At 52.3% G+C, this 121659-nt stretch overlaps 13 protein-coding genes across 21 annotated transcripts; 9 read left to right on the forward strand and 4 right to left on the reverse strand.

The window, feature by feature from the left end:
- Positions 1 to 2568: 2568 nt before the first annotated feature.
- On the reverse strand, positions 2569 to 5018 carry LOC308245779 (heat shock 70 kDa protein 1). Its single transcript, XM_080663568.1, has one exon. It carries the CDS (start codon positions 4771 to 4773, stop codon positions 2848 to 2850), a length of 1926 nt encoding a protein of 641 aa, XP_080519694.1. The 5' UTR covers positions 4774 to 5018; the 3' UTR covers positions 2569 to 2847.
- Positions 5019 to 5322: 304 nt separating this feature from the next.
- Positions 5323 to 9834, forward strand: LOC308246077 (heat shock 70 kDa protein 1-like). Of its 2 annotated transcripts, XM_080664006.1 has the most exons (3): positions 5374 to 5614; positions 5834 to 5967; positions 7517 to 9834. In XM_080664006.1, exon 3 carries the CDS (start codon positions 7530 to 7532, stop codon positions 9453 to 9455), a length of 1926 nt encoding a protein of 641 aa, XP_080520132.1. In that variant the 5' UTR covers positions 5374 to 5614; positions 5834 to 5967; positions 7517 to 7529; the 3' UTR covers positions 9456 to 9834. The 2 variants fall into 2 exon arrangements, with proteins under 2 accessions (XP_080520131.1, XP_080520132.1); XM_080664005.1 differs by lacking the exon at positions 5834 to 5967 and having other exon boundaries at positions 5323 to 5614.
- A 3088-nt stretch (positions 9835 to 12922) lies between these two features.
- Positions 12923 to 20479, forward strand: LSM2 (LSM2 homolog, U6 small nuclear RNA and mRNA degradation associated). The gene is made up of 5 exons (XM_080664007.1): positions 12923 to 13130; positions 13660 to 13727; positions 19667 to 19697; positions 19817 to 19876; positions 19985 to 20479. Exons 1-5 carry the CDS (start codon positions 13128 to 13130, stop codon positions 20108 to 20110), a joined length of 288 nt encoding a protein of 95 aa, XP_080520133.1. The 5' UTR covers positions 12923 to 13127; the 3' UTR covers positions 20111 to 20479.
- A 645-nt stretch (positions 20480 to 21124) lies between these two features.
- VARS1 (valyl-tRNA synthetase 1) lies at positions 21125 to 35487 on the forward strand. 2 transcript variants are annotated; one of them, XM_080664003.1, is made up of 30 exons: positions 21125 to 21308; positions 21566 to 21985; positions 23194 to 23328; positions 23424 to 23562; positions 23789 to 23913; positions 24010 to 24097; positions 24295 to 24395; positions 24487 to 24614; positions 29166 to 29330; positions 29573 to 29654; positions 30078 to 30197; positions 30274 to 30382; positions 30476 to 30570; positions 30755 to 30845; positions 31076 to 31200; positions 31280 to 31383; positions 31464 to 31622; positions 31711 to 31801; positions 31898 to 32003; positions 32092 to 32162; positions 32244 to 32369; positions 32643 to 32747; positions 32836 to 32904; positions 32985 to 33063; positions 33168 to 33295; positions 33575 to 33730; positions 33859 to 34065; positions 34136 to 34247; positions 34334 to 34659; positions 35343 to 35487. In XM_080664003.1, exons 2-30 carry the CDS (start codon positions 21599 to 21601, stop codon positions 35409 to 35411), a joined length of 3798 nt encoding a protein of 1265 aa, XP_080520129.1. In that variant the 5' UTR covers positions 21125 to 21308; positions 21566 to 21598; the 3' UTR covers positions 35412 to 35487. The 2 variants fall into 2 exon arrangements, with proteins under 2 accessions (XP_080520129.1, XP_080520130.1); XM_080664004.1 differs by having other exon boundaries at positions 24013 to 24097.
- A 155-nt stretch (positions 35488 to 35642) lies between these two features.
- Positions 35643 to 44062, forward strand: VWA7 (von Willebrand factor A domain containing 7). Of its 3 annotated transcripts, none has more exons than XM_080665044.1 (17): positions 35643 to 35888; positions 36139 to 36393; positions 36698 to 36979; positions 37188 to 37284; positions 37768 to 37878; positions 38264 to 38459; positions 38558 to 38727; positions 39641 to 39753; positions 39936 to 40052; positions 40507 to 40692; positions 41127 to 41259; positions 41375 to 41527; positions 41642 to 41734; positions 41969 to 42267; positions 42339 to 42478; positions 42677 to 42879; positions 42959 to 44062. In XM_080665044.1, exons 2-17 carry the CDS (start codon positions 36172 to 36174, stop codon positions 43225 to 43227), a joined length of 2784 nt encoding a protein of 927 aa, XP_080521170.1. In that variant the 5' UTR covers positions 35643 to 35888; positions 36139 to 36171; the 3' UTR covers positions 43228 to 44062. The 3 variants fall into 3 exon arrangements, with proteins under 3 accessions (XP_080521170.1, XP_080521172.1, XP_080521171.1); XM_080665046.1 differs by having other exon boundaries at positions 42677 to 42851; positions 42959 to 44061; XM_080665045.1 differs by lacking the exon at positions 39936 to 40052 and having other exon boundaries at positions 35755 to 35888.
- Positions 44063 to 46761: 2699 nt separating this feature from the next.
- Positions 46762 to 65243, reverse strand: MSH5 (mutS homolog 5; the record flags this gene model as incomplete). 2 transcript variants are annotated; one of them, XM_080665593.1, is made up of 24 exons in its annotated part: positions 46762 to 46873; positions 47086 to 47159; positions 47301 to 47438; positions 47645 to 47788; positions 47982 to 48056; positions 48618 to 48767; positions 49407 to 49533; positions 49643 to 49832; positions 50057 to 50144; positions 50385 to 50465; positions 50678 to 50787; positions 50945 to 51017; positions 51284 to 51412; positions 57120 to 57182; positions 57322 to 57460; positions 60961 to 61006; positions 61738 to 61820; positions 62410 to 62445; positions 62710 to 62819; positions 63218 to 63339; positions 64001 to 64063; positions 64207 to 64287; positions 64757 to 64880; positions 65109 to 65243. In XM_080665593.1, the coding sequence occupies 24 exons, from the start codon at positions 65241 to 65243 to the stop codon at positions 46762 to 46764; spliced, it is 2493 nt and encodes an 830-aa protein (XP_080521719.1). The 2 variants fall into 2 exon arrangements, with proteins under 2 accessions (XP_080521719.1, XP_080521718.1); XM_080665592.1 differs by having other exon boundaries at positions 47982 to 48059.
- Positions 65244 to 68277: 3034 nt separating this feature from the next.
- CLIC1 (chloride intracellular channel 1) lies at positions 68278 to 73997 on the forward strand. The gene is made up of 6 exons (XM_080664596.1): positions 68278 to 68773; positions 70970 to 71079; positions 71278 to 71403; positions 71800 to 71906; positions 72737 to 72918; positions 73579 to 73997. The coding sequence occupies exons 1-6, from the start codon at positions 68735 to 68737 to the stop codon at positions 73738 to 73740; spliced, it is 726 nt and encodes a 241-aa protein (XP_080520722.1). The 5' UTR covers positions 68278 to 68734; the 3' UTR covers positions 73741 to 73997.
- Positions 73998 to 74282: 285 nt separating this feature from the next.
- On the forward strand, positions 74283 to 77478 carry DDAH2 (DDAH family member 2, ADMA-independent). 3 transcript variants are annotated; one of them, XM_080664544.1, is made up of 7 exons: positions 74283 to 74515; positions 75341 to 75703; positions 75802 to 75901; positions 76032 to 76105; positions 76244 to 76363; positions 76840 to 76989; positions 77162 to 77478. In XM_080664544.1, the coding sequence occupies exons 2-7, from the start codon at positions 75407 to 75409 to the stop codon at positions 77276 to 77278; spliced, it is 858 nt and encodes a 285-aa protein (XP_080520670.1). In that variant the 5' UTR covers positions 74283 to 74515; positions 75341 to 75406; the 3' UTR covers positions 77279 to 77478. The 3 variants fall into 3 exon arrangements, with proteins under 3 accessions (XP_080520670.1, XP_080520671.1, XP_080520672.1); XM_080664545.1 differs by lacking the exon at positions 74283 to 74515 and adding an exon at positions 75034 to 75175; XM_080664546.1 differs by lacking the exon at positions 74283 to 74515 and adding an exon at positions 75063 to 75205.
- Positions 77479 to 77767: 289 nt separating this feature from the next.
- MPIG6B (megakaryocyte and platelet inhibitory receptor G6b) lies at positions 77768 to 81109 on the reverse strand (the record flags this gene model as incomplete). Its single annotated transcript, XM_080664169.1, has 6 exons — positions 77768 to 79615; positions 79743 to 79822; positions 79958 to 79998; positions 80294 to 80384; positions 80523 to 80873; positions 81049 to 81109. The coding sequence occupies 6 exons, from the start codon at positions 81107 to 81109 to the stop codon at positions 79511 to 79513; spliced, it is 729 nt and encodes a 242-aa protein (XP_080520295.1). The 3' UTR covers positions 77768 to 79510.
- A 1161-nt stretch (positions 81110 to 82270) lies between these two features.
- On the forward strand, positions 82271 to 85117 carry LY6G6C (lymphocyte antigen 6 family member G6C). Its single transcript, XM_080665540.1, has 3 exons — positions 82271 to 82383; positions 83933 to 84043; positions 84510 to 85117. Exons 1-3 carry the CDS (start codon positions 82332 to 82334, stop codon positions 84722 to 84724), a joined length of 378 nt encoding a protein of 125 aa, XP_080521666.1. The 5' UTR covers positions 82271 to 82331; the 3' UTR covers positions 84725 to 85117.
- A 4170-nt stretch (positions 85118 to 89287) lies between these two features.
- Positions 89288 to 90397, forward strand: LOC308246752 (lymphocyte antigen 6G6e-like; the record flags this gene model as incomplete). Its single annotated transcript, XM_080665133.1, is given in 4 exon segments — positions 89288 to 89339; positions 89941 to 89963; positions 89965 to 90078; positions 90191 to 90397. Coding segments are annotated over 4 exon segments (396 nt in total).
- Positions 90398 to 91893: 1496 nt separating this feature from the next.
- LOC308246170 (lymphocyte antigen 6 complex locus protein G6f-like) lies at positions 91894 to 94850 on the reverse strand. The gene is made up of 6 exons (XM_080664126.1): positions 94771 to 94850; positions 93911 to 94240; positions 93566 to 93829; positions 92490 to 92645; positions 92247 to 92313; positions 91894 to 92117 (listed from the first exon to the last, which is right to left on the reverse strand). The coding sequence occupies exons 1-6, from the start codon at positions 94826 to 94828 to the stop codon at positions 92093 to 92095; spliced, it is 900 nt and encodes a 299-aa protein (XP_080520252.1). The 5' UTR covers positions 94829 to 94850; the 3' UTR covers positions 91894 to 92092.
- Positions 94851 to 105788: 10938 nt separating this feature from the next.
- On the forward strand, positions 105789 to 120231 carry ABHD16A (abhydrolase domain containing 16A, phospholipase). 2 transcript variants are annotated; one of them, XM_080665408.1, is made up of 20 exons: positions 105789 to 106033; positions 107197 to 107253; positions 108002 to 108068; positions 108313 to 108399; positions 110450 to 110535; positions 111981 to 112054; positions 112215 to 112337; positions 115243 to 115357; positions 115446 to 115547; positions 116673 to 116736; positions 117114 to 117163; positions 117456 to 117579; positions 118004 to 118108; positions 118316 to 118379; positions 118909 to 118965; positions 119097 to 119159; positions 119308 to 119384; positions 119463 to 119561; positions 119661 to 119707; positions 119893 to 120231. In XM_080665408.1, the coding sequence occupies exons 1-20, from the start codon at positions 105902 to 105904 to the stop codon at positions 119974 to 119976; spliced, it is 1677 nt and encodes a 558-aa protein (XP_080521534.1). In that variant the 5' UTR covers positions 105789 to 105901; the 3' UTR covers positions 119977 to 120231. The 2 variants fall into 2 exon arrangements, with proteins under 2 accessions (XP_080521534.1, XP_080521535.1); XM_080665409.1 differs by lacking the exon at positions 108002 to 108068 and having other exon boundaries at positions 105840 to 106033.
- The last annotated feature ends 1428 nt before the right edge of the window (positions 120232 to 121659 follow it).

Raw genomic sequence — 121659 nt, forward strand, 5'->3', positions numbered from 1 at the left:
GACAGTCACAGATGCTCCTGCAGTTCTGAGGGTCCTGTTGCAAATGCATATCCCCAGGAAGACTGATTTATGAGTGGCTAAGTGCCCACTGGAGAGTTCAAGTACTTTGAATGTTAACTGTGCTTTTTTATAAGCTAGCCTGGAAGCCTAAGCACCTCTTAGATTTCCAGTTACAAACCTACAAAGGAAAGTCTACCTGTATGTGCCATTCCATGATACTGGATTTTCTTCAAAGGCAAGTATTTAGTGAAAAGCTTGGTTAGCTTTGAGGTACACATAAACTCACAAAGTGCTCTTATGGAATGTTGATACAATTTTTTTTTTTACTCTATTTATTGTTGAAGTGAAATTCACATAACATAAAATAACTATTTTCACCCTAGCTGGTTTGGCCAAGTGGATAGAGTCTTAGCCTGTGGACTGAAGGGTCCCAGATTCGATTCTGGTCAAAAGCACATGCCCGGGTTTCAGGCTCAACCCCCAGTAGGGGGCGTGCAGGAGGCAGCCGATCAATGATTCTCTCTCATCTTTGATGTTTCTATTTCTCCCTCTTCCTTCCTCTCTGAAATCAATTAAAAATATTTTTTTAAAAACACATTTTCAAGTGTACAATTCAGTGGTACCTAGTACATTTTACAATGTTGTGCAACTATTACCTCAATCTAGTTCTAAAACATCTTTGTAACCCCCAAATGCAAATGATTGTTAAAGGGGCTCTTTGCCCAAGCCTAAGGATCGTGCCAGGCCTTTTCCAACAAGGAGGCTGTGGAGGAGACTACTTCTAGGATACAAGCAGCTGGGACGTGAAGCATCTTCAAGGGAAGGAAGCCTTTAAAGGACTTCCCAGTGTAGGACTGCAAGTTTCTCCCTCTCTTCTAAATGAGTGAATACCAAAATATGGTCATCAATCTTACTGCTTACCTGGCATAATGGTTTAGGACTGTACAGAGTGAAGGTAAAAGGGGTGCTGGTTGTGAAACCTAGGCATAACCCAGAACCAGGCATGCACAAACAAGCCCTGTGGGCTCGGGCAGCATGGCAAAAGCCTGTAAAACCTGAGTAGGAGTCCAGGTTCAACATCTTTACTGAACTGGAGCTTATTTTTAACCTTTAAATAATTTTAGGTAAGCCAGTACTTTTAAGTTTCCCCATGTGCCCACCCGTGAAAGTCAAATACTACCTAAACTCAGTGTGGTGGGATGAGGGTTAGTAAACATAAAAGGCCCCAGTACGTGGCACATAAAAGCACTAAAACATTGGAGTCCTTGCTCAGGCACCTAATTCTCAATGACACCTCTCTAAGGTACTCAGCAGTACACTTAGAATATAGTTAACTACTGCTAGAAATGTGGCATTTCTATCTCAGCATCCTTTCATAAGTAACTATAAGCTGAGGCATCAGCCAAACCCTTTCATTTTAAAAATATAAGACGTAGCTCTGGCTTGTGTGGCTCAATGGTTAGGGCGTGGGCCAGCACACTGGAGGGTCTCGGGATTGATTCCTGGTCAAGGCAAGTACCTGGGTTGCAGATTCAATCCCCAGCCCTGGTTGGGGCACGTGTGGGAGGGGGCTGATTGATGTGTCTCTCTCAAATCATGTTTCTCTCTCTCTCGCCCCCCTCCCACTCTCTAAAAATCAATGAAAAAATTTCCTCAGGTGAGAATGAACAAAAATAAAATAAATATAAGTAGGGATCAGAGTGGCTAATGCACTTGTGCATGACTGAGCAAGCCAGCGCTTGAACTCACATCTCCTGACTGCTAGTTTAAGCCTCACTTTCTCTTTGATGTTGAATCCAGATTAAATATCAGGGCTTCGATATATCAGATGTATTTACAGAAATTACTAGCCATGACCTTTCCATCTAACTGCCTCTCCTCTGCCTGTTTGGGGAATAACCCCAAGTCCCTTTTGAGACCACCCTTACATGGGGTCAAACCTCTCCACCCATCTTGAGGAACCCATGCCAGTAGCCCTTATTTTTTGGGGACCCACAAACTCAACCCACTGTAAATAAACAGGTTTAATTTATTTATTATTTTTGTTTTAAAAAATATTTTTATTGATTTCAGAGAGGAAGGGAGAGGAATAGAGACATCAATGATGAGAGAATCATTGATCGGCTGCCTCCAAGCAGGTTTTATTATTATTATTATTATTTTTAATATATTTTATTGATTTTTACAGAGAGGAAGGGAGAGGGATAGAGAGTTAGAAACATCGATGAGAGAGAAACATCGATCAGCTGCTTCCTGCACACCCCCTACTGGGGATGTGCCCGCAACCAAGGTACATGCCCTTGACCAGAATCGAACCTGGGACCCTTCAGTCCGCAGGCCGACGCTCTATCCACTGAGCCAAACCGGTTAGGGCTTATTATTTTTTTTAATCTAAGAATACCATTTGTCTAAAAGAAAGAGATCACAATGCAATTAATACTCTTATTTGTTCAGATTCCTAACCTTTTCTAAGAGAAAAATTACCATTGATTTTAGATTTTATAAAAAACACAAACTGTGCAGACCCTTCTGATCTCAAAATAAAAGAGGCAGACAGGACATCGCTCAACTTATTTTGAGTTTATTTACTTTGAAGTAAACAGTTGGGAAAAAAACGAGTTTGGTATGAGTATTACAAAAAAGGACAAAAGATGGCAGTATAAACACATCTCTACGTTTCACCAAGGGGAAAAAAGCAAGTTCATAACTTCACAAAAACACACAGTTCAACTTTGCAAACAATCCCCAAAGTTCAGAGTTGCTGAAAGGCAAATACTTAAGGCAATAATGCAAAGCCTTGCATCCCATCCCTCTCCTAACAAACATGAGCAATCTGTGAAAGGCTTCCTAATCCACCTCCTCAATGGTGGGGCCAGAGCCAGAACCCCCTTTGGGGGCCTGAGCCCCAAAGCCAGCAGCTCCTGGGCCACCCGCCCCCTGGTACAGTCCGCTGATGATGGGGTTACACACCTGCTCCAGCTCCTTCCTCTTGTGCTCAAACTCCTCCTTTTCCGCCAGCGTGTTGGAGTCCAGCCAGGAGATCACCTCCTGGCACTTGTCCAGCACCTTCTTCTTGTCGGCCTCGCTGATCTTGCCTTTGAGGCCCTCGTCCTCCACGGCGCTCTTCATGTTGAAGGCATAGGACTCCAGGGCGTTCTTGGCAGACACCCTCTCGCGCTGGACCTCGTCCTCGGCTTTGTACTTCTCCGCCTCCTGCACCATGCGCTCGATGTCCTCCTTGCTCAGGCGGCCCTTGTCATTGGTGATGGTGATCTTGTTGGCCTTGCCGGTGCTCTTGTCCATGGCTGTGACGTTCAGGATGCCATTGGCGTCGATGTCAAAGGTCACCTCGATCTGGGGCACGCCCCTGGGGGCCGGTGGGATGCCACTCAGCTCGAAGCGCCCCAGCAGGTTGTTGTCCCTCGTCATGGCCCTCTCGCCCTCGAACACCTGGATCAGCACCCCCGGCTGGTTGTCCGAGTAGGTGGTGAAGATCTGCGTCTGCTTGGTGGGGATGGTGGAGTTGCGCTTGATCAGGGCAGTCATCACGCCTCCGGCTGTCTCCAGCCCCAGCGACAGGGGCGCCACGTCCAGCAGCAGCAGATCCTGCACATTCTCAGACTTGTCCCCCATCAGGATGGCTGCCTGCACTGCTGCCCCGTAGGCCACCGCCTCGTCCGGGTTGATGCTCTTGTTGAGGTCGCGCCCATTGAAGAAGTCCTGCAGCAGCTTCTGCACCTTGGGGATGCGGGTGGAGCCCCCCACCAGGACCAGATCGTGGATCTGGGCCTTGTCCAGCTTGGCGTCCCGCAGAGCCTTCTCCACGGGCTCCAGCGTGCCCCGGAACAGGTCTGAGCACAGCTCCTCGAACCGCGCCCTAGTGATGGACGTGTAGAAGTCGATGCCCTCGAACAGGGAGTCGATCTCCAGGCTGGCCTGCGTGCTGGACGACAGGGTCCTCTTGGCCCTCTCGCAGGCGGTGCGCAGCCGCCTCACGGCTCGCTTGTTCTGGCTGATGTCCTTCTTGTGCTTCCGCTTGAACTCCTCCACGAAGTGGTTCACCAGCCTGTTGTCAAAGTCCTCCCCTCCCAGGTGGGTGTCCCCGGCCGTGGCCTTCACCTCGAAGATGCCGTCGTCGATCGTCAGGATGGACACGTCAAAGGTGCCCCCACCCAGGTCGAAGATGAGCACGTTGCGCTCCCCCTTGCCCGTCCTGTCCAGGCCGTAGGCGATGGCGGCCGCCGTGGGCTCGTTGATGATCCTCAGCACGTTCAGGCCCGCGATCACCCCAGCGTCCTTGGTGGCCTGGCGCTGCGAGTCGTTGAAGTAGGCCGGCACGGTGATCACCGCGTTGGTCACCGCGTAGCCCAGGTACGCCTCGGCGATCTCCTTCATCTTGGTCAGCACCATGGACGAGATCTCCTCGGGGAAGAACGCCTTGGTCTCCCCTTTGTAGCTCACCTGCACCTTGGGCTTGTCCCCGTCGCTGATCACCTGGAACGGCCAGTGCTTCATGTCCGACTGCACCACCGAGTCGCCGAACTTGCGGCCGATCAGCCGCTTGGCGTCGAACACGGTGTTCTGCGGGTTCAGCGCCACCTGGTTCTTGGCCGCGTCCCCGATGAGCCGCTCGGTGTCGGTGAAGGCCACGTAGCTGGGGGTGGTGCGGTTGCCCTGGTCGTTGGCAATGATCTCCACCTTGCCGTGCTGGAAGACTCCCACGCACGAGTACGTGGTGCCCAGGTCGATGCCGATGGCCGTGGTTTTAGCCATGCCGGCGCCCTGCTCTCTCGCCGCGCGCTGAGGTTCGGGCCTTTCCTGGAAGCGGCGGACCCGGCCGGGCCCGCGACGGGAACGAGAAGCTCGGTCTCTTCCGAAGCGGGAGACTGACCGCGGGCTGCGGAGGCCGGTCCTCGGAGCTGCGGGACTGCGGAGGGCGGGGTCGGGACCACTAGCGAGGAGATCGCGGAGAAGGCAGGCCGGGGCGGGCTCGCTGCTGCCCCGCGGCGGGCGCTGAGTTTATAATTCCCCATCGAGCCCCGCCCCCCCCGCCCCCCGCCCCGCCTCCGCCTCCGCTCACCCAATCCCTAGGCTCGGCCGGGCGGCAGGTCGGGAACATTCCAGGGGGTTCCCTCCGCGCCCTGCCCTCAGGCTCCCTCTGACCAATCAGCGTCCTGGGTGCCGCCCTCCCAGAACTCTCCAGACTCTTCTGGGGCTTGCTCGGCTGGCGCATTTCTGGTGGGGGAGGAGGGGCGGAAGGGGTGCGGTGGTCATTGGGCGGAGAGGGCGGACCGGAGGGGCGGGGCGGAGGAACGCGAGGAGGGGGTGGGGCCCGCGGAATGGCCGCGGTGACGCTGGGAAGGGGGCGGCAGCAGGTTGGAGGCGTTGACGCCGCTCCCCGCAGTCGCGTTACAATGGACAGGCTGCCTCTGACCTCATGGCTAGTTTGGAAGCAGGATGAAAGGATTGAAGCCGCTCAAAGCTTTAGGGCGGGCGGGCGGGTGGGGGGTGGGGGGACACCGGCTGCGCACCGTAGATGTTGAGGGAGTTCCCACCGACTGGGGCTTCGCAATCCGAACGTTACCAAACTGGAGCGAAGGCGACGGGAGAATAGGTGAACCGGGAGGGCTGTTTGTAACGGGGTGGGTCCTTGTTTGAGGAAGTCCTGGAAGGCTCCCTGGTCTGTTTAAGTCTGAGGTGTGGGGTGTTGCCAGCCACGGGAGGGGGTCCTTTGAGGAGCTCAGGTACGCGGGATGGTCACAGCCTCTGGAAAGGGGCGAAGGAGCGGGTCTGTGTTATTGTCTCTAGATAGCAGGTTTGTTTTCGGTAAAAGGTGAGACAAAGAGACTGCCTGGAGCGCGCTGCCACACCTGACTCACTCCCACAAATCCCTAGTAGAGGGTAAAGGAGTCCTGGAAGGCAGCTAAACCCAAGTGTGGTGATTACTGTGTCTGCAGAGACCAGAAGGTAAATAATTTTAGTCCAGCGGGAGTCAACCTCAGAATAAAGTATATCAGAGACATAGGACAGGGCAATTGCGTCAGGACCTGTGAAAACTGAAAACAGCCACTGCCTTCCCACAAAGAATGCTTTTGTCAGTCTCTCCAAAAGCATGGAAGCCCTGGCTGGTTTGGCTCAGTGGATAGAGCATCAGCCTGGGGACTGAAGGGTCCCGGGTTCGATTCCTGGTCAGGGGCACATGCCAGGGTTGCAGGCTCGATCCCCATAGGGGGTGTGCAGGAGGCAGCCAACCAATGATTCTCTCATCATTGATGTTTCTCTCTCTTCCTCTCTGAAATCAATAAACACATTTTTTTTAAAAAGCATGGAAGATTGTCTGGAAGAGATATTTGTACACCAAAAAGATACTTGTACCTGGGGTTCATGGCAGCATTATTCACAGTAGCCATGAGGTAGAAGCAGCCCAAGAGTCCCTGGAGGGAGTAAATGAATAAAATGTGGATATATAATGCAATATTCAGCCTTAAAAAGGAAGGAAAATCAGACACATGCTATAGTGTATAATTCCACTAATCTGTGCTATCCAAAGTAGTTGAATTCAGAGACAGAAAGTGGTGATTTCGGGAAGTGGGAATTTCCTCTCTGTGTTTGGGCTATACGGTTCTTCCTGGGCTGCTTTGTAGCAATTTGAGAGTTTTGAGCATCACCTTCTGCTTGAACTCTTTGGGGACAGAATCTAGGAGGAACTTCAGGCTGAGACTAGACTTCCAACGGACTCACCAGAGCAGCTCAACCCACTCTCGGCCTGGGAGTTTTCTCAGATGCCCGATGAAGAAGATTCAGCTGGCACGCAAGCTGTCTCAGAAGTGCTAGCAAAGAACCTTATAACTTGACTCTCAACCCTAGTACCAAATTCCCTTCCACCAAAACGGTCGCCCCAACAGCAGGACAGAAAAAACTTCAAGGGGTCTGGGCTGGGGCTGAGTCAAATCACGAGGAGATGTGGAGTGAGGACAGTGGCAAGGGTTCAGAAAGGTTGTGATGAAGGATAAGGACTGAGGCTATTATATAACATGTATCTGAATCAATCAGGAGGCCCAAGATTTAGTTATTGGCTATTACATGGAGATCCTTCTAATGGTATTATTGAGAATTATGACATGAAGTCAATTTAGGTATACACTTATACTTATTTGAATTGTAACAAATTTTTTGATGTGCTGTTTCCATTTTTAGTAGCAAATGTGTGTAGAGGGCATCTTTTTAAAATTTTGAGGCATAGCTGAAAGAAAAATAAAAAAGAAAGTGGTGATTTCCAGGAGCTGGTGGGAGTAGGGGATGGTGAGCTGTTTAATGGACATAGAATTTCAGTTTTTGCAAGATAAAGAGTTCTGGAGATTGGTTGGACAACAATGTGCATGAACTTACTACTGAACTGTACACCTAGAAATGGTTCAGATGGTAAATTGCATGTTATGTGTATTTTAGCACAATTAAAAATAATACACAGACTAAAGAAGTACTCTGCCAAGACTATCTCATTTTTTCTCAACAGGTCTCGGAAAACCATGGCTGCTGCTAAGGGAATGGCCATCGGCATCGACCTGGGCACCACGTACTCGTGCGTGGGAGTCTTCCAGCACGGCAAGGTGGAGATCATTGCCAACGACCAGGGCAACCGCACCACCCCCAGCTACGTGGCCTTCACCGACACTGAGCGGCTCATCGGGGACGCGGCCAAGAACCAGGTAGCCATGAATCCTCAGAATACTGTCTTTGATGCCAAACGCCTGATTGGCAGAAAATTTAATGATCCTGTAGTACAATCAGATATGAAACTATGGCCTTTTCAAGTAATCAATGAAGGAAGCAAGCCCAAAGTATTGGTATCGTACAAGGGGGAAAAAAAGGCTTTTTACCCGGAAGAAATCTCTTCTATGGTGCTGACTAAGATGAAGGAGACTGCTGAGGCTTTTTTGGGCCATCCCATCACCAACGCTGTGATCACTGTGCCCGCCTATTTCAATGACTCTCAACGCCAGGCCACCAAGGATGCAGGCGTGATTGCAGGTCTCAATGTGCTAAGAATAATCAATGAACCAACAGCTGCTGCCATTGCCTATGGCTTAGATAAAGCAGGTCAGGGAGAGCGACAGGTCCTGATCTTTGATCTGGGTGGAGGCACATTTGATGTGTCCATCCTGACGATCGACGACGGCATCTTCGAGGTGAAAGCCACGGCCGGGGACACCCACCTGGGAGGGGAGGACTTTGACAACAGGCTGGTGAACCACTTCGTGGAGGAGTTCAAGCGGAAGCACAAGAAGGACATCAGCCAGAACAAGCGAGCCGTGAGGCGGCTGCGCACCGCCTGCGAGAGGGCCAAGAGGACCCTGTCGTCCAGCACGCAGGCCAACTTGGAAATTGATTCACTTTATGAGGGCATCGACTTCTACACGTCCATCACCAGAGCCCGCTTTGAAGAGCTGTGTGCAGACCTCTTTAGGGGCACGCTGGAGCCCGTGGAGAAGGCTCTTCGGGACGCCAAGATAGATAAGGTGAAAATCCATGACATTGTTTTAGTGGGGGGCTCCACCCGCATCCCCAAGGTGCAGAAGCTGCTGCAGGACTACTTCAATGGGCGCGACCTCAACAAGAGCATCAACCCGGACGAGGCGGTGGCCTACGGGGCAGCAGTGCAGGCAGCCATCCTGATGGGGGACAAGTCTGAGAATGTGCAGGACCTGCTGCTGCTGGACGTGGCGCCCCTGTCGCTGGGGCTGGAGACAGCTGGAGGCGTGATGACTGTCCTGATCAAGCGCAACTCCACCATCCCCACCAAGCAGACGCAGATCTTCACCACCTACTCGGACAACCAGCCGGGGGTGCTGATCCAGGTGTTCGAGGGCGAGAGGGCCATGACGAGGGACAACAACCTGCTGGGGCGCTTTGACCTGACTGGAATCCCTCCTGCACCCAGGGGAGTTCCTCAGATTGAAGTGACTTTTGACATAGATGCTAATGGTATTCTTAATGTAACAGCCACGGACAAGAGCACCGGCAAGGCCAACAAGATCACCATCACCAATGACAAGGGCCGCCTGAGCAAGGAGGACATTGAGCGCATGGTTCTGGATGCTGAGAAATATAAAGCTGAAGATGAGATCCAGAGAGAGAAAATTGCTGCAAAAAATGCCTTAGAATCCTATGCTTTTAACATGAAGAGTGCTGTGAGTGATGAAGGCTTGAAGGGTAAGATTAGTGAGTCTGATAAAAAGAAAATTCTGGATAAATGCAACGAGGTCCTTTCGTGGCTGGAGGCCAATCAACTAGCTGAGAAAGATGAGTTTGATCATAAGAGAAAGGAACTGGAGCAAGTGTGTAACCCAGTCATCACAAAACTCTACCAGGAGGGATGCACTGGGCCTACCTGTGGAACAGGGTACACACCTGGGAGGGCTGCCACAGGCCCCACCATTGAAGAAGTAGATTAATCTTATCTGGAGCTGGAGGGTCCTAGGGTGCCTCTAAGGTGAATTTGTTCCCTTCATCATCAAACATTGTTATGACTCTTGAATTGACTGGACCTGAGCCTAAGTTACCTTCGTTTTGGAATTCTAATGGAGGAGTCTCATGTGCCATCTTTTTACACTCCAGTGTTCCATTTCTGACTTGGAATCAGACTTTTAGGAAAACTAGGCCCCTCTCTGAACCATTTGATGAATCTTTCTGATATTTAGTTCCAGCCTCCCCAACTTTCTTCTTCCTGTGTGGATGGTTGTTTGTCACTCAGTAAATTTGTTCCTGAAACAAATTTCTTCTGGTATCATTAGACCGTGAGTGTATCTTGAAAAGTAAAGAAAAGTTTATGGAGAGAGCATGTGTGGTCTGATTGTGAGCTAATTGTGGATGATTAAGTTGGTAAGGACAAAGTATTTGACTTTTCATGAGCTAATTGTTACAAGCAGGAACATGCCTTGCCCATCAGGCACTTTCAGCCCCAGCTGGAGCAGTTGCTAACTGATTACTACTTATATTCAATGATAGACTAGTTTAAGTGCTTAGGATTCAGCTGCTGGGGTTGGGTGCGGGCAGCCAAACTTCTCCTTGATGTTACCTACAGGTGGGGTCTAGATCCAGTGTCTGTGCACTGAGTCCATTATTACATCTTTTTTTTTAAAAATTGTTTTTGTTGCTTTTAGAGGGAGAGGGAGAGGGAGAGGAAACATTGACTAGCTGCCTCCTGCACGCCCACTACCTGGGATCAAGCTGCAACCAGGGCCTGTGCCCTGATGGGGAATCAAACCAATGACTTCTAAAAGCATAGGCTGATGCTCAACCAATGGAGCCACCATGGCCAGGGCTGCTAGTATGTCTTTTATGTGTATAAAACATTTCTACGACACACTCCTGACAAATGAGTACTTTTGTGTAAGATGAGAAATGGAGGATTTAGTATGGTCTTATTCCTTGAAAAAATATTTTCACCTATTATATCATCCTATCTAATAAAGAGGGAATATGCTAATTAACCATCACTCCGTCACAAAGATGGCTGCACCCACAGCTGAGGCCAAGTTCCCATAAGGAGCCTTAACAAGCAATCAGCAGGGACCTGAGGCTACGCTCTCCCCTGCCCCCGTGGGGCTTGACAGGGGACCTAAGCCCGCCTTCCACACGCAGCAGGGCTTGACAGGGGACCTCAAGGTGCGCTTCCTGTCCTGGTGCTGGGCTAGGGGACCTCAGGCCGCGCCCCCCGCCAGGTGGGGCTTGACAGGGGGACTTCAGGCCACAACCCCCACCAGCAGGGCTTGACAGGGGACCTCAAGGTGCACTTCCTGTCCTGGTGCTGGGCTAGGGGACCTCAGGCTGCTTTCCCCGCTCCAGCGCCAGGCCAGGGGACCTCAGGTTGTGGCCCCACTTGGTGGGGCTTGACGGGGGACCTGAAGGTGCGCTTCCCGTCATGGTGCTGGGATAGGGGACCTCAGGCTGCTCCCCCTGTCCCAGCGCCAGGCCAGGGGACCTCAGGCCGCGCCCCCCACCTGGCAGGGCTTGACAGGGGACCTCAGGCCATGCCCCCCACCAGGTGGGACTTGACAGGGGACCTCAGGCCGCACCCCCCGCCCCAGCACTGAGCCAGGGGATCTGAGGCTGTGCCCCCCCTGCCTGGCGGGGCTTGACGGGACCTCAAGGTGCACCCCCAGTGCTGGGTCGGGGGATCTCAGGCCGCGTCCCCCGCCCAGGAGGAACCTGAGGCTGTACCCCCCTGCTGATGGGGCTTGACAGGGGACCTGAGGCTGTTACCCCCTCCCGGTGCCGGGCCGGGGGACCTGAGTCTGCACCCCCCCCACCGCCGCCTGGTGGGGCTTGATGGGGGACCTCAGGCCATGCCCCCGACCCAGCGGGACTTGACAGGGGATCTCAGGCCATGTCCCACACCTGGTGGGGCTTGATGGGGGACCTCAAGGCACACCCCGCCATCCCGGTCTGGGCTGGGGGACCTCAGGCCACGCCCCCCGTCCTGGCGCCAGGCCAGGGGACCTGAGGCTATGTTCCCTGCCCTTCAGGGCTTGACAAGGGTGGGACTAGCCAGGTCTGGATCTATCCCAATGGAGGTGGGGGGGGGGAGGCGGCCGGGTCTGGGTCTCACACGATTTTGAGGCGCATGTGGGTGGACGGGGACTTGACTCTGGGTCCCATGGTGTGCCCCAGACTCTGACTGGAGGTAGGTTTTCATATACATTTTACTAATTTTCTTTCATCTCTGACACTTCTATTATAGAGAAAGGGCAAATAGCAATATTAAATTATTTCCTCTAATTAATCCCCTTTTAATGTGCACGAATTTCGTGCACTGGGCCACTAGTTTATTTATAAAAATGTTGGTGACATGGGCATAGAAATATGTGTAACTGCGTTTGTAACCCTTTGTATTTGAGGGGGCATATTTGGATGTGATTGTTACCAAACTCAAGGGGTTTTTGCCACCGAGGTGCTCTGTTCAAGAGCGAGACATGGTTGTCACAGGGTAGTTTTACTTGCAGCAAATCAAGGAGATGGGATTCATATCCAAAGCTCTGTCTCCTTAAAGGAAGCTTAGTCATTGCTTATGTACACTATTGGGTCAATTACATGTTGATTTCTTCTCTGCAGTGCTTTATCGGGTTGAGTTTCCTGTCCTCTTATCCTGCTTACTGCTGCATCTGCAGAATACTGCTATATGTTAACATTTAGCAGGAAATAGCATTTAGAACTGCCCAAACCTTAGGACCCTTGTCCTAGCTAACAATGAGGATGGCTATTTATTTCCATCCTCCAGGCAGTCTGCTTAGTTTCACTCAGTCCATTACAGGACAGCCCGAGACAAAAGTGTGTAAGAAATGTGGCCTGAGATGGGTCCTTGAGAGAAATATATTGGGAGGGAACCTTTAATAAAACCAAGATTTGTGCTCAAGCTTCTGATCTTGGGGGACTCAACATGTCTTTTTCTTCTTTTTTTTCTAATCCTCACCGGAGGATATTTTCCCATTGATTTTTAGAGAGAGTGGGAGAGGGAAAGAGAAATATCAATGTGAGAGAAACACATCAATTGGTTGCCCCCTGCACAGCCCTGACCAGGGCCTGTCGGGGAGGAACCTGCAGCCGATGCCCTTGACCGGAATCGAACCCGTAACCTTTTGGTCCGCAGGCCTACGCTCTATCCAGAGCGAAACCGTCAGGGCAACGCAACATTCCTTTTTAATTTTTAAGGCAGTGTAACAGATATAGAGAGTGGAGAAATTCTGGAGTCTCACAAACTCCCCAGCAGCTTCCAATAGGAAGTGTCTGTAGGGTCGCACTGCGATGCCACAGGAAACAGCGCAGGAAGACGCTTCCTGGGCCCTAGGCCGGCCGCGCCTGCGCGGTGAGCCCGTGGCGGAGGCTGTCGGGAGGCAGGAAGCGCCGCCCCGCCCCGCCCCGCGCTCTGGCCCCTCCTGTGAGCCCTGCCTCGCGGATCCCTGTGCTGGCGGGTGCCCCGCTTCTGCACTCCGAGCTCCCCGCGGCGCTCCCGCCCCGCCTCGCGCCGTCCCAGGGGCCGCCCCGCGCTCGGTTCCCGCCCGGCCTCTGGCCCCGGGCACCAGGCCCTCGCTTTCCCTCTCCGGCCGGCAGCCCGCCGCACGAGCACCATGGTAGGTACTGTGACGTCACAAGGAGGCGCCCTGGGGGAGAGCGCGCGGGTCGGTCGGTTGAGGTCGGGGTGGGGGTCCCGGCTGCGTCCGGGGTTCTCTCCGCCCTTAGTTCCTGCACCACAAGTTCCCTGAGAAGACATCTGGGAATACAAAGGCATTTTTCCCTTTTAAGGGAAAGTTTAAGAACCCGAGGGAGAGTCGGCAGGGACCGCGGGAGAGGGGAAGTCAGATCTCAAGGAGCATTTCCTCGACGGAGACCAGGCTTGTGGGGGTTGCCGGGGGGTGGGCAGGACCCAGGAGAGTTGGCGGACTGAGAGCGAGCTGGAGAGCCCGAGGGGCGCCAGGGCTCAGGGAAGAGCGCGCGATCTTTTGGGCTCTAGCTGTCCATCCCGTCACCCAGTCTTCTGTCCTGTGAAGCTCTGAGACCTGCCCAGGTGAGGGGGGCGGGGGGCGGATACCAGTGTAGCAGAAGGCCGCTCTCCCTGCCGTGTCTCTTCCCATATGATGGTTTCCCCTCTCTCTCCAATAGCTCTTCTATTCCTTTTTCAAGTCCCTTGTGGGCAAGGATGTGGTCGTGGAACTCAAGAATGACTTGAGGTAGGTACCTATTTCAACAAGTCTGTAGGGATTGGATGTGCCCAGAGCCCTGAAACCTGTTGATTTATTTATACTTTTTATTTATTTAAAAATATATTTTTATTGATTTCAGATAGGAAGGGAGAGGGAGAGAGATAGGAACATCAATGACAAGAGAGAATCATTGATCGGCTGCCTCCTGCATGCCCCCTACTGGGGATGGAGCCTGCAACCCAGGCATGTGCCCTGACTGGGAATCGAACCATGACCTCTTGGTTCATAGGTCAATGCTCAACCACTGAGCCACAGGGGCTGGGCCCTGAAACCTCTTTACTTGAGGGCTGGGTAAGGTGGGAGAGATAAAGAATGACTTGTGCCTTAAGCTGACAGATGAGCTGTGGAGTTGTTTCTTGTATTTGAAAAAAAAATACAAAGAAATACATATCTATATATATAAAACTCTAAGCAACCAGTCGACGACAGTTTGGTTACTATGATGCACACTGACCACTAGGGGGTAGGTGCTCAATGCAGGAGCTGCCCCTGGTGGTCAGTGCGCTCCCACAGCGGGAGCACCTGGAGCGGTGGCAGCAGCAGGTGCAGTGGGGCTGGGATGAGCCAGAGCAGCACAGTGCCCGACCTGGGCTTGGGCTCCTCCCTGGCCGTCTGCCATTTCGCGCACTACTACATCCCTCGGGGGATGTCAGACTGCAGGTTTCAGCCCCATCCCTGAGGGTCCCGGGTTGCGAGAGGGTGCAGGCCAGGCTGAGGGACCCCACTGGTGCACGAATCTGTGCACCAGGCCTCTAGTACTATATATAAAGAGTTAGTACAGAGAGGTCAGAGACTGGAGGCATCACCATTTTTTCTGATTAAATTATATACTCCTTTGACCCAAGAGTCAGTTCCACAAGTAAAGATGTAGTTACAAAGACTCTTGTAAGTTTTCTTTGCAGTAACCAAAAATGGAAAACAAATAGCTATCAATAGGGACTGGGTTAAATTGTGGCGCTTCTATGTTCCACAGCTGTCACACCAGAATGAAATGTGTTGATGTGGAAAGTTGTTGCAAAATAGTATATGTGGCATAATCTCCCTTATGCACAAGAAAATGTAAAGGATAAACAGGAGACCAATCCCTTCTGCCTGTATTGCTTTTCCATTCCTTACCCCTTATATCATAACTCCTAATCATCTTTCAGAATTGGGAATTAAATGCTGTATCCTTGGACTTTTCCTGGTCTTTCTAGCCAAGTAGATCCTTCTACCAGAGTCTTATTTTCTTCATAGTGGGTGCTTCTCAAATTGTGATTTCAGAAAAATGTTTACTTTATGGCCTGTCCTTCAGACAGGGCCCCGGACCATGTTTAAGCTCACCATTGTTCCTAATGTCTACAATAGGCCTGGCATATAGCAGGAGCTTAATTAATGTGTGCTGAAAGTAAAGTAGCTAACTTTAGAGAACCTCCTTTTGAGTAGGCACTATTCTGCATACATTTAACTCATTGAATTCTCATAACACCCCTGTGACATATACTGTTGTTGCTGCTTTACATGTGAGGAAATTGAAGCTTGGGTAGGTTAAGAAACCTGCTCAAGTCTATGCAACTAGTAATGACAGCAAGGACTGAAATCCAATTCTGTCTGGATTATCTTTTTTTTTTAGAGCAAGAGGAAGAGGGAGAGAGACATCAATTTGTTGTTCCACTTATGTATACATTCATTGGTTGATTCTTGTGTGTGCCCTGATGGGAGATCAAGCCTGAAACCTTGACGTATCAGGATGGTGCTCTAACCAACTGAGCTGCCCAGCCAGGGCTTTTTTTAAACGTTATAGATAGGATCATATTCTCTATGCAGTTTTGAAACTTGCTTTTCACTTAGCAGATGTGGATATTTCTCGTCAATAAAGGTGATCTTTTTCTTTTTTTTTTTTTTTAATATATATTTTATTAATTTTTTACAGAGAGGAAGGGAGAGGGATAGAGAGCTAGAAACATCGATGAGAGAGAAACATCGATCAGCTGCCTCCTGCACATCTCCCACTGGGGATGTGCCCGCAACCAAGGTACGTGCCCTTGACCGGAATCGAACCTGGGACCCTTCAGTCCGCAGGCCGATGCTCTATCCACTGAGCCAAACCGGTTTCGGCGATCTTTAACTTTCTTAATGGCTGCATGGCATGTTTATTAACCAAGGCCTTGCTGTTGGACAGTTAGGCGGTTTCCAATTCTTTAAAACAATTTTTTTTAAATATGTTTTTATTTCCTAGCCAGTTTGGCTCAGTAGATAGAGCGTTGACCCATGGACTGAAGGGCCCCAGGCTCGATTCTGGTCAAGGGCATGTACCTCGGTTGCGGGCTCAATCCCCAGCCTTGGTTGGGGCACGTGAGGGAGGCAACCAATCGATGTGTCTCTCTCACATTGATGTTTCTTTCTCTCTGTCTTTTCCCCTCCCTCACACCCTCTCTAAAAGTCAATGGAAAAATATCCTCGGGTGAGGATAAACAAAGTGTTAGTATTGATTTTAGAGAGAGAGGAAGGGTGAGGGATAGAGAGAGAAAACATCGATGAAAGAGAAACATCAACATTGATAGGCTGTCTCCTGCACAGCTCCCCCGCCCTTCCCCTAATCTGGGACTGAGACCGAAACCCGGGCATGTTCTCTGACCAGGAATTGAACCGGTGACTTCTTGGTCCACAGGTTGACACTCATCCACTGAGCCACACTAGCTGGGTGGTTTCCAATTCTTTAGGGAAAAAATCCTTTAAATGAGATGTACATTTAAAATAGTGATACTGGCACAGGCAGTTTGACTCAGTTGATTGGCGCGTTATCCCCTATGCTGAAAGGTTGCAGGTAGGACACCTGCAGGAGGCAACGTGTTGATGTTTCTCTTTCTCTCTCCCTCCCTTCCTCTCTAAAAATCAATAAAAACAGCCCTGGCCAGTGTTGCTAAGTGGTTAGAGTGTCGACTTATGAACCAGGAGGTCACAGTTCAATTCCCAGTCAGGGCACAATGCTTGGATTGTGGGGCTCGCTCCCCATGGCGGGGGGAGTGTGCAGGAGGCAACCATCGATGATTCTCATCATTGATGTTTCTCTCTCTCCCTCTCCCTCTCTGAAATCTATGAAAATATATTTTTTTAAAAATGGAGAAAATATCCTCAGGTGAAGATAAAGAAAAAAAATCAATAAAAACATATCCTTAGGTAAAGATTTTAAAAACAATAATAAAAAAAAGTGATACCTATCACCTGATTGTCCTTTAGAAAGTTTGAATCAATGTATATTCTCTCCCCAGCAGTGTCTTCCACATTTCTTTTTTTTTTATATATATTTTATTGATATTTTACAGAGAGGAAGGGAGAGGGATAGAGAGCCAGAAACATCTATGAGAGAGAAACATCGATCAGCTGCCTCCTGCACACTTCCCACTGGGGATGTGCCCGCAACCAAGGTACATGCCCTTGACCGGAATCGAACCCAGGACCCTTCAGTCCGCAGGCCGACGCTCTATCCACTGAGCCAAACCGGTTTCGGCTGTCTTCCACATTTCTATGAGATAATTGCTCAATGGAAGAAACACTGACATGGCAGAGAGTGGTGAGGAGAGGGACTTCTACATCAGAGATTTCATTTATGACATGGGCAATGCGTATGGTACTGATGGCATAGAGATGAGGGCCATATAGAGACAGTGTGGGAGCCCATACCAACCCTAGGCAATTCTGTGAGATGACTTTTTATTTTCCTCTTTTCTCCTCCCTGGGCCTTCCACATGGCAAAAAACTTATGTTTTAGCTCCAGGTTCTAAAGCAAGGACTGTAAGATTCAAAGGAATTCCATTGGATTGGGAGAGGAGCTTTCTTTCAGGCTTGTTGTCAGACCACTTTTGTGCCAAATGTCTCGCTCTCATGAACTGAATGAAATAATACCACCTTATACAATTCCTGAAGTTACTTCACCGCTGCACATGGTGGTGAAGTGCTGTCAAAGGCTGTTCAGCAGCCAGGGATGTGGTGAAACCACCACCGAGGCAGCAGGCCTCAGACACTGGATTTCAAAGACTTAGAATTTTACAAAAATAGGGTCCAGCAGAGAACTGCCAACTTTATTTTTGGCAAGATAAGGACATTTTTAAAAACTGCCATTTACAATAATTTCATTTTTTAAAATTTAATACCAAAAAAATAGTAAGGACAATCAAAGAACAGCTATTTTCTAGTCTTGGCCAGGTAACTCAGTTGGTTAGAGCTTCATCCCCATATATGAGGTTGCAAGTTCAATCCCTGGTCAGGACACATAAAAGAATTAACCAATGAATGCATAAATAAGTTGATTTTTTTAAAAAATCAATGTTTCACCTGGCCCATGTTGCTCAGTGGTTGAGTGTCCACCCATGAACCAGGAGGTCACAGTTCAATTCTCTGTTAGAGAACATGCCCGGGTTTTTGGTTTAATTCCCAGTAGGGGGCATGTGGGAGGCAGCCAGTCAATCAGTGATCCTCTTATTATTGATGTTTCTATCCCTCTCTCTCCCTCTCTCTGAAATCAAAACATACTTTTAAAAAAATGTAATGTTTTTGCCCTAGCGGGTTTGGCTCAGTGGAGAGAGCTTCAGCCTGTGGACTGAAGGGTCCCAGGTTCAATTCCGGTTGCAGGCTTGATCCCCAGTAGGGGGCGTGCAGGAGGCAGCTGATCAATGATTCTTTCTCATCATTGATGTTTCTATCTCTCCCTCTTCCTTCCTCTATGAAATCAATAAAAAAAATTTTTTAAAAATTGATGTTTCTTTCTCTCTCCCCCTTCCTCTCCCTAAAATAAATTTTAAAGTTATTTTTAGGGGAAAAAATTGACAACCTTCAGCATACAACATACACAGTACTATTGGCCTGTGTTTCCTCTTTTGTCATGGACTTCTAATACCTTTGAGCACACGTCAGTGTTTGAGAACCAGTGGTTCTAAGGAACTTAGAATCTGGTGATGACACACAGGATGGTGAGGATGAGGGTGGCCAGGTTGGAGGGTGGCCTGGATTGAGGTGTAAAGTAATAGGACCTTGGTTTGTAGAAATCAAACTTGAAAGAGAATTACATAAATATTAGACATCAGCAAACGCTAGGGATTTATGGGATATGCGGGGTAGAGATACAATTCATGGGATTGGAAGTTGTGAGACTTAGGAAAGAAGATGAACACCATCTGACAGAAATGTTAAAAGTTGGGAGAGAGCATTGCTCACTAACATTTCAGGGTCCTCAAGCATTGGGGAAGGGAGAGGGCATCTCTTGTCCCTTCAAGAGCAATGCTAGCTGCTTTATCTACTTTATATGTGGGGCTCTGGTTCCAAATCCATAAATGAAAACAGCTGATGGTCTGGGCCCAGACAGATATATACTGAGTCCTTGTTTGTTCTAAAATTGGGCAAGTTACACACCCTCTCTGAGCCCCTGGATGGTAATAGCTACTTTGTAAAGTTGCTAAAGATTATAAAAGTGGCTGTAAAAATTATACATGCTATACAGAATACAGGAGAAATATAAGATGGTAGCTCTCAAGAGTGGATTGGTATAGGGAAAGATGTATAATCTAAAATAACACACTTCTAGGGAGTGGGGGAGAAGGCAGTTCTAATATACGGTGACAGAAGATTTGACTTTGGATGGTGAGCACACGGTACAGTATACACATCTTGTAACATAGAAACTCACACCTGAAACCTGTATGTTCATGTTGTCCAATGTCACCCCAATAAAGTTAATTAAAAATAATAATAAAACACTGTTCTGGAAGCACTGTCTTTCCTACTCTAGGGCTTAGGAATGCCCCCTTTTGGTTCCACCTATTCTGGCTTTTTCAAGTCCTTGATTTTCCCAAACCATGTTCTTAGCTCTCAAGTCTGTGTTGACTTTGGTGTAAACTAATTTGGTTCTTCCTTTCCTCTGCCCCTGACAGCATCTGTGGGACCCTCCATTCTGTGGATCAGGTGAGACAAAGCAAGAGCCCAGGACTGGTCTTGGGGAAGGAGGAGAGGAGAGCTTAAGGGTGGGGTACTTAAGTATTTTGTCTCTAGGGCTAACGATGGTGTTCATCTTCTTTCCTTAGTATCTCAACATCAAATTAACTGACATCAGTGTCACAGACCCTGAGAAATACCCTCACATGGTGAGTGAGGGATGGTGGGAAAGAGCAAACACCTCTAAAAACAGGAGGCCCCTGGGTGGGTAGAGGACATTTTTAAGAGTGTTTTCATGTTTGCCTACCTTTGTCTAGTTATCAGTGAAGAACTGCTTCATCCGGGGCTCAGTGGTCCGCTATGTGCAGTTGCCTGCAGATGAGGTGGACACGCAGCTACTACAGGATGCAGCGAGGAAGGAGGCCCTGCAGCAGAAACAGTGACGACGACTCCTCCACCCCCTTTCCCTCTTCCATTGGTAGTCCTTAGCCTGGTGTCCCAGCCCAGGACCCCTCCTTCATACTTGAGATGTTGTGTTTATTGTTTTTCAATAGTGAAGGCCCTTTTTTTTTTTTTTTTTTTTTTTAAAGGGGGATGAGTAGATGAGAGGACTAATTAGTGGGGAGCAGCTGTCTTCAGTGAGAAGAGAAGATAAGTTGTCTGGGGAAATGCAGTGTTCTGGTCCCCAGCACCTGCCTTTCTTATTCCTTCCCCAGAGATGGTGGGAGAATCTAGATCTCTCCAGGGCGATATGTGCTTCATTTTGGGGATGGAAGGAATCTGTCCCGCATCGGGAATAAAATGTAAGGTGCAAATTTCTGGTGTGTGTGTGTTTTGGGAAGGAGGCTGGAGGGTGGGAAAGGGATGTTGAATTCATTTAAGCTCTTGCCCTTCATTACCCCAGCCAAGAACCCACGCAACGGCAACGTCCCAGCATTACGCGCCACTACTCTCTGGGTAAACCGTATACTACCCAGCGGGGTCACCCCAGATTTCTCAAACACCCCCTGCCACATGCCTTTTTGCTCAGACCGCACCTGCAATGAGTGCCTGCTCCCTTGGCCGTGTGACAGTTGTCAGATGAGACACCAAGATGCGGTCGATGCTCCCTCAACCCAGCCAGGTCGGCACACATATCTATAGCAGATTCATTCAAACAAGTGACATGTTTTCACTGGGGGAGGGTGGGCGAATTCCCGCTCCAGGCCCGTCTGCGGCGCCGCTTCCGCCGCCCTCCGGCCGGTGGCGCGAGGACCCGCGCGGGGTGCCCGCGGCGGCGCCTGACGGGAGCGCCCGATGGGAGCGCGGTCGTAGGGGCGCCCCCGTCCTGTGCCCGCGCCCGACCTGTGCCCGTGCCCGCGCCCTTCCTCCGAGCGCGGGGACGGCGCGCCCCGGGCCAGGATCCGAGGGGCGGCTGCACACGCAGGCGGGGCCCGGCCGCCCACTCCAGGACCCGCGGCCGGAAGCGCTCGCTGTCACAAAGGGGCCACACGTGGGTGCAGACGGCTCGGGCGGCGGTCCCAGGAGCCAGGGTCGCCCGGAGAACTGCCCACCGTCCCGGCCGCCCGACTCCTCGGCCCCGGCCGCCAGGCCGGTCCCGCTTCGGCCGGCGCAGGCTCCGTCTGACCCTCAACCCCCCCAGTACGTACCTGCGGCCCGAGCCACGTCCTGCCGGAGCCGAGGGGCTCTTCCCGGCTCCCACTCTCCCCGAGGACCGCGATCCCGGGCCGTCCTCCACTGTCACCACCACTCCACAGTCAGACCCTGGGCTCTTGAGGCCTGACCAGACCCCCCAAGTCCTGGGGCCTCGGCACCCGCGGTAGAGGATCCCATGAGGGTCCCCTCTTTACTCAGGTAGGACCCCAGGTCCCTCAGTCTTCCGTCTCTCCTTCTCCTAGGTCTTTTCCACCTGGTTCGGACCCTGCAGAACCATGTCCATCCTCTACGTCTCCCCGCACCCCGATGCCTTCCCCAGCCTCCGAGCCCTCATAGCAGCGCGCTACGGGGAGGCTGGGGAGGGGCCGGGCTGGGGAGGCGCCCACCCCCGCATCTGTCTTCAGCCGCCTCCAGCGAGCAGGACCCCCTTCCCCCCACCCCGCCTGCCCGCCCTGGAGCAGGGGCCCGGTGGGCTCTGGGTGTGGGGGGCCACTGCTGTGGCCCAGCTGCTGTGGCCCGCAGGCCTGGGGGGCCCTGGGGGCAGCCGGGCAGCCGTCCTCGTCCAACAGTGGGTCAGTTACGCCGACACGGAGCTAATACCAGCTGCCTGTGGGGCAACGCTGCCCGCCTTGGGACTCCGCGGCTCTGTCCAGGACCCCCAGGTGAGTGGGGAGAAGGTGGGGACGGGAGGTTTAGGAGAAGGAAGCAAGAGTTGGGATGGATAATGAGACAGGAAGATAGTGTGTCGGGTGTGGAAAAAGATTGATCAAGTCCCAGATCGCCACCTGGTAATCTCTCTGAGCCTTGATCTTCTTTTTGTCTCTGAAAACTTTAGTTTTCATGTTGAGAAAATTAAAAGAAGTGTGCAGAGCACATGGTCTAGTGCCAGAGCACATGGTCTAGAAACCCACAATAGAAGTTACTATGGATTGTAGGGAAAGAGTGGGTGAGGGAGAGATGAGAAGAGGCAGGTAGGGCCAGGAGAGATAATGATGCCGGAGGCGGGGTAGGAGACATGAAATGAGGGGGGAAGGGAGAGGAGAGATAACCACACCAGATTGTAACCTAGTCCTTCCAGAGTGGGGCTGTGCCTTCTGGTCCTTATCACACACATGGTAGATACTTAGTATTTCTTGAATGAATGAATGAATGAATGAATGAATATATGACTTAGACTCTGGCTGGCTTCCTCATATCCTGATTACACTATCTAAAATAGAGGCCCCCCTCTTTGGAATTCCTTGTCTCCCTCAACCTGATTTATTTTTCTTCATAGCACTTAAGGAGAAAAAGGGTAATGTATTATATATTTGTTCATTTATTGTCTCCCAATTAGAATGTAAACTCCCTGTTCAAATTCTCTCCTCATTCCTTAGAGAGGTATGTGGCATGTAGTAGATGCTTAATAAATATTGTTGAAGCAATTATTGTGTTGCCTTATTTAATCTTTAACTTCTTGTACTTAGTATATTGCAACTGATACATAGTAAATGTTCAGTAGGAATTTTCTGAATGAATGAAGCAACAGGGCTTCTTCTTTTAAAAATATTTTTAGTGATTTCAGAGAGGAAGGGAGAGGGAGAGAGAGATAGAAACATAAATGATGAGAGAGAATCATTGGTTGCCTGCCTCCTGCACACCCCACACTGGGGATCAAGCCCACAAACCTGGGCATGTGCCCTTGACCGGAATTGAACCTTGGACCCTTCAGTTGCAGGCCAGCACTCTATCCACTGAGCCAAACTGGCCAGGGCAGGGCTTCTTTTTATTATGACCATTTCAAAGAAGATGAAACTGGCCTCAGAGGTCATGATTTGTGGGAGTGGAAGGAGGCCAAGCCCTGTCTCATATCCCTTCCCCTTCCTGCTAGGCTGCACTGGGGGCCCTGGGAAGGGCCCTGAGCCCATTGGAAGAGTGGCTTTGGCAGCACACCTACCTGGCCGGGGAGGCTCCCACTTTGGCTGACCTGGCGGCTGTTACAGCCTTGCTTCTGCCCTTCCGATATGTGAGTCACTAGGGCCTGGGGAGGAATAGGGGCAGTTCCTCTCTGACCTCACTACAGGGTGACTAAGGATAGTTGATTTCTTTTCCCCTTCCCAGGTCCTGGACCCCTGTGCGCGCCGGATCTGGGGGAATGTCACTCGCTGGTTCATCACCTGTGTCCAGCAGCCAGAATTCCGGGCCGTGCTGGGAGAAGTGGTTCTGTATTCAGGGGCCAGGCCGCTCTTGCAACAGCCAGGTAAGGAACAGGGGAGGTAGGAGGGGAGGGGTTCCTTGCGGTCTCCCATGCAGCTCACTTTCTTATCTCAGAATGGCAGAATCCCTGGAGCAGGGGCCTGCGGGTGGGCCAGGTGGGAGGTCCGTATGGGGAAGCCCTTGGGCAGCGGGAATAACGGTCTGAGACCTAGCAGCACCTTCACAGAGGGCCTCAGCGGCTGAGTCTGCATTTCTGGGCCTCCCACCAGGCCCTGAGGTCACTGCACCTCCAAAGACACCTGCTCAACTCAAGAAAGAGGCAAAGAAACGGGAGAAGCTAGAGAAATTCCAACAGAAGCAGAAGATCCAACAGCAGCAACCACTGCCCAGGGAGGTGAGAGGCTAAGGTGGGAGCTGAACAGGATGCTGGTGTCATAGTGGGGGGCAAGGGGAGAGGCTGATATCTAAGTCTATATCTTTCCCTCCCAAGCAGAAGAAACCAAAACCAGAGAAGAGGGAGAAGCGGGATCCTGGAGTTATTACCTATGATCTCCCAACCCCACCTGGGGAAAGGAAAGGTACTGAGTCAGGGAAGGGACCCCCTCCCTCCACCCTCTGAAGCTGCTGCTGCTCCTGTTTCCCCTTCCTGCTTGTCCTGGCTCCCACCACTTTTCTTGGTGAAGATTTGCAGAGGCCCAGACCCTTCTCTGCTTGCCCCCCCGTCCTCTTCACAGCGGCCCAGCCTCCATACTGACGCCTGCCTTCCTCTCCCCAGATGTCAGTGGCACTATGCCCGACTCCTACAGCCCTCAGTACGTGGAGGCAGCCTGGTACCCCTGGTGGGAGCAGCAGGGCTTCTTTAAGCCAGAGTATGGAGTGAGTGGCACTGCCGCCCAGGCCTGGAGGGGGAGGGCCTGGGAGAGGTGACATGGAGTCTTAGCATGTGCCCATCCTTCCTCCCCCATAGCGTTCCAGTGTGTCAGCACCTAATCCACGGGGCATCTTCATGATGTGCATCCCACCTCCAAACGTGACAGGCTCCCTGCACCTGGGCCATGCGCTCACCAACGCCATCCAGGACTCTCTTACCCGATGGTGAGCTCCTGTCCTCTCCCAACTGCTTCCCTCCGCTGCCTTCTCTTCCCTGACGGCCCTCCTTCTCTCTCCTTCCATTTTGGCCCTCAGCTCTGCCCCCTGGTGGTGGTACACTTCTCTCTGTCATTCCCTCCCCTCTGATCACTTACTGGTAGCATCCTCCCCTAGTCAATAACCAACACTTATCTCCCTCCTCTTGGGATATGAGACAGGGCTTGGCCTCCTTCCACTCCCACAAATAATGACCTCTGAGGCCAGAAATAATATTACTTTGAATTACACAAGAAATATGCGAAATATTCTTGATGTAAGAAATGTAAAGCTTCAAGTCTCCTTGACAACCCCCTCCAGACCTACTTCCTAAGACTTAGCCTTTGTTATCACTTTGTGGATCTTTCTAGATCTTTCCTGTCCATTACTTACAGGTAATGTACCCATGAAAATTTATAGTTTCCTTTCGGGTGGATTTTTTTTTCTGTCATGCTATTCTTCAGCTTTCTTCTTACACTGAATAGTTTGTCTTAGAGATCTTTCCTTATCCTTATCCACAGACTGATCCATTCTCTTTCATTGCCCTGTAGCATTCCATACTGTGACTATGCCATATGGAGTCACTTGCTAAAAAAAAAAAATAATGGTTGTTTCTAATTTTTCTCTATTGAAAATCGCTTGAATGCACATTCCTGCACAAGCTTTCTCAGGCACACAGAGACAGCTTCGCTGGCGTAGCTCCCGGGAAGTGAAACTGCTAGGTCAGTGGGGCATGCCTATGTTAAGTACAAACAGAAGCTACCACTTTGCCCTACAAAACAGCTTTACCCACTTCATCTCCCTGTGAGGATATTCGTTTACCCATGGCCTTGCTAACTCTGGGCATTATCTTCATTTTGCTAAGATAGGCAAAAAAATGGCACCTATGTAATTTCTGATTACCAGTGAGCTGTGCCGCTTCCTGTGTCTGGGCCGGTCTGGTTTCCTGAACTGTCTGTGCGTCTCTGGTTTGCCCATCTTTCTATTGATTGATTCTTTGTTGTTGTTTTCTTTTTTAATTGGTTGTTGGATGATTCTTTACATATTCTGGGGATTGTTTTTTTGTTTGTTATATATTGTAAATGTTTACTCCTGTTCTAGCACTTGCTTCCCCTCCCCCTGCCTTTTCAACCTGCCCCACTGTCAATAGTTTAGTTAACAGATACAAAGTTAATATTCTAGGTGACAAATTCCTTTAAAAAGTATTTTAAGTCCTGGCCAGTGTTGCTCAGTGGGTTGAACAAGGTCCCATGCACCCGAAGGTCACTGGTTCCATTCCTTGTCAGGGTACATGATCCCCAGCAGGGGATGTGTGGGAGGCAGCCTATTAATGGTTCTCTCTCTCTCTCCCTCTCCCTTCCTCTCTCTAAAAATCAATAAAAACATTTTTTTAAAAAAGCATTTTAAAACAATGTTTTATCTTTGGAAACCAGGGTTATTATTATATTTTAAGTTTTGAGACATTTTTCTAGTGTCCTGCTTACTAAATTAATTTAATCAAAAAATATTTCAGGACATCACTGTGTGCCATCACTGCTCTGGATACTGGGGGATAATGTCAGATTTAGTATTTTGCAAGGAATTGAGAGCTGGCAAAGAGTTTTATTAAATACATATAACAAGAATGGCCAAGTTATTTACATGAATAGTTAACACTTCTTACAAAACTCTTAGGGTAGCCACATTTTTTTCTAATGAACATGATTTAAATAAGATGTTAGAAACTACCATTGCTTAAATAGAGTAGATTTATGTCACATCAATATTTTAGAATTAAAAATAATGTGAAAATAAAATAATTTGAAATACAGCTTTAAATATCTCCACCAATAAGAGTTGAATAGCTATATTTTTTATTTTTCTTCCTCCAGCAGAGAGTAGGGTGCTTTTCTACAAATATCCTTGACATTGATTTAGTTTTCGCTAATTTGATGTGATCCCCAAGAGATACTTTTAGTGAAAAAATAGTTTTTTCTTCCTTTCTTGTGCTTAACTTCTTTAATAATAATATTTAACAATATCTTGAAGTTCAGAAAATGTTCGTGTCCTTTATTTAATTATTTATTTTTAAATATATTTTATTGATTTCAGTGAGGAAGGGAGAGAGAGAGAGAAACATCAATGATGAGAGAGAATCATTGATCGGCTGCCTCCTGCATGTCCCGCACTGGGGATCAAGTTCTGACCAAGAATCGACCATGACCTCCTGGTTCATAGGTCGACGCTTAACCGCTGACCATTCTGGCTGGGCTGTGCATGTCCTTTATGCATGTAAGCAGCATTTCTATCAGTTACCTGCAAGAGAATGGAGTTGCTGCAATCCCTGTGCCCAGGGAGATCTGAACATAGTGAGATACACAGACTAAAAGAATGAATATAGCCCTGGCCGGTATGCAAAGTGGTTAGACCGCGTACCTGGATTGTGGGTTTGATCCCAGGCCCTGGTCGGGTACATGTGGAAGGCAACCCATCGACGTTTCTCTCTTTCCCTCATTCTCCCTTTCCCTCCCTCCTTCCCTCCCACTCTCTCTAATTTTTTTTTAAAAATATATTTTATTGATATTTCACAGAGAGGAAGGGAGAGGGATAGAGAGCCAGAAACATCGATGAGAGAGAAACATTGATCAGCTGCCTCCTGCACACCTCCCACTGGGGATGTGCCCGCAACCAAGGTACATGCCCTTGACCAGAATCAAACCCGGGACCCTTCAGTCCGCAGGCCGACGCTCTATCCACTGAGCCAAACCGGTTTCGGCTCTCCCACTCTCTCTAAAAAATCAATGGGCCAAAACCGGTTTGGCTCAGTGGATAGAGCGTCGGCCTGTGGACTGAAGGGTCCCGGGTTCGATTCCTGTCAGGGGCACGTAACTTGGTTGCGGGCACATCCCCAGTAGGGGGTGTGCAAGAGGCAGCTGATCGATGTTTCTCTCTCATCAGTGTTTCTAACTCTCTATCCCTCTTCCTTCCTCTCTGTAAAAAATCAATAAAAAATATATTTTAAAAAAAAATCAATGGGAAAAATATCCTTGGGTGAGGGTTAAAAAAACAGAACATATTACAGTTTGATGATTCACTGAAAACAAGGTGTGTGTGAACAGAGGGTGATTGTGTTTCTGTCGTGATTTCCTCTCCTTTTGGGATGCACCTAGTACTGCAGGGAAAGAAGGCCCCTGTGCCTCACACAGGGCTTCAGAGGGGGCTGCAAACCACGGTTTCACTCTCATTCCTCTGGTTAATTCCCTAAAACACTACTAGCTTCCTGTCATTTTCTCTAAAATGGTCTACCACTTGCTTTTTTTTTTTTTTTAATATATTTTTATTGATTTCAGAAAGGAAGGGAAAGGGAGAGAGAGATAGAAGCATCAATGATGAGAGAGAATCATTGATCGGCTGCCTCCTGTACACCCCACACTGGAGATTGAGCCCGCAACCTGGGCATGTACACTTGACTGGAATCGAACCTGGGACCCTTCAGTCCACAGACCGATGCTCTATCCACTGAGCTCTATCCACTGAGCCAAACCAGCTAGGGCTACCACTTGCTTTTTAACTTCACTGAGAGGTGTTGCTGTTCTGAGGTTTTGCGTTTTGCTGTAATAAGTTCGACGATGTCCTTAGACGTCATCTTGCGTGTCTGGTTTAGGATGACCTCTCCTGCCTCAAAGTTACACACATGGCCACCTGTGTTATTGACTTCTTTATTTAACTTTTGGAAAACTATGTAATTTTCTGAGACTTTTCTTACAGTTCTGTTTTTCTATATTGAATTCTTTAATCTGACTAGAAATTATTTATTTATTTATTTATTTATTTATTTATTTATTTATTGTTAATCCTCACTTAAGGTTTTTTCCATTGATTTTTAGAGAGAGTGGAAGGGAAGGGGGAGGGAGGGAGAAAGAGAGAGAAACCAATGTGTCTCTCTTACATCAATTGGTTGCCTCCCATACATGCCCCGACTGGGTCAGGGATTGAACTGCAACCCAGGTACGTGCACTTGACTGGGAATCAAACCCGTGACCCTGCAGTGCTGGAGCCAACACTAACCGCTGAGCAACACCGGCCAGGGCTGACTATAATTTATTTTCGTGAATATTGGGAAGTAGGGAGATGTTTTTCCAACTAAGTAGTTAGTTGTTCCAAAGAAATTTTTGAATTGTTTTCCTTTTTCATACTGATAGGAAATGCCACCCTTGACAGATACTAGATTGGCTTGGATCTGTTTCCAGTCACTGTTTTGTTCCCTTTCATCTGTAACTTTGTTCCATGTGGTAACTAATCGCTCGACTAATCAAAACTCTCTCATATGTTTTGCTATCTAGTTGGGCAGGAGCCTCCTCTTTGTTCTTTTGCCAAATTGCTTTGGCTGTCCTTCCGTGTCCTCCCCAGACTGTAACTTTAGAATTGGGGTCCCTCTCCACCACCCTTTTCCCTCCTGAGCCCATTGACTTCCTCCCCCAAAGCTCCTCCAGGTCCAGCTCTGCTGCCCACTCACCACCACCCTCCGCGCTCTTCCCACAGGCACCGCATGCGCGGGGAGACCACCCTGTGGAACCCCGGCTGTGACCACGCAGGTATTGCCACGCAGGTGGTTGTGGAGAAGAAGCTGTGGCGCGAGCAGGGGCTGACCCGCCACCAGCTGGGCCGCGAGGCCTTTCTGCGGGAGGTCTGGAAGTGGAAGGAAGAGTGAGTGTGCAGCAGCCCTGCCTCCGGCCCCTAGCCCTGGCCCCTGGCCCTGTCCATGTAAGACCTCTGTCACCTGCGACCCTGGTCACAGGCTTCACAGAACCTCTCACAGAGGCTGAGGGTCAGTGGCTTCAGGTCGAAGTCCATTTCAGAGAATGAGGGGTCCCCACGTTGCCCTGCCAGCCCCCCAATGTCTACCTGCAGCCGGCCTGAGTGCTGATCCGCCTCCTGTCCACTTCCAGGAAAGGGGACCGGATTTACCACCAGCTGCGGAAGCTCGGCAGCTCCTTGGATTGGGATCGAGCCTGTTTCACCATGGACCCCGTGAGTGGGAGGGGTGGGCGGGGAGGCTCCCCAGGGGGCCCCCATAGAGAGCACCTGCTGTGCCCTCCTGCCAGTTAGACCCACACGTAGGGAAGCACTGAGGGCTCAGCTGCAAATCTCATTTCTGGTCCCATGTCATGACCCTCTGTGTTCCCTGTCCCTCTGGGAGCTCACATTCCTCCAGGTGCATGTGATGGGCCTCACCCTCCACGGGCGTGCACTCCCAGGATTGCCTGCACTGGCAGCCTGCCATCTCCAGCATCACCAGGCCCGTGCCTGTCCTTGTGTTCCCAAAGCCCCCTCCATGGTCCCCTCTCCCCTCAGGAACGTATTTCCCCCTTGCAGCCCTCGGGTGCTGGGCAGTGGGACTCTGGACCCTGCTGCCCTGGAAAGTCTGCCTGGCCCCCTCCCTGCTCCCCCTAGAAACTGTCCGTGGCTGTGACAGAGGCCTTCGTCCGGCTCCACGAGGAAGGCATCATCTACCGCAGTACCCGCCTTGTCAACTGGTCCTGCACCCTCAACTCTGCCATCTCTGACATCGAGGTGTGCCCTCGCCCGGGCTCTCCAGCCCCACCCCAGCCCCGGGCCCTGGGCCGCTTTCCTAACACCCCCTTCCCAGGTGGACAAGAAGGAGCTGACGGCTCGCACCCTGCTCTCTGTGCCTGGCTACAAGGAAAAGGTGGAGTTCGGGGTCCTCATCTCTTTTGCTTACAAGGTCCAAGGCTCAGGTAGGAGCCAGGGGGTCACCAGGATCCTGGGCTGGATGGGGTGGGGGCAGGAGGGGACCAGCGCCAAGATCATAAGGTCGCCTGTCATCTCAGAGAGTGATGAGGAGGTGGTGGTGGCGACAACTCGGATCGAGACAATGCTGGGAGATGTGGCTGTAGCTGTGCACCCCAAAGATCCCAGATACCAGGTGTGGCAAGGGCGCTGCCGCGGTGGGGGGTCCTGGCTGACGGCATCCGCAAAGGAGAGAGGGTTGATTAGATGGTCGCCTTGGGCTCCTGTCCAGCCTGCAGAGGGCGTTGGGGTGTTGGACAGCCAGGGCCCTGGGAAGAGGGAGGGCCGGCCTTTGTGTGTTGAGGCCCCTCTGTTCCCAGCACCTGAAGGGGAGGAGCGTGGTCCACCCGTTCCTGTCTCGCAGCCTCCCCGTGGTCTTTGATGATTTCGTGGACATGGAGTTTGGCACAGGTGAGCAAGGGACTGTCCTGAGGGGGAGGAAGGAGGCACGAGGCGCATCCCGCATCCCTCGTCCCTCTGAAGGACAAGAACACAAGCTTCATCTAAACAGACAGGCCTTGGCCTGGGTCTCAGGACTGTCGTGGGGAAGTGGGGGACAGGCGGCCTTCAGCAGAAGGGGGTGCATGTGGGAAGGGACTCATTGAGTCCTCATGGCCCTGGCACCCCCACGTGCACCCCAGGTGCGGTGAAGATCACCCCTGCACATGACCAAAACGACTATGAGGTCGGGCGGCGGCACGGGCTGGAGGCCATCAGCATCATGGACTCCCGGGGAGCCCTGGTCAATGTCCCCCCCCCTTTCCTGGTGAGACTGCCTGGGTGTGGGGCCAGGTCCCAAGGCAGCGGGGTACTGAGGCACAGCCATGATGAGCCTGTTCCCCCAGGGCCTGCCCAGGTTTGAGGCCCGGAAGGCGGTGCTGGCGGCGTTGAAGGAGCGGGGCCTGTTCCGTGGCATCCAGGACAACCCCATGGTGGTGCCGCTTTGCAAGTGAGGGCAGGGGCCAGAGAAAGGGGGGTGGCTCCTCAGGGGGCTCCCCACCTAACCTCCCCACCTGTGTGTACCTGCAGCCGGTCCAAGGACGTGGTGGAGCCCCTGCTGCGGCCGCAGTGGTATGTGCGCTGCGGGGAGATGGCCCGGGCAGCCAGTGCAGCCGTGGCTCGGGGCGACCTCCGCATCCTGCCTGAGGCCCACCAGCGGACGTGGCATGCCTGGATGGACAACATCCGGTGCGTTGGCTCGCTAGGAGGGGTCTGAGGAGGGCTGAGCGGCACTGGTCAGGCACCACCTCCCCCTGACCCCTCGCGTCCTCTGCAGGGACTGGTGCATCTCCCGGCAGCTGTGGTGGGGCCATCGCATCCCAGCCTACTTTGTCACTGTCCACAACCCAGCTGTTCCCCCCGGGGAGGTGAGCACGGGCCGCAATGCAGTACTGCACCTCTGGTGGGAGGCAGGGTCGGGCAAGGCAGGGGTGCCCCCTGGGTATTCACGGCACCTGTGGCAGGATCCCGACGGGCGGTACTGGGTGAGTGGGCGCAGCGAGGCCGAGGCCCGTGAGAAGGCAGCCAAGGAGTTTGGAGTGTCCCCTGACAAGATCAGCCTCCAGCAAGGCAAGGCAGGGCCTTGGGGGTGAGGGGCAGGGCCTGGCCTCTGATCCTCACCTTTGCCCTCTGACCTCTGACCTTTGGCTTCCCTCAGATGAAGACGTATTGGACACCTGGTTTTCCTCTGGCCTCTTCCCCTTCTCCATCCTGGGCTGGCCCAACCAGGTACGTCCTTGAGGCCAGCTCAGGTGGGGCAGGGTCTTGAGGTGGGTGCTCAGCTCCCCGTCACGCTCTTCTCTGCCCTAGTCAGAGGATCTGAGTGTGTTCTACCCGGGGACCCTGCTGGAGACAGGCCACGACATCCTCTTCTTCTGGGTGGCCAGGATGGTCATGCTGGGCCTGCAGCTCACCGGCAGGCTGCCCTTCCGAGAGGTGTGTGGCCGGCTGAGGCCTCCCACTCAGGCTCGCAGGGCCGGCCTGGGCAGGGCCTCTGGACGACTGGGTGGGCTGTGGGGACTGAGCGCCTCCTGGGACCTGCTCGGTGATTGTGCCTGGGCTTCCCAGGGGAGGGACTCCTCTAAGCCCATGAAAGTGTGGGCGGGGCTGGCGGGACACCCAGGGACTTGAGGTTCAGAGTGGGGCAAGATGCAGGGCCAGCTGGCCCTGGTGGGGAGGCGGAGCCTCACGGGCCCCTTCCCGCCTCAGGTCTACCTCCATGCCATCGTGCGAGATGCCCATGGCCGGAAGATGAGCAAGTCTCTGGGCAATGTCATTGACCCCCTGGATGTCATCCACGGAGTCTCCCTGCAGGTGGGTCTGGGTGCCCAGTGGCCGGGGAGAGCTTGTGGGGGGCTACTGGGCTATGGCCATGCCCTGACCCCGCCCACTGCACCCTCAGGGCCTCCATGACCAGTTACTGAATAGCAACCTAGATCCCAGTGAGGTGGAGAGGGCTAAAGAAGGGCAGGTACGTAGGAGGGGCCAGGCTGGGGCGTGGGCAGAGGGAGGCGGGGCTGGCTCAGGACTCCAGCCCGGCTCCTCCCGCAGAAGGCAGACTTCCCGGCCGGGATTCCCGAGTGCGGCACCGATGCCCTCCGGTTTGGATTGTGCGCCTACACATCCCAGGGTAGGACCCCAAATCTCTCTGCCGCCCTCTTCCTCCCTGAGGCCACCCCTCCTCCGCCCTGGTCAGGGCTGGGAGGGCGTGCTGAGGACACTTCCCCGCAACAGGGCGTGACATTAACCTGGACGTGAACCGGATCTTGGGGTACCGCCACTTCTGCAACAAGCTCTGGAACGCCACCAAGTTTGCCCTTCGCGGCCTTGGCAAGGGTTTCGTGCCCTCGGCCACCTCCGAGGTGAGGGCCTGGTGGGTTCGGAGTGACCCCCCACAGGCTGCACCCCGCTGCTCGGCATCAAGCACAACCCAGGAGCCTCCATGTGGGGGAGCGGAGCAGAGGTTACAGGAGACGCCCAGGCATTGGGGTCCTCCCCCCATACGGGCACACGTAGCTTCCCATGGTCAGGCTCTGAATGCATATTTGCCCATGGTTCCTGCCTCCTGGGGTTCTGGCTCCCTCTCCCTGGGCACCTCTCCCCTCAACTGGTGGCCCTGGCTGATCTGCCCCTCCCCCCAGCCTGGAGGCAGCGAGAGCCTGGTGGACCGCTGGATCCGCAGCCGGCTGACTGAGGCCGTGAGGCTCAGCAACCAAGGGTTCCAGGCCTACGACTTCCCGGCTGTCACCACCGCCCAGTACAGCTTCTGGCTCTATGAGCTCTGTGATGTCTACCTGGTGAGGAGGAGCACAAGGGGGCAGGGGCAGCGAGCCCCGAGCCAGCCTGTCCCCTCCAGCTGTCACAGGTGCAGCGAGGGCTGGAGACTAGCTCCTTCCCAGCTCTGAGCCCACCTCCTGTCCCCTAGGAGTGCCTGAAGCCTGTGCTGAGTGGGGTGGACCAGGTGGCCGCTGAGTGTGCCCGCCAGACCCTCTACACCTGCCTGGACGTTGGCTTGAGGCTGCTCTCGCCGTTCATGCCCTTCGTGACTGAGGAGCTATTCCAGAGGCTGCCCCGGCGGCTGCCGCAGGCACCCCCCAGCCTCTGCGTCACCTCCTTCCCAGAGCCCTCAGAGGTATGGGGTGTGGTCAGGGCGGGGCTCGGGTCTGTGCCTGGCCCTCCTCACCCCCTCCTCCGCCCCACAGTGCTCCTGGAAGGACCCTGAGGCAGAGGCGGCCTTGGAGCTGGCCCTGAGCATTGCCCGAGCCGTCCGCTCCCTGCGTGCCGACTACAACCTCACCCGCACCCGGCCTGACTGTGAGCCTCGGGGCGCCTCTACCCGCCCGCTGTCCCCTTGCCCACTCTCTAGTGTGGCTGCCTCACCTTCTTCTCTCCCCTGGCAGGTTTCCTGGAAGTGGCCGACGAAGCCACAGGCGCCCTGGCGTCGGCAGTGTCGGGCTACGTGCAGGCACTGGCCAACGCGGGTGTGGTGGCTGTCCTGGCGCTGGGGGCTCCTGTGCCCCAGGGCTGTGCGGTGGCCCTGGCCTCTGACCGCTGCTCCGTCCACCTGCAGCTGCAGGGGCTGGTAGATCCGGCCCGGGAGCTGGGCAAGCTGCAGGCCAGGCGTGGTGAGGCGCAGCGGCAGGCCCAGCGTCTGCGGGAGCGCCGTGCTGCTGTGGGCTACCCGGTCAAGGTGCCCCTCAAAGTCCAGGAGGCAGATGAGGCCAAGGTGTGTGGTGTGGGTGGGCATGTCCTTCCCACTCCCCGTATCTCTGACCCAGTCCTGGGCTGCACTGCTCATCCCCAGGCAGTCTATGGGGCTCAGAGCCCAGGCCCCTGAGCAGGTGGGGACCTGCTGGACGGGGCATGACAAGGTGAAGACAGGCAGACCCAGAACCAGGTACCCTGCCGCCCGGCCAGGCTCCTTGGGGCCCATCCAGCCCCGGGAACATGGCGTCCCTTCCCGGGGCACATAGAGGCAGGAGCCCTCTAGGCAGGAGCCCTGGGTAAGCCAGGAGGGCCCCGGGAGGCCGCTGTGGGGACTGGCAGGACTGGCCATTCTCCCAAGAGCCCTGGGGCGGGATTGCCCTGCTGAGTGCGGCCTGGGAGCCTGTGCGCCTTACCTGCTCTCCCCCAGGCGGGGCTGCCGCTGGGCCCCTGGGCTCTGAGGCTCCTCTGTCCTTGGGGACTGACCACTCTGGGAAAAGAAAACCCCAGAGATGGTGGAAGAGAAGTGGGTGCTGGTGGGGAGGCTGCTGAGCATTTGGGGGACCCGTCCAGCCAAGCACAGTCCCTGAACTACTCCCCGCCCGTGGCCCTCACCTGCCTTTCCAACTCGACCCTCTGCCTTTGTGGGCGTCTGGGTGTCTCTCGGGCCTGATCCTCCACCCACCAGCCTGTCCCCCCCCCCAGCTCCAGCAGACAGAAGCAGAGCTCAGGAAGATGGACGAGGCCATCGCCCTGTTTCAGAGGATGCTGTGACACGCTCAGCCCTCAGCCCCGTGGCCCACCGGGGGCAGCAATAAATATTTTGCCACAAAACCATCTCTTGTTTGTGTGTCCTGGGCCGGGAGAGGGGTGCTGAAGGGCTGGGCCAGAGAGGGGCGCTGAGGGGCTGGGCCGGGAGAGGGGCGCTGAGGGGCTGGGCGGGCACCAGAGCCCTGTGGGCAGCGGTGCATCTGTCTGGGTCTGCCCTGGCACCCAGCCAGGCCTGAGTCACGCTGCGCCACCCGCCGGCGCCCTTCCTCCCAGCCCTCACCTCCCACTGCAGCCAGGGGAGGCCGCTCGGTGCCGCTGCTGCTGTGGCTTTGGGCCCGGAGGACAGGCCAGGGGTCCGTCCTGCCCACCTTGCTGGGCCTCCGTCCTCCTCCCGCCCAGTCCCACATAGGTTAATTATAACTCTGACCTAAGTGCCCTGTGACACCACACTGGCCGCACTGCTGAAGACCCAGCCACCAGGTAAGGGGGACTTCCTGTGCTGGGGGGTGGAAGGGTGTCAGACGGGGTGGGGAGGGGTCCCCGGGGGAGGAGCCTCGGCCCCTCTTGCTGGTGTAGGTCCCAACTGGCCTGATAAGGCCCTCAGGTTGTGTGGGCAACGAGAGGGCAGGAAGCGGCTGGAGCAGTTGGAGCTTGAGGCAAAGCAGAAGCGGCCCCGCAGGTGCCCAGGGACACAGCCGCCTGTCCTGGGATTGCTTCTCCCTCCTCCCAGGAGAGTCCTCTGGCCCCCAGGTCTGCATCTGCTATGCCCCCCACCGACGTGCCCCTGGCCCTGGGCTTAGTGCTGCTGCTACAGCTGCTGTCCCCCACATCTGCCTTCTTCCCCAACATCTGGAGCCTCCTGGCGGCCCCTGGCTCTGTCACCCACCAGGACCTGACGGAGGCGGCAGCTCTCAATGCCACTCTGCAGCTCTTCCTGGAGCGGCCGCCCCCGGGCCGGCCCCCCCTGCGTCTTGAGGACTTCCTGGTGAGTGTCCCTGGGTCCTGCCACATGCCAGCTGACCCCTGGCGGGTCCTGGGACCTCTACTACCTGAGGTCCTGCTTGCCAAAAGAAGGGACCCCCTGTCCCCTCATCTCCACCCCCTGCAGCCACAACACCCAGGATCCCTGGTCCTGAAATCAGGAGTCCCCCTACCCCCGCTTAGGAAGGTCCTCTATGGCCCCGAGGGGTGCCCGCCGCACCCTTCCACACACAGCCTTGTGCGCCAGTTGCTGAGGAAGCGTGGGCAATGGGGCTTCCCTGAGTCCCTGTCCCCTGCCACTCCCTCAGGGCCGCACCCTCCTTGCCGATGACATCTTTGCCTCCTACTTCGGACCTGGGTCCCCTTCCCGGCGGTTCCGAGCAGCCTTAGGTGAGGTGTCCCGTGCCAATGCAGCCCAGGACTTCCTGCCAACTTCCAGGAACGACCCTGACTTGCACTTCGATGCTGAGCGGCTGGGCCAGGGGCGCACACGCCTGGTGGGGGCTCTGCGTCAGGCCCTGGTGGCAGCCCAAGCCCATGACCACGCCCTGGCCCGGCAGCGCCTCGGAGCGGCCCTCCATGCCTTGCAGGTGAGAAGGACTTGGGGGCATGGGCAAAGGGCCCTTCACTGCCCTTCTTCCCATCTCCCGGGCGGTGCCTTGTTGACCAGGCCTCTGGAAGGGACTGGGGCCCTGTCTGCCAAGGCCTTAGGCCACTTCATGGTCCCCACGTCCACACGGCAGGTGAGGGCTGGCAGCCGAGATAGCCAGTACCTGTCCCTCTCCTTCCCTGGAGCAGGACTTCTACAGTCACAGCAACTGGGTGGAGCTGGGGCAGCAGCGGCCACACCCGCACCTCCTCTGGCCAAGGCAGGAGCTGGGGAGCCTGGCACGAGGTACGGCCACCACCCTCGCTTCAGCTCTGGAATGCCCTCTGAGGACTCACAGTTCAACCCAAGGCCAGGCAGTCCGGTGGCTTCCCTGTGGTCACCAGGGAGGGATGACCAGGACCAGGCTGCAGACCCAGCTGAGTTCCCTCCCACATGCTTCCCCTCCCACCGGGCTTTCTCTCTCGGTCCCTCTACCTCCCAGCTGAGCAAGGACCGCAGCTGCCTCCTGTCCAAACGAAGCTCGCTTCCTGTGCACAGTGCACAGGGGTTGGCCCCACACTGCTGGCTTCCCTGGCAGTCCCAGCCGCAGATACTGTCTCACCATCAGCCCCTGAGCTCCAGGGTCAGCTCAGGGAGCCTAGAGGGCGCTGGGGATGGCTCCGAGGGCTGGCGCCTCGTGCAGCGGAGGAAAAGCTGAAGTTTGGGTGGATAGGGTTAGGGTCCGGGTGGCAGGGTCTTGGGCTCTAGACCTTGGCCCTCCCTTTGCAGTGGGAGACCCTACCTGCGCCGATTGTGAGGAGCTGAGCTGCCCTGGGAATCTGCTGGGTTTCACACGCCTCACCTCTGGCTACTTTGGAACTTATCCCGCCAAGCCTCCAGGTACCAGACAGAGAAGCCCTCAGAAGTAAGGGGAGAGAGTCACGTCCTTTCCCGGACCCTGTCCTCAGGGACCTCAGTCACTAGGTCCTCGCCCCACTTCCTGTAAGGAGAGAAAGTTGGGAATGGAAGGATGGGTGGATGAAGGCCTGCGAGTGGCCAGGACTTGTTGGGGGAGGGGCAGGAGCAGCTAATGAGACCTCCATTGCCTGAGGGACTGGAGGGCTGGGGATCCCTGGTGTGCTGTGTGATGACCCTCCAGAATGTCATCACTTCCTGCCGGTCCTTCGCAGAGTAGTGAGCGGTCAGGCCAGCTCAGAAAGGGCCCCTATCTTGGGAGGCAGTGGGTTTTTTACTTCCACCCTCCAGATCACTTTCCCCAACCCAGGAAAATGTAGCCACGGGGGCCGTTTTGACCAGAGCAGCTCCCAGCCACCACGGGGAGGCATCAACAAGGACAGCACAGCCCCAGGCTTCTCCCCCCACCACACGTTCCACCTCCAGGCTGCAAAACTGGCCCTTCTGGCCTCCATCCAGGCCTTCGGACTCCTGCGGAGCCGCCTGGGTGACCGGGGCTTCTCCAGGTGAGTGTCCCTGGAGGTGGGCTCCCTAGGTGCTCCCTGGGGAGCTGAGAAGCCGGGGCTGGGATCAGTGTGCAGACCCTTGCTGTGGCTCTCCCCAGGCTGCTGGACATCACCCCTGCCTCCAGCCTGAGCTTTGTGCTGGACACCACGGGCAGCATGGGTGAGGAGATCAACGCTGCCAAAACCCAGGCTCGCCACATTGTGGAGCAGCGGCGGGGCAGCCCCATGGAGCCCGCCCACTATGTCCTGGTGCCTTTCCATGACCCAGGTAGCCGGTCTGGCTGGGAGAGTGGAGGGAAGGAAAGCGGCAACCGTGTGCCGTGGGCAGTGGGCCTGAGCGCTTACAGGGAACAATCGCCGCTGCTTCCACTGCTCCCAAAGGCAGCAGGTCACAGCGCTTCCCCAGCACCCACACTTAGGCAGCAGCCCTGCTTTCTTAGGCTCCAGTCATTTTCAGGTCTCCCTACTTCCCACAGACCGAGGAGGGGAGGCGGGGGCGGGGGTTGGTGGGTGCAGGCCTCTGCGAAGTATCTGAGACAGACAGTTATATAGCATTGAACGGGAAGTCAATCTGACCTGGGCCAGTCTCACTGTGTGTCCTGAGGTTGGTCATATAACTTTGCCTCAGTTTCATCATCCATAAAATGGGTCCCCACTAGCTCCACCCTGCCTGTCTCCAAAGGTTGAAATGATCATCAGGTAACTTGCCTGTAGGACTGAGCGTTTCCCCGGGGCCTGTCTAAGTCTGCATAAATCTCAGCTGGCAGGTAACGGGGTTTCTCACTTTCTCACTTATTTGGTGAAGGTATGAGCAAGTGAATAATGAATTCAGCCACTTATGTGTCAAAGGCACTATTCCAAGATTCACAAAACCAATTCCTTTAGTCTCCCAGTACCCTCTGAGGTGAGTGCTGTTATTGTTCTGGCTTTGCTCGGAGGAAACGGAGGCCCCCCGGCTGTTTTTTATTCTTACACACATTCCCGAAAAGGCCCCCAGGCCCCAGGAAGTGCGCCACTTTGCTAAGGAAATGAGGCCCACTTTCCCAGCAGAGGCCCAAGCCCTGCCCTGCCTTGCAGTATCAGGGCATGCTGGTATTTCAGCCCAGGAGCACAGCGGCCTCCTGCCAGGTGGAGGGGGGTGGGGAGTTCCTCACTCTCTCCACCCTGTTTCCTCCTTCCAGGGTTTGGCCCCGTCTTTACCACCAGTGACCCTGACAGCTTCTGGCAGCAACTCAATGAGATTCAGGCCGTGGGAGGCGGAGACGAGCCTGAGATGAGCCTGTCAGCCCTGGAGGTCTGCCCTCCCCGCCCCGCTCTCCCCCTTTTCAGGCCCCACACCAGGGGGCATGAGAGCCTTACTGGGACCCTGTCCCCATCCCTCCCCCAGAGTCTGGCCCCACTCGCTTCACTCCAGCTCTCCTTTGCTCTACCCCGTCCCCTGCTGCCATCTTCACACCAGTGTTTCCTCCCTGCCAGCTGGCCCTGCTGCACACACCTCCCCTCTCAGACATCTTTGTCTTCACTGACGCCTCCCCCAAGGATGCCTTTCTCACCCACCGCGTGGAAGCCCTGGCTCAGGAGCGACGCTGCAGAGTGAGCATAGCTGGTGGGCAACAGGAGACCCCAGGACCACAGTCTCATAACCAGGGCCACGCCACACTGGTGGTCCAAGCAGCCGTGGCATGGCGTGGGAGCCTGGACAATGAATTTGACATTTCCTAATCCCTTCACAACTGAAGAGTGGGAGGCCCTGCCCTTACTGGACTGAACTGGTATTTAAACCCGCCCCCAGTAAACCATCTGAACACCTGGAGACCTAGCTGCCAACAACCCACTATGTGGATGACATATGGCAACAGTTACACGAATGGCAACTACTAATAGGGCAGGATGGGGGTGTCATTGGGAGACCCTGCGTAACAGCCAGAGGGTAGATGGAGACCTTACCACCAGCAGGAGCCCTGGGAGAATGGGAGCATGGAGGCCGCATCGCCCACCGGGAGATGGCGCGTGGACTCCTGAATACTGGCCTCTCCTCTGCGCACAGGTAACATTCCTGGTGACTGAAGACCCATTGCGGGGTCAGCGCCGCGTCCGGCGTGAGGTCTTGTCCCCTCTGCGTTTTGAGCCTTATGAAGTGGTGGCCCTGGCCTCTGGAGGGGAGGTGATCTTCACCAAAGATCAGCACATTCAGGACGTGGCAACTGTTGTTGGGGACAGCATGACCGACCTGGTGAGTGTACGGACAGAGGGACAGGCTTTCAGCTCAGATGGGGTGAGTGACTGCACTTCTCTCGCAGGAGGAAGGGAATGGCTCCCATTGCCGTGTTGCCAGAGGTGTCAGAGGGTGGGAAGGGCTGTTTGTCTTCCTGGAGAGCCAGGCCACCCACCTCCCACACTGCCCCTCCCATGTTAGTCCTGCCCCACCCCCCAATTTTGGGCTCCAATGTTCTGTCCTGGGGACAAGTGAGGGACTCATCCTTAAGCCCTCGCCTGCAGCCGTCGCTATCTATAACTTCGTCCCTGGTTCATGCCCCCTCTCGTCCGTCTCTTCTCCAGGCGTCCGTCACTTAGCTTCTTTCTGTCTCCACCTGTCTCTCGTCTTTGTTCCCACCTCATTCCACGCCTTATCTCTCCCACATATTTTGGTCCTGCCCATCCTTCAAGGTGGTCCTGCCCCTGGAACCTCCGGTGGTGGTGCCTGGGAGGCCGCTTGTGTTCACTGTGGATGGACTGCTCCGGAGGGTAACAGTCCGGATCCACGGGGAGGTCCGCAGCTTCCGGATCAGGAACCCTGCAGGTGCTTCCATGCGTGTGCCCAGGCAGAGGGAAGAACTGAGAATGGAGACTGAGGGGCGATATACTAAGGGAAAGAAAGTGTTTCATGTGACAACTTGCTCTCCACTCCCACCCAGGGGTCTCCCAGGGCCAGGAGGAAGGCCAGGGGTCTCTAGGCCACACTCGCCGCTTTGGGCAGTTCTGGATGGTGAGCTTGAATGACCCCCCACAGACAGGGACCTGGGAGATCCAGGTCACCGCTGAGGGCAACACCCGGGTGAGAGTGCAAGGTGAGGAGGAAGGCATTCCTGGGAAGGGGAGGGGAGGGGAGCTGCCAGAGCTCAGAGAGCAAGATCAGTCACATCCAGCTGGGGAAGGTCTCTGACTACCTTCGCCTCCCTCAGCTCAGACAGCGCTGGACTTCCTCTTCCACTTTGGGATCCCGGTGGAGGATGGCCCCCACCCTGGCCTCTACCCCTTGACCCAGCCAGTTGCAGGTGCATCTATACCCCTTACCCCAACTTGTTTATTGATTTTACACTTACAAAATTCTCTATGTATTTAACTTTCCATTGGGTTATAATTTACATGTTTTACATAAATGTGCACAGAACTCCTCCTGACCTCCCCACCAACACACCCCAGGGGTAGCCCTATTCTGAAAGCCATTCATTCTTTCTCCTTGACTCTGACTCACGCAGACCACTGTTCTCCCCGCCCTCCGGTCCCAGGTCTCCAGACCCAGCTGCTGGTTGAGGTGACAGGGCTGCACTCCAGCCGCCGGAAAGGGCCTCTGCCCCACTTCTCCCACGTCGTGCTTCGAGGGGTTCCGGAGGGCGCCGAGCTGGGCCGGGTGCCCTTGGAGCCCAGGGGAGCCCCGGAGCGAGGTCTCCTGGTGGCCTCGCTTCCACCCCCGCTTCTGTCCACCGCGGGGCCCTTCTCTCTGGAGCTGCTGGGCCGGGACGGCGGCGGGCGGGACCTGCACCGGGTGGCCCCCCAGCCCTGCATGGTGGTCCCGGTCCTTCTGGAGGTGAGCTGCTGGGGAAGGCGCAGCGGGGGCTCGGAGAGCGCGGCTCCTCCCTGACCCGCCCTCCTCCACAGCTCAGTGGCCCGGGGGGTTTCCTGGCCCCGGGCAGCAAAGCCCCCCTCAGCCTTCGCATCGCCAGCTTCTCGGGGCCTCGGGATCTGGACCTCAGGACGTGGGTCAACTCCAGCTTCGCCCTCACCTCCAACCTCTCCAGGTGCAGCCCAGAGCCTCCGGCTTTTTCCCAGCCCCACCCTTTCGGCTTCTCGGGCGGGGCTCAGGTACCCGTTCTTTAAGCCCCACCTCCGCCCCTTCTGATTAGCCCTCAGGTTCCCACCTCCCCTTCCACCAGCGCTGGGCTCCGCCCCCTCACTCTTGGCTCTTGGGAGCCTGGCTGTTTCTACCCGCTCCCCAGGGTTCACCTGGAGCACAACGAGTCCGCCTGGGGGCGCCTGTGGCTGGAGGTCCCAGAGTCGGCTGCCTTGGACTCCGTGGTGATGGTGACTGTGGCTGCGATGGGTCGAGAAGCCAGACCAGTGCCCCCGACCCATGCCTTCCTCCGGCTCCTGGTGCTGGCCGCGGACCCACAGGTGACGCGCCCCCACTCTACATCGCAGGGTAGGCAGGGCAAGCGGGGGGGGGGGGGGGGCTTAACTTGGGTGTAGACACCCAGACAGACTTTCCCTCTTCTCCCCAGGACCAGCTCGCTGTCCCTGCCCACTCGTCTGGCCCCGTCCTCACCATGGCCAGCCCTACCCTTCCTCCCTCCCCTTTGGTGACTTGGGGCAGGGCTGGGGGAAGGCTGGCAGGCAACCCCTGGTGGGGCACAGTCGGAGGGGTGCTGCTCCTTGTAGGCCTGGCCTCCTGGTGACAGCAGCCCCAAGAAGGATGAGTCTCCAGCGCTATTTTCAATCTCTCCCCGTTGGTGAGAAGATGGCATGGGCCTCGGGACCCTACCTCTCCTAGCGGGGCTGGAGGTTTTCCTTCTCATGCACTTGTCCCTTCTCTTAGCAAGATTGAGATAAAGGGTGATCGATTTTCCCACAATGCACTTTCCCTAACCCTCGTGGGAAGCAAACCAAAGACTGGGGTAGGAAGGTACTAGAAAGTGTTATTTATAGAATTGTTTTTATTTGAAATTCTGGAGAAGCTTCGATTTTATTTTTGTATTTAAATGTGAAGGACAGTTTCAATAAACATGTCTTTTCCCCAGAGGGATTTCAAAGAAAGATCATTTATGCACAGCATATAGGAGAGTGAGGGCATAGAATACCAAGAAGGTGAAATGGAAGTTTTCAGGAGCAGAGAAGAAACTTTACACCCTCATGTTTGGACTTCAGTTGGCCTACCACCTGGAGCTACTTAGCTGTGGAGTCAAGAGGCAGAATAGGAGGTTCTGACTCAGCCTCTTCTGTCCCAACTGAGGGGAATGAGGGGAGACCTTAGACACTGATAGGCCCCTCCACCTTGGGGAAGCCTGGCCGAGCCATCTCCCCGTAGGGCTGAATGATTCCTTTCTGCTGCGTTGACAACCCCTAGAGAGAGAAGTTCTGAGCATCTGTGCTCTGCCCTCCCTCCCTTGTGCCCTCCCGTTTACCTGTTGCTGCCACAAGCCCTGCTTCCTTGGCCTTCCCTTCCCGCCCTGGATGGCACGGGAACTGGTATGTTCAAAGACGTGGGGAGAACGGGGGGATATTTGATGTTCTCCATTAAACCAGTGTTGACCCCAAATCTCTCTACCCCAACCTCTCAAAAGTCTCAACTGAAAACAATAAACACCTTCCCCTGAATCAGATTCTCAAACAAATGTTCACCTTTTGAATCTGGGCTAACTGTGGACTACCAGGCTCTGAGTGTGAATGTTAGAAAATTCTAGAGGAGGAGCTGGAGGCTGACAATGTGAAAACTTGAGGTCCATCTGCCACTCTCCTATCACCACAGGCATTCTTTTCCATGTGGAGTCCCTCATCCCGATACTCTCCACTCCATCTCTTTAACAGGCCAGTATCTCCGTCCCCTCAAGTAGCACATTACCCTCTTTCCCTATTCTTTTTTAAAGTTGTTTTGTTGTTGTTGTTGTTAACCCTCAGCCGAGGATATTTTTTCCATTGCTTTTTCAGAAAGAAGGGAGAGAGAGGGAAAGAGACAGAGGAGAGAGAAACATTGATGTAAGAGAGAGGCACATTGATTGGTTGCCTCCTACACATGCCCCGACCAGGGCTAGGGATCGAACCTGCAACCCAGGTGTGTGCCTTTGACCAGGAATCAAACCTGTGGCCCTTCTATTCATGGGTTGACATTCTAAATACTGAACCATGCCGGCCAGGGCTCCCTATTTTTTTTTTACTTTTTATTTTTTTAGGACACAAAGTTTTCTTTAATTATTCTTTGGGGGAAAGGGATACCACACTTCCACTCAATTAAGAGAAACATTTTTATCAGCACAGAAGTCTTTTTTCTTCTTTTCCACTTATCATGCCATGAATTCATAGGGAAAGGGTTCCAGCAGCTCAGGCTCGTTTCCATTGGTTCTCACAAAGTGCTGCTCTGGGTGGAGCAGGCTGGCGCTTCAGTTGAGCCCAGGTACCTCTCTCTTTGGCTTCCTTCTTTTTCTGATCTCCCTGTTCTTTTTTTTTTTTTTTTTTTTTTTTTTTTTTTTTAAATATATATTTTATTGATTTGTTTACAGAGAGGAAGGAAGAGTGATAGATAGTCAGAAACATCGATCAGCTGCCTCTTGCACACCTCCTACTGGGGATGTGCCCGCAACCAAGGTACATGCCCTTGACCGGAATCGAACCTGGGACCTTTCAGTCCGCAGGCTGACGCTCTATCCACTGAGCCAAACCGGTTTTGGCAAGATCTCCCTGTTCTTTATGAAGCCTCCTTGTCCATCCCTGGCCCATTGGAGTGAAGCAGGCCACTCTCCCATCTCAGTGGTGATCCAATCCCATCCCTCTGAATAGAATGCAGACCCGCCTTCTCCAACGCCAACAATGAATGCCTAGCACTTGGTGGTGGCATCCTGTCATTACAATGCTGCTCCTAATTCATGATCTCTGGCCATTGTCTCCTTTCCAGGGCAGTGTCAGGCTGTGACCACATGTGGTCCCTGCCCCCTTCCCCACACCCCTGGGGCTGCCCCGCACGTCACCAAGGCTCCGCACATAGCTGCTGTTGCTGTGCCTCTCAGCGGGCCCTCAAACCAGGCTTGGCCATGCTCCAGCAGCTCCAGCCCCTGCAGTCCCTGCATAGGGCACTGTTCCCGCCCCAGAGCCTGCCTCCTCGCAGCTGGAAAATGAAAGCAGAGGCTTATTCCACATTAGGGCTCTGGGCCACGGCCCTTCTAGAACCCCCTGCTTGGGTTCTGTCTGGTCACTGAATGCCAGCCCAGACTGCCCACAGAGGGCAAGGGAACGCAGTGGGGAAGACTTATGTGTCCTCAAAATTGAGTGGAAATGTAGAGGGCAGATCTTGGAAGAGGGGCTTCCCCTGGGTCCTCTTGGTGGACTAATACCCAGAGGAAGAAGCTTCAGGCCACTGGGTTGTTTTTTTGTTGTTGTTGTTGTTTTTTTAATATATCTTTATTGATTTCAAAAAGGAAGGGAGAGGGAGAGAGATAAAAAACATCAGTGATGAGAGAGAATCATTGATCAGCTGCCTCCTGCATGCCCCCTACTGGGGATCGAGCCCGCAACCCAGGCATGTGCCCTTGACCAGAATCGAACCCGGGACCCTTCAGTCCACAGACTGATGCTCTATCCACTGAGCCAAACCAGCTAGGGCAGGCTGCTGGGTCTTGGTGGCTTGTCCCCAGCAGAACTGGAAGGGGCCTGCAGCAGGGGCAGGACCCTGGCTCCCCATGGCTCTGAGGTGGGAAGGGTGGAGCCACGCCCACTGGTGACCAGGGCTGGCCCCTCCTTTCTCTCCCTGCTCCTTGCAACCTCCTACCTAGTCTTTCAGCCTCAGAGCTCTTCCTGCTGCGTCTGAGGTCAGGAAAGACCATCTCCCTTAGGCTCCTCTGTCTTCCCACTCATCTGTTCTGTAGGGTCTGAAGTTGGTTCTCATCAAGTCCCCCTGGGTAGACTCCCCAATCTCCCCACAGAAATGTCACTGTAGTTTTTTATTGAATTCATTGGGCTGACATTGGTTAATAAAATTATACAGGTGTCAGGTGTACAAGTCTATCATGCAACATCCGGGTGTTGTATGTGTGGTCACCACCCCAAGTCAAGTCTCCTTCCATCACCATTTATCCACCCGCCACCTGCCTCTAATGAGGCAGGGCAGCTCCCTCTGTGGACTCCTACTTGGTGTTTCATCTCTTTTCTAGTCTCTTGCTTTGTTTTGGCTGGTCTAAGGAAACAACTTTCTCCAAAATAAACTTTATTCCTAATGTGAAACAAAATTTCTGGGGAAACTGAGAACTCTGGATCTGAAGAAACAAAAAGGGCACGGCAGCCCACAAGGTTTGGGAAGTGGAGGAGGGCGAAGAAGGACTCAGAGGATGGTGGTGGCTGCAGGGAGCACTTCCTGACTCATGAAAATGTCCAGGTCCAGGTTGGGATCTCCCAAATCCAGTTTCAGAAACTTGTCTACTAATGTCTGGCAACTGAGGGGAGAGAGCACAGAGAGCTGTATGAGAGAACGGATAACAGTCCTGAGCAGAGGGGAGAGGTGGTAGCAGAGGAAGCCCGGACCTTGGAAATTTAGGGATTTCAGAAAGAAACTGGGTCACTGAAAGGCAAAAAGGCCTTCTGAGTCCCTGAAAGGGGAAAAGAGCTGCAGAAGATGCTAGAACAGGACCCTGGGTCACCCACTCACTTTTCCATTTGCTTCTCCTTCAGTAGCTCCTTGAGAGGCTTGATGGGCTTACCACTGCGGATCAAGTCCGAGACCTAGGAACAAGGAGGAGGGGGCAGGGGTGGGGGAATTGGGTAAGAAAAGAAATGCCATGGGCCCAGGAACCCAGGCCCCTGAGAGGAGCAGGAACAGTGGGAGGCAGCCCTGATGGATGGGGTTGACATGAATCTCATCACCTCCTTGCCACGAGCTATGAGTTTGTCTGGAAGCCTGGCTTGGGCAGCTGTGTGTGAGGCATGGCTGGCATTGGCCACACCTTCGCAAACCCGATAGAAGAAGACAAGGTCAGTCCCATCCTCACAGGTCTCCATGGTCTTAAAAAAGAATAAAAGGGGACAGTGTGTCATTGTCACTTAGCGTCCCACCCTGAAACCCATAGCCAGTCCCTATGGAGAGTGAGGAAAGGGAAGGGACATGGTCCCTGTGGTCAGGGAGCCCCTGTTCTAATGAAGGAGCCAGTCTCCAGCTCTGGGAAATGCTTGGCTTAGGGACCCTGAGGGGACTAGATTAGTTTCCTCACCAAATACTGCACAAGGGGCCCCTGTGGCAACAAGGGTAGCTGAAAGAGGCTCAGAAAGTTGGTGGCCACAAAGATGTGGGGGCATGTGGGTCCGAGTGCCAGCCAGTGTCGGAGCACAGCAGCCAGCAGTGCGAGCCCATCCACCTGTGCAGAGGACAGGATAAGGGTACAGAACCACGGGTGCCCCATGTCCCCCCACCTGCCCTGGCCTTTTCCATCTTGCACTTTTCTGTTTCTTTTCGACCCCCACACACCTATTTCCTGAAGCCCGACCTCCCCCTCCTGCTCCTTTGCCCGCCTCCATTTCTCCTTAGTTCCTCATCAGATTTCCCCTCACCGTGTTGGTTCCCTTTCCAAATTCATCAATAAGGACCAGAGACCGCTCGGTGGCATTGTTCACTGCCTTTGCCACCTGCTGGGTACCAGGTGGACAAAGAGAGTTTCATTAGCATTCGAGGCCTGTAACACTGACCAGTCTGCCATGAATACAGCTGCTTGTGTGTCCACTCCAATGGACTGGGAAGTCTTTAATGGCGAGGTGCATGCTTTGTTCACCCTTTCATTGCCAACAATGCCACATACAAAGCAAGGATTCAAAAGAGGTTCCCTAGTTCTGGCCAGTGTTGCTCCGTGGTTAAAGCATTGGCCCTCACATTGAAGGGTCACGGGTTCGATTCCTGGTCAAGGGCATGTACCTGGGTTGCAGGTTCAACCCCTGGTCGGGGCACATGCAGAAGGCAACCAGTTCATATGTCATGTTTCTCTATTTCTTTCCCCCGCGCTCCCTCCCTTCCATTCTAAAAATCAATGGAAAAAATATCCTTGGGTGAGGATTAGCACCCCCAAAAAAGAGGTTCCCTAAGTGTAGAGGGCAGGCAGCAGAGGGAATGTTTTTCCTGATCATTTTTCAGGGGTAGAGTTCCTTCCCCATTTCCCCCTTATCCCAATCCCACCTCTCTTTACTCCCTTTGACCTGGTTGAGGTCGATCATGAAAGTGGAGAGGCCAAGGGAGATGGATTCACAGCTATGAATACGGGTGAAGATGGCGTCTACTGCCCCGATTTCGGCATCCTCTGCTGGCACAAAGCTGCCCACCAAGGCCATGAATGTGATCAAGCCTACCTAAGCAGGGAAGGAGACAGAGTCTGGGCCTGGTGGTATGGGCTGAGGTGAAGATGAGGCTAAACCAGGGGTGGGCAAACTTTTTGACTTGAGGGCCACAATGGGTTCTTAAACTGGACTGGAAGGCCAGAACAAAAGCATGGATGGAGTGTTTGTGTGAACTAATATAAATTCAAAGTAAAGGAGCAGAGGGGAGAGCAAGAGAACCCTCCGCTCTTTCGGCTCTGCGGGCCGGATAGAACAGCCGAACGGGCCAGATCCGGCCCGCGGGCCATGGTTTGCCCACGGCTGGGCTAAACTAAGGGGTGAATGATAGATCAAGGAGAGATGGACACAGTTTAATAGATGATCATGGCCCCTCCACTCACTGTAGAATCAGTAGAGAGGGACAGGGAGTGGGCAGAGGCACACTGGGGAATGGCATGGACCTATTCAGAGGTGAGGGAAGGGGATTGAGGCCATGGAAAGCTATTAGGGCATGGCTCTCCCTCAAGGGAAAGTGAGGAACAGGGTGTGGGTTATAGTGTCTGCATGACAGGCAGGGTCAGAACACAGCAGAAGAGCTGCAGCGACCTGAGTTGGCTAGCAGGGGGAGGAGATGATGAAGATGCCAGAGGCCAGTGTGTAGGATTCTCCTACCTGTTTGAGGTATATGCTCTTCCCTGAGGAGTTGGGTCCAGTGATGACTTTGACCCTCCCTTTGTCCCCACCACATTCTGCGGAGTTGGGCACAAAGGTTCGGGCACAGAGTTCCATCAGAGGATGTCTGCAGTGGGTGGAGAGGTACTTCACACACCGCCTAGATGGGTGAAGCCCCCAGAATATGGGGCTTTCAGGCCCCTTGTGTCTATGCCTCCACCCCCTTCTGTTCTCACCTGCCATTCTGGATTCGTACCCCAAAGAGTTGGGGAGAGTAACGGGGCCTTGAGTAGCCATAGTCCCGGGCAGCACTGGCAAGAGCCAGCAAGGCGTCCAGGCGGGAAGCAAGGTCCAACACTCGGGTCAAGACATCCGCCCGAGCCAGCACCTGACACTGCATCTGGTGCATCAGCAGGGTCTCCTGGTCTGATGGTAGGTGAGGGAGGAGCTGGGGGTCAGCTCCGGGGGAATGTGAAGGAGAGAAAGAAGCCAGCAGAGGGACCTGGAAACAGGCTTGCAGATACTGTGTGAGACACCCAGAGGCATTCAGAGAAGATGGGAAGGCAGAGTGAAGAGCGAGAGCAGGAAGAAAAGGAGCCTGTTGGAATCATCTCGACACTGCCCACGCCCAGCCTTTCGCTCCTCCTCACCACGGATGTCGCAGTGCAGGTCCCCCAGCAATGCGTCCAGCTCCTTGGTTCGAGCACTGCGATAGTGCAGCTTCTCCTCTGAGAGGAACTGGGTAAGAGGGCTCAAGCTGTGGGCTTTGCATCTCTCGGTCCCCATCCTCTCCCACATTTATAACCCCGTCTGCAGGCCCCCACCCGACTTCTTTCTCCTGCATCTCGGAGCTAATAAAGATGAAAGTAAAACAACAGAAGAGAGATCCCATATTGGGCAGTGCTGATAGGGCTAGGCCTCCTGGCAGCTGCTGATTCATTTTCCTTATCACCTCCCTACAGAGGTCAAGGGTCTTACCATGAAGTCCAGTCCCTCGATCTCAAAGTCACTGGCCTCCACCATGGAAGGCAGGCGGGGAATAGAAAGGAGGAAGCCGATCTGGAGAGCATAAAGAGATAAAGCAGAGAGTGATGTACTGGGCACTTTCTCTCCCCAGATCCCCAGTGCTTCCCTCAGGGGCTAGAGCCACCACAAGGTGTTAATGTTCTTCAAACTTCTCCAGAAGTTTTCTTATCTACTAATGTGTCCTTCATAAGCCTACTATCTCCTCCAAAAGCTCCCAGAGGTCACACCCAGCCTCCTGCCCTCACCAGAGGGATGTAGATTACGCTGCATGAAGGAATGCGGCAGTCCAGATTCTCCAGCTCCTTCCAAGCGACCTCAGTGAGGAAACTGGGAAGTCCCACCAGCCTTCGTTTTTCTAGGGGGTGGAAGACACTTGGATATTGAGAGTAAGGTTCCTGCCCTGGTTGCCATGATTATCCCGTTGTAGTGGCCGAGTACCAAGGATGGCACCTCATCACTGTGTAGGCTTGTGTTTCAGGGCTCACAGGCCCGTCCCCACACCCAATACTCACTCTCATCAATTTCAGGATCTATGTTGGGGAGGACTGTGAAGCGATTTGCAGCAAGACTGCCCTCAAAGTCCACCTGAGGAGGCAAGAAGTCCAGTTGCTTATCAGCCAGCACCATCTTTCCATCCTGTTGCTCACCTCCAGCTGGGCTCCAATTCTTCCCTGCAGTCCCTGATTTAACCCTAACCTTCCAAGCACATTCCTGATGTTCTGCCACCTCCTTTCACCATTCCATTTATTGGTCATTCAACTGACCTTAATGTCTCCCAGGCTTCCCCATCTTCCACAGCATATCTCTTGCCTCTAGTTCCCCAGGGGCTTGGCCTTTTTCCTTCTACTCACCACTTTGCCAATGAGGCTGGCGATGTGGTGCAAGTCATCAGAGAACTCTTGGGCAATGTCCTGAAAGAGCTGGATGGACTGGGGCAGGGAGCGACAAGCATCCCTCAGGCCCAGGGCACTGTACACAGTCTGTAGGAGAAATGGACAGAGGATGGTGGCCCACACCCAGCCCTGGCTGAGGAGAGAGGACAAGGATGAACTGAGAACAAAGATCAACGAGGAAAAACACAATAACAAAGTCAGAAGATCTCAAAGGCAAAATGAAACAACGAGGGAGGAAATGTGCCAGGCACTGCACTAGACACTGAGGTAAAAAGACAACCAAAATGTGGTCCCTGTCCACATGAGCTTACAGCCTAGGGGAGAAGATAATTTTTAAAAAATTTTTATTGATTTTTTAATTTATTTATTTAGTTAATTCTCACCAAGGATATTTTTTCCATTGTTTTTTTAGAGAGAGTGGATGTGGGGAGAGAGTGACAAACATCGATGTGAGAGAGACGTATCAATTGGTTGTCTCCCGCACCCCGACCTGGTATGGAATCTACAATCCAGGTACATGCCCTTAACAGGAAATCGAACCTACAACCCTCTGGTTTGCAGGCTAACACTCTAATCACTGAGTACACTGGCCAGGGCTATGTCTTTATTGTTGAAAGTATTACAAATGTCCCCCTTTTACTCCCCATTGGCCACCTCCACTCCACTTCTGCCCCCTCTCCAGGCCTTCACTGCACTATTGTCTGTGTCCATGGAATTTTTATTTATTTTTGAGAGAGAGGGAGGGAAAGAGGGAGAAAGAGAGAGAGAGAAACATCGATGATTTGTTGTTCCACTTATGCATTCATTGGTTGATTCTTGTATGTGCCCTGACCAGGGATCAAACTCGAAACCTTGGCGTATTAGGACAACGCTCTAACCAACTGAGCTACCCGGCCAGGGCAAGACATATTTTTTTTTTAAATATATTTTATTGATTTTTTACAGAGAGGAAGGAGGAGGGACAGAGAGTTAGAAACATCGATGAGAGAGAAACATCCATCAGCTGCCTCCTGCACACCCCCCACCGGGGATGTGCCCGCAACCAAGTCACGTGCCCTTGACCGGAATCAAACCCGGGACCCTTCAGTCCACAGGCCGACTCTCCATCCACTGAGCCAAACCGGTTTTGGCGGCAAGACATATTTTTAAAAAGAAAAGATTATCGCCCGGCTGGAGTGGCTCAGTGGAGTCCCCTAGCTGAGCGTCGACCTATGAACCAGGAGGTCACGGTATGATTCCTGGTCAGGGCATTTCCCCCAGGTTGGTCTCGATCCCCAGTGTGAGGCATGCAGGAGGCAGCTGATCAATGATTCTCTCTCATCATTGACATTTCCATCTCTCTCTTCCTCTTCCTTCCTCTCTGAAATCAATAAAAAATATTTTTAAAAATCTTAAAAAAAGAAAAAGAAAAGATTATCTGTAGGTGGCAAGAGGGGCAGGGATAGAAGCTAGAATTAGTTGATTATATCTTTGGGAGATTTGACTTTGGAACTATGTAAATATTTTACATAATCCTACAATTAAAATTTAAAAATAAATTCCTAATAATAAAAAAAACAGAGGAACATAAATATGTATGTCCATATAGTGGCATAACCACACAGAGTGGAACTTTTCCAAGTGACTCATATACAGTGATTTGTATATCCCTAATGGGGACAAAAAGAACTTCCCCTTCTCTCCCCTCAAAAACATCTTAACAGCCCTAGCCGGATTGGCTCAGTGGATAGAGCGTCAGCCTGCCGACTGAGGGGTCCCAGGTTCGATTCCGGTCAAGGGTACATGCTTGTGTTGTGGGCTCAACCCCCAGGAGAGGGCGTGCAGGAGGCAGCTGATCATTGATTCTCTCTCATCATTGATGTTTCTATCTCTCTCTCCCTCTCCCTTTCTCTCTGAAATCAATACAAATATATAATCAGCAAAATACAGGCTAAGGGAAGCTCTACAGGACAAATGACTCAGCTTCTTCAACAAATAACATGTAAGGAGAATGAAAATGAGAGAGAGAGAGAGAACAGAGAGGAGAGACAGACACACAAAGACACAGAGAAAGTCAGAGAGAGAAACCAAGATGGCGGCATAGGTAAGCACCTAAACTGCTGCCTCGCACAACAATTTCAAAACTACAACTAGAAGACAGAACGGACTCCATCCAGAACCACAGGAAAGCTGGCTGAGTGAAAATTCTACAACTAGAAGGAAAGAGAAAAGCTCACAGAGAATTGGAGGTACGGCAAAGGGGCTTTGTGCGCGCAGAGAGGAAGGGCGGCTGAGAGCCTGGCTGACTTTCTCTGGCGGAAGGGGGAAGGAAGCCTCCGACCGCACTGAACCCCAGTTCTGACTGCACTGAACCCCAGTTCTGGGCAAACCCCTGGGGACCCACGCTCTTACGGGGGGAGTCTGGACTCTCGGGCGGAGACTTGAGCTGGGAAAGGCAGAAGTCTGAAGGCGCACGCGGGCCAGTGCGCACAAAGGCTGCGGAGGTTGCCACAGGCTTTCCCTAGTGGAAGGGAGTCAGAGGCTCCTGACGGCACTGAGCCCCAGTTCTGACTGCAGTGAACCCCAGTGCCAGGCGAGCCCCTGGGGACCCACGCTCTTGTGGGGGGAGTCTGGACTCTCAGGCGGAGACTCGAGCTGGGGAAGGCGGAGGACTGAAAGCGCACATGCGCGCAAGGGCAAGACTGACAGGAAGCCAAGACTGAGACTCCACCCCATCCAAGCTGAGCACAGAGGCTATTGCAATTTGGCAAGTCTAATCCTATAAGGCTGTCTCCAGCACCGAACTTCTCCCAGCATAGACACAGCTGATCCTTACAGCCAACTGGCCCGGAGGTCAATTCTTCCCAGTGATACCAACAACAATAAAGACTTAATTACAACAAGGCTGTACACACAGTCCACAAAGGGGTGCACCAAGAGTGTCCACCTCAGGTTAACTGGGGAAGCAGACCCACTGGGCCATATAGGAAACCTAGCACAAATATCTACCTTACCAACTCAGGGAATCAGTGAAAATGCGGGGTCAAAGAATCAGATCACAAACGAAAGAAATGGAGGAAAACAAACGACTGGATATAGAATTCAAAACCACGGTTATAAGACTTTTTAAGAATATCCTAGAAAAGGCCGATAAATATAACGAGACTCTCGAAGATATGAAAAAGGACCAACTAGAAATTAAACATACACTGACTGAAATAAAAAATATTATACAGAGACCCAGAAACAGAATAGAGGAACACAAGAATCAAGTCAAAGAATTGAAATACAAAGAAGCAAAAAACACTCAACCGAAAAAGCAAAAAGCAAAAAAAAAAAATCCAAAAAGTTGAAGATAATGTAAGAAGACTCTGGGACAACTTCAAGCGTACCAACATCAGAATTATGGGGGTGCCAGAAGAAGAGAGAGAGCAAGATACTGAAAACCTATTTGAAGAAATAATGACAGAAAACTTCCCCCACCTGGTGAAAGAAATAGACTTACAAGTCCAGGAAGCCCACAGAACCCCAAACAAAAGGAATCCAAAGAGGACCACACCAAGACACATCATAATTAAAATGCCAAGAGCAAAAGACAAAGAGAGAATATTAAAAGCAGCAAGAGAAAAACAGTTAATTACCTACAAGGGAGCACCCATATGATTGTCAGCTGACTTCTCAACAGAAACTATGCAGGCCAGACGGGAGTGGCAAGAAATTTTCAATGTGATGAATAGCAAGAACCTACAACCAAGATTACTCTACCCAGCAAAGCTATCATTCAGAATTGAAGGGCAGATAAAGAGCTTCACAGATAAGAAAAAGCTGAAGGAGTTCATCACCACCAAACCAGTATTATATGAAATGCTGAAAGGTATTCTTAAAGAAGAGGAAGAAGAAAAAAGTAAAGAGAAACATTATGAACAACAAATACATATCTATCAACAAGCGAACCTAAAAATCAAGTGAATTAAAAACCTGAGGAACAGAATAATCTGGTGAATATAATAGAATCAGGGGCATAGAAAGGGAGTGGACTGATAATTCTCAGGGGGAAAGGGGTATGGGGGGTTCATGAAGAGAATGGACAAAAATCATACACCTATGGATGAGGACAGTGGGGGGAAGGTAAGGGCAGAGGTGGGGTGGGAAATGGGTGGAGGGGAGCTATGGGGGGAAAAAGGAGAAATAATTGTAATAATCTGAATAAAGATTTATTTAAAAAAAAAAAAGAGAGAAAGTCAGAGAGAGGGAAGAAGGAACCCATAAAAGAGACTTAAAAGAGACATCACCCCATTGCCATATGTGAACATATTTGGTTCCTAATTAAACTAATTTTAAAAATCATGACATTTAAGAAATGATTAGATATTTTGACATTAGATAGTTGGTGATATTAACTCATTGTTAATTTTAGGTAAGATAATGGTAGTTATTCTTTAAAAAAATTTTTGTTGCCCTAACCGGTTTGGCTCAGTGGATAGAGCATTGGCCTGCAGACTCAAGGGTCCCAGGTTTGATTCCGGTCAAGGGCATGTACCTTGGTTGCGGGCACATACCCAGTAGGGAGTGTGCAGGAGGCAGCTGATTGATGTTTCCCTCTCATCGATGTTTCTAACTCTCTATCCCTCTCCCTTCCTCTCTGTAAAAAATCAATAAAATATATTAAAAAAAAATTTTGTTAATCCTCTCTCAAGGTATTTTTTCCATTGATTTTTTTTAAGGAAAATCCTTTTTAAATTTTATTTTTAAAATATATTTTTATTTATTTTAGAGAGAGAGGAAGGAAGAGAGGGAGGGGAAGGGAGAAAGAGAGAGAGAAACATTTATGTGAGAGACACATCAATAGGTTGCTTCCAACATGCACTCCAATTGGGGCCTTGAATTGAACCTTCAACCCAGGTATGTGCCCTTGACCAGGAATTGAACTTGCAACCCTTCTGTGTGCTGGCCAACAATCCAACCACTAAGTCATACCAGCCAGGGCAGTAGTTATTTATTTTCAAAAATAATTTTCTTTTAGAAATCATATTTAAACATTTATGGGTAAAATGATATGATGGCTGGGAATTGCTTCAAAATAATCCAGGAAGTGGAAAGTGGAAGAAGATATACATGAAATAAGTGTTGAAGCTGCAAGGTGGATACATGAGGGTTCATTTTATTTTCTCTAAATTTTTTGGGCAGCCCTGGCCGGTGTGGCTCAGTTGGTTGGAGTGTTGTCTCATGTACTGAAAGGTTGCTGGTTCGATTCTGGGTCAGGACACATACCTAGGTTGTGGGTTGGATCCCCGTGGGGGTGTGTATGGGAGGTAACCAATTGATGTTTCTCTCATACATCAATGTTTCTCTCTCACTTTCCCTTTCTCTAAAATCAGTAAAAAAAAAAATATATATATATATATATATATATATATATATATATATATATATATGGTCTGGTGAAGATTAAAAACAAAAATGCCCTAACTGGTTTGGCTCAGTGGATAGAGCGTCAGCCTGTGGACTCAAGGGTCCCAGGTTCGATTCCGGTCAAGGGCATGTACCTTGGTTGCAGGGGTGTGCAGGAGGCAGCTGATTGATGTTCCTCTCTCATCGATGTTTCTAACTCTTTCTCCCTCTCCCTTCCTCTCTGTAAAAAATCAATAAAAAATATATTTTAAAAAAATAATAAATATTTTGGACAATATCCACAATACAAGCTTAAAAATAGTGTTGGGATAAAGTTGGACAAGATAACCACAGTACAGAGAGTCTAGAACACAAGCTGAGGGGCTTAACCTGAACTTCTAGGATTCAAGAAGGTAGGTCCTACCTTGTAGAGAACCTGCCAGTCGCTGACCTTGGTGTGGGACAACTTCATGCGTTTCAGAATCAGCTACAGTCAGATAAGGACAGTCGGACAGGGGACAACAACTGTTTTCCCTCTCCCACTCTAATGCCCCTCAGGAAGCCCAATGTCCTGGATCAGCCCTCAACCTCCTTCCCCACCTCCCTGCCCCCAACTCTGGGCTCACTGGCACGTTCTTGATGTGACCCAGCAACCGATGCAGCATCTGAGCCATGTCCAGATTCTGGGGTAGCAGGAAAAACTGAATGATGTCCAAACGAGAATTTAGTTCCCCCAGGTCGTGAGTGGGACGTGTGAACCACAGCCTGGAAGTGAAGGTTGGGGTGAGGAAACCTGAAATTACATCTGTTCTCATCATTGTCATGATCTCAATTTGTGAAAATGTGTGTTTGCAGGTCCCTGACGATTGTGGCAATACGTATCTGTACTGGCAAGTACAGTGTTCTATCTATGCAGGGGTGTTTACATGCACCTACTGAATCTCTGTGGATATGAACACAACTGTGTCTGTGTATCAGTTTTGATGGATATGACCATGTGTGTCATTCCATGTGGGTATGTGATAGAGCTTGCCAATATTTTAGAGGGAGGGTGGTGTGTTGAAGCATCTGTATGACAACAATCTAGCTATCTTGGTGGCTGAGTAGGAGAGGGTGAGTCTGAATGAGTTTGTATAGCTGTGAAAGTGTCTCTGGTGTAATAGCACAGGCATTTATCTTTTCCTGTTCTTCCTGTTTAAATATATAATTGTCCCATGTGTAATGATTTAAGTCCTCAATTCATGATAATAGTCTTCTCTACAGAGAATAAAGGATTGGGGAGGGACATCTAAGGGGCTTCAATAACACTAATTTTTAGATTGACTGGTGGAAACACAGAAGTTTATAATATTATTAATATTTAGTGTACAGAAATAAATGTCTCATCTATGTTTATCCAGTTCTGGGTGTCCCTATCAACCTATGGCTATGAAAAGTGTGAGATTCTGTAAGGACTGTGAGCCCACAGATTCTTTTCTGCATTAGAGCAAGCCATTATCCTATATAATAAAAGGCTAATATGCAAATTGTCTACGGGTGGGAGTTTGACCAACTGGGAGTTAGATGTGCACTGATCAACAGGGGGCAGCACAGAACATGGCAGGAGTCTGCAATTTGACGCTGGCAGCGGACGGCAGTGGAGGTGCTGCTGGCCCAATGGGTCCTGATGAAAGCAGGACTGTGGCAGGATGGTGGAGCAGGTGAGCGGGCAGGGCCAGGCCAAGGTGGGTGCGAAGGGAGGCCCCAGCTGGCAGCTGCTAGGGACCTTACCCGTGCACAAATTTCATGCACTGGGCCTCTAGTCTATAATAATAAAACTGTAATATGCTAATTAGACCAGACGACCTTCTGAACAAAGCCAGGGCTGCAAGGGAAGCCTAGTCCCAGGTGCCAGAGGGAAGCCGGTGCTGGCAGCCGGGGGAAGGAAGGCCTACATTTGCACAAATTTCGTGCATCGGGCCTCTAGTTTTATATAAGAGACGTGTGGAGGCACTTGGGTCTGAGGATGTGTATCTCACACTGTAGTCTATGCCAGTTACCCTGGGTTAGAACACCCCAGGTTAGAATAAAGTGGAGGACTCAGTTGGATTCGAGGGTGGGTTTTAGGTACCTCTGCTCCTTGGCCACAAAAGGCTGCTCCACCCAGAGCAGTGTAGGCCAGTCTATGAATGTCTATCCCCACCTTGGAGAGCACATGAACTTCACCAAGCTAACTTTCATGTAAAATATACAGGTTTTTACTGCTCGTGCCAGAAGAGACTTTAACCAAGCCAAGCTTCCTCATTTTACAGCTGAGGAAATAAGGCCCTTACAGCATAAGCAATTTATCCAAAGTCATACTGCTAGTAAGAAGTTAAGCTGGGACTCCAACTCAGATCTCTGGAGAACTAAGACAGTGCTTTTTAGAGCATACTTGACATTCACTCAAGTTCCTGGTGTCCTGTCTGGCTTTAGGCCAGCTAGGCCCTTAGTTCATCATTTGGGTCATGATTCCATGCCCTGGGGAATCCTATCTGGGTAATCTGCATTCCTTCCCAGTTTTAATTCAGTTCTCTTCTCCATTGAGAATTCTTTCCTTCTCATCCCTGGTTGAGATTGTATCACCCTCCAATTATCTGGAAATTATCCTAAATTAACATCCAAAAGACACACATTGCAGAGTGGGTGAGGTGGGGAAAAGATTGTGCACCTGTAGGCTAGCAAAGGGTTCTGCTGAGTTTTTAGAGATGATGCCACCTGTATGCTTGCATCTATGCATTGTGCTCACTCACTGAGTGCTACTGAGTGCAAGGCCATGTGGCAGGCATTGAGGTAACAGGAATGGCCACTGCACAGAGTTCACAGCTACGAGGGCCAGCAAATTCACAGATGACTAATTCCATAGTGCAACTAGAAAATATAGACAAGCACTACGTGAGCATACAGGAAGGTGAATGTCGATCTCCTTACAAGGGCCTATGAAAGCTTCACGAAAAAGGTGACAGTTGGGTTGCCCCTTGAAGTAAGAGTGACAAGTGGAGAACAGGGACTTTCCAGAAGGAACAGCATAAACACAGGCATAATGTAGTAGTTCCATGATGGTCAGAGGCCCTAAATGACTGGAATATAGGATGAATCCAGGAAGAAAGGAGGGGTGACGGGAAGGTAAGCCTATTAATGAAACTTGGGGTGAATGGGAGGAGTCCTGAACATCATACTGCTAAAGACGCTAATCTTCATCCTGCAGGTAACGGGGAAGCCTCCTGTTCTTTTGTTTCTACCTAAGGTTTTTTAAAAAGTGGAGTGACATGCTCAGATCTCTGTTTTGAATTAACCAGTATTTTAGAATAAGAGATAGAGTAGGAAAAATAAGAGAGTAGAGGCAGAGAAACCCATTTGGAGGCATATGCAATGCTCCCAGTTAGAAATGATAGCCAGAATTAGAGCAGTGGAAAGAGGGAGAAAGGAATGGCCGAGACATTGGAGGCTAGAAACAACAGGCTCTAGTGAATGATTAAATATGGAGGGTGAGGGAGAAGCATCAATCCAGGATGCTAGGGAAGCTGTACTGCCAACAGTGCTCTCACCCAGAATCAGGAATGCAGGAAGAGGAACAGGACCAGTGGGTGTCTTTTTGGATGCTCCAAGTTTGAGCTGCCTGTGGAAATTGCAGGTAGCAATGATATGTAATTAGCATTCTACATACGGAGCTCTGAACTAGACACACCAATTTGAGTTATCAGAGAATAACTCAAATTGAAGTGTGGTTTTCATAATTAAAGATATTACCATGTATACATTAGGGTTTTGTGATTGTGTTTCTGCTGCTTGTATGTGTCCAAGTCAGAGTATCATCAATGAGTATATGTTTATCTGTGCTGACAATGTAAAATGAGGATGATACTAGCTACCACGTGGGGTCATTATAAGGATTAAACGTGTTTAGTCAGCATTACGGAAAGGGCAGTTTTTTGTTTTGTTTTGTTTTTTAAATATATATTTTATTGATTTTTTACAGAGAGGAAGGGAGAGGGATAGAGAGTGAGAAACAATGATCAGCTGCCTCCTGCACACCCCCCACTGGGGATGTGCCCACAACCAAAGTACATGCCCTTGACCGGAATCAAACCTGGGACCCTTCAGTCCGCAGGCTCAGGCTGACGCTCTATCCACTGAGCCAAACCAGTTAGGGCAGGGCAGTTGTTTTTATTACTACTACATGGGGTGGTGTGTATGTTTGCAGATTGCATGCGTTAGCTTATAGCACGAGTATGAGTCCCACTCACCTGAGCAGCTTCTCTCCCCACTTAGAGCGGCATCTGTTGAGAATTCCTGTGGAGGTGACAGGGCAGGGAAAGGAATGTGTGGCTGTGTCTAAGCTGAGGCATGGGATCAGAGATTCCAATGTTGGGCAGGCTGGCCTGGGGGGCATTTCCCAGATACAGGACACAAAGGCAGCCAAAGTCAGCAGCTGGCCACAAGTCTGAGCCAGTATTACCTTACATGGGCTTAGGAGAGGGAACACTCAGCCAAAAAAAAATAGGCAGAGCAAGCATAGCTAGACTCACAAAGAGTTGAATACATATATGTAAACATTAGACACAACCCACTGATATATGCATAGTGAAACCAGGTGGTTACTTGGGGTGATGTCCCCAGTACACCCTAAAGTCAGAAACAACTGATAAAGACTCAATGCAAATCAAATATGGGCAGTTTCATAGTTACTAACTCTCCTCTATACAAAGAGTCTCCCAAGTCCCCAGACAGGTACACAGCTGTGTACCTGTGGAGACAGGTACACAGTGGAGACATTCATACAAACCTAAGGAATAAACATGGAATTGGTAAAATAAGAGATATCCTAATGACATTGGGTAACTACAAGGTAAACAGAGGTGCCCAAGTTCAGGAAGGGTACAAAAAGGATAAAGTTGGGTTGGAGTACAAGAGGCATCTGGCAATGGGATGAAGTGGGAGGAGGGGGCTGGGACACGTCTTTGGAGGTAGGTGCTTTTCTGGAAGGCTTTTGTAGTGTGGGATGAGGGATGGGACACACATACCAAAGAGGCTGAGCCCCTCCTTCAGTCCACTGGCCACTTTGTACACTGAGGGGTGAGCCTCACTCTTAAATATCTGCAGAACACTGTCAGGGAGAAATGGGGGAGTTCTGGGTAATTTGGATTTTTTTTTAAAATCCTCACCCCAGTATATTTTTCCATTGATTTTCAGAGAAAGTGGAAAAGAGAGGGAAAGACAGAGAAATGTTGATATGGGATAAACATCCATTGGTTGCCTCCTGCACGTGCCCCAACCAGGGTCCAGGCTAGGGAGGAGCCTGCAACCGAGGTACATGCCCTTGACTGGAATCAAACCCGGGACCCTTTGGTCTGTAGGCCAATGCTCTATCCACTGAGCCAAACCAGCTAAAGTCTGGATTTTTAAAGGGAATTGAGAAAATATAAGGGGTTGAGAACATCCTGCTGAGACCAAGTCTTATTGTAAGTTTTGTCCTCCACTTCTCTCTGCCTCAGTTTCTCTCTTCAGAAAAGAAGAGTGACACCTTCATGCTTTTTTTCTTCTCTCCCACTCACTCCCACTTCTTTTTCCTTCAGGGAGATTTATCCTAATAGCCCCAGGATTAAAAAAAACCTGGAGCCTCATTAGGATTATTAGAGCATCAAGTTTAATCCTTCTCCCTTCCCAGAGATGACAGCCTGCCTCCATCTCCTTACCTGTAAGTATCTTGATCTATGCTCACTAGATGGGTCCTGAAGGCAAAAAATAAGCAGAAGGGAAGGTGCTGGGGTATGAGGTCAGAGTTCATTTCTCAGTTTCATCCCTTTTGCCCCACCTTCCAGAATACTGTCTCAGGCTTGTCCCAGAGTTCCACATCCCCTCAGGTGCTCCAGTGTGTCCTAGAGCACTTTACCTGATAGGTCACTGCCCCCCCCCCCATCACTACCTTCCACCCCACCCTGTTACTAGTCAGACTTTCCATCTTACTTTGGCTGAGGTTAGGGTAAATCACCTACAACACAAATTTCTTAAGGCCCAGGATGGGAACGCTGACATTATAGTCTTCCAGTTCAACCCCGATTCTTCTTCGACACAGGAACTTGAGCAGCCCTCCAAGTGCTCGAACCTGAGAGAGGATCAAGAGTGGAGCTGGGGGCCCGACTGGTGTGGCTCAGTGGTTGAGCATTGACCCATGACCCAGGAGATCACTGGTGAGATTCCTGGTCAGGGCACTTGCCCAGGTTGGGCTGGACCACCGAGGGGGGTGTGAGGCAGCTGATCAATGATTCTCTCTCATCATTAATGTTTCTCTCTCTCCCTTTCTCTGAAATCAATTAACAACTTCTTTGTTAAAGGGTGGAGCTGGGTAAATCCCAATGTCTTGAAGGCTGGACAATACCAGGGAAAGCTATTGTTTTCCAGGGCTGGGTTAGAAACTCCCAGGACTCAACCCAAGGACTGGGGTGCTTTTGCCTTTCTCCAACCTGTGGCATCCCAGCCCTGACTTCCCAGGACCCATCTCACCATGAGAAGGCAGTCAAAGGGAATTATGGAGGAGAGGAAGAGAATTTTCTCAGTGGTGGTCATGGAGTCTGGGATAAAAGAGTAGTTTCCAGAAAGGATGCGCTGTTTGCTTATCTCCAGACCTATTTTGGAAAGAGAAAAGTCTTGTAATCCAATTTTTCACTCTATTTTAAGAAAGAAAATAGAAGACAGATGATCTGATTTGCCAAGTTTACACAGGCAGTTAACGGAAAACTGAAACAAGAACCAAATTTTCAGAACCTTGGTCTAATTATCTCTATATAAAATATAAAGATGTTTGGCTTGAGATCACAGCCTACAAAAGATACCTGTCTGGAATTGAGGATTTTTGGTGAAAAAGATCATATAAGACTAATGTGTTAACATCTAATTAGGATAGAACATTCCCTGTCTTCTTTGCAAATCTGGGGAGGTTATGGAAGTGCCTTATGGATCATCAAGGTCACTGAGGCAGTAGCTTTCCCCCCACTCGAACAAATGCTTTGGCTTAAAGGGGGGAATTCCAATTCCAAATAGTGTCACCACTCTCTTCTCAGGGGAGGCCCGCATTCCTAGACACACCTAAGTGGAGGTTTCATAGGAAGTGCAGGTTATTAAAGAGTAGGGAGCAGGAGAGATCCTGAGGAGACTGGTCATGGCGCTTGGAGGACACAAAGGTTCAGGATGAGATAAGGCTGAGGAGAGACCTCTGATGATGGGGTGGAATTAGGAGAAAGGGTTGGGAAACTGGGATGCAGAAATGAGCAAAGCAAAAGGAGATACCGAAATCCACACTTGGCAAAAATATGATTTCAGGTTTCTTAGGCTCTCTGTGTTCCTGGGAGGCTGTGAGGGAGGCAAAGAAAGGGCCATTAGCCTATACATTCCAGTCTTTCTGCCTCTGTCCCACCTTCTCTCTCACCCTGACTCTACCTCTCTCCAAGACCCTTTAATCTCCTGTAATATTCCATACTTTACCCAGTCCTTACCAAGCTTCCCCAGAAACCGAGTCATATTCTCATCCTGTTTGGCACTGGTAACAACAGACTGGGGATTGATTTCATCCAGAACTTGGAAGGAGAATGCAGAGCAAATGAGTTAAAGAATCTTTATCCCTTAACTAAGAGGAAACCCACAGCCCTTTCCTTGCTATCTCCCTCCCCATCTCTAAAACGCATTTCCTCTAAGAGTAGGGAGTGCCCAACAAACACATTGGGAGCCTAGTCAGGAGTCAGGCATGAGACCTAGGAAAGGAGAGGGTAGCGGACTGGTGAGGTGGTGGGAGGGAAAGGGGTGCCCTGGAGATGGTCACTGGAGTATAAACCCAAGAGGACAGACATGACTGGTTTGTCCAGGACTGTATCTCCAGCACCTGACACCTTGCAGACACCTAATAAATATCTGTTGAATCATGAAATGGAGTCTTAAAAACAACAGACCTTCCTCTGGAAGTCAACTAATAAAACCGATTGAGTCAGGTGAGCACATGCGAGAGACACTTCCGCCCCCGGGGCAGAGGAAGCGCGGGCTCGTGCCCACCTCTCTGCAGAAGCTGCAGGCTCTGGAGGTCCGGGGCGTCCGGCATGAAGTGGATGGTGGCGTCACTGGTGTCGTAGTAGGCCATGCCTAAGTAGCCTGCATTCCACAGCACACACAGGTGGGTCTTCCGCGAGGAAACAAGGAAGCCAGTATTTGAACCCCTCCTCAGTACAGGGCCTTATTTGTCACCATTTTCTCAGCTCTCAGAGAGGGAGCAGCACCCCCTTGGGTACATGTGAAGCCGCAGCCCAGCCCTCCCCGCCCCTTTCTTCTAACGCCCGGACGTCCCAGCAACTCCCCCCGCTCCTGACTCGTTCTCGTTCCCGCTCCCCGGCCTCGCCGCCCCAGAGACCTCCGCCGGCTCCTCCGCGTCGTCCTCCGCCCCCGCGGGGCCCGGCACTGGGGCCGGGCTGGGGAAGCTGGCCGCGGCCGCCCCGGCTCCCGGTCCCTGCCGCATCCCGCCGGCGGTCGCTCCCACCGAGGCCATGGGCAGGGAGGCTCTGCGCTGCGAAAAATGAAGGTGGTTCAGGAGCGAGGCGGGCGCAAGTGCACAGGGAAGTCTGGGGAGGGCTGAGGCGAGGGAAAGGTCACGTTTATTTTCGTCATCTGTGGGGCATTTCGAGGGGCGACTTCTCAGTATTTCAAGGACCGACAGTCTGTGGAATCCTCGCCCACCCACATTTCTGTCACGCCGATGTTGCACTGGGATGGAGACGGTCTACGGGCCGTGTGGGCGAGCTGTGTCAGCCTCCTCTCCCGCCCCTGCCAACCACGCCTCCAAGGCCGCAGGCCCGCGCTCTAGCTTCCCCACCCCACAGGCGGACAACTTGCGGAGTTTTCCCGCCTTTTCTGTCACCGGGACCTCGACGTGCGCGAGACCGAGTCACTACCAGCCACAAGCCTGCAGGAGGAGCGCGCGGACGCCAGGACGGGTGCGCGCGCACAGGTCCCACCCCCTTAACCGCTATTGGTCAGAGAGACCCGGATCCTGCCTAGAGAGTCAGCAGGGCGGGAGCGCGGTCGCTAAGAAGGCTGGACGCTGATGGGCCAGTTCTTAAGTGGGGTGGTGCCAGGACGTTCAAACTTCCCGCCCTCGGCTGTCGCTCAGCCCCTGGGCCTCTGCCCCAGGGTTTACCGGATCTGATTGACACCGTATGGAGCCTGGAGGAGGCCGGAAGCCGTGCTTGAGTCCTAGTCTAGGAAACTGTTCTAGGGGCTTTGCCAGGGGAGGGGGAATCTGGGGAGGAGAACGACTTTAAAGGGCCAGAGGCGCATTGTTTTTTCTGGAGAGTGGAGATAAGCAACAATAATTCAACTGTGTCAACAACTCTAAGTTAATATTTGTTCATCTTGGTTTATTTATAAAGAGCTTAGAACAGTGCCTGGCAAAAGTAGTAAGAGCTATGTGTTATAAATAAGCAGAAATTAAGTGAGACTCGTATCTCAGCCCTCCTCTGCCGATTTCCTAGGTACAGCGTATGAACACCCCACGGGGGCGCTACAGGGCCTAATTTATAATTTCGGGCCCACCCCACCCCGAAGTGAAAGCGTTGGAATTGTACCCAATTCTGACAGAGTAGACCTGATAAGAACACCTACACTCCTTTGGGACATGCCCGACCCCTGTGCACACACACCCTGTAAGGACAGAGAGCTGTCATTCATTCCTACAGCAACTATATAGTGCCTACTCTGGGTGGTGGACTCAAAGTAATGAACATAATTAAGTCTGAGCTCCACGAAGCTAACTTTTGAGTGTGTGTGAGTGTAGGAGAAGCAAGGAGATTGTGAACAGAAATAAATACAAACCTTTAAGAAACAGATCCTTTAAGATACATATTCCTCCCAGCTTTGTCCTGGGTACCCTGAGATGGGGAGATCCCACCCAAGACTTTAGGAAAGATGGTGGGGTAACCTGGCTCTGCTAAACAATGATTGGAGAATCCCCTCTATCGAGATAGGTGGGGAAGCTAGTTAAGGGAAAGGTTAATGGTTACCCTTGGCAAACTGTTGAGCAATGGAACTATGGAAACCTGGAGAAGGCTGTGAGGCGTGTCTGAGGAGTGTCTGGGAGGGACACACCTTCCAATCTGGGGTGGGAAGAGATTAGGGACTGGTTTACCAAGCCCAGGAAGGGGAGAGAGTGGAAAGAAAAACCTGCCCAGAAAAGGAAAGGGGAGATACTGAGACAGGAGAAAATCGGAGGCAAGCAGATGACATGGGAGGGAGACCTCTGAAGCAGGATTTGGGCATTGCTGGATGGTACCAGGAGAGGGCAGCATCACCTGTCATCTGGGAAATTAAGGCAAAAATACCTTGTGGATAGCCATGCCAACAGCCAAAGTCAATATTGATGATCAAGGCAGCTCTAGCTAAAAAGCGGTAGGAAAGAAAAGAGAGGCGGGGAGAAGTTGCCAAACCTGCTTGAGTTCAGGGCTGGCCCCACTTGTTTGAGGGGACATCTTTGTGGGGCAGCTTCTCTGGGGGACACTGACAAGCTGGAGCAAAAGAGGACCTGGAAATAGGGCTGCTGTGACTTCCCTCAGCTGGAAGGGGTCCTATGTGCAGATCTGAGGGTTACCATGGAAGGGATCCCCTTTACTTAGGAATCATTCTACCTCATTATAGGATGTTACAACGCAAAGGAACAAACAACAAATATATCCATGCCCTCCCTGGGAAGAAAGATTAGTGCCCTCCCCCACCAGGCGCAAACCCACAGAAGAGGAAGCAGGAGAGGAAACCACTAACTGCTGGTCTCCAGCAGCCCTCTTGTCACCCCACCCCACTCGGGTCCCAAGTTCCTCTGTTTTTTCAAGTCTCAAGCTTTGTTTTGCTCCTGTGTCCTTGCACTCCACCAAGTTTTTTCTGGAATTGTAGGTCTTTTGTTAGACAGAGGTGGATGAGGAAGAAAGAGAAGGGATGATTAGATAGCAGAGTCAAGATGCAAGGGCTGGAAAATATCCAGTTTGGAGTACATATTCTTGGGCTGTTTTTCAGCAGGTCATAGTTTATAGACCTCCAAAATCAAGGTGACTGGGAGGGCAAGGGCTACTCTCCCTCTGCCTTTATTCATTTGTGTCCCCAAAGACTCCACTCATTCTACCTGCTCTGGCTGATCTTTGCTTTTTACCCAGGATAGGGCCAGCTACCCCTCTGCCCCCCCGCCCTGCTGGATTCCTTGGGGTCAAAACTACCTCACCCTTTCACCCCATCTCCAAAGCAACTTGCCAGTAAGAAAAGGGCGAAGGGCACAGAAAGGGGCCCCATTAGGGAGCAGAAGCGGCAGCATTAAAGCTGAGGGGCTTCAGAGGGGAGCAAGACCTGCCCCAGGGATGCGGCTCAGCCTCGGGTTCCCAGCACAGGTCTGGGTGTCTCCCCATCCCCTGCCCTACCTTTCACCACTCTCTTCCCCCCATCCTAGAACCGGGACTGAAATCTGGAAGGAGCTCGGAAAAAGGGATAAACGACGGACCACCTGTCCTAAATGTCTGCCCTGAGGTTCCCTCGGGGCCTACGGTGCCCACCCTGTGGGTGTCCAGCTTCCATGAGGGCGGAGTGGGAGAGTCCTGCCTGATGAAGCAGGGAAACTGGGGCCCCGTGTTTCAGGAGGCTGGCGGAGAAAGGAGGCCCAAGAGGCCCTCGCCTCCTCCTTCCCCTCCGGGAGACCGAGGCTCTCCCCACCTCCCCGGGCCCCCTCCCGATCCTCGGGCCCGCCCCCTCTCGTCCCCTTCCCAGGTTCCAGGCGGGGCCGGCCCGTGAGTCAGCCGCCTCGATCCGGGAGGGAACCGAGCTGCAGGAGCCGGTGTGAGGTCGCGGGCTGGTGGGGCGGCCGAGTGTGGAGTGAGCGGTCCGACCCGGCTAGTGTGGTGCCAAGGGGCGTCCGGGCCTGGGCCCAGGACCTCTGCCCGTGAGACCCGCCCTCCGACCCCTCCCAGTTCCCCCCGCGACGGCCGCTTCCTGGTCCCCGTCGCAACCATGGCTGAAGAGCAGCCGCAGGTCGAGCTGTTCGTGAAGGTGAGAGCCCCTTCCTCCCGGCCCCTCCGCACTCCTGCCGGCAGCGCTCCCTCTGCCTCGCTCCGGCCTGAACCCCCAGCCCCTTCCTCCCTCCCGCCTACCCCAGCCCACCTGCAGTCTTTGGAATGGGAGGGGGGGCTGGTTCCGGAGGGGAAGACAATTGACGTGGCGGAGAAAGAATTCTAGGCGCAACCCTGGAAAGTTTGTAAAAGTGCAAGTTGCCATCAGCCGGAAGGACCCCACGGTAGAGAAAAGGGAGGGTTCCTGGGGGGGTGGGCACACGCTGAGGGAAGGACGGAGAAGGAGGGTAGGAGGGTAGCAGGGTGTGGGAGGAACAGAGGAAAACATCAGCACATGCGGCCTTAGGAGGGTGAGGGGCAGGGGGGTACTTGGAGACGTGTGTGAGTGTGTGAGTGTGAGTGGGTGTGGTAGGGAGGCCTGGGAGCGGGAAGAGGTCCATTGGGAAAGTGGGGTGGAAGGACACGGGGGAATCGCAGTGCAAGAAGCTGCGCTGGAGAGGCGATGCGTGGAGAAGGCCTGAGGACTTGGGGAAGTGAGAGGAAGGGAGGAGATGAGAGTTCTGCTGTGGCTACCTCCAGGCCTGGTGAGAGAGACCAGAAAGCGGGGGAGGCTGGGCTAGGGCGGTTAGGGTTTCGAGGTGTAGAAGCAGGAGAGAAAGAATTGCCCCAACTCTCTCCGCTCTCCTGTGTGTGGATGTGGAGACGTGGGCCCATAGCATTTGGGTATCAAAACCACAAGCCAGACCTGGCCAGGTAGCTCAGTTGGTTAGAGTGTTGTCCGAATACACCAAGGTTGCAGGTTCGATCACCGGTCAGGGCACATACCAATCAACCGGTCAGGGCACATACCATACAGAATCAACCAATGAATGAATAAATAAGTGGAACAACACATCGATGTTTCTCTCTTCTCTCCCCTCCCCCCACCCTTTCCTCTCTCTCTCTCAAATCAATTAAAAAACAACCGCAGGCCTGGGCCTTCACCGTTCCGTTTCCACCCTGCTGACTTCCCCACTAGGGCTGTGTCTCTCCCCTTTCTGGACCTCATCTCTTCGCCCTCCTTCCCCTGGGCAGACACTGTCCTCTGTTTGCTTATTCTCCCCACCCCCTCCCTTTCCTGCTTCCTTTCTCTCTGCTTACTCCCTTTTGTTCGCCTTGTCTTTGTGTGTTCCTGCCTGTTTCTCCCTTGTCTTTATGCTTTACTTCTCAGGCAGCCATTCCCCGTCCCTTCACTCAGTGAAGTGCCTGGGCCGGCCCCATAGGTGTGGTCCCCACCTCACTCTCACACTCGCCTCAAGGGCTATTTTTACTCGAGGGGGTGAGTCTGTGCTGCAGAGATTCTGGCCCTGGGTCCTGTGTGAGGAGGATTATCTGGAGCCAGAGGAGCTGTGTAGGGAGACCCAGCAGGCAATGCTGGGAAGAGGAAGGTGGCCTTTACCACTGGTCCTCCGCCTCACAGGTCCCTGCCCCCACTCCTTGGCAGGAAGGAAGCTGCTAAGGCTGGAGACACCAATGAAATGAATCATCCTGAACCTAGGGGGAGGTGTCCCTTGAGGGATGAGGTCACCACTTGCCAATTAGAGAGCAGCCCCTCTACATCTCTAGGGCGAGGCTGTGAGCCCCTCGACTCCCCACACAGCTGCCCAGAAACAGCGTGGGTGGAGGTACAGAGAACCAGAACTCTGCTTGCAGACCCTGCCCCGCCTCTAGTCCTCAGGCTTTACTCCAATCCGGAACCCAGGCGGCTAGCCTCTGTCTCTGGCCTCACCAAAGTCCCTCTCTCGGGGATACTGCATGGGTTGGTCTGAGAATTAAAATGAGTTTATGTGTGTAAAGGACTTAGAATAGCACAAGGAAAACTACGCTACTGTTAGTCTTCCCTCTCTGGGGTCCAGATCCTTTCATTTCTCCACAACCCATCCCTCTGCCCACCTCTCACCTATACTTAAGTATTTGGAAAACCAGAAGCCAACCTTTGTAGAAAATGTTTCCACTGATCTGCTCTAGATTTGACCGAGCCCAGGGTGGAGAACCCAGTTCTGGAGAGACGTGTGTGTGTGTGTGTGTGTGTGTGTGTGTGTGTGTGTGTGTAGGTCTGGGAATAGGATATACCCAGAATGGCCTGGGGATGGGTGGGGTACACCAGGCCTAACTTGAGGTGGGGCTTGCTTTTCAGGCTGGCAGTGATGGAGCCAAGATTGGGAACTGCCCCTTCTCCCAGAGACTGTTCATGGTGCTCTGGCTCAAGGGAGTCACCTTCAATGTCACCACCGTTGACACCAAGAGGTAGGTCCACTTCTGTTCCTCTAAACACCCTTTGTGCTCACACATAAACATACACACACATTCAGTCACCCTAGTCTTCCATCCTGAACTTTCCTCTTCTACCAAGAGCCCTTTTCTCTTCCCACATCCCTCCATCTCCTTTTTCTGGTTCTCTCTGACCCCCTTTTCCTGTCCTGATGCTTGGCCTCTCTCCTACAGGCGAACCGAGACAGTCCAGAAACTGTGCCCAGGAGGGCAGCTCCCTTTTCTGTTGTATGGCACCGAAGTGCACACAGACACCAACAAGATTGAGGAATTTCTGGAGGCAGTGCTGTGTCCTCCCAGGTATTGGGGCACTTGGAACGGAGAGTAGGGGGAGCTGGGAAGCTCTGAAGAAATAAAAAACAGATGGTGCCCTGGCTGGTTACTCAGTGGTTAGAGCGTCAGCCCAAGAACCAGGTTCAATTCCTGGTCAAGGGCATGTACCTGGGTTGCAGGTTCAATCCCTGGCAAGCAGGAGGCAACTAATCGATGTGTCTCTCTCACATAGATGTTTCTTTTTTTTCCCCTCTCTTTCTGCCCCTCCCTTTCCCTTCCACTCTCTCTAAAAATCAATGGGGAAAATATCCTCACTCCTTGGGGTAAGGATTGAAAAACAAACCAGATGGTTTCTTAGGGGCTGAGGCAGGGGAGCTGAGGCTCCTCCCAGGAAGATTTCTTATTTCTCCCATTGGCTTTCAGGTACCCCAAGCTGGCAGCTCTGAACCCTGAATCAAACACAGCTGGCCTGGACATATTTGCCAAATTTTCTGCCTACATCAAGAACTCAAACCCAGCTCTCAATGACAGTGAGTCCTGTGGGCCAGAGGCCTGTATCCCTGAAGGAACGAGAAGATCCAGGGGATGGGAGGCATTTGGAGCACCTAGAAATTCAGATCTCAACGTCAAGGGAGACGTTTTGGCTTAACCCCCATCTCTCCTTGCATTCTCATTGACCATGACTCTTTTGAGCATCTCTCATTTTTTCCCTGGCCTCTTCTGCCCGACTGGGGTCGTTAATTCGGTTGACTTGGCTGCTGGCCTGTTTTCTGGCAGAACAGGGTTGTGCTTAAGAACAGTGACTCTAGCCCTAGCCGGTTTGTCTCAACAGATAGAGTGTTGGACTGAAGGGTCCCGGGTTCAATTCTGGTCAAGGGCACATGCCCAGGTTGTGGGCTTGATCTCCAGTGTAGGGTGTGCAGGAGGCAGCCAATCAATGATTTTTCTCCCATCATTGATGTTTCTATCTCTCCCTCTCTCTTCCTCTCTGAAATCAATAAAATATATTTTTTTTAAAAAAGAACAACAATTAAAAGAACAGTGACTCTAGATCCAGACTACATGAGTACAGATCCTACTAGCTGGGTGACTTCGGGCAATTCATTTAACCTCTCTATAAATCTATTTCCAGATCTATAAAATGAGGACAACAATACCTATTTTGTGGGTTGATGTGAGAATTAAATGAGTTTTTGTATATAAAGTGCTTACAATAACAAAAAGCTAACTACATTAGCTATTGTTAATTTGGACTGGCCGAGGCATTAGTATTCACCCTCTCACCACAATCTGCCCCTGAACCTTCTTGGATTGGACTGTCAATCATTTGATGCTCTTGCCAATGCCCTCTCTTGTGCAGACCTGGAGAAGGGGCTCCTGAAAGCCCTGAAAGTTTTAGACAATTACCTGGCATCCCCCCTCCCAGAGGAAGTGGATGAGACCAGTGCTGAGGACGAGGGCATCTCTCAGAGGAAGTTTCTGGATGGAAATGAGCTCACTCTGGCTGACTGTAACCTGCTGCCAAAGCTCCACATAGTGCAGGTGGGTGGCCATGGGGGGAGGAGAGGATAGCGGCTGTGATGGCTTCCCATGACAACCACTCCAAAGGTGATTTCTTTCTTAGGGCGGTTTCTATAGATTGCTACTAATAGTAGATGCCACCCCTTCCTTCTCAGTGGTCATTGCCGACAAGACTGTTGCTTGTGGAAGATGAAAACTGTTGGTTCCCATCTTCTGTCACAGCCTGAAAGCTATGGTTTTAGTTTGTGAAATCTGGGCCCGATGTTAGTCTGCCACAGAGCTGCATATTGAACTCTGAAAGGCAAAGTTGTGTGATGATTAGTCCTTGCCCCAAATGAAACCAAGAGAAAAGTTGCTGTGGAAATTTCAAGAGAAAAATTTAATCGTTTGTGAATTATAGCGCAATAAAACCAAGAGGAGAAAAGTAGTACCATTGGAATTGGTCTGAAAAGGGGCTTGTTATCAGTAAGTAGAGAGGAAAAGTGAAGACAGTATATCACAATAAAGAGTTAAAAACGCCAATTGGAGATGACTCACGTGGCAGGTAGGAATCATAGGAAAAGAAGCTAGATAGTGGAGACTTAATGCCTGGACAAGAAGGCTGGGATAGGAGAAAGACCACAGCGGCACAGCCCACTCTGGCCTCCCTGAGGTTAACGTTTGTTCCTCTCCCCACCACAGGTGGTGTGTAAGAAGTACCGCGGATTCTCCATCCCCGAGGTGTTCCGTGGAGTGCATCGGTACTTGCGCAATGCCTATGCGCGGGAAGAGTTCGCCTCCACCTGTCCCGATGATGAGGAGATTGAGCTGGCCTATGAGCAAGTGGCCAAGGCCCTCAAATAAGCTCCTTCGGGCCTCCCTCTCTCCCTTTCCTCCATTTCCCCCGCACAAAGGCCCTGGGTGGTTTCCCTTGGCTACCCAAGGGACACACTCCAAAATGTCCAGTGGGCAGTGAATGCTGGAGACTTGTGCAGGCCTGCGGGGGGGGGGGGGAAGGGGGGCGTGAAGGGAAGGATGGGGGATCTGGGTGAGATTTTTATCGCGGGGTGGGGTGGGATTGATTGGTAGGACAATGTATTTCAGTAATAAAATACAGAATGAAAATCTAGTGTTGTAATTACACAAAGGGGGCTCGAAATGTGGGTAACGCGAATGCAGGGTGGGTCAGTGACCTTGAGCTCCAGGCATGGGTGCTTGCGGTGATTTTGCCATTTTTACTGCCAACCCATTGTGTTGTCTTGTGGGTCCATGCTGCGTTTGCTACCCAGCCTTAAGGGGCGGCCATGTCTGGGTGGGCCTGTGCAACGCTCGCCGGGCGGGGCCAAGTTCTGAGAAGGGGGGCGCAGTCCTGGTGGAGTGGGCGCGGCGTCGCGGGGCGGATGGGCGTGGTCTGCGGAGCCCTGCCCTGTCCCGTTTAGACAATGCCCTGGAGCCGCCAGACCGCCCAGCCCCTGCCCCACCGTAGCACTGGCCCTCGCCTACCCAGGGGCTCCTCACAGCTAAAGCTCCAGTCCCCAAGGCTTGAAGAGCAGGACTCTTCTCCACCAACTCTATCCTCACGGGGGTTGGGACCCCAGCCAAGATCACAGAACGGCAGGAGTAGGGGTGGGCGCTGGAGGTGAGTCTGGAGCGGGCGGTGTTCCCTGGACTGTGTTGGGGCCGGAATCGGGGTACCGGGCCCGTGCCTGCGCCGGACAGAGTGCGGGGAGGGGGGTGCGGCATTTGAGTTGCGGAGCTGAATGGGGTGGACTTTGGGAAAGATAGAGCGGGAGGGAAGGGACAGGGTCCTGGAGTCTGGAGTGGCGCCCGCTCCCCGGAACCACGCCCCCCGTTTCCCCGCCCTTCAGATTTCCTTTTAGACCTCTCCCAGTCCTCCGGGACTCGGTCTGGTTTAGGCTGGGTCGCGCTGGGAGCTGAGTGACCCGCTGGGGTGGAGATGATATTTAACTCCTGTGACTCTAATTCCTCCCTCCTTGCCCCTCTCTCCCTTTCTCATTTGTACCCTAGACTTCCATCCCCCAGGCCCTCTCCCCAGCTGCCTCCTGTCCCATAACCCTAGTGGGTTCCTCGCCGCACTTTAGGTCTGCACAGCGCGAGCAGCTGAGGGTTAAGGGGGCGGGGCCGCTGCATTTTTGGGGAGTGAGCGCATCCTAGCGGCTGCCAAAGGGGCACCGGGCAGGAACCTCACGAAGCCCCGAGCAGGGGCAACAGGTGTTTGGGAGATGACGGGATCCTGATCTTGCTCCTCAGACTCCCCCTCGAGAAGCAGATCGCGATGGTGCGGGCGTTGGGTGGGCAGCAGAGGAAGGTCTGGAGGAGGTGGAGAGGAGAGGGAAGGGTGCCAGAGTCGGCGGAGGAAGACCCGCGTTCTTAACCACCTTCCCACGCCCTTCTCTGCGTTCTCTTTCTCTCTCTCCGACCCCCATTCTGTCTCTTCTCGCAGACAGCTGAAGTAAAAAGAGGAAACTGAGAAATCAGTGCTGCCGGAGGGGGCGACTGTGTGGATGGGATGGGGACGCCGGGGGAGGGGCTGGGCCGCTGCTCCCACGCCCTGATCCGCGGGGTCCCGGAGAGCCTGGCGTCGGGGGAGGGTGCGGGGGCTGGCCTCCCTGCCCTGGACCTGGCTAAAGCACAGCGGGAGCACGGGGTGCTGGGGGGTAAGTTGAGGCAGCGATTGGGGCTACAGCTGCTAGAACTGCCTCCTGATGAGTCTCTGCCGCTGGGACCGCTGCTCGGCGACACCGCCGTGATCCAGGGGGACACGGCCCTGATCACGCGGCCCTGGAGTCCTGCCCGCAGGCCAGAGGTGACGCCAGGGGACGCGGGGGTGGGGGTGGGCATCCGAGGCTTCAGGGAAGAATTGGGGCGGGAATGTCTCAGCCCCGCTCCTTCTCTTGCCCTAAGGTGGATGGAGTCCGCAAAACCCTCCAGGACCTGGGGCTCCGGATTGTGGAGATGGGGGACGAGAACGCGACGCTGGATGCCACTGATGTCCTCTTCACCGGTGAGGCTGGGTGCCCATCCCTGGAGCTGGGCACAGGGAAGCAGAGTTTGGGAGACCGGGCCATCTCGGGTCTTGTTTCCAACTCATCCCACCCACCCCGCCCTTAAACCTCTTGGCCTCCGGGGTGCAGGCCGGGAGTTTTTCGTGGGCCTCTCCAAGTGGACCAACCACCGAGGAGCCGAGATCGTGGCCGACACGTTCCGGGTGAGGAGCGGGCCAGCCTTGGGAAGGGGGTGCAGGGCGCTGAGGAGGGAGAGGCCGAGAGCAGCTTGCGGTGGAGGGAAATGTTGAGGGTGTTCCGTCACTCTCCCGGTCCCTGAGGACTTCCCCTCGTCCCCCTAGGACTTCGCCGTCTCCACAGTGCCGGTCTCCAGCCCCTGCCACCTGCGCAGTTTCTGCGGCATGGGGGGACCCCGCACGGTGGTGGCAGGAAGCAGCGACGCAGCCCAAAAGGCAGTCCGGGTGAGCTGGAGCGGGGGGGCCAGGGCGGGGCCAGGCCCAGTGAAGTGGGCGTGGCTATGGGCTGGGAGGCTCAGAAAATTAGCCCCAGCCCCTGCACTCCGGGCGAAGTTCATCTGTGAAAACACGTGTGAAAACAAGGAGTATAGCTGGACAGGGCGATGGGAGATCAGGGAACAGAGTCGATTTACATTTATACGGTCTTCCAAAAATCCCCAGAGGGGACATCTAAGCTGTGATTTGAAGGGTGGTTGGGGCCCATAACGGGGCTGGAGAAGGGGAGATGGGAGAAGAGGTTGCAGGTGGAAGGACTGCATGTGAATCTGAGGTGGAAATTAGCAAAGGTAACTCAAGCACTTAGAAGAGCGTCATGATTATTTCACCAACGTAACAGTCCCCAGCACTCAGCCTGGAGGGGCAGCCAGGCTTGGGGTGCAGAAGCTCCAAGACTTGAATGCTGCCTCTTTCCTCTACACCAGGCCATGGCGGTGCTGACGGACCACCCCTACGCCTCCCTGACCCTCCCAGATGATACAGCCGCTGACTGTCTCTTTCTACGTCCTGGGTTGCCGGGTGTGCCCCCTTTCCTCCTGCACCGTGGAGGGGGGGACCTGCCCAACAGCCAGGAGGTGAGGGGAGGCAGAAGCTCCACCAACAACCAGAGAAAGGCATCTCAGGCCTTCGTAGTAGGAGGAGGGAGGGGGTTCTTACCTAGAAGCCTGAGTGGGACCATTCTGATCTGGCTGCAAGGGGTGTGTAGTTATCTCACTCCCATCTCCCCATCCCATGTCCTCCCTGCAGGCACTGCAGAAGCTCTCTGATGTCACCCTGGTCCCTGTGTCCTGCTCTGAACTGGAGAAGGCAGGTGCTGGGCTCAGCTCCCTCTGCCTGGTACTCAGCACACGCCCCCACAGTTGAGGGCCTGGCCTTGGGGTCTTGGATGGTCAGGGGTAGGGCGTATAGGGAGTAGAAGGGGAAGGAAGATTAGAGAAAGGATGGTGAATAGTGGGAACAGGGTCCCAAGGTAGGGGGAGGGCATAGTGTGGGAAAAAGGATAGAGATCATTGGGTGAGTCTTCTCTCCCAGAACTAATAAAATAAACTGACCTTTCAGACTGGGCTGTGGCTGCTGTTTTATTGGGGCAGAGGGACATGGGGCAGGGCTGAAACCTGAGGTTGGGGATAGTGAGGGAAGGAGGCCTCTTTCATTCCTCAAACCCTTATTAGGCACTCACTGACTCATTGCCCAGCCCTGTGTCATAGGTGCTTGGGCACAAAGCATGTACAGGGCAGAGGAGAGAGAGCATGGGTGGATCATTTGCTGAATTTATCTAAATCTCAGATGATTCAGAGATTGGTAGATTACTAACCCACCCATAGTTGATAGGAAGAAATAACACTTGCAGAAATATTAATTTTTATTCACTCATTCACTGAGGCTTAGCAGTGATATGAAAAGGGCCAGTCTCCTGACATCAGGGAACTCACAATTCTTGAACATTGCTTACCAACGGAAAGACAGGTTGTGATGGAACAAGTCGCAGGAGGCTGTTGCTATGAGAGAACAAGGGGCCTCCCAGGGCATCAAAATGCATGCAGGGTGGCAAGGGATCAGGAATGGCTTCCCAGAGGCTGCACTTGAACTGAGTCCTGAGGATTAGTAAGAACTAGCCAGGCACGTAGTGGAGAGGAAGGAAAAGTATAATCCATGAAGAAGGCATTGCACGGGACAAAGGCACACAGCACTTGGGGCCTGCGGGGGATTTCTCCAAGGCTGGTGTTGTGTGTATGTGATGTGACAGAGCTAAGTGCTGTAGTACTGTGTACCCAAAGCCACGGCCCCTGGGCCCAGGGCTGACGGTTAAGGAAAGAAATACTACAGATCTGAAATACAGGCTGTCAGAAGTAGGTTAGTATTTGGGAAGGATCTACCTGCCTTCAGGGAGGGGGGCAAGGGAAAAAGGATGAGGTGGGTTTCTGGGTAATCCAGGGAAATGAGGAGCATACATTCAGGTGGCAGTGCTGGGCATGAAGAAGGGTGTGGATTTTACAGTGATGTTAAAATAGAACAGAAGGACTTGGTTCATTGTGTGATAGGAAGGATGCTGCATGACTCAGTTTCTGGCCTGGGCAAGAGGGGGTTGATCAAGAGGGAATACAGAGGAGAGGACTGAGTGCGAGGTTTGGAGATGACAATGAGTTTTGGACATGCTGTATGAAAAATGTGTAGGGCCAGATAGACAGGGATGTCTGAGGGACAGTTTGGAAATCCCTCAGCTGACATCTGAGCTGGAGAGTTCTGGGTGTCATTTGCCAAGGTGAGGGCTGAGGCCACTGTGGATAACTTCCCAGAAGAGGAAGATAAAGGGACAAACCTAGAATGGTGGGGAATACCGTGGTGGTAGGGAGAAAGGAAGAGGAGTCCAGAAGGAAGACATCAGCATTAAAGAAAAACAGCTTTGCCCTAACTGGTTTGGCTCAGTGGATAGAGCGTCGGCCTGTGGACTGAAGGGTCCCAGGTTTGATTCCGGTCAAGGGCATGTACCTTGGTTGCGGGCACATCCCAGTAGGGAGTGTGCAGGAAGCAGCTGATGGATGTTTCTAGCTCTCTCTCCCTCTCCCTCCCCCCCTCTCTAAAAAATCAATAAAATATATTTTTTTTAAAAAAAGAAAGAAAAACAGCTTAAAGAAGGGAGTAATCAAAAGCCACGCCAAGCCAGATGAATGCTAAAGAATGTCTGCTGGGCGTGGCCATTAGGACCTCACTGGCAACCTCATGGGAGTAGAGTGCAGGAGAAGAACATGGAGGAGACAGGTGTAACCCCTGGTTCAAGGAGCTTGATTGGAAGGGAGGGAAGAGAGGGAGCAACTCTCTTGGAGTGGCTGATGTCTTAAGGTAGGAAACGTCTCAGTGAGCTTTAGAGAGGGCACCAGTGGTAAAGAAGACATGGAGGTTATATAGGCGGTGGGGTAGCTGAAGAAGCAAGATCAGTGGCAGAGACAGCCTGGAAGCCAGGTCTCCTGACTCCCAGTCTAGTGCTCATTTCTATCCTATGGTGCCTTCATTTTCCAGGGAGAGTCCAAGACCGAGAGGGTAGTTCTGGAGAGCTGGGAGCCCCCAGCTTGTGAAGTTTGGAGGAAGGGCTTTCCGTCAAACGACAACCGCATAGATGGTGGAGGACTCAGCAGGGACCACTGGGGACAACCGGCAGGGCCGTCTGAGGGCTGCATGATCCAGGTCTGCGTAGAGCAGGCTCTGCAAAGGTGGGGAGGAGGGCAGAGTGTCTAGGAAGTCTGATTCCTTAGCAATCCAGGCCTCTGTCTCTCTCGGCCAATTTTCTCAGGGATCCTGGCCAGTTCCCCTCCCATCCCCAAGCCCTCACCGACTCCTGGTCCAGGTCCCCCGCAGTCTTGGGCTCCTCGGCCTTTGCTGGTCTCTGGGGCTCGGCTTTCACTCGTGGGACTATGTGGGGGGGACAGAGCTGAAGGATTGAGAGAAGGTGACCAACTCGTCTGCTCCCTGCAAATGCTCAGACTCGGGACTTGAGGGGTCGGGATGTGCAGGTAGGAAAAGGAAAAGGGGTGGAGTTAGGCTCACCAGATCTGGGGAGTGGCCGCGGCGGGCGTGGGGGTGAGCGCCTGTCAGGGGTGTGGAACAATCATCGTCTCTGAGAGTCACCAGTGTTGCCTCCCTGGTTCTTCACCACAACCCTGCAACTTGCAGGTTCGGTCCGCAAGAGAACGCAGGCTCCACCCCAGGGGTGGTTCCGCCCAAGCTCTGATCCTGCCTCCTGCTGAGCTTCCCGAGCCAGGGCTCCACCCACCAGCCTGTGGCCTCACCCCCATTCTCCAAACCAAACCACAACCCAGGGCTCCAGATCTGGCTTTTGTCTTCGAAAACCCTCCCGCCTCTGGCCCCGCCTCTCGAGCTCACCTGCGCTGCCACCAGACCGCACCCAACGCTCCTAGTCCCAGCACCAGCCCGGCGCCCAGCAAGGGGATCAGGAGCAGGGGATACACTGACCCTGGGGGGACGGGGAAGAGGGTGGTCAGCGGTTCGAGGGCAGACAGCTAGCTCTCCCTCTCTGGAATCCCAACCAAGGCTCCTTTCCCCGTCGGGGATGTGTGTCCGCTTGAAGACCCCTGCGGAGGCTTCGACCTACCCAGGCTAGGCCCGGACCCCCTGCAGTCGGCCGCGTCCCCCAGCACGCGGAGCACCGTGTGGCTCTCGTCCTCGTGGCGGCCCCTGCAGATAAAGGTGCCCGAGTCCCCTGCGCTCAGAAGCAGCTCTAGCCGCCGGATTCCAGGGTGGTCCAGGGCTCGTAGGCGGCCAGCAAAGGGCTGGACAGGAGACACGGTGGGGGTCCCGCTCGAAGAGACCCACAGGATCCGGCGGCGTCCTTTGAGCAGGCCCTTGCAGGTCGGGAAGCTAGGCGCCCAGACCCAGCGGACGGGATGGGAGACCCCTACACAAGAGAGATTCACCCGGTCCCCTGGACGGCCGTCCAAGGAAACTAGGGGAGGCGAGGGGGGCGGTGGTTAGGGTCAGTCCACAGGCGAGGAGACTCCCCCTCCCCCCCCCTCTCCCAGAGTCCTGGATCTTCCCACACACATCTTTCTCTGCAGTCGCCCCCCGCCCCCGGGCCTTAGACTTGCCTCGTTCACGCTGATTCCCCAGCGACAGCTTGCCCCCGGGGTCCCCCTGAACCCGCCACAGCAGCAGCGGCAGTAGCTGCAGAACCAGGTCCATGGCTGGGATGTGGTGGGGAGAGGAGGCGAGTGAATCAGCGGAGGAGACCGGAGGGAAATGCGGGGGGAGGAGCGGGGGTCGGCGGGTCTGGGGGCTCCGATAAGAAGGGGCGGGGCCAGCAACTGCCCGGATCCCTCTGGGAACACTCAGGCAAGCTCACAGCCCTCAAACAATGCGCCCTGGCAGTGCGCGCTTTCACTCCTGCAGCCGAGCAGGTCGGAGCATCACGAATTCTGGATCCCGGCTGGGTTCAAAACCTGACCACCACTGCTGACTGCGTGCTGTGAGCAAGTCGCCTAACCTCTCTGGTCCTGTTGGCTCATCTACAAAAGCACCTGCGTTGTAGAGGATTGTGAGAACTAAATGCATACTCCTAAAACGCCCAGGACAAGGGCTGACGCACGGGAACACGAAGTACTTTCTACTATCTTACTGTCCTGTTAGCGTCTACCTCCTGCCTCTGTGCCCACGCGGTCCCTCAGCCACGCACCTCCCAAACCGGCAGGTTCTGATTGGATGGCCCCTTGGAGCAGGTGCACACGCTCCGCATCCAAGACTTCACTGGCCTTCGCTGGACGGTGCAACCGAGGCCCCCCCCAGCCCAGCCCAGGCCTCTGCTGCTGTGACATCACAGACATCCTTGGTAATATCATAAACCCTACTCCCTAATCCTGTGGCTGAGCAGTGACTAGGAAGACCAAATAGGAGCTGAATTGAGATTAATTTGGCTCTTTCCATCCAAAATCTCTGCCCACATGTTTTACCAGTGGCCCCAGGGATCCAAAATTGGCAGTCATCGTTGGCCACACTTATTGTCTATTTCCCAGGAACCAGCAGCTGCTGGGGGTGGGGGGTGGGGCTGTAACATTGCAAGGGCCTTTGGTGATGCCTCTTCGGAGAACAGAGGACTGGGCAAGCAGGGTTGTGGGCCGGGGGCTCCAGGAGGAGCACCTTGGTCTGAAACCAAGAACCAAAATGGCTCACCTACATTCTACCCCAATCCTGCCCCACCTCCCTCACCTCTCTTTCCCGTCTCCCCTCCCCCACCCAGTCCTGTTTAGCCCCTCCCCACCATAATGGGGAGGAGGGGCCACCAGAGGCAGGAAAGGGAGGGACTGTTGAGATTATAAAAGCGAAAAAGGCCACTCAACTCCCAGAGCTGGATCCCCGGAAATCTACTCTGTCAACTGCTGCAGTTGCTACCATTCTCAGGACCCTCACCATGAAAGGCCTTCTGCTGCTCGCCTTGTCTTCTTTGCTCTGCTTGGTCTCAGGTGAGCACCTGGGGCCCCAAGGACCTGGTTCACCCAGTCAAGACTTTATACCCTGCCCCACCCACCACCCCACATTACGCACTCCTCAGGATCCCAAGCACCCCTGGCCCCAAATGGCTGAGTTCTGTGCTTCCAGAACCAGGTCTCCCTGTGACAGGATTCTGGTTCCATTTCTCAAGGATTCATGTTCCCACCTCCAAGACCCTCTCTTCTATCAAGCCAGGGTTCCAGGTCCCCTTTTCCCCAGTCCAAGGTGCCCCCTTCTTGGCCACCCTAATATCCAGTTCCCTTGCCAGCCCCCATCCAGCGTACCTTTCTCCTCTCTCCATCACGTTGGCTAGGCACCCCGCCTGAGGCTTCTTTTGCACCCCACCTGTCATCTGCTCCATCAGGGACTTCATGCTCAGTCCCTCGAGCAGCAGCAGCCTTTCCTAGTGGGCTCCTGCTCCTCTCGGGGGCCCGTACCCCCAGGGACACAAGCTTTCTGGAAGGTGCCAGTGACATCTTAGAACCTCCTAGGGAACCAGGGAGATTTCCCCGCCTTCTAGGCAGTGAGTGCCAGGGCTGCTACCCCCAGGGTGAGGGGCAGCCACAGACTTGTTCACCCTTGGACCAAATCCCTCTTTCACCAAACCTTGCATGCCCAGACCTTGCATTAGCTGAGGCAGAAACTCCGGGCTGCCACCTTCTGTTCCAGGCCAAGTCTGATCTGTCCCCCAGATAGTATTCCTTTCTTCGGAGAGCTCCTGGGGGAGAGGATTCATTCAGGTCGGTGCCTCTTCCCACTTGCTCGGTGGGCACAGGAGGTGAAGAGTAAATTGCTAAAGCTGGCCACACATGGCCTTCTTGCCAGCTTCAAGTTCCAAGCCACTTCTGCATGTGTTGTATCCTCCATGATTTTTATTTTTATTTTAAATGTATTTCTATTGATTTCAGAGAGAAAGGGAGAGGGAGAGAGAGAGAAACATCAATGATGAGGGAGAATCATTGATCGGCTGCCTCCTGCATGCCCCCTCTTGGGGACCGAGCCCACAACTGGGGCATGTACCTTGACTAGAATCGAACCCGGGACCCTTCGGTCCACAGGCCGACGCTCTATCCACTGAGCTCAGCTGGCAAGGGCCATGATTTTTATTTTGAATAGTTCTTTCTATTTTAAGTCTCTACCTGTGACCTCCTCTGAATTCTTTCATCTTCTTCCTCACGGCCTCCATCCCATGGAATTCTCACTTTCCATCTAGCCCAGCCCCGTGTTATTGTTGGTGGTGGCATTGCCCTCCTGACTCATCCCCAGATGGAGTGGAGTGGAGAAAGGCAGTTAGGGTGTGGGCTGTTCACAGAGCAACAATTCCACCCTCACCCACTTCCACTTTTTCTCTATCACTCACCTGCTCTGTCCCTGTCAGACCAAACCGGTCAGAACACCTACTACACTGGTTCTTCTCCACCTTGCCTCCCCAACTCCCCCCCCCCACCCCCCACCCCCACTCAGCTCAGTCCCAGGTGAGTCAGACACCCCATCACCTCAGCCTGATTTGTGTCTTCCCAGCTGACATTCGCTGTCACTCCTGCTACAAGGTCCCTGTGCTGGGCTGTGTGGACCGGACGTCCTGCCGTCTGGAACAAGGGCAGAAATGCTTGACAACAAATGTGTACCTCGGTAATCTGCCATTCTTTAGCGCGGACCAGGGGCCGGTGGGAGACTCTATGGCTGAGGCTGAGGCCCAACTGGGGCTAAGGCTGAGCTGGAACAGAGAATGACAGCAATGAGAACTTTTGGCCAAAAATTATCACGTACCAGGCCCCATTCTGTGTCTCTACATGGATTGTTTCAATTCATGTTCATGACAACCCTATGATGTGGCTGTTATTATACTGTGGAAACAGCCCCAGAGAGCGGCAGTAACAGGTCTAAGGCATCCTAGCCGGCAAGTGACAGGACTGGGGTTGGGTGAAGGGCAGGGTCTGGAAGTCAGCAGGAAGATGAGACTGAGAAGAGAAAAGAAGAGGAAGCTGGGGCAGAATTGGGAGGAAAGGAGGTTGAGTAGGTGCATGGGGTGGGGAAGTGGACACAAGCATCCCAGGTGCCCATCCCAGCTGACACCACTGCCCACTCCTACCCCCAGGCAAGATGTGGGTTTTCTCCAACCTTCGCTGTGGCACACCTGATGAGCCCTGTCGGGAGGCCTTGAATCAAACCAACCACAAGCTGGGCCTGACCTATAACACCACCTGCTGCGAGAAGGACAACTGCAACAGCCCAGCCCCTCGGCCCGCCCCAGGCCTGGGCCTGAGCCTCCTCACCTCCTTGGCTGGCGTTGGCCTCTGGCTGCTGCACTGATACTCACTCCTCCCCTGCCTCAGCCTTAGCCTCTCTCCCTGTGTCTCCGGATCCCCTGGCTTCCCACAGTGGTCTCCCCCTAGTTCCCTTTGTTCGGAAAAACATTTCTCTAGACCCTTCACATTTCTTTGATTAGACAGTGGTCTCCCTGTCCATCATTCTACCCCATCCCCTCCTCTCTGCTTTGCTGAGTCCCTTCCCATTTCCCTCCAGACCACTCCAGATCTTCCAATGGCCCCCAGAAGGGCTCCCCTTTGTGCTCTGCACTCTACCATGCCCTGCTTAGGGAGGACTTGGGGTCTGGGCCTGTCCCCCGTGATGGCTCAAGAAAAGACCGGAGGACCTTGCCCTGCTCACCTCTTTCCATTTTGAGTAATAAATGCTTGTGTCTGATAAATCGTGCATTTATTGTCAGGAGACCTGTTGTCAGAGGTCCCCCTCCCAGAAATAACCCTCTCAGCCCCCACCCTTCCCCAGGACCCTTCAGGGAGTTTCCCTGGCAGCTGGGCTGGGGCAAATGGAGAAACAGGTTTTTCTGGCCTCCACCCTTCCTTTCAGTATGGGGGTGGCACACAGGTCCCAGTGTTTGGAGACAATCCTTATCTCAAACGTAGGTCACACCTCTGAGGGACTGCCAAGAAGGAGGTGCAGCCCGGCTTGAGGGCTCCCCCAAAAGGGTAGGAAAATCGCATGGGGATGGGACTCAGGACCCTCTTTGCAGGTGTCAGTCCCAAGGTTAGAGTCAGAGGCCTCACCTGGCCCAGTTACTAAGTGGGGCACTGAGTGAGCCTCCTATCACAGGCTTCCATTCATTTCCTCTCAGTTCAAGAGTCCTATTGGGAGCCAAGCTGCAAGTAGGGGAAAGGAGAACCAACCCAGACAAACAGGTTCATTGATTCTGTGAGCCCCACTCAGCCCAGCGCCTGCTCCCCTGGGTGATCCTCATTGCTAAGGAAGGTTCTCCCTAGCAACAAGGTCCAGGAGTAACGTAGGGCAGATTCTCCATTGTCCTCTGGGGTTGGGTCGGATAAGGAGTGCATCATCATAACCCTGAAACTGGTCATATAACTCCTTCAGCCCTCCCATCAACAAAAGAGGGATGGAATTTTCCAGTCAGCTCTAGAGTGGCCGATAGATTTCAATGGCTCACAGAGGAGTGTGTGTCTTTTCACCTCAGATCTCCTTCATTCCCTTGCTCCCTTCTGGTCTTCTAATCCCGCTGCCCTCTCCACAGTCCTGGCAAGACCCAGGCCAGGGTGCTGTCGGCTGCAGCCAAGATGCAGGCCAGGGCCACAGTTCTCATCACAGCGCTGCTGCGCAGGCCTCCGATGCAGCAGCCCTGTGGGCGGTGTGAGTCCCTCCAACTTTGTTTCCACTTAATTGCAGTGACGGGCTGTGGTACAGGCTGGCCAGTGATGGCCACTGAGGCTGAGAGAGACGGAGGCAGAGGTGTCAGCCTCCTGGCTGGACGACTTGCCTTCAGGGGCAGAGCAGATGGGATTTCAAGGAGCACAAAGGGATTCTCTGCTCCCTCAGAAAACACCTCCCTAAAACCAAGTGATCAAAGTTATCACACTGGCATTGTGACCCCCTGTGTGATACACTGCAAAGACCAACATCATGCCTGTGTTATTAAGAGCTCATTACCTCAATCTAATTGTGTGAAAATACCAGATAAACCCAAAAATGAGGGACATTCTATAAAATATCTTACCAGACCCAGCCAGCATGGCTCAGTGGTTGAGCATCGACCTATGAACCAGGAGGCCACAGTTCCATTCCCAGTCAAGGCACATGCCGGGGTTGTGGGTTCAATCCCCAGTGTGGGGTGTACAGGAGGCAGCCGATCAAGGATTCTCATCAGTGATGTTTCTATCTCTCCCTCCCTCTCCCTTTCTCTCTAAAATCAATAAAAATATTTTTAAAAAGTAAAATAATTTACCAGGACTCTTCAAAAGTTTCAAGGTCATGGAAGACAAAGACTCAGAACTGTCACAGATTGGGGGCAGTTAAAAAGACACGAGAGCCAAATGCAATGTGGGCTTCTGGGATGGGCCCTGGAACAACTGGCTAAATCAAGTGAGGCCTGCAGGTCAGTTAGAAGTGCTGTACAGTGTTACTTTCTGGTTTTGATCATTGTACAGTTGGCCCCTGAACAATAAGGGTTTAAACTACGCAGGTCCACTTACATCAAGATCCCCTCCCCGCCCCCCATCAATATACAGTTGGTCCTCCTTTTCTGGGTTTCACATCTGCAGATCCAACCAACTGCAGACTGAAAACAGGGCCAACTAGTGTATATGCGCTGTTCCATGCCATTTTATTTATTTATTTTATTTTTTAATGCCACTTTCTATAAGGGACTTGAGCGTGGGGGATTTTGGTATCTGCAAGAGGGTGGGGATGGTGTTCCGGAAACAATCCCCCTCAGATACCAAGGGACACTTGTAGGTACGTTTTTGGGGAGTCACAAGTTATACACAGACTTTGACTGAGCTGGGTGTGGCACCTCTGACCCCTGCGTGTGCAAGGGCCAGCGGTACTCTGGTTATGTGAGATGTTCACGTTGGAGGAAGCAGGGGGAGGGTATACAGGCATTCTCTGTACCATTTTTACAACTTTTCTGTCAATCTAAAATTATTTCAGAACAAAAATGTAAACACACACCCCTCCCTGGTCCTTAGCTGATGCTGGAAAGTTGAAGTTTGGTTTAATATTTTGGTCCTTGCTTTCAAGGGACTGAGGTTTTCTAACCGTGTGAGTGAGTGGGCCTATGAGATTCTGGAGAGCAAAGAGGGGCAGGTGGGACACATGGACAGCAGACAGGGGTCCTGAAGGGCTCAGACCCAGCCTGACCTTGGAAGGTCTGCAAGCAGGAAAGCTCTGGGGGCAAGGGGGAAACAGGACTCGTGGTTCCCAGACAGCTTGCTCTGCCCAGGTTTAGTTGGGGTTTGCCAGTGCGATGCACAGGAGACCCTCACCACAGGCGGTCACGGCTCTGCTGGGGGCACTGCAGTCGGAGCAGCACGGTGTCCTGGCCCAGAGAGGAGGCCCTGGACCTAGGCAGAGGGTGACCCGCCTGTGTGGCAGGGGCCTTGGCTGCCTTCTCACCCAGTGCAGCCCCACAAGGAGGGGGCTCACTGTGTCTGCCTGGGTCAGTGCGCCTTCCCTCCCACGGCCCCCACGCCCACCTGCCCTGCCAGCCTCACAAACCCTTGCCATGAGCTGTATAGGCGATGAAAAGGGCGCCAGAGTCTCCCTCAGCAGGCACTGGGCACCCAAAGCGGCACCCAACAGGCTGAGTGTGGAAGTAGATACGAAACCCCAGCCATCTTTGTTGGGAAAGAAGTGCTTTTTCACAAAAACATGTTTGGCTTACATGTGGTAGGGTTATTGTTTTAATTTTTTTTTAATATATTTTATTGATTTTTTTACAGAGAGGAAGGAAGAGGGATAGAGAGTTAGAAACATCGATGAGAGAGAAACATCGATCAGCTGCCTCCTGCACACCTCCCACTGGGGATATGCCCGCAACCAATTACGTGCCCTTGACCGGAATCAAACCTGGGACCCCCCAGTCCACAGGCTGACGCTCTATCCACTGAGCCAAACCGGTTTTGGCTGTTTTAATTTTTAAGCAAATCTATTTAAAATGTTCTGTTTTGATTTCTAATAGAGTAAATGTTACTATAACTCACTAAGAAAGGCTCTTGGGGTCTTCAGTAACTTTTGAGAGTGTGAAGAGGGCCTGAGATAGGAGAGCCCCAATTCCAATACCCCAACACCCCAATACTGCTGCTCTGAGCAGAGCTGTGCCTCAACGCCCGCCCCACTCAGTCCTGTCCTCCTGGGATAGTCCTGTCCTGATTCTGCAGATGGCTGTCCCCTCCCCAGTCTCTCAAACCCCTGTCTTCCAGACTCTGCCCCTGCCCCCAAACCCTATCCCCCCTGCATCTCTTCCTAGTCTTTATGGCCCCCCTCACTGACCTACCACAGTGGAAACACATCTGACCTCACACGTAACTCAGGTAGTAAAGCTGGGAGAGATCATTATGGGGTAGGGATGTTGGGCTTGAAGGGACCTGAAGTTGCGTGGGGCCCTCCCTTAAGCAGCTAGGTTTTGTGTTTGGTGGTGGAAGGGAGGTTGTTGATCCCACACTTAAACGGATCTGGGCCAAGGCTGTTTGGAAGGTGACCCTGAGAGCATTAATGCACAGAAGGGGAAAAGAGAAAGCTGAAACCAGAAGAGCTGAGAGACTAGAAAACAGCTTGAGACAAGGGGCGGGGTAAGGAAGAGGACTAGGAGGGAAGGTGTCAGACATAACTCCAGAGCTCAGAGCAGCTGAGAGAACAGAGGGCAGGCTTCTGCAGGGGCAGGGAGGTGTGGGGTGCAGGAGCAGAGGGCCCGCTGCTCAGGCTGGTGAATGTGGGCTGGTTCCACCCGCTCCCACCCTAGGTGTGTTTGTTTATTGGTCCCTCCCAGTCTCAGATGCTCCTGCTCTCCAACCTGGGGCACTCAGGTGCAGTCACATTCTCTCGGACTCCTGGGCCCTGGACCCAGCCATGGGCACCTCCAGTGCAGTCCTCTGCATCCTGTTCTTCTGTGGGGCGCTGGGTAAGTGTAGGTTGGGGGTCCTCTGGGGCAGTGGGCGGGGAGCAGCTGGGGCAGGGGTTCCTGGAAAAGCCTGAGGGCTGGGGAGGGGTCTGAGAGATGCCAAGAAGAGTTGTAGGAGCGTTAGAAAGAGGAGCTACCGGGGATGGCCAGCCTGGCACAGGTCCCTCGGAAGGCACTGGAGATGAACGGTCTCTTCCCCGTGGCACCTGCACCAGCCTCTGTCTCCCCGTCCCTATCACACCACTTGCTTCTTCGCTGGGCTCCTTGGTGTCAATTCCAATGTTTTCATCTGTCTTTGGCACCATTGCTTAACTTCTTCACTGCCGCCTCCCACCCTGGCTTCTGTCATTCTCTAAGTTCATCTCTGATTCTCTTGGCTTCTGTTCACGTCTATGTCTTTCTCTTTCCCTGTCTCGCCGCCCTGGTCCCTGGTCCGTGTCTCCTTTCCTACTTCTGTGCGCCCTCTGTGCCCCCTTTCAGTGCTTCCCTCTCCCCGCTTAGCGGCACCTCACTCCTGTGGCCCTGTCTGGGATCTTGGCTCAGCCTCTCACCTGGCCTGTGTGCCTCTCCTCCACCCTCCTGATCTCCACCGACCCTGCAGGTCTCACCACCCTCCCTGCCCGGGGGGCGGCTCCACTGTTACACCTGCAGCTTCGCCAAACCCTGCCACCCTTTTCCCACCCAGTGTGGGGATGATGAGGCCTGTGGCTTCAGCATCGGCACCTCAGGTAGGACTTTGGTCCAACAGCCCTCCTCCAGGTGGTTCCCCACGCCCCTCCGTCCTACTCTCCCTGCTGCCCTGGCCCTCCCTTCGTCCTGCCCGGCCTCAGCAGCGCCCCTTCCTCCCACAGAGCAGAGTGAGGTCATCCAGCGGAAAGGCTGCCTCCCGAGAGCCCAGTGCCCTCTGCCCGGCCAGGCCACCTACTGGTCACGCTCCTACGTGCTGCGACCAGGACCCGTGCAATGCGGCCACCGCGCTGCAGCAGCTCCCCAGGCCTCTCGTCCCCACCCTGCTCCTCACCGCCAGCTTCACCTGCGGAGGCCATCTCCTCCACTAGCCTCACTCAGCTCTGCGTCCCTCAACCCAGGACGCCCTCACCATCTCCGCGGCCCTGGAGACACCTGCCCTGACACTTGAGATATGGCCAAGAACCTGACTTGACAGACAGGCCTCAGCTCCCTGGCCCAACACCTTTGTGGAGCCCTTCCAAGACCGGATTCCTGTGGGCACTGCTCCAGCCCCTACCACTTGCCCAGAGCCCGGCCTCATAAAAATACTGTTCTGTGTCTTTTGTCTTTTTTAGATGCTGAGATGCCCTCTCCAAGCCCCAGGTCTCTGGCAAGGCAGGTGTTAGATGGAGCTGTGGGTCCCAGGCAAGGGGATGGGAGGGGCCCCACGTATGGAGACGAGGAGTGTCTTGCTAGGGAAGGTTCATTTGGTAGATCAGGAACTTAGGAAGGAGGGCTTGGGGAATGATGAAGGGCAAATTTAATAAAGTAAGTCCTATCTGGGGGTCTGGTAACACTGCCTTGTGTGTGTGTGAGTGTGTGAGTGAGTGTGTGTGTGTGTGTGCGCGCGCGCACGCACGCATGCACGCATGTGTTTTCTCTAAAAGCCAACCGTAGCTCTTGGTGGTTGCGCTGGGGCTGGAACCCGAACTATAAATGTCATCTCATTTTCTGTCTGCCACTCGCACCTCCTTCTGCCAACAGATGAGCTGAAGCCACTGCAGAGCGGAGGCTCAGGTGAGACTTCCAAGAAGCCTTTCCCAGCCAGGCCCGAGCTTGAGCAGACACACAAAAGGGCGTTGGAGGAGCTGCCTGTGAGGGTGTGGCCGGGAGGCCAGCTCATTTCTGCCTGACCTGACCGCGTGGACGAGCTGGGAGGGTCCCTGCGCTCCCCTGCCTCACCAGCCCAGACTTGTCCGTGCTCCCCAGACAGCCCAGCACACAGGGCCCCATCACAGCCCCGCCCGGGAATGCACACTCCCTCCTCATGGACACTCCTGCCCTGGGAGATAGTGTGTGACTCTGGGATCCCAGGATGTCAGGGTGACATAAGCGACTCACTACTCCGGATGCCACAATGGAGTGCCTAGGATAAGGAGGGTGGCAGGGTGGGGGCCGAGCATGGGCCCCCATATTGAATTGACCCAGCTCCCTCCCCTTCCATCTGAGGGAGTCTGGGGTCTAAGTGAAGGTGCTCTTTCTCTCTCAACTCTTCTCTGCTTCGTGACAACGGAGCTGTTGACTTCATTTAGAGGCAACTTGAGGTTCCTTTCCATTCTCCCTGTCCCTCAATCCTCCTGCTTTGTGCTTCCATTTTTCTCTACCTCTGATCATTTCATCCCTTGGTCTGATTTGAGTCTCCTCCCTTCTCTCCTCTTCAGTTTCCCCCATTTGCCCTCCAGCTCAAGGCCCTGGATTCCTCTGTCTCCTCTCTGCCCACTCCACCCTCCTCACCCCTGCCAGCTGCACCAGGCTCCCTCAGTCCCATGCCTGTGGCTCAGGGCCACCCTCCACTGGCTGCTACAGATAGGAGACCACACTTTTTCAAAGGTGACATCACAAAATAATGAATCTCCTTTCCTCCCCCCGCCCCACCCCCAACACACACAGCTTGTCTGTGGGAGACCAGCAGCTGTGAAGTAGCAGGCTCAGCCCCACCCCTCTTGCCAAGATTTTCAGGGAATCTTTCCGGTGCCACATGGCCAGGGAGACGGCAGGTCACTCTCCAGCAGATGCCCCCGAGATCATCTAGTCTTAGGGGAAGGTGGGCTGTGGGTTTTGTGAAACAGAAAGACAGGTTAAGGACACTTCTATTCCTACCCCTCAGGAACAGGACTCCTGTCCACCCCACCCAGGCCCCTCGGGGATTGAAGCCTCTGTCTCCTAGTTGTTCCTCACCTAAGACGGGCCAAGTGGATGTTCTCATAGACCTGGATTTCAGGTTTGAACTGAGGAACCGAGGCATCTGGGGAGAAGGAGCCACATGGAGTGAGGCAGGCAGTCACCAGATAGCCTAGAGCTGCATTCCCCACCTCCCCTGGAGAAGATGGGGTACAAAGGCAGTGTGAGCCCCACCCCCTGCCTCGCACCCAAGTGCTCTCTTCTTCCCTCTGCAGGGGGAGGGGGAGAGGGGCTCCTTACCTCTGCACTGAGCCCCCTGGACCCTCCGCCTCCAGAGCATGATGCTGAGGACCAGGATGGTGAATGCCTGGCCTGCTGTGAACAGCAGCATCAGGATCCAGGGCACATCCCAGCCCATGGAAGGGGCACAGAGGGCAGGGGAGGCATCCGTGGGGGCTGTATAAGGGCAAGAGGATAAGGAGGGAGGCAGTGAAGGGGTCTGTCCCTGTGCCCCAAAGAGAGGCTTCCCACATCGACTGGTGGGCTCTCCCAAAAGAAGACTTCATAAGTTTCCTTGTCTCCAGTATCCACCCCCACTTTGCCCCTTTCTAAGTCTCTCACCCTGACCCCATAAGCCAACATAGGTGGAGAATGGCAACGCCTCCCACACCCAACACACACGGACAGCTAACTCCAGAGCAGACTGCTTTCCATGTATCCATTCTTCCAGTCACTCACTCCATAGTATTTGCTGGGTGCCCACCACATGCCCAGCACTGTGGGGTGAGTGGGTGTAGGGGCAGTAAAGCCCAGCCACTGCCATTATTGACCTTTGCTGATGGAAATGATGGCCATTTGCTCCTCCCTCTGCCTTGTAAAGGGGTTATTCCACATCCAATAGCATTCTTTCTTTGGATAATGGACTTTCTCTGGTAAAACAATCATATTTTTTTTCTCCTTCTGCCTATACTATCAATGGGCCATTATAACATCAGTGCATATATCTTTTCTTCAAAAGACAATTATTACCCCAGCAATAATTCTTATTTTCTTCCTCTCTGCTATGGGAGATTTCACACAAATCATAGGTTAGCCTATTTCTAAACAATGACATATTCCACAGAATTCTTCTCCTCCCTCTTGGCTATTGTCTATTCCACCAGAAAGCTGGCTTAACCAACCCCCTCCTCTGTTACAGATGCAGCTGAAGAGAAAAAAGCCCTCCTCCCACAGTGATGGTCACCTCCACCAGAAACCACCCTTCCTGACCTGCCAATAACAAATTCGCCTCTTTCTCACCTCATCCCCTGGCCAGCGGGGTGGATGTGCCAGAAGGAACACCCTTCCCAGACCCTCCCCACTGCCATCCCAGTTACCTGCCAGGCTAAAGCTGACCCCCTTGTTCTGAGGCATGACGCAGCGGATGAGCCTTGGTCTGTGGCCCCTGGACTCAGGAAGCCCCTCCCCAGGACACACCAAGAGCAGGGCAGCCCCATCGCCCCAGAAGGCCTGCACATGGCCCCTCACAGGACCCTTCCCCTCCACCCAGGTCACAGAGTCCAGGCGTCTGACAGGGACCACAGAGCACAGAAGGACAGAGCAGGGGGCTCCATCTGCAGCCTTTGCAGATAACTGAGATCCTGTGGGAGAGAGGGACCCCTCAGTTCCTTGCTCGGGCTCCCCCATCTCCCAGTGGCCCCTGGTCTCATGCCCTCACTCACCTTTGAGCACGTAGACATCATATACCCTCCAGTTCTGGTATTTGTGATGCTGACCCAGCACTGTGCACCAGTACCGCCCAGCGTCTCCCTCCTTGGACCCTTCCAGCCACAAAGAGTAGTTTCCCAGCAATTTGAGCCTGGATTCCCTTCCAGGCTTCCCAGGGTCTGGGGCTGGCCTGGCCACTTGGATTTGGGTCACCAGGGCAGTGGAGGAGCCTGCTGCAGGGCTGCGGAACCAGGACAGGATTTCATCCCCATGTAGGGTGGGTGGCGAGGGACATGGTAGCTCCATTGCTTCCCCCAAGGCCACATAGATGGCCTGGATGTTGTCTGTAGGGAGGGGCTTGTGTGAGGCCAGATACCTCCATGAGATCAAACCCATCCTCACCCTGGCCCCCCCCTCGCCTCAACTCAACCTCCAACCCCTGGTTTCTTTCCTTTCTGAGGCCTCCCAGCACTGGTCCCAGCACTGGTCTGGCTATAAGCACACTTCTCAAGGGACAGCTACAAAAACTGTGGGATGGAGAGATGGGGGTAGGGGCTTTCCTCCCCTTTCCCCAAATGAGTAAGGGAATCTGAGGGCAAGAGAGAAAAGGTGGGAATAGTTGGCAAATACCCGTATCTCTTCCTCTCATTTCTCCTTTTTTGGAAGCATTTACTCACTGATTCTTATTTTCTAAAGGAAACTATACCTGATCTGGATCCTCAGGGTCTCTGGGTCTATCCCAGTATTAGAGACAGGGGGAGGTCAATTGGGGAAAATCTACCTTCTTGAATCAGATGCCTGCCCCAGTGGATCACCAGACACTCACTTAAGGAGAAATGGCTGCCTTGCAGAATCCCCACCGTCTGCTTTTTACCTGCAGCAGCCTGAGGAGGCCCCCAGAGGAGGAGAAGGAGGAGGAATAAGACCGCCATGGGAGAGCCTTTCAAGTTCTCTGGTGTCCCCAGGGAGGAAACAGAGCCCAGATAAAGGCCTGCACTTTCTGGTCTGGAGTGACACAGGCCTCTGGAGGGGATGGGAAGTTGGGGAGATAAAGCCTAGTTGCACGTCTACTGGCGGAAAAATGGCCACTGCCTTTCTGTCCTGATGGGAAAAAGGCCCAGTTCAGGCCTCTCCAAAGGCAGTATCCTCACCCTTCTGACTCCTGGCCCCACGCTGGCGGAGGGATTCAGATAGAAGCCGCTCCATGCTGAGAAGCCTGCACAGAAGGGGTCCTGCCAGTTTGGAATCCTTTTCTCCTCCACCCTGAGATGCCCGCCATGAGGGAAGGAGCTGAGTTTCCAGGTCGGTCTCCATGGACCCCAGCATGAGACTGTACACCCAGTCAATACCACAGAAATTATTTTAAATGGCCTTCCTTGGGGCTGCCTGGCCTGCCACAGACCTCCTCTCATCAGCCTCTGATGAGTACATTATTATTCAAGGAGAAGAGTAGCAAGGGCCTGGAAAAATCGCTGGCTTGTCCCTTTGCCCCAGGCAGTGCTCTCAAGGCAGATCTTCAAGTGGCCTACAGTTCTTAAAGGCTACTTCTTTTTATAAATTTATTTTTGTAAAATAGTCTATGTTAAGTCTGATCAAATAATTGAATCAATATCCCCTCCTCTGGGAACAGACCTTTAGACCATTTCACAATGGACATTCCCTTTCGCTTAGACAACATTCCACTTGCTAAGACCATTATCTCTCCCCTCCAGAGTTTCCCAGGATCCAGACCTGCACAGAGAATTCTCCACCCAGAAAAAGCCTGCCTAGAGTCCTTTAAAAACTGCTGGCTCCCCATTTTTGGGGGTTCTGGCACCATTTTGGGGCTCAGCCCATCTGGTCTCCAGATGACCTAATCCTATTAATAAAAGCCCAATATGCTAAGTGTCTGGTCATCTGGTCCCCCATTCAACCAATCAAAGCATAATATGCTAATGATATGCTAAGGCTGCTCAACCGCTCACTATGACGTGCACTGACCACCAGGGGGCAGATGCTCTGACAGGTAGGTTAGCTTGCTGCTGGGGTCTGGCTGATCAGGACTGAGCGAGACGGGCCAGACACGCCCTGGAGCCCTCCTGCAGTCCCTCCCTGGCTGGCCAACCTCGCGCATCCCTCCCAATCGTGCACCGGTGGGGTCTCTCAGCCTGGCCTGTGCCCTCTTGCAATCCAAGACCCCTCAGGGGGGTACATTGTCTGTCAGGTAGTTCCATCTATATAATAAAAGCCTAAGCAACCATTATGGAGGAACTACTGGAACGACTGGTCACTATGATGCACACTGACCGCCAAGGGGCAGACTCTCAACACAGGAGCTGCCCCCTCGTGGTCAGTGCGCTCCCAGAGGGGGAGCGCTGCTCAGCCAGAAGCCAGGCTTACACCTGGCAAGCACAGCGGTGGTGGTGGGAGCCTCTCACTCTTCTGCAGCAGCACTAAGGAGCAGTGAGCCAAGCGGTAAGGAGCAAGAAGGTGGGCGGTAAGGAGCAAGGGGTCCTGGACTGTGAGAGGGTGCAGGCCGGGCTGAGGGACCCCCCCCCCCAAGTGTACGAATTTCATGCACTGGGCCTCTAGTCTATATATATAAAAGTCTAAGCAACCACATCACCAGTGGACCATCTGGTAGCTATGAAGCACACTGACCACCAGGGGGCAGACACTCAGTGCAGGAGCTGCCCCTAGTGGTCAGTGTGCTCCCACAGCAGGAGTGTGCTCAGCTGACAGACCGGCACCAGAAGCCCCTGCCCAGCTCATGGGGAGCTCAGCTGTATCAGAGGCGTGAGCCTCTCCCTCAAACACTCCCCCTGTGGCTCCTCCCCAGCCACCTGCAGCTTCATGCACTACTTTGTGCTGTGCGGGATCAAGGTAGCCAGCAGGCTAGAGCCCGACGAACTGGTGGGTAAGGCCAGGCTACGGCGGTGCAGAGGTCCACTGATCCCCGCAGGCCAGGCTGAGGGACCCTACCGGTGCACAAATCTGTGCACCAGGCCTCTAGTAAACTTATAATCCCTTACCATTTGAGCCTTGTGAGTTCCTCCTCTGGTGACCCTAACAGTCCATGCATAACAAAGACTATATCTAATGTACAACTGTATAATGGCTAAATAAACTGTGGCATAGTTAGACAATGGACCATTCAATAGCAATGAGAATGCACCAACCACCATGATACGCAACCAGATTGAATCTCACAAACATAATGAGAGTAAAAGAAGTCATAAAGTACACAAACAGGTAAAAGTAATCTAAGAAAATCAAGGATGGGTTACACTTTGTGGGGTGGTAGCAACTGGTGGTAACCTGCAGAGGGTATTCTAGGAGGTCATGATGTGTCCTTGATCTGGCTGCTGAGGCATGGATAAGTGCAATTGGCGCACTCTTCTGTGTGCATTTACTGTAATAAAAAAGCTAAAGGATGGCCCTTGCCTGTTTGGCTCAGAACGTAGGCCTGCGGACTGGAGGGTCCCCAATTAGATTCTGGTCAAGGGCATGTACCTTGCTTGCAGGCTCAACCCGAGGCCCTGGTTGGGGCACGTAAGGGAGGCAACCAATTGACGTGTCTCTCTTGCGTTGATGCTTCTCTCTCTCTCTATCTCTCCCCCTCCCTCCCACCCTCTCTAAAAGTCAATGGAAAAAATATCCTCTGGTGAGAATTTAAAAAGCTAACAGGTATATATATTACGTAGGTGCTGGAGGCTAAGTCCAATGGGTCATAATAAATATGAGAAGTCCTCAAAAGGTTGAATGGAGCCCTAGCCGGTTTGGCTCAGTGGATAGAGTGTCAGCCTGCGGACTCAAGGGTCCCAAGTTGGATCCCGGTCAAGGGCACATGCCCGGGTTGTGGGCTCAGTCCCCAGTAGGGGGCGTGCAGGGGGCAGCCAGTCAATGATTCCCTCTCATCATTGATGTTTCTATTTCTCTTGTCCTCTCCCTTCCTCTCTGAAATGAATAAAAATATATTTTTAAAAAAGGTTGAATGTACTCTTTCAGCAGGGCTGAAAAATCTGCATATTGTTATCTGCTGCTGGAACAGCCAAAGGCAATTCCCCTAACTTGATAATCCTTTACTGTTTACCAAGCCTTATCTTTGATATGTATATTTGCTGTGCTAAAGGGCAAAATGTGTTAATAAAAAGGATATGGGTCTGGAGATTCAGAGAGCCCACTTCAATAGAAAGTGGAGTCTCCCCTGGCTCCCCCATGCCTTCCAAATTTATATTTCTAGTCTCTCTACTCATTTATGCTCAGCCATTCTCCAGATTCCTGAACCCTTAATGCGGAAAGACCCTAGCATTTATGGTGCCTGAGACAAGGACATCTGGAGAATAAGATTCGCCAGAGCGAAGAAAAGAAGTTAATCACCGGTAAAGGTGGGTTCGCCAGTAAATTTGGTGGGGACATTCACTGCATGTAAAGCTTGTACCAGCTTTGGAAGTCGAGATCCAAAGAGGGTGAGGACATCTTTTGTTTCAAGCCAGGCCATAATGGGGAAGAATTTGGTTAAAAGGCAAAATTATAAAGAAATTAAAATGTCGAAAGTTACTTTTAAAAATCAGGCTCAAGGAAAAAGAATGCCATTGTCATATTTAACTATGAGGGTTCTTGTTCAAATTGCAAAATGCCTAATTCGTACTGGGGACCAAAAGTCTATAAAAATTAAAAAGGCCCTGGATCCTCCACTTCTGGTGTCGAAAGGTTCAAAGGCAGCTAGAGAGGGTGGAGCTGTTAATCCTCTCACTAGAGAACTTGTGGAGGGCAGGAAGGGACTAGACCTCGGGGTCTAGAGTCAGAGTAGAAAAATTTAAAACAACCACTTGGAAAGGTCACCCCCCGCAGGCACTATAGAACTCCCCTTTCCATAAATAAAAGAAATAGTTTCTGCCTGACCACCACTCCCCTATCTGCCAGAGGCATTACAGAGCTGTCTCTGTAACAAACAACCCATATAGGGAAAGGTCCGGTGTAGAACTTACTCACTGTGCGAGCGAACCATATTAGGAAAAGTCCAGGACAAAGGGGTCCCACATTCGCGGGTCATTCAAAGGGGCCAATCAGGGAATGCCAGGCCAACGGTTATAGAGGGAAGGGGTATAAAGGAAGGGACTGCCCCTTTCAACGGCGCTCTTACCACGGCACTTGCCTGCTGCTGCGTCAGCTACGGCGGGGCCCAGATTCGAATCTGCAATAAACTTTTCCCTGTTTGATCCAATTGGTCTCGGAGGTCTATCTCCGGGGGACGCGCTCCGTTACAGAACTCTCTGATGCTTTGTTTAAAAATTACTATAGGCCCTAACCGGTTTGGCTCTGCGGATAGAGCGTCAGCCTGTGGACTGAAGGGTCCCAGGTTCGATTCCTGTCAAGGGCATGTACCTTGGTTGCGGGCACATCCCCAGTAGGAGGTGTGCAGGAAGCAGCTGATCAATGTGTCTCTCTCATTGATGTTTCTAACTCTCTATCCCATTCCCTTCCTCTCTGTAAAAAAAAAAAAAAAAAAAAAATTACCAGAGGATGCTTTAGGACAGGCAGATTTTAGATAAAATAACTTTAAAGGCCAGTCAATGCTATGGAGAGCAGAATAGGAAAAGACTCAGAAAAAAAAGCTGTGATTTGTTGGGTTTTATCTATATGTTTTTTGTTTGTGGTTTTTATCTGTCATTTATTTAGTTTAATGTGTTTATTGTTAGTTTATTAAGCATGCCTTTAGTTTAATTAGGAAAAGAAATGTGGCCAGACCATTTACTGAATTTCCCCAGAGGAAACAGGATGTGGGGTGGGGAGACATGTGGTGATCCTGTAAAATGGATGCCCACTACCAAGAGTACCATTAGAAAAGTCTCATTTCCACCATGGTTTTTATTTCCCGGTAAAATTTTGCAGAATTTAAGGGATGCGTCTGGAATTTCTGTACTCGTGAAGAGAAAAAGACTGGCTTAAGAAAAATGGCGCACCCTGTCCGATCTTGGATGGCTTCTTGAACTAAGTTTAATCTCTTTACAGATGCTATAGAATGAACCCAGAACTGTTTTTCTCAAAAGAAAGATGGTGAAAATGACCCAAAAGAAAAAATACAGGCTGAGTTTGGGCAATAAGATTGGTATTTCCATAATAAAGGGCATTTTTTGAATAATAATGGACTGCATTCCAAAGTTAACCTTAAGGCCACTAAAAATCAATAAATTATCTCTGTTACAGAATTTGCCAAAGAAAACGCCTTGGATAATAATAATTGGCTTTAGAATCTCAAAATTATTAAAACATGGATAAATAGATATTAACTAAAATAAAGAATCCTATCTAGCCCTAACCAGTTTGGCTCAGTGGATAGAGTGTTGGCCTGCGGACTGAAGGGTCCCAGGTTCGATCCCGGTCAAAGGCATGTACCTTGGTTGTGGGCACATCCCCAGTAGGAGGTGTGCAGGAGGCAGCTGATCGATGTTTCTCTCTCATCGATGTTTCTACTCTCTATCTCTCTCCCTTCCTCTATGTAAAAAATCAATTAAAAAAAATTTAAAAAAAGGAATACTATCTAATAAAGAGGGAATATGCTAATTGATTGCCCCACCCTCAAAGATGGCGGCGTCCACAGCCAATAAGGAGGGAATATGCTAATTGACTTTCCTGCCCTCAAAGATGACGGTGCCCACAGCAACAAGATGGCAGCGCCCAGTCCCCTCAGCCCCGCCAGGATGGCAGGTATGCAACAAGGCCAGGCCCGCCCCCAGGTGGGCCTGGCTGCTCCGCGCCTGCCTCCGGGAGTCCCTCAGTCCCCTCAGCACCCCCAGCCGCCCAGGGCTGGCCTGAGGCACAGGCATGCCTCGGATGGCTACTGTCCAGCCGCTCAGGGCCGCCCAAGGCTCAGGTAACCAGGGCTGGCCAAGGCTTGTGCTACTGGCAGTGGCAGCAGCAGAGATGTGATGGGGTGTCGCCTTCCCCTGATTGCCAGGTAGCCTCCCATCCCTGAGGGCTCCTGGACTGTGAGCAGGAGCAGGCTGGGCTGAGGGACCCCCCCCTTCAGTGCATGAATTTTCATGCACCGGGCCTCTAGTTTATAATAAAGCTTTTCAGTAATAATCTATTAATAATGAAGGTCCAATAGGCCAGGGGAAAACTGGTTTCACTCTTTATTGAAGGAGGAGGCTAGTTTTCCGCCAGCAGCAACTTCTAAAGAAAGAATGTGGTGATTTTACATTTAAATAGACCAGGCTTGCTCCCAAAGCCATTGGCAACTTAAAACTTTGGAATTTGCTGAATTACATAATAAAACTTATTAAATATCTAAGTATTTTGAAATGACAAAATACTGAAATGTTAATCTGAGTTTGCCTCATATGAAAAATCTAGAGGACATAATTGAACCTATTAATTAAATATGTCTTGTATTTTATTTGAAATATGTCCTTATAAATGTAAAGGTGTTACTAATCTGAGAAATGCTAAGTATTTAACTTGCCACCTAAAATTTGAGGCTTCTAAGAGTTTAAAGTTCAAATTAAGTTAGGAGAAATCATATAGTTGTGATAGCAAAATACATAAAGTATATAAATTTATTTTTGAAAAAATAATTCTTGTATTTTCTCTGGAGAAATTAGTATTTTAAAATGTATTATAGTCTTTATATGTGATAAAATTTCAACCTAGAGTATAATATTTTATTTTTTTTCTTTTTCTTTTTTTTAAAAAATATATTTTATTGATTTTTTACAGAGAGGAAGGGAGAGGGATAGAGAGTTAGAAACATCGATGAGAGAGAAACATCAATCAGCCGCCTCCTGCACACCCCTTACTGGGGATGTGCCCGCAACCAAGGTACATGCCCTTGACTGGAATCGAACCTGGGACCTTTCAGTCCACAGGCTGACGCTCTATTTACTGAGCCAAACCGGTTTCGGCTAGAGTATAATATTTTATATGGTCTAATTAAAAAAGAGGATTAATTCTGTGGTCTCAACCAAATTTTTAATATAAAAACCAGTTTAAATTTACTTGATATCTTTTAGAATAATTATAAAAAGTATATAATATAATCATATAATCTTTGGGATATATATATATTTGGAATATATATATTTGATGGCCTTTCCAAGTTAAATTTCAAGAGTTTAACCAAGAGATGGCTTTTGAAGCAGTCCAAGGGCCCTGGAGTGACTCAAGAATTTATTCTCTGCCGAAACCGGTTTGGCTCAGTGGAAAGAGTGTCAGCCTGCGGACTGAAGGGTCCCGGGTTCGATTCCGGTCAAGGGCATGTACCTTGGTTGCAGGCACATCTCCAGGGGGAGGTGTGCAGGAGGCAGCTGATCGATGTTTCTCTCTCATCGATGTTTCTAGCTCTCTATCCCTCTCCCTTCCTCTCTGTAAAATATCAATAAAATATATTTTAAAAAAAAAAAGAATTTATTCTCTCTTCTTAAAAGAAATATTTTTTAATTAGGCTGATTCCATATACTTGAAATCATGTGGAAAGCTTTATCAAATAAAAATTAATAAATATATTTTATTTATATACATATATTTTAAATATTATAAAGTTTTAACCTCTAAGGGATGGCAGGCAAAGTTGCTAAATATTTCTTAAGTAAAGCCAGATCATTCAGCAGCGAAATTTTATTTTATTTATTTATTTATTTATTTTTTAAATAAATCTTTATTCAGATTATTACAATTGTTTCTCCTTTTTCCCCCCATAGCTCCCCTCCACCCGGTTCCCACCCCACCTTCTGCCCTTACCTCCCCCCCACTGTCCTCATCCATGGGTGTATGATTTTTGTCTCAGCAGCGAAATTTTAAAAGACAAAATGCCCTGGCGGGCCCTAACAGGTTTGGCTCAGTGGATAGAGTGTCGGCCTGGGGACTCAAGGGTCCCAGGTTCGATTCTGGTCAAGGGCATGTACCTTGGTTGCCGGCACATCCCCAGTAGGGGGTGTGCAGGAGGCAGCTGATTGATGTTTCTCTCTCATCGATGTTTCTAACTCTCTATCCCTCTCCCTTCCTCTCTGTAAAAAGTCAATAAAATATATTTTAAAAAAAGCCCTGGCGGCCTGCACTTCAGATAGGCTGGGGGGATAGGACGTCATCTGTACTACATAGGTCAAACATATAAATTTGCTTACTTTGCTTTTTCAATAAAGATGCCTACTTTAGTTACTTAATAAATTAGCTTTTTAAAATATAATCAAGGTCTCATATAATTTCAGTTATATGAGAAACAAATGTTTTTATAAATAATTGGATTCTAGTAAAGTCCTCTGAAATAGTTGCTGAGACCTTCCATAATCCCTCTGTGTATGCAAATGAGCACTAACCAAAAAGAATGCTGTTTAAAAGTAAATTTTAAGCTTAATAAAAAGGAGAAATTTAAAAATTTTAAATCTCTTGAGCCAATATTTACAGGGTAAACTGAAGATTATTATTCAAGCATTAAATCTGATCATTAATAGTCACCATAAGTAAAGAGAGTCACTTCAAATATAGGCATGGCAGTATGAGCCAACATCTGAAAAGCAACCATGTATGTTGCTCAGTTTAAAAGGGAAAAAAAAAGAGCCGTAACCATTTTGGCTCAGTGGATAGAGTGCGTTGGCCTGGGGACTGAAGGGTCCCAGGTTCGATTTCGGTCAAGGGCATGTACCTTGGTTGCGGGCGCGAGGCAGCTGATCGCTGTCTCTCTCTCAGCGATGTTTCTAACTCTCTATCCCTCTCCCTTCCTCTCTGTAAAAAATCAATAAAATATATATATTTTTAAAAATAAAATAAAAGTTTTCAAAAGAAACTCTCTAAAGGTGGTCTAGAAATTACTCTGGGAGGAAATGAAAGGATATTTCCTTCAAATGTCTGGGAAACTATAATTAAAAGTCAATGTATTAGGCCTCAAAAAGAAAAGTAAGTGATTTGCATTTTGCCTCCCTAATAAAGTTTATGTAGATATACTTAAAGACAGATAGCAGAAATTCAATTAGTGTCATTTACTGTCCACAGCCAAGGACAAATAAAGTTAGAAAATAAGCCTTGTTTCAGATTAATTTAAATTGGCAAATTGAAATAAGTGAATATTCAGGAGAATTTAGTTGTACTAGTCAGGAAACTATTCCTGGAGCATTAACTAATTTTTTACTGATGGTCCATCTCATAGTAAAGCTGCTTAACATGCAATTAGTCCAAACCAGTCATATTTCTGTGCAAAGAATTGAATTAAAAGCTATCAAGACTGCATTGCAGGATTTCCAAAAGCCTCTTGATATTATTTAAAACAAAAAAAAGGGGGGATAGTGGAGTAATCTCCTGTAAGTAAATTACATCAAGACTTAATTACTTAGCCCTAACTGGTTTGGCTTGGTGGATAGAGTGTCGGCCTACAGACTGAAGGGTCCTAGGTTTGATTCCGGTCAAGGGCATGTACCTTGGTTGCGGGCACATACCCCGTAGGGGGTGTGCAGGAGGCAGCTGATTGATGTTTCTCTTTCGTCGATGTTTCTAACTCTCTATCACTCTTTCTTCCTCTCTGTAAAAAACCAATAAAATATATTTTTAAAAAAAGACTTAATTACTTAAATTTTTACTTTAAAAATTTTTTTTCACTTGTAATGCTGATGGCAAGACACACATGGTGTCAGAATAAGCCAAAGGAAAATGGTTTTGGCAGAATGAAAAGATCCCAAGTCTAGTTTATAGAAAGGATTCCTTTATTAACCTTTGGTTGAGAATATGCTTATATATTTCCAGAAAACTCCTCCAAGCCCATGTGGATTCCTGCAACAATGGACCCAAGAGACTACTCCAGCCACAGATGGCGGAGGCCCCAAGCAACACGCTGAGGAGACAGAGGAGAAACAGTCCAGAGATGGGGGCTAGTGAAGACGCCTTGCCATGCTGGGAGTCAGCAGCTGTGCATCGCTGCAGGTTGCCCAGGACAAGCCAAAGAAGGTCGGACCTGCATTGCCGTTGCTCACATTTATCCACCATCGAGAACTAGAATATCATTGCTGTCATGTCACAGGGGACAGTGATTGGGAAGGGAACCCATAAAAACTATTAGACAGTGGTTGGGAAGGGAACCCATAAAAACTGTTGGACAGTGATTAGAAAGGGGACTCAAAGAACTGTTGGTCCAGAAAGGAGCTTACTGCAAACTAGTTTCTTTGATGCCTGGCTGCAGTTTAAAAGGACATGAAAGAACTCAATCCTTTATATTGAATCTAAAAATCTTAACTGCAAATGGCATACATTCTTGTTAAATTTATTAAATCAAAAAGGGTGATATGCTGGAGGATAAGTCCAGTGGGTCATAATAAATGCGAGAAGTCCTCAAAAGGTAGGTGTAAGGTACAAGGAAAAATAAAACCTGTGTTCTATTAAGGAACAGAATATTACCATTTCAACTAAAGATTATCTATGCTGTGTAACACTTTTCCAAATTTGCTCTTTATCTTTCAGTTGTTCATTACATTTTACGTGTTTTTGAACTTTATACAATGCTGGCATGTTATATGTAATCTGTGGCTCCTTTTTCACCCCCACTCAACATTACAGAGATAATTCAACCATTTTCTTTTTCACACATCTTAACCATACTCAGTCTATCCATGATCTTGGTGTAGTTGTCCATTGTTTACCTCTATCAAAAACTTTATATATTTTTTCTTCATAAAATCTTGCATTCCTAGACACCTAACCTTTTTTGTTGTTGTTGTTCTTGTCAAAGGTTCCTAATCCTACCTCTCCTGCCCAATTTCGCTCCAGTGCCTACCAGTACTAAGGGATAGAAAAAGCTGATTGAACTATGCTCGGTAACTTGCTAACTCTCCGCGTTCCAAATTCCTCCGACTAATTTCTGACTATCGCCGCACCCGTAGGTCCCAACGCATGGTATCCCTCTCACGGGGCCGAAGGCGGCCCGACTGGGCTGGAGGCGGAGCCAGTGCGTGCTGACGTCAGGGGCGCGCAGTCCCTGGAGGCCGGAGGGGGCGGGGCTATCGGGGAACTGCAGTCGAGGAGCGGCGGCTCGAGCCGGGGCCATGGCGAAGCTACTGAGCTGCGTCCTCGGCCCCCGGCTCTACAAAATCTACCGCGAAAGGGACTCTGAAAGGGCGCCGTCCAGCGTCCCTGAGACTCCAGCTTCAGTCACTGCCCCCCCTCCCAGCTCCTGGGTGAGTCGCGTTCTCCCCCCGTGGAGACATGGTACGGCCCGCGCCCCTTTGCGGCCTCGCTCCGCAGAAGCGCCCATTATGGGAAATAGGGGGAGCCTGCTTGTCAAGTCAGTTGTGCGCGCAGTCTGCTTGGTGCTTCCGGGTTAAAGTCGCGCCTGTGGACTGGCCACCTCTGAGCGCTGTTTGCCGTCGCTCCCTCCTTCTCCCTGCCTTTTCTCTCGCGGCCCCGCCCGGGCCGCCGAGGTTCCTGCCCGTCCCAGTTGACTCCAAAGTCCTGGGGTAGACGCTGCGCGGACTCGGGCGCTGGATGGCTTTGCCCCCAAACTCTCGATTTCTTCTTACTCAGTGCCCCTGGGTGTTTTATCTTCCCTGTAGTACGCTTTGAATGTTAACATGACTTGTTCAACATATCCCCTGTCGGCTGCCCTCCACCGCCCCCCAGCCTACTCTGGAGACCCTGGGGTCATTGCACTCATGGAAGCTGTGCCCTGAGTTCTCTTCTTTTTTATCGCAAATTATGTTTCCGGTCTCCTATAACTGCCCACTCCAGCCACATTTCCTTTCGTTGATCAGCCTGCTTATTTCAGATGCTCTTCTTTCCCTCTTACAGTTGTCATGATGTCTGTTCCTTTCTTCCCTAACCCCACTCTCCCCATAGGCACACGTCCACAGCCCATTTGAAACTGGGTCTTGAGCCAGGCTGGTGTGGACCTATGAGCCAGGAGGTCATGGTTAGATTCCGGTCAGGGCACATGCCCGGGTTTCGGGCTGGATCCCCAGTGTGGGGAGTGCAGGAAGCGAACGATCAATGATTCTGTCTCATCATTGAAGTTTTTTTCTCTCTCTCCCCCTTCCTTCCTCTCTGAAGTCAATAAAAACAAACAAACAAACAAACAAACAAACTGGGTTTCGAAAAGCGAGCCAAAATCGTCCAATGCTGCTTGCTTTCACTTTTGCTTCTAGGTCCAGCCCCCCGTGTTTGTTCTCATGGGCTGGGGTGGGAAATCAGGTTCAGAGCATGGCTGGGAAGGGGGTTTCTTTGGGCGCCTAGGAGGGACAGTTTTGAAGGCTAAAACCAGAGAACACACATTAGGGCTTCCAAAAGGGAAGGGGAAGGACTTGTCAATGGGCAGGATCCTTAACGTGGGCATCTGTTTTGGCAGGATTCGTACTATCAGCCCCGGGCCCTGGAGAAACATGCCGACAGCATCCTGGCACTGGTATGTCTACCCTGGCACCTGGGACGACTGCATCTTTTCAGCCCCAATGGCCCTCCTGACCTTTCTCCTCCCCAGCCTGGGAGAGGAGTGCCCCTGGGGTAGGGTATGCTCCAGGCTCTGCAGCTTACCTCTCCAACACACACAGACACACTAGCAAGCGCGTGCTTACTTGGCACTCCCCTTTGACTGTGCCCGCTTTCTCTGGGGGCAGCCTGAGCTGTGAGGAAAATTTGTTTGCTCTTGGAACCATCTGCAGGTGCTGAGTCCTGCAGTCCCCAGTGACCTGTCCTCCTGGCAACTAACCTCTTTGGCTGCAGGGACAGCTGTTCTCTCTGGCAGGGTTCCTATGGTGATGTTTGTGCATCTCTTGGGGGCCAGGCTGTCCTGAGCAGGAATGGATGAAAAGACTTGATTAACTTGAGTAGAAAGAGAGCCTTGCCTTTAAATGTGATGGATTATGTCTAGAGATGATAACAGGGAGAAAGTAGAACTTGTACTAACTTTTACCAGCCTGTTATGCTCTGACACATTGCCTTCAACAAATACTGAGCACCTACTGTGTGCATGAGGTCATGCACAGGATAGGTACTTCACATCATATCCCTCAGGTTATCCACTTTGCTCAGAGCCTAGCCCTGGAAACGGCAGGGGAGTATATGCTTGTGTGTGTGTGTGTGTGTGTGTGTGTGTGTGTGTGTGTGTGTGTGTGTGTATGTATTGATTGCTTGTCCCTGTCTCTCTGCTGCAGGCTTCAGTCTTCTGGTCCATCTCTTATTACTCCTCTCCCTTCGCCTTCTTCTACTTATACAGGAAAGGTCAGTGTGGTTTCAAAGGTGGTGGGACAGGAAATGGGCAGGTTGTTGGCAGATGAACCGACCCCCTAAAGAAGAAAGGGGACCTGCAAGGATGGCTTGGCTTCCGTCTTCTCTCAGGCATCTTCCCCTCAGAGGCATGGCTGCCCCAGTGAGGGAGTGTGGGGCTGGAGGTTGGGGGGGGACTGGGAAGAGGATCTGAGGGGCAGTGGGGAAAGCTTCTCACATGGTTTCTCTCCCCTCCCAGGTTACCTGAGTCTGTCCAAAGTGGTACCGCTCTCTCACTATGCTGGGACATTGCTACTACTGCTGGCAGGTGTGGCCTGCCTCCGAGGTAGGTGGAGAGAGAGCCTGGTTGGTATCTATTCGTCATTGGTGAATATTTATACAGCAGCTTCTGCAATTTTGTGTTGGGCCCTGAGGGAGAATAATTGGGAATGGTCAAGGCGTGATCTTTTCCTTAAAGGGCTTGAGTCCTAAATATGAAAAAATAATTATCAGAAAAGTTTGCTATTAGCTAGAAAAGATGCATATACCATACAACAATTCCACATATATTCACATCTATGTTTGTAATAATGCTAAACTGAAAACAGCTCTCCAGCCACAAATAGTAGGGTGGGTAGATGCATTAGGGAGTATAGTCCTATAGCAACAAACTGAAGCAATGCTGATGAACGGACGCAGCTACACTCAGCAATGCAGATGAAGCTAATGCGTGTAATGCTGAAGGACAGGAGCTGACTGCCAAGTAATGTATGCAGTATGCTTCCATTTATGTGAAGTTCAAAAGGGAAGTGTATGTAAGTGGAAAACCATGGGCATTGTTATTTTAAAAAATATGTATTTTTTTAATGGGTATATTTTTATTGATTTCAGAGAGGAAGGGAAAGGGAGAGAGAGAGAAACAATGATGAGAGAGAATTGTAGATCACAGTCTTCAGACTGAGAGAATGAGCATTTTTTAAAAATTTAATTTCATTAATTTATTTTTTCCATTACCATTTATGCCCCCTATACCCTCTTCCACCTTCACCCTATCTTGTTTTAATTTTATTTATTTTCAATTTTAGGGAAAAATAAATACAAAAAGTTCAGAGAATAAAATATCAAAAATAAGTAAAAAGCTTGTTTTGTGACATTGCTGCAGGTCCTTCTCAGTGAGACACTGGGGCGTTCCATAGGGCTGGTGCCCCCAGGGCCTCTTCCCCAGTCCTGTGCTCCTCTTTCCCCACAGGAACCACTGTGGTCTGGTGTGTTTCTTTCCTGCATTTTAAATCCTCACCGAGGATATGTTTTTATTGATATTAGAGAGAGAGGAAGGGGAGAGGAACACTGACTTGTTGTTCCACGTATGTCTGCATTCATTAGTTGATTCTTGTATGTGCCCTGACCAGGAATCGAACCTACAGCCTGGGTGTGTCAGGACGGTGCTCTGACCTGCTCAGTACCCAGCCAGGGCTGCACTGACATTTTTGTCCTGCAGCTTGCTTCGTTCTCAGCATTGCTGGGTGCTCTACCCCTGATGACACATCGCGTTCTAGTTCATTCTAGTTTTACTTTCTTTGTAGCACTTACCCTTCTCTGAAATTTTCTTGTTGACTGTTTTTTGTCCTTCTCCAGCCCCACCCTGCCCCCAACCAAAGTGGCAGCTCGCTGAGGCCCGGGCTCTTGCATCTCATTTACTACTGTCTTTCCCATGTCAGAGCAGGGCCTGGCACGTGTCACCTGTTGGGTCATTGGAAGGAGAGATGTCAGGATTTGAGGCTCCTTGACAGGGAAGGGAGAGTGGATGCGATCACTGAGGGGTTGGGTAAAGAGCAGAGGGAGCTCAGCATTGAGAATGGCTCTTGGTTCAGAGAGGGAGGTAGCATGGCAACCAGGGAGGAGCAGTCCAGGAATTGGAAGGAGGCAAGAATGGATACAGGGAGTGGAGGAGGAAGGCAGCTCGAGGGACAGGGAGAGTGCTGAGGGCCCAGTGAGGGCCTGGAGGATGCAGGAAGGGGACTTGGGCCCAGTGAGGAAGTAACTGTGGGGCAGGAGCTGTGAGGCAGATGGCAGGGAGCGAGACTGTGCAGAAAGAGAGTGGCAGGCGTTGGCAGTGGGAGAGGAACCCCATTGTTAGCAGGGCTGAGATTGAGGGTGTGTTGCCTCTTCAGGCTGGGAGAATGCACACTCAGGGTGGGCGGTCAACAGTCTGGGAAGAAACAAACTGAGGCAGCGACGGGGATGTGCTTGGCCAGTGCTGGCTGTGCAGGAGGGTCGGCTCGCCCTCTCATTTCTTCAGATCTGGGACCCTTTCCTCTCATTTCTCCTCTGGTGCCTTCTGCTTGCCCGTCTCTTGTTCTCTTCCTGAAACCTGCTTATCTTGCTTCCCTCACCAGGCATCGGCCGCTGGACCAACCCCCAGTACCGGCAGTTCATCACCATCCTGGAGGCCACACATAGGAACCAGTCTGCGGAGAACAAGGTGAGGGAGGCCAGGGCGTGCCAAGCAGGTGCCGCTTCTGCCAGGGAGGGTGTGTCCACTGCCCAGGGACCTGTCACTTCTCCTCTCTGCAGGTGAACCGTCTGCCAGGAACTTTTCCTTCCTCCCCCCACAATGGAGTATTCTGCCAGAACAGTCTTCCTCCCCTCCCCTTCCCCCGCCACCTGCAAGAGTTGCCTAGATGTAGAAACATTGACGGGGTTTTCTCTGTCACAGAGCTCAGTCAGTATATGTTTCGTTGCTGTGTACATTGAGCACTGTGCTAGTTTTGTTTGGGGATGGGACAAGATGGACAGGGATGTCCACTCTTGTGCCCAGGGCACAGTGTGGCGCCAGGAGGGGAAGCCAGGGCGCACAGGGTCCGGAGCGGTGCCTGTCAGCCAGGCTGGAGTGTGATTACCCTTGAGAAGGGCGCGGGGACCCTGTGAAGCTCTTTCCTGCTACAGGGCTTTCTGGGGCCAAAGGCCGTGGCATCGCCGTTGCTGCACACCACAATTTGCCGTGCCCTGCACTCATGTGATTGGCATGTGCGCTTTCTAATCCTCACAAGAACCGCATGAGGGGCCTCACCACCCTCATTCACACATCGGAGGAAATAGGCAGAGGACAGTGACCCTGGCTGAGCCCTGCGCTGAGGAATGGCTGGGTCTGAATTCAAATCCACCTGAGCAAAGCCTGCCTGAACTGTGCTTTTCTTTGTTTTGCCCTTTATATTTTTGTACAAAATTTCTATTGCTCTCTCTGAGTCAAGTTATTTTTGAAGATGTCGAAAATTTCTCTGACAGAAAATAAGAAACAACTCTTAACATAAAGTAGAGCACTGGGATCTCGGGGCAGGGAGGGACGAGTGTAAGACAGATCCCGCTCCCCAGACAGCATGTGACTCACCCGGGGAGGCAAGACCCACCTGCCGCCTGCAGGTGGGAGGGGAGGGAGGTGGCCCTGAGGGGGGCAGGCAGAGGGCTTCTTTCAGGAGGCGCCCTTTCCCCTCTCAGAGGGGCCACTCTGGACATGACTTCCCTCCTCCCCTCTCACCCTAGTTTGGGGCAGTCTGATCCACTGGGGATTTCTGAGCCTCCAAGACAGCAGCAGGAAGGACCCAGGTGGGGGAGGGAGCAGGACTGGCCATAGCGCCCCCCTACCTCAGAAACACCCACACCTGCGGCCACCCTCCTGGGGCCCGGCGGCCTTGGGTGTTGATGAAGCACAGTTAGGCTCCGTTTTGGGAAGCGGGCAGATGGACAGGCTGGTTCCCCACAGGACCCCCCTCTGGATTGCCCCGGCCATCTGAACCAGGAGGGGTTGGCCTCTGCAGCCTCCCAGGCTGCCTGAGGGCCAGGCCCCAGCGGGACGAGGGTGGGTAGGTGGGCCTCCCTCCACTTCTCAAGACCCTCGGAGGCCCAGCTCCTTCTCTCCCCACTCCACAGAGGCAGCTGGCCAGCTACAACTTTGACTTCAGGAGCTGGCCAGTGGACTTCCACTGGGAGGAGCCCAGCAGCCGGTGAGCCGCAGCTCTTCCCTCCGTCCCTGCTCGCCCCTCCATCCCTGCAGCCAAGGCCTGCCTCCAGCACCCTCTCCTTTTAGACCCACCGTTCCTCGGACCTCAGAGGCCCAGCTTGCTGCTCCTGACCCCACCCTCCCCTCATCTTTCCATTTCTCAGGAAGGAGTCCCGAGGGGGCCCTTCCCGCCGGGGCGTGGCCCTGCTCCGCCCAGAGCCCCTGCACCGGGGAACAGCAGACACCCTCCTCAACCGTGTCAAGAAGCTGCCTTGTCAGATCACCAGGTGGGAAGCAGCAGGGAGGAGAGGCCCGCAGGGTGGGAGGGTGGAGGGGGGTTGGGGGTAGGGTGGGAGGGCAGGGTTCTGGAACTGGGTGCTCCATTGTAAGACAGCTGTCATCTGATGGGGAGTGCTGCGTGCTTTGTATTATATGTGGCAAAGTCGTGTTTATCCATGTTCATGTGTGAAGGAAAGAGGCTCCTGGTGGTGAGGGAGAGCTGGGGGAGTAACACTTCTGTCTGACACGAAAGCTCTTTTTGGTTAATCCTCACCCGTGGGTACTTTTTTCATTGATTTTTAGAGAGGGTGGGTGGGTAGAAGGGGAGAGAGAGAGAGAGAGAGACTTCAAATTTTGCCTCCCCCCCCCACACACCTACCGACTGGGGCCAGGGATTGAACTGCAACCCAGGTACGTGCCCTTAACCAGGAATTGAACCTGCGATTCTTTTTTCTTTTTAAAAAAATATATTTTATTGATTTTTTACAGAGAGGAAGGGAGAGGGATAGAGAGTTAGAAACATCGATGAGAGAGAAACATCGATCAGCTGCCTCCTGCACACCCCCTAATGGGGATGTGCCTGCAACCAAGGTACATGCCCTTGGCTGGAATCGAACCTGGGACCCCTCAGTCCTCAGGCCAACGCTCTATCCACTGAGCCAAACCAGTTAGGGTGAACCTGCGATTCTTGGGTGCATGGACCAACGCTCTAACCACTTAGCCACATTGGCCAGGGCCACGAAAGCTCTTTTGATGAGTCCTAGAGGGAGGTGGGGAAGGGACACAGAGCCCTGGCTGTGTCCTGGCTCCTGGCATCCACCTGAGCAAGCTAGTTTGTGCATCCGTGCGTAACCCGCCTCACAGGGTTGGTGCCATCATGTAGGGTGACGGTGAAGGGCATCGAGCTTGCGGGGACCTGAGAACATGAGGTAGAGCCCAAGGAAATGCAGCAGTGGGCACTGACCATGCTGGAGTAACAAGTGGGGCTTCTGGTGATGGCACCAGAAGGCAAGTTCCAGACCAGGGGTGGGCGGACGTGGTGGCTGGGTGCTGCCAGTGCTGACTGTCAGAGTGGCGAGCCAAAGTTGGGGTTCTCAGGGGGATGCTGGAAGGGGTCATGCAGTGTTATTCTGGGGACACACCCTACTCGGGGTGAACTGGAAGTGGCTAATTGTCCTTGTCAGGAGCAGCACGTACCACATCTTACATGTCTAGATTAGCACGTTTGTTCAGTAAGTTTATTTATTTTATTTATTTATTTTTTAAATATATTTTATTGATTTACAGAAAGGAAGGAAGAGGGATAGAGAGTTAGAAACATCGATGAGAGAGGAACATCGATCAGCTGCCTCCTGCATACCTCCTACTGGGGATGTGCCAGCAACCAAGGTACATGCCCTTGACTGGAATCGAACCCGGGACCCTTGAGTCCGCAGGCCGACGCTCTATCCACTGAGCCAAACTGGCTAGGGCTGTTCAGTAAGTTTATGATGCCCTACTCTGTGCCAGGCTCTGGCACCTCCTATGGGCAGATATCAGGCATATCAAAGTGAGCAAAACAGCCCTCGCCAGTTTTGCTCAGTGGGTAGAGCGTTGGCCTGCGGACTGAAGGGTCCCTGGTTTGATTCCTGTCAAGGGCACATGCCCGGGTTGCGGGCTCGATCCCCAGTAGAAGCCAATCAATGATTCTCATCACTGATATTTCTATCTCTGTCTCCCTCCTCCTTCCCCTCTGAAATCAATAAAATAATAATAATAATTTTTTTTTAAAAAGTGAGCAAAACAGCCCTAGCCGGTTTGGCTCAGTGGATAGAGCATCAGCCTGCGAACTGAAGGGTCCCAGGTTCGATTCTGGTCAAGGGCACATGCCCGGGTTGTGGGCTCCATCCCCAGTGGGGGACTTGCAAGAGGCAGCCGATCCATGATTCTCTCTCATCATGGATGTTTCTATCTCTCTCTCCCTCTTTCCTCTCTAAAAATCAATAAAAAAATATTTTTTAAAAAAGTGAGCAAGCTCTGACCGGTTTGGCTCAGTGGATAGAGCGTCGGCCTGCGGACTGAAGGGTCCCAGGTTCGATTCCGGTCAAGGGCATGTACCTTGGTTGCGGGCACATCCCCAGTGGGAGGTGTGCAGGAGGCAGCTGGTCGGTGTTTCTCTCTCATCGATGTTTCTAGCTCTGTATTCCTCTCTGTAAAAAATCAATAAAATATATTTAAAAAAAAAAAAAAAAGTGAGCAAAACAGCCAGGTCCCTGCCCGGAAGGAGTTGCAGTCTAGTTGGTGTCTTTCAAACTACCCATCTTGACCCATTAGTGACTCTTGAAATCAATTTAGTGAATCACCGTCATTTTTTTTCAAGTATTATTTATTTTGGGACTTTTATTAAGTTGTATTTATACATGAACAGATTCATCTTTGATAATAACTTTGCTTTTACTTATTACATATAGAAAGTATTATGTATTATCTCATAAAACTTTTAGAATTGTATATACTGGGCTACAATATAAAATGTGTATCTTACAAAGGTTGCAGTAAAAAGAGTTTGAGCCGAAACCGGTTTGGCTCAGTGGATAGAGCGTCGGCCTGCGGACTGAAAGGTCCCGGGTTCGATTCCGGTCAAGGGCATGTACCTTGGTTGCGGGCACATCCCCAGTGGGAGGTGTGCAGGAGGCAGCTGATCGATGTTTCTCTCTCATCGATGTTTCTAGCTCTCTATCTCTCTCCTTTCCTCTCTGTGAAATATCAATAAAATATATTTAAAAAAAAAAAAAAAAAAAAAAAAAAAAAAAAAAGAGTTTGAAAAACACCAGCCTTGTACATATATTTCATTAAGTCCCGGAAGAGGCCAATGAAGCTGTGAGTGTTTGGTCTGGGATAGTCCTGGGCCCCCTTAACTCCATGCTTCCACAGCTACCTGGTGGCCCACACGCTGGGGCGCCGGATGCTATACCCCGGCTCTGTGTACCTGCTCCAGAAGGCCCTCATGCCTGTGCTCCTGCAGGGACAGGCCCGGCTAGTGGAAGAGGTAAGCCCCCTGCCCCTGCCCCCACAGCTCTCCCTGCTGAAGGATGTGGCCTCCTGCCCTTAACTTGGCTTTGCAACTCCCCACTCAGTGTGATGGGCGCCGGGCAAAGCTGCTGGCCTGTGATGGCAACGAGATTGACACCATGTTTGTGGACCGACGGGGGACAGCTGAGCCCCAGGGACAGAAACTGGTGAGCGGGAGCAGGAGCGGGGCCCAGAGCTAGAGTGTGGGGCGGGCAGTGAGGTCCTGGGGGTCTCAGTGGCACAGCAGCCCTCAGGAAGTGCACCTGCAGGTACCCACCCCCAGCTCTCCCTAAAGACCTGGGAATAGATGAAGGGGAGCTGGCACTCAAAGACCGAAAGACGTCATCACAGTCGTCATGGAGAGGAAAGCACCTACCCTGTGCAACACCTGCAATTTAGTCCAGGGGTGGGCAAACTTTTTGACTCCAGGGCCACAATGGGTTCTTAAACTGGACTGGAGGGCCAGAACAAAAGCATGGATGGAGTGTTTGTGTGAACTAATATAAATTCAAAGTAAAGGAGCAGAGGGGAGAGCAAGAGAACCGGATAGAACAGCCGGATCCGGCCTGCGGGCCGTAGTTTGCCCACGGCTGATTTAGTCCCTACCAACCCGGGAAGAGTGGTCTTTCTATCAGCCCTGACAGATGGACGGGGGCACCGACCGCTTCCCCAGGTCACAGTTGGTTAGTGGGAGAGCCGGGGTTTGCACCCAGGCTCCAAAGCCCCATGAAGCAGTCCTGGAAGGAGCACGAAGCAGTCCATGAAGGAGTCCTGGAAGGAGCCTCCATGAAGCAGTCCTGGAAGGAGCACGAAGCCAGCAGGCTCCAGTCCCAGCTCTGCCCACTGCAGGAGCCACAGAACCCCATCGTCGCGGCTTTGGCCTGGGGCACCTTGGGATTAGTGTATGTGGGGTGTAGACGAGCTCAGAGAGGAGAGGAAAAGTGATTGCCTTACCACACAAAAGACAGAAAAATAGACCCCAAACCTGGGAATGAAAAACCCCAACTCCCATTCCTGAGACGCCGCCTATGCCGCCAAGCACAGATGGGCGCTGTGTGGGGCAGCTGAGCGAGGCAACTAGAAGCGTTCTTCCTGGATGTTCACTCAGCATTTGCTTCGGCTGTGCCTCTCAGCTCCGGGACCTTGTGAGACCAGTGGTTTCTGTTCCCCGTGGAGAGAACAGGACGCGCCTCCCTCTTCCCTGGGAAGCTCCCAAAGCTGCCCTCCCTGACCCCCGGGGGTTCTCGGCCCCTTTGGCCCTTTCCCAGCCTCCTCCCTGCCTTCTTCCGCAGGTGATCTGCTGTGAGGGGAATGCGGGCTTCTATGAGGTGGGCTGCGTCTCCACACCTCTGGAAGGTAGGCCATGGCTCAGCCCTCTTGTCTCTGCCCCTTGGGATGGAACATCCCCATCTTCCCACACAGACATGACTTACCCTGGCCTGGCCGCTTTCTGTGGGTCAAGTCTGAAAGCTTCACTGTGGGAGAGTCCTCCCCCATTTGCTTTGCGCACCTCACATCCCTGCCCTGCTGTGTGCCTAACCTGTCACCCTCCTCACATCACACCTCTCCCTCTGCACCTCGGAACCTTTGGTGGGTGTCACCTCCCCATCCTCGGAAGGCTCAGCGTTATTTGCCCCTGGTGGGGGTGGTTAGGTCTCTGGTGTCCTGCTGCTGGTGGGGGAACTGGGGGTGTAGGCCAGGAGGCCCCAGCACCTCCCCACCTTGTGTTGCAGCTGGGTATTCAGTCCTGGGCTGGAACCATCCAGGCTTTGCTGGGAGTACGGTGAGACCCTCTGCATATTTCTGTGGGGCTCCCACTCACCTGTGACCTGGGTGCCAAGGGCAGGGAGCTGCAGGCCATGGGGAGCCCCTCACAGTAGGGGGTTGCAGGAGGGAAGGCAGTGGACAGAGGGTGGATCTCTGTCCACGCTGGTTTCTGGGGAGAGCTGTGCCCACCCCCCCTTTACTCCTGTTGCAGAGTAGCTGCAGGAAGGGTCCACTCTGGAAGGGTGTGGGCGGCAGGCCGGCTGGCTGGTGGTGCTGACCCACTCTTGCCTTTGCCCTTCCTCCTGCAGGGGGTGCCATTCCCACAGAATGAGGCCAATGCCATGGACGTGGTGGTCCAGTTTGCTGTCCACCGCCTGGGCTTCCAGCCCCAGGACATCATCCTCTATGCCTGGTCCATCGGCGGCTTCACTGGTACCAGCCTCCCTCCTCCCCACACTGTACGCTCAATCAGCTCCCCCTCCCCCAAGGAGAGTGGCCCAGGCGTGGGGTGGAGGCTTAAGGAAGGAGAGGGCTCGGGCTGGTGTGGAAGAAGGTATCCTGTGCACATACATGTCACATTTCCTTCCATACTTACACCCGGTTTTCAAAAGTAGACCTGGGCCTGGGCTGGGAAGATCAGGGAGGCAAAAGCTTCCTGTGGATTGTCTCCAGTGCACTTTCCTCGTCTCTCTCCATCCTCTCCAGACAGTGCCCTGGAGTGACAGGAGGGCCAAGGAGAGCCCTGGGGCTAAGCTAGTAGGGAGGGTGGGGTCAGCCTACAGGGTCAGTGGGAGGAGGCTGGGGTGGTGAGCGGGAGTCCCTCAGTCCTTACCCTTCTTCCCCGTCCTGGTACCAGCCACGTGGGCAGCCATGTCCTACCCAGACATTAGTGCCGTGATCCTGGATGCCTCCTTTGACGATCTGGTGCCCTTGGCCTTGAAAGTCATGCCAGACAGCTGGAGTGAGTACAGCCGCAGGCCTGCCCTTGCAGGAGGGTGGGCTGCCCTGGCACTGTGAGCTGGCGATGGTTCCCTTTTCCATGGCAGGGAGTGGGTGGCCCCATTGTTGAGAAGCAGACTCCCCATTTTCCTTCTCCATGAAGAGCAAAGACCTTTGTGTTGGGCAAGGGCTTTGTCTCTGCTCTCCCTTCACTTTTGTCCCACTCTAGGGGGCCTGGTGACCAGGACCGTGAGGCAGCACCTCAATCTAAACAATGCGGAGCAGCTGTGCAGGTAATGCCTGCCCCCCTGAGTCCCCTCACAGCTCTGCTGGGGGTGCAACCGCTGAAGTTAGTACTGAAGTGCCAAAGTGCAAGTTGGCAAGTGACCACCACCCTAAATCCCTTGAGTGACCCTGCCCCCACCCTAGATGGCCTAACCCAGGTCCCCTGGGACCCTCCACCTTCTTTTTAAAGTTGATTTCAGAGAGGAAGGGAGAGGGAGACATAGAAACATCAATGGTGAGAGAGAATCATCGATCAGCTGCCTCCTACATGTCCCCCCACTGGGGATCGAGCCCGCCACCTGGGCATATGCCTGATGGGAAGTGAACCATGACCTAGTTCATAGGTGGACGCTCAACCACTGAGCCACCCGGCTGGGCTCAGCAGGCCCTGAAATATTCTGACTCACCCCTGGGTGATGGTCCCATGGGCCCTGCTGCAGCAGGGGCTAAAAATACAGCCAGTGCAGGATGAGGTGGCCAGTGCCACCTGCCTCCCTCAGCTCTCCTGCCCCAGCCCCACTGCTCTGTCCCCTGAAGGTACCAGGGCCCTGTACTGCTGATCCGAAGAACCAAGGATGAGATCATCACCACCACGTGAGTCCCTGGGAACCTCTATCTTCCTGGGTCCCAGAGAGCCAGACAGTTGCCCTGCCCACCTCTGCCCACTAGAAACCCAGGTATCCAAACCCTTCCTCCCCTCCAGTGTACATTCTTCTCAACTCCAGGGTTCCTGAGGACATCATGTCCAACCGAGGCAACGACCTCTTGCTGAAGCTCCTGCAGCATCGGTGAGAGCCAGGGGGTGTGTACATATCTGTACATGTGTGCACATATGTGTACATGTGTGTACACCAGCATCAGGAGGAAAGGAAGAAGGCTCAGGGATGAGGAGTGAAGCGAATGGGTCTGACTCCCACCCTGGCACCACTCCTGCAGGTATCCCCATGTGATGGCAGAAGAGGGTCTTCAAGTGGTGAGGCAGTGGCTAGAGGCCTCCTCGCAGCTGGAGGAAGGTGAGAGGGGATCTGGGGAGGCTCTGGCTGGGGCTGGCAAAGCCAGGTGCTGACAGGCCCTCATGTCTCCCTGACTAGCCTCGATTTACAGCCGATGGGAAGTAGAGGAAGACTGGTGCCTGTCTGTCCTCCGCTCCTACCAGGCGGAACACGGGCCAGACTTCCCCTGGAGTGTGGGTAAGGCAGTCCTGGGGCAGGAGAGGGGGTTGGGAAGAGCCCAGGAAGGGGATGGATGCCCAGATGCATGGGCCACGTTTGAGCACCTCCTCTCTGCAGGGGAGGACATGAGTACACGTGGAAGGCAGCAGCTGGCTTTGTTTCTGGTGAGCTAAGGGGAGGGAAGTAAGAAGGGGGTGCCTGAGTGGCCAGGGGGCACATGTGGGGCTTGGGGACAGTTGGAAGTGGCAGCTTTTATCGAGTGGGTAGTGGATTTGGAGGTAGAGGGTGAGGAGATGTCTGGTGGCTACCACTCACTGTAGTGCTGTGCACCACACTTGTCCCGCCTTAGGCCCAGAAACATCTGCACAACTTTGAAGCCACACATTGCACCCCGCTCCCGGTCCAGAACTTCCAGATGCCCTGGCACCTGTAGGGACCAGCCCTCTTTAAAGTCAACACTGGGCCTCATTCTGAAGGATTGGGATGGGAGGAGACCTGAGGAAGGGCCCTCTTATTTGTGATTCTCTGTGTTCATGTTGCTGTTTATAGTTTGTGGAGTCCACCCCCCTTTTCACTGTTCCTCTTGCATGGGTCCCTCATCCATCCTGCAGTACCTAACCTCCCCGGCATACACCTGCATTAAATGAATGGATTTTTCCTAATAATTAATAAAAAGGTATTTTTTCTACTGGCTGGCTAATTGTGTGACTGCCCAAGTATCCAGGAAGCAAGGTGCTGAAGCCTTGAGGGCCGGGCTTTGGGAAATCCCAGCCCATCCAGCCAGTTCAATCCTCTCCATCTCAGCTGCTCCTCAGGCAGTGGGTCCCCAAGCCTCACCCTTCCCTGGTGTGCCTGTAGTCATCACCACTGGGCAGCCCCTGGCCCTGACAGTCTTCCCTGCCTTCACCCACCCCAGGAGCCCAGGTGGCCTCCTTTTGCTTCAACTCACAAGCTTTGTTGTTTACCAAAAGGGCTCTCCAGTGCCTGATTTTACCTACTCAGCTCTTCTACCAACTTCCAGGTCCAACTGGCATGATTTCAACATCAGCATCCCCAGTTTTTCTTGCTCAGCTCTTGCTACTTCCAGGGGGAGTGAGGAACAGTCTTATGCAGCAAATCCTGCACCCCCTCCTCACCATGCCCTCATGCCTCTCTCCTCATACCCTCTGCAAGTCAACAAACACAAGGCCTGGCAGGGGCTGGGTGCCCAGGACTCATGTCCTCCCAGAACCACACTTTTTGGGCAGCTGTTAGAAGAACATTCTTAGGTCGAACCTGAGGAAATCCGTTCCCTGTAGCTTCTCTCCTACTCTGTTGCGTCCCTCTCACCCCTCAGTCATCTTTCCCAAATGAGACACCCCTAGACCACCTGGGTCCACTGTTTGAACAAGATACGTGGGTGGCAGTGTTCTGATGACCTAGACAGCCTCTTGCTAATTTCAGTGTCTCCTCCAGCCGAGTGCACGGTGTCTGCTCCTGCCAGCTCAGCACCCTGCGCCTCCAGGTGTGGTCATCTGAGACTTAGGTGACTATGTCTGATATTTAGGGTTAAAAGAGGGGAGGTGGCCACAGCTCCAAAATGTTCCACCTTTAGCAAATATGGGAGAGCTGATAGTGGCACCCCTTCCTCCATCTGTCCCAGGGGCAAACAGTGTGGGTAGTGCGAGCAGGAAGCTGTGGGACCTGGGACCAGTGCATGGCTCTGAACCTGGCCCTCCCAGATCCACCAGAAATTAATCCCTGGAATCCAAGCTTTTGTTCAGCTAAGGGAACCTCCTTAAATGCAAATAGGGAGCACCCAGGCCCACCTCCCACACCCTGGAGAAAAAGGACTCCCCTTCCTGGCCTTGGCCACTAAGAGCTCTACTGACCTGCCCCTATCGCCCCCTCCTCTCCCCTTTTCCTGCACTACAGAGAACCCTGAATGCCACAAGGAGCCCTGCGCACCTCAAGTGGGTGGGGAGAGGGGAGGCTCAACATTTGAATCTGGGCCACCCACCCATGGGCCTCAGTCTTCCCCCTCAAATTACTCCCAATTACTCCCCACCTAATAAGTTTGTTTTCAGTACCATCCCTTACCCCACCCCTGGTGGAACCAGCTCCTTCACTCTATATA

This window comes from Plecotus auritus (genome assembly GCF_963455305.1).
Source record: "Plecotus auritus genome assembly, chromosome: 4".
NCBI lineage: Eukaryota > Metazoa > Chordata > Mammalia > Chiroptera > Vespertilionidae > Plecotus > Plecotus auritus.

Excerpts from the sequence above, each read along its gene's own strand:
- ABHD16A (XM_080665408.1), top strand. The coding sequence starts at position 105,902 with ATGGCGAAGCTACTGAGCTGCGTCCTCGGCCCCCGGCTCTACAAAATC. Across the intron at positions 118,380-118,908 it reads AATGCGGAGCAGCTGTGCAG|GTACCAGGGCCCTGTACTGC; the intron begins GTAATGCCTGCC and ends TGTCCCCTGAAG. Across the intron at positions 119,708-119,892 it reads AGCAGCTGGCTTTGTTTCTG|GCCCAGAAACATCTGCACAA; the intron begins GTGAGCTAAGGG and ends GTCCCGCCTTAG.
- VARS1 (XM_080664003.1), top strand. The coding sequence starts at position 21,599 with ATGTCCATCCTCTACGTCTCCCCGCACCCCGATGCCTTCCCCAGCCTC. Across the intron at positions 23,329-23,423 it reads TGCTTCTGCCCTTCCGATAT|GTCCTGGACCCCTGTGCGCG; the intron begins GTGAGTCACTAG and ends TCCCCTTCCCAG. Across the intron at positions 31,802-31,897 it reads CAGCTGTTCCCCCCGGGGAG|GATCCCGACGGGCGGTACTG; the intron begins GTGAGCACGGGC and ends CACCTGTGGCAG.
- LOC308245779 (XM_080663568.1), bottom strand. The coding sequence starts at position 4,773 with ATGGCTAAAACCACGGCCATCGGCATCGACCTGGGCACCACGTACTCG.
- CLIC1 (XM_080664596.1), top strand. The coding sequence starts at position 68,735 with ATGGCTGAAGAGCAGCCGCAGGTCGAGCTGTTCGTGAAG. Across the intron at positions 71,404-71,799 it reads GCAGTGCTGTGTCCTCCCAG|GTACCCCAAGCTGGCAGCTC; the intron begins GTATTGGGGCAC and ends ATTGGCTTTCAG. Across the intron at positions 71,907-72,736 it reads AAACCCAGCTCTCAATGACA|ACCTGGAGAAGGGGCTCCTG; the intron begins GTGAGTCCTGTG and ends TCTCTTGTGCAG.
- LOC308246170 (XM_080664126.1), bottom strand. The coding sequence starts at position 94,828 with ATGGCGGTCTTATTCCTCCTCCTTCTCCTCCTCTGGGGGCCTCCTCAG. Across the intron at positions 94,241-94,770 it reads GCCTCCTCAGGCTGCTGCAG|ACAACATCCAGGCCATCTAT; the intron begins GTAAAAAGCAGA and ends CCCTCCCTACAG. Across the intron at positions 92,314-92,489 it reads CCAGGGGGCTCAGTGCAGAG|ATGCCTCGGTTCCTCAGTTC; the intron begins GTAAGGAGCCCC and ends CCTTCTCCCCAG.
- LOC308246077 (XM_080664005.1), top strand. The coding sequence starts at position 7,530 with ATGGCTGCTGCTAAGGGAATGGCCATCGGCATCGACCTGGGCACCACG.
- LY6G6C (XM_080665540.1), top strand. The coding sequence starts at position 82,332 with ATGAAAGGCCTTCTGCTGCTCGCCTTGTCTTCTTTGCTCTGCTTGGTC. Across the intron at positions 82,384-83,932 it reads TTTGCTCTGCTTGGTCTCAG|CTGACATTCGCTGTCACTCC; the intron begins GTGAGCACCTGG and ends GTGTCTTCCCAG. Across the intron at positions 84,044-84,509 it reads GACAACAAATGTGTACCTCG|GCAAGATGTGGGTTTTCTCC; the intron begins GTAATCTGCCAT and ends TCCTACCCCCAG.
- VWA7 (XM_080665044.1), top strand. The coding sequence starts at position 36,172 with ATGCCCCCCACCGACGTGCCCCTGGCCCTGGGCTTAGTGCTGCTGCTA. Across the intron at positions 37,285-37,767 it reads GCTGGGGAGCCTGGCACGAG|TGGGAGACCCTACCTGCGCC; the intron begins GTACGGCCACCA and ends CTCCCTTTGCAG. Across the intron at positions 40,053-40,506 it reads CTCAGGAGCGACGCTGCAGA|GTAACATTCCTGGTGACTGA; the intron begins GTGAGCATAGCT and ends CTCTGCGCACAG.
- LSM2 (XM_080664007.1), top strand. Across the intron at positions 19,698-19,816 it reads CCCTCCATTCTGTGGATCAG|TATCTCAACATCAAATTAAC; the intron begins GTGAGACAAAGC and ends TTCTTTCCTTAG. Across the intron at positions 19,877-19,984 it reads CTGAGAAATACCCTCACATG|TTATCAGTGAAGAACTGCTT; the intron begins GTGAGTGAGGGA and ends ACCTTTGTCTAG.
- DDAH2 (XM_080664544.1), top strand. The coding sequence starts at position 75,407 with ATGGGGACGCCGGGGGAGGGGCTGGGCCGCTGCTCCCACGCCCTGATC. Across the intron at positions 75,704-75,801 it reads GTCCTGCCCGCAGGCCAGAG|GTGGATGGAGTCCGCAAAAC; the intron begins GTGACGCCAGGG and ends TCTTGCCCTAAG. Across the intron at positions 75,902-76,031 it reads CACTGATGTCCTCTTCACCG|GCCGGGAGTTTTTCGTGGGC; the intron begins GTGAGGCTGGGT and ends TCCGGGGTGCAG.